The 143070-nt window shown below is 36.1% G+C and overlaps 19 protein-coding genes and 1 pseudogene across 22 annotated transcripts; 12 read left to right on the top strand and 8 right to left on the bottom strand.

Moving 5' to 3' along the window:
• Window positions 1-51459: 51459 nt before the first annotated feature.
• Window positions 51460-51813, top strand: BDCG_17206 (uncharacterized protein; the record flags this gene model as incomplete). Its single annotated transcript, XM_045426349.1, has 2 exons — window positions 51460-51525; window positions 51619-51813. 2 exons carry the CDS (start codon window positions 51460-51462, stop codon window positions 51811-51813), a joined length of 261 nt encoding a protein of 86 aa, XP_045281415.1.
• A 14351-nt stretch (window positions 51814-66164) lies between these two features.
• On the top strand, window positions 66165-66253 carry BDCG_17205 (annotated as a pseudogene). The gene has a single exon. The product of its transcript is annotated as a tRNA-OTHER (tRNA).
• Window positions 66254-72301: 6048 nt separating this feature from the next.
• On the top strand, window positions 72302-74427 carry BDCG_05821 (zinc-binding dehydrogenase). The gene is made up of 4 exons (XM_045421517.1): window positions 72302-72877; window positions 72961-73073; window positions 73191-73271; window positions 73347-74427. Exons 1-4 carry the CDS (start codon window positions 72696-72698, stop codon window positions 73994-73996), a joined length of 1026 nt encoding a protein of 341 aa, XP_045277386.1. The 5' UTR covers window positions 72302-72695; the 3' UTR covers window positions 73997-74427.
• Window positions 74428-74644: 217 nt separating this feature from the next.
• BDCG_05820 (uncharacterized protein) lies at window positions 74645-76968 on the top strand. The gene has a single exon (XM_045421516.1). It carries the CDS (start codon window positions 75712-75714, stop codon window positions 76468-76470), a length of 759 nt encoding a protein of 252 aa, XP_045277385.1. The 5' UTR covers window positions 74645-75711; the 3' UTR covers window positions 76471-76968.
• A 115-nt stretch (window positions 76969-77083) lies between these two features.
• Window positions 77084-77563, bottom strand: BDCG_17204 (uncharacterized protein; the record flags this gene model as incomplete). The annotated part of the gene is made up of 1 exon (XM_045426348.1): window positions 77084-77563. The coding sequence occupies exon 1, from the start codon at window positions 77315-77317 to the stop codon at window positions 77084-77086; it is 234 nt and encodes a 77-aa protein (XP_045281414.1). The 5' UTR covers window positions 77318-77563.
• On the top strand, window positions 77221-79936 carry BDCG_05819 (PQ loop repeat protein). Its single transcript, XM_045421515.1, has one exon. It carries the CDS (start codon window positions 77858-77860, stop codon window positions 79157-79159), a length of 1302 nt encoding a protein of 433 aa, XP_045277384.1. The 5' UTR covers window positions 77221-77857; the 3' UTR covers window positions 79160-79936.
• Window positions 79790-87992, bottom strand: BDCG_05817 (serine palmitoyltransferase). Of its 3 annotated transcripts, none has more exons than XM_045421512.1 (3): window positions 87700-87992; window positions 83523-87457; window positions 79790-83449 (listed from the first exon to the last, which is right to left on the bottom strand). In XM_045421512.1, exon 2 carries the CDS (start codon window positions 87238-87240, stop codon window positions 85171-85173), a length of 2070 nt encoding a protein of 689 aa, XP_045277383.1. In that variant the 5' UTR covers window positions 87241-87457; window positions 87700-87992; the 3' UTR covers window positions 79790-83449; window positions 83523-85170. The 3 variants fall into 3 exon arrangements, with proteins under 3 accessions (XP_045277383.1, XP_045281413.1, XP_045281412.1); XM_045421514.1 differs by having other exon boundaries at window positions 80273-83449; window positions 83523-87492; window positions 87700-87929; XM_045421513.1 differs by having other exon boundaries at window positions 80273-87457; window positions 87700-87929.
• BDCG_05816 (uncharacterized protein) lies at window positions 87804-91068 on the top strand. Its single transcript, XM_045421511.1, has 2 exons — window positions 87804-87969; window positions 88035-91068. Exon 2 carries the CDS (start codon window positions 89425-89427, stop codon window positions 90472-90474), a length of 1050 nt encoding a protein of 349 aa, XP_045277382.1. The 5' UTR covers window positions 87804-87969; window positions 88035-89424; the 3' UTR covers window positions 90475-91068.
• On the bottom strand, window positions 90921-93412 carry BDCG_05815 (mitochondrial processing peptidase). The gene is made up of 2 exons (XM_045421510.1): window positions 93233-93412; window positions 90921-93115 (listed from the first exon to the last, which is right to left on the bottom strand). The coding sequence occupies exons 1-2, from the start codon at window positions 93335-93337 to the stop codon at window positions 91442-91444; spliced, it is 1779 nt and encodes a 592-aa protein (XP_045277381.1). The 5' UTR covers window positions 93338-93412; the 3' UTR covers window positions 90921-91441.
• A 545-nt stretch (window positions 93413-93957) lies between these two features.
• BDCG_05814 (acetoacetate-CoA ligase) lies at window positions 93958-96478 on the bottom strand (the record flags this gene model as incomplete). Its single annotated transcript, XM_045421509.1, has 2 exons — window positions 96199-96478; window positions 93958-96003 (listed from the first exon to the last, which is right to left on the bottom strand). Exons 1-2 carry the CDS (start codon window positions 96436-96438, stop codon window positions 93958-93960), a joined length of 2286 nt encoding a protein of 761 aa, XP_045277380.1. The 5' UTR covers window positions 96439-96478.
• Window positions 96479-97908: 1430 nt separating this feature from the next.
• Window positions 97909-98737, top strand: BDCG_05813 (mitochondrial import receptor subunit tom22; the record flags this gene model as incomplete). The annotated part of the gene is made up of 3 exons (XM_045421508.1): window positions 97909-98023; window positions 98246-98538; window positions 98666-98737. The coding sequence occupies 3 exons, from the start codon at window positions 97909-97911 to the stop codon at window positions 98735-98737; spliced, it is 480 nt and encodes a 159-aa protein (XP_045277379.1).
• A 1229-nt stretch (window positions 98738-99966) lies between these two features.
• BDCG_05812 (uncharacterized protein) lies at window positions 99967-103189 on the bottom strand. The gene is made up of 4 exons (XM_045421507.1): window positions 101869-103189; window positions 100974-101805; window positions 100635-100887; window positions 99967-100485 (listed from the first exon to the last, which is right to left on the bottom strand). Exons 1-4 carry the CDS (start codon window positions 102347-102349, stop codon window positions 100471-100473), a joined length of 1581 nt encoding a protein of 526 aa, XP_045277378.1. The 5' UTR covers window positions 102350-103189; the 3' UTR covers window positions 99967-100470.
• BDCG_05811 (uncharacterized protein) lies at window positions 102651-107354 on the top strand. Its single transcript, XM_045421506.1, has 12 exons — window positions 102651-102962; window positions 103032-103727; window positions 103788-103827; window positions 103902-103927; window positions 103980-104310; window positions 104373-104572; window positions 104627-104906; window positions 104969-105061; window positions 105118-105289; window positions 105352-105706; window positions 105763-105879; window positions 105951-107354. Exons 2-12 carry the CDS (start codon window positions 103677-103679, stop codon window positions 106812-106814), a joined length of 2529 nt encoding a protein of 842 aa, XP_045277377.1. The 5' UTR covers window positions 102651-102962; window positions 103032-103676; the 3' UTR covers window positions 106815-107354.
• A 13-nt stretch (window positions 107355-107367) lies between these two features.
• Window positions 107368-109477, top strand: BDCG_05810 (3-hydroxy acyl-CoA dehydratase). Its single transcript, XM_045421505.1, has 3 exons — window positions 107368-108184; window positions 108356-108495; window positions 108616-109477. The coding sequence occupies exons 1-3, from the start codon at window positions 107664-107666 to the stop codon at window positions 108687-108689; spliced, it is 735 nt and encodes a 244-aa protein (XP_045277376.1). The 5' UTR covers window positions 107368-107663; the 3' UTR covers window positions 108690-109477.
• On the bottom strand, window positions 108470-110825 carry BDCG_05809 (uncharacterized protein). The gene is made up of 4 exons (XM_045421504.1): window positions 110285-110825; window positions 109466-110197; window positions 109048-109335; window positions 108470-108942 (listed from the first exon to the last, which is right to left on the bottom strand). Exons 1-4 carry the CDS (start codon window positions 110487-110489, stop codon window positions 108863-108865), a joined length of 1305 nt encoding a protein of 434 aa, XP_045277375.1. The 5' UTR covers window positions 110490-110825; the 3' UTR covers window positions 108470-108862.
• An 11-nt stretch (window positions 110826-110836) lies between these two features.
• On the bottom strand, window positions 110837-112220 carry BDCG_05808 (small nuclear ribonucleoprotein D3). Its single transcript, XM_045421503.1, has 4 exons — window positions 111913-112220; window positions 111708-111768; window positions 111440-111569; window positions 110837-111289 (listed from the first exon to the last, which is right to left on the bottom strand). The coding sequence occupies exons 1-4, from the start codon at window positions 111967-111969 to the stop codon at window positions 111187-111189; spliced, it is 351 nt and encodes a 116-aa protein (XP_045277374.1). The 5' UTR covers window positions 111970-112220; the 3' UTR covers window positions 110837-111186.
• A 43-nt stretch (window positions 112221-112263) lies between these two features.
• BDCG_05807 (phosphatidylglycerophosphatase) lies at window positions 112264-115309 on the top strand. The gene is made up of 2 exons (XM_045421502.1): window positions 112264-113567; window positions 113636-115309. Exon 1 carries the CDS (start codon window positions 112525-112527, stop codon window positions 113347-113349), a length of 825 nt encoding a protein of 274 aa, XP_045277373.1. The 5' UTR covers window positions 112264-112524; the 3' UTR covers window positions 113350-113567; window positions 113636-115309.
• Window positions 115310-115530: 221 nt separating this feature from the next.
• On the top strand, window positions 115531-117189 carry BDCG_05806 (uncharacterized protein). Its single transcript, XM_045421501.1, has one exon. It carries the CDS (start codon window positions 116138-116140, stop codon window positions 116414-116416), a length of 279 nt encoding a protein of 92 aa, XP_045277372.1. The 5' UTR covers window positions 115531-116137; the 3' UTR covers window positions 116417-117189.
• A 4211-nt stretch (window positions 117190-121400) lies between these two features.
• Window positions 121401-126345, top strand: BDCG_05805 (homeobox domain-containing protein). Its single transcript, XM_045421500.1, has 2 exons — window positions 121401-122813; window positions 122912-126345. The coding sequence occupies exons 1-2, from the start codon at window positions 122398-122400 to the stop codon at window positions 124791-124793; spliced, it is 2298 nt and encodes a 765-aa protein (XP_045277371.1). The 5' UTR covers window positions 121401-122397; the 3' UTR covers window positions 124794-126345.
• A 465-nt stretch (window positions 126346-126810) lies between these two features.
• Window positions 126811-129729, bottom strand: BDCG_05804 (MFS transporter). Its single transcript, XM_045421499.1, has 3 exons — window positions 128905-129729; window positions 128790-128838; window positions 126811-128723 (listed from the first exon to the last, which is right to left on the bottom strand). The coding sequence occupies exons 1-3, from the start codon at window positions 129118-129120 to the stop codon at window positions 127498-127500; spliced, it is 1491 nt and encodes a 496-aa protein (XP_045277370.1). The 5' UTR covers window positions 129121-129729; the 3' UTR covers window positions 126811-127497.
• Between the last annotated feature and the right edge of the window lie 13341 nt (window positions 129730-143070).

The raw sequence follows: 143070 nt of genomic DNA, 5'->3' as shown, positions 1-143070 counted from the left end.
ATCTAGCTATTCTATATAGACAATGAGTGAATACTCTTCTCTAGACTGATTATGTGACCGTGTCTGAGACCAGGATCAGATTTTTTGATAGTCTTATTATTAATTTGACTGATCTCATTACACAGTTTTAACATTAGATAGTAGTCTCATACTATCTCAGTGAGACTTACTGTCTACTCTTATCACATTTTTCAAATGAGATCATGATTTTCACTTCTCAATTTAAATTATTTTTATAGCTTTAAATGACTTTAAATCTCATTTGAGTGTTACCAAAAAGTGTTACTTTTTAAAAAATTAAAAATAGTCTAAAAAAAACCTTAAAATGTCTAAAAATAGTAACTTTATACCAAGAATGAAACTAAATGAGATTAAATGAGATCACTTTCTCATTTTTTTCAAGTTATGATTTCATTTTAAGATCTGATATATAGTCACTTTACATGTTTTTTTGATAGCCAGTCCCAGCGGGATTCACACTAAGAAATGTATGAGACCAGATCAAATGAGATCAAATGTGAAATTCATGGTCCCGGCGGCCAGTCTACTCTTCTCTTATTTCACAAGTGAGAATAGCTGGAGTGATACCTCAGCGGCGTCTCATTACCAAGAAAGAGTAATCTGCTGATCTTGTATAGAAGTGAGGTTCTTATATTCATTAATTGAATCTTTCTATGATACATCTGAATGATGTTATAGAGTGATTGAAAACCGGTTCAGATGGCCTGCGGGATGGATGAAATCATCCGCATGAAAGCGATGGGCCGTGTGGAACCGCAATGAGGCCTTGGCGCGGCCGGGAGCGTGACAAGTAGCAGGTTTGAAAATGAGAGTTCATGAATACAAAGACTCAAGAATGAATCTCAAAGCTCAAACACAGTGTTCAAACTAGACTGGCCGCTGAGACCATGAATTTCACATTTGATCTCATTTGGTCTGATCTCATACATTTCTTGATGTGAATCCCGCTGGGACTAATCATTAAATAAACATGCAAAGTAACTATATATCAGATCTCAAAATGAAATCATGACTTGAAAAAAATGAGAAAGTGATCTCATTTGGTCTCATTTAGTCTCATTCTTGGCATAAAGTTACTATTTTTAGACATTTTAAGGTTTTTTTTAGACTATTTTTAATTTTTTAAAAAGTAACACTTTTTGATAACACTTAAATGAGATTTAAAGTCATTTAAAGTAATAAAAATAATTTAAATTGAGAAGCAGAAATCATGATCTCATTTGAAAAATGTGATAAGAGTAGACAGTAAGTCTCACTGAGACAGTATGAGACTACTATCTAATGTTAGAACTGTGTAATGAGATCTGTCGAATTGACAATGAAACTATCAAAAATTCTGGTTCTGGTCTCAGACACAGTCACACGGTCAGTCTAGTTCAAACTGTCAAAGATATGAATACTTTGCAATCTTCTGTTTCAGAGACTCAAAATGTGCATTCTGTGTCAGAGATCACAAAACTAGTGAGCATAAATGTGAAACATGCTCAAAAAGAGATGAAATATATCAACATACTCTGCTTAAATGCTCTAATTGCAAAGAAAAACATGCATCTAGCTCAAAAGAATGTATGTTTGCTTCAAGAACTTAAAAGAACTGAAGAAAAGATGAAGCTCAGAGTAAATCTAGAACTGAAGAGAATAGTCAAGTCAGTAAACTCACAACTGCAAGCTTAAAAAGAAGAAACTCTCAACTATCTAAGTCTTCAAATTTCAATTCTTCAGCTAAATGTAAACAGAATTTGAATTCTCAAACTTCTGTTAAGATTAGAGAATTGAGAAATGACTCTGATAATAAACTAGATATAATGCAAGCAGTTGAGATTTCTACTTTTCAGAACAGTTATAATTTACTATCTGATGATAGTAATTAGATTCTACTCTACTCTCTTTTAGTATGAATATACAACAAAAACAACAAAAAAAGTTTAAAAACTCTTCAAAAATCACATTTATTCAAAATAATGTGAATAGAAACTCAAATTGCATTTATTCTTATCTTCAAATTGCATTTGAATAAAAAGTTGATTTTATACTGCTTCAGAAGCCGAATTTTGATACTGAGCAAAAATATATCATTTCTCATTCAAGCTACTACTGCTTTTTATCTCAAAAGTCTGAGATAAAGTCAAGAGTAGTGATCTATGAAAGAAAGAGATCAAGATATCAATTTAATCTAAGATTTGATATCATGTCTGACCCTGATATTCTGATGAGTGACATTATAGATAAAGAAAATGAGTTTGATACTATACAGCTCATAAATATCTATAATGAAAAGTCATTGAAGAAATATAATAATATCTGAACAATTGATAGAGAATTTCTGAACATAACTTCATCAAGAAACTCTATAATTGCAGAAGACTTCAATACACATCATCTCTGATAAAATTCAGAATACAAGAGAGCAGTGAGAGCTGATAATCTGATTAAATGAATCTTTGAGCATTTAATAGATTTGATTAATAAGTCTGATCAATAAACATTCTTTAGAAAAGGTATGAAATAGAAGTCTATTATAGATCTAATCTTCATGTCATAAAATCTAATAAAAAGAAGACTTGTAAACTGATTTATTAATTCAAATAAGACATCAGAATCAGATCATGAGATTATTCAATTTAATATTGAACTGAGTGAAAAACAAATGAGTGAAAATCCTCTTCTCTCTAATCAGTATAACTTTGAAAAAGCTGATTGAAAAGCAGTTGAAGAAAGCATAAAACTGTTAAAATCTGAAAGATAGAATGAGCTATATTGAAATTCTGATCAAGATATCTCAAATGAAATGCTTGAGAATAGAGTGAAGCTTATTACATCTATTATTCTAACAAGTGTTAGAGATAATATTTTAAAGAGAAAATCTTCTGAGTATTCAAAACCTTAATAAAATAAGAATATCTTATCTAAAAGAAAAGAATTAGCTACTGTTAGAAGAGATTGAAAGAATGATATAATATCTGATTAAGAGTTCAAAGCTGTCAGAAATGAATATTTTTCAGATATTAAAAGAGCTAAAACAGACTGCTGAAATAAATTTCTTGAAGAAGCACAAGAGAAGAAAGTTTTTAAAGCTTTTAACTATACTAAAACAAGAAGTGTAGCAAAACTTCCAGCCTTAGAATATGAGTTTCAGAATGAATCATATACAGCAAACTCTTTTGAGAAAAAATATCAAGCTTTTATGAGAATTCTCTTTCAGAACTCATCAGATTCAGATTCAGATTCAGAGAAAGAGAATATATCACTTCTCAACTACATTGATGAAAATGACTGGAAATGGCCTGATCTTACATAAGATGAATTAGAGTCAGTTATCTTCTCAAGTTCTGTTAAAACTGCTGCAGATTCTGATTCAATTAATCACTTAATTATTCAAAATACATATTTCTACTTGAAGAATGAATAGTTTAAGCTCTTTTTCAATCTCTTGAAAAATGAATATTATTCTGAATGCTGGAGAGAAGCCACTGAAGTGATTCTTACAAAACCTAATAGAAAAACTTCAATTTCTAAGTCATATAGAGTAATATCTCTATTGAACTGTCTAGAAAAGGTTTTAGAAAAGATAATAGCTACTTAACTATCTTTTATAAGCTCTATAGATAATTCTCTTTTATTCAGTGAATAAATAAGAGATAGAAAACAGTGTTCTGCAATTAACACTATTCTCTCAGTTATTCATGATATTCAAATAGCAAAGCATGAGAGTCTGATCTCAACTGCAGTTTTTATTAATATAAAAGAAGCATTTGATTATGTTTCAAAGTCAAAGTTAATTCAGACATTAAAGATATTAAAACTGCCAGTTTCTCTGATAAAATGAGTTAACTATTTTATATCTAAAAGAAGTATACAACTCTTCTTTGATGAAATAAAACAAGATAAGACTGAGATAAAAATAGAAGTATCACAGAGATCTTCAATCTCACTCATTTTATTTGCAATATACACTGTATATCTATTCAAAAATAGAAATATGAGAATAGTGTGATCTCTGAGTTATGTGAATGATATTGGTCTAGTCTACAGCTTAAAAACTATCAAAGAGAATTTGAAAGTAATTGAAGAAGCTGCAAAGAAAATCTTTGTTAGAGCAGATATCAATCAAATTCAATTTAATATGAATAAAACTGAGTTAATTCATTTCTTTTCTAGATTCAATGAGAAAGAACTATCTCTAACTCTTTTAAATAGAGAGATTAAACCCAGTGTAAATATCAAATGATTAGAAGTATGATTAAACTCCAAGTTGAATTTTAAATATCACATTCAACAAAGAACTGTCAAGGCAGAAAGACTATTGAATAACATAATCAGACTATCAAATACAGAGAGAGATCTATTCTTCCAGACTATGAGACAGTTATATATAGTCTGTATTACATCAGTAGCTAACTATAGAGTTTAAGTTTGATGAAATAATCAAGAAAATTTCACTGAACTCTTTCAAAGTCTGTAAAACAGAGCCTTGAGAAGAATTCTGAGAGCATTCAAATCATCTTCTAATAAAGTAATGAAAATTGAAGTGTCAATTCCTTCTTCTGCTATTAGATTTGAAAAGACCTGTATAAACTATACTCTGAGAGTTGTAAAGATGAGCTTAAATTATATAATCAGAGAAAGAGTCTCTTCTTCATTTTCATCAATTAACTCTGAAAATGAACTGGATTGAAATAGATTTCTTGATTGAAATGAAAATAATTCTTCAAAGAAAATGTCTTCTCAACTGTACAGACTATGCTCTTTGATTAAAAATCAATTTTCTTCTTTAAATGTTGAAAGAGTTGATCATGAGAAGTTATCTTTCTGAAGAGAAAAGCTTGAATCTCTTATAAACTTATAAATAAGTGAACTATTAAAAGAGAAAGAATATGAACAGTATTTGAAGAGAATTTCTACAATCAATATAAAAGACTCTATTCTGATTTATTCAGATGACTCAAAAAATGAGAACTTGAATAGATTAGATGCAGGCATTGCTTATACTGAAGATAATATCAATTTTATCTCAGATTTCTGAAATCTAGACTCTGAATGTAAAGTCTTTGATACTGAACTATTTGTAATAGTGAAAGCTTTCAAACTCATTGAAATAAAATCTCATAAAAGAGGAAATTGTTTAAAAGAGACATGAATATTCTCTGATAGTCAAGCTGCTTTAAAAAGACTTAGAAATAGTCAGATTCATAATGATTAAATGAATCTTGAACTGATCTTAAACTCTGTTTTGAAAATTCAAAAGAGAAGAATATTAAAGCTGATAATTCATCTACACTGAGTTTCTGCTCATATAAATATTCATGATAATGAATTGACTGATTCAGCTGTAAAAAAGAGTGCAGAATTAAGCAGATCTATTCAAAAAATTATGTTCTAATCTTTTATAAAGAGAAAAATAAAAGAATCTTGTTTAGACAAGTGAAATGAAAGCTGACAGAAATAAAAGAAGAGTATACATTATTCAAGATTTGAAATAAAACCCAAGTGAAAATCTTGTTCAATTAAATGTAAAAAGAAAATATTCTCATCTATAATACAGCTGAAACTAGAACATGGCTATTTCAAATCTTATATACAAAGATTTGATGATAGATTTGACTCAATAGAATGCTCATTCTGCAATATAAATGAGAATTCTGAGTATATTGTAATACACTGTGCATTATACAATAGTCTCAGAGTCAGATTGAAAGAGAAGTATGATCTAAATCAATTAAATATGAGATTCTTATTCTCAACTGAGACAGGAATTAAATACTTAATAGACTTTCTATCAGAAACTCAAGCAGCTATAAGAAAATGACTAAATTCAGAATTATCTGAATATGAAGAGGAGGAAATCAACCAGATATAGTCTGTTAAAACAGCTATATACTATCTTTTAATAATTTGTTTTATTACAGTCTTTCTTTATTTTATCTTTTCCTTTCAATTTCTTTCTGTCTATCTATTTAATATGTCTATCTTTAAGACTATGTTCTCTTTTTCTTTGTCATGATATTGTTAAATGATTTCAAAGTATGAGACAATGTTAAAACACTGCAATTTGTAAACAGTTTTTGTATTCTGAGCTGAAATTTTCTGATTTTGCATATCTGAAATTGATGAATGTATAATAGTTAACTTTACAGATATAGGAAAAACCCTGAGAACTAAAAGTTCTCAGGTAGATGTCATAGTCTCTGACTGTATACATCTATAATTGAAGAATAATAATAATAATAACTATATAACACTGTAGCTGTTTTCATATATCTCTGAAAGCTGTTAATATTTTCTTTATCTCTTTATATTTAATAAATCAGTAATATATTTCAATGACTTCTTCTTTCATTATCATCATTATTATTATCATTATTATTATTATTATTAACATTATCACTATTATTATTATTATTATCATTATCATTATTATTATATTATTTCTAGCTGTTTCTTCTATCTTCACTTCTCTTTAATACTCACTGAAATTAATTATGTCATCTCTCTTCAAATATTCTGCAGTTCTGCAGATTATCAAGATATGTGAGCACTATTACAGATTGAAGAGAGAGAAGAAGAAGACATTCAAGTAAAAGAAGACAGATTATAAGATATATTATAATATCTTGAAGAGACTCTGTAAGAGAGTAAAATAATAATAATTTTAAGTAACACTTCTGATAAATTTAGACTGAACTAAGTATAGAAATAATGCAGATAATATCATCTATAAGAGATTAAAGAAGAAGACAGTGAAAAGTCTTATACAGTAGTAGTGAAATCAGAAGAAGTTCTGAGAATAATTTAAGTTCAAGATAAAGAGAGAGAGAGAGAAGAAGAGTGTTACTGTAAATAAATAGTAATAGAAGAAGATTAAAAGAGTATTAAAGTAGAAGATAAAGAAGTTAAAACTGATAAGTTTTTTATTTATTAAGAGATAATAATTTTTGATAATACTTCTATTCTCTAATTGATTAGCAGAAGCTGATAGAGAAGAAGAAAATTAAGATCTTATTCAGGTCTTGAATGCACTTCATGATTCAGAATATTGAGAAGACAGTTCTACTCTCTGAGCATGTTAATCTGCTTACTACTGAGATGAAACCTAAGACAGCAGATCAGAAAATACAGGATTTTGAGATACAGATTAATCTGACTGAGAAGAAGCAGTAGAAACTCTTCTCTGAGAAGATAGTGAAGAGAGATTTTGAGATGATTATTATCTCAGATAAGAAGAAGAAGAAGAAAAAGAAGAATAAGAAGTAAATTATAAAGAATAATAAGAAGAATAAGAAAGAGAAGAAGTAGATTTTTTTCTTTTTATATTAGTTAGTTATAAGTTTAAGTTCATAATTATTAATAATTAAAATTGATTTTAAGTTTTCAAAAATTATTGTATAAGTTGTAATCAAGTCAGGAATGATATATATATATATATATATTTAACTATCATGATTCATAAATCACTATAATGTATAAGTATCAATATTTTTTCAACATTAATATTCATAATATTAATATATTTTTAATAATATTATCTAATAATATAATTTGATAACACTCTCTTTCACAATATTAATATATTTCAAGAAATATAATAGAGATTAATCAAGATTATTTATTTACTTTTATATATTAATAATATTCAATCTGAGTTAGTACTAAAATTATAACTAAGCTAAGAAACAAGATTATTTTCTCTTATATTAATTCTTCTTATACACATCAGTGATTAGTTATTAAAAATAAATTATTATCTTTTTTAAAGTATTATTATATCTTCTGAATTCACTTCTTTCACTTCTTTTACTTCTATTGAAAATTCATAAACTCTTTAAGAAATCACTGTGAATCACAAAGTCTATATTATTTATAATTTAATACAGAATACTCTCTTTCAATTATAATAAATTATTACTTCATTCTTTACATTTGATTTCAGGTTACAAAATTTATGAGAAACTTAATACAAATATTGAGATGAACTATGAAATAATTATTAACAGATTGTATTATAGATTACTAAAGAGTCATCTCTCTACTATAATTACTGTAACTTCATTCAGAAATATTTATTATAAACTGATTATAACTCTGAAGAAATTTTCTGACATCTAAAGTTATCAGAATGCAGATAATAAAAGAAAAATAATTAGAAAATTACTACTGAGCTGATAAGTTACTCTATCAGATAATAATTTTTGATAACACTAACTTTCTAATTTGAAGAAAATTATGTGAAAATAATTATATATCAGTACTCTGATTTTATAACTCTTATCTGATAACTTCTATAAATAATTACTTTATATATATATCTCTCTGAATCTTTTTCTTCAATTAATTGAAAATTCTGAATTCTGAACACTTCTTTAAATACTTAATTTAAATCTTCATATTTCACATCAATTCTGTCTTCAGTTCAACCTTGAGACACACTATAAAGTTAATATATAATATCTAGAATCAGAGTTAAAGAATTATTAAAAAGTATCTCTTACAATAAATACATGAACTAGTATAAACAATCTTACATTTATAAGAGTTATATATTATTATATTGATGAGAACTGAACTTATCAAGAGACATTAATTAAATTTGAATTATTAATTAGTAGTCATACTGAGAATTATATAGCAGAGATATTAATAACTAGGATTAAAAATAACTATTAGAATATTAGTCTCAGTCTTCTTATAATTATAACTGATAATACTGTGAATAACTACACTATAATAAAGAGCTTGAAGCAAAAATTGACTTTGTATTTCTGAAATAATAAACAAGATTATATCTTCTATATTACTTATGTAATTCAACTTGTGATATAAACACTGATAAAGAATCTTAATATTAAGATGAAGAATAATGAGATAACTGATTCTTGAAATGAGAATGAGATAAAAGTAATTACTCAAGTAACTTTTACATTTACTTTATAAAAGATAATATTTTTTAATAACACTTTTTAATATTGTTTTTTAATAATACTTTTTAATAATACTACTATTAATTTTGAATAGATTGACTAATAATTTAAATATCATAGATTCAAAATATTACTAATACAATTTGTATCTTCTCTAAATAATAATAATAATTTCATAATATTTAATAAATAAACAAATCAGTCACATCACTGAATATGATACAGAATATTAGAATATAATAAAGTTTAATATATAAAATAACTGTTCAGACTCTTTAATTATATTAGATAATTAATCATTGAGTGTAATACTCTGATTAGAAAAAGATTCAGATATTGAAACTTTCTGATATAAAGTGAACTCAGTTGAAATATGTAATTGATTTACTGTTTCAGTTTTATAAGATAATAAAGACAGTTTCAATCACTTCTACATTAATACTGCAGTCAGTCTGATAAGTGTATAACAGTTTATTTACTCATCTTAAGAAGCAGTTGAATCACTTAAAAAGAAATTCAGTCTGAGATAATACTATAGCACAGACTATTATTACTGTAAGAAATAAACTGATATATTACTACAGTAAAACTGAATAATCTTTTACAGAGTACTATACTATAGTAGCTTTACTAGATCTCTTCTATCAAGTTAATATCTACACTTCTCAAGATTAAATAGAGAAGAAATAAGACTTATATATTAAATTAGTCTAAGACTACTACAATGCTAACTATCAGAGATTTGAATAAGTAAATGTTTAAGATATAAAGACAGTGAAATATAATTCTCTAGTAAGTAATAATCTTTGATAATACTTCATATCTCATAGAACTATAATACTAACTTTGAAATAGAACTTGTATACATTGATTATAACTGAAAATCAGGCAAAACTACATGCTTATAAAACTGAATTTAACTGCTATCTTCAAGATGATCTGATAAATTTATATATTAAATCAATTCTAGAGTTATAAAAAATTATTAAGAGTATATATTCAACTGTTGCACTGATAATATGTGATATTCTAATAATTTCATTGACAGAGATGAGAATGAAGTAAAAGTTCAACTCAAGTCAAGATATTTATTACTATCACTGAAGATAATTACAAGAAGAAATAATTAAGAAACTCATGATTATAAAATATAAAATTATCAGACAGTTTAATACCTCTGATCACAGTATATCAGAGAAGTGTAGTTTTCATAAGAAAGTAAAGAATAAACTTGTACAAGAATATATTTAGTTATTTTATGAGTATTATTAATAATTGTTACTAAATTCTAATTATATAAGCAATCACTGAATAAACTGAATAAGACTGGTTTTAATCTTCTGTAAGAAATCCCGCTTCTCACAGATTCTTTACCTCTATTTCTATCTCTCATGTAACTAATAGAGCTAGCGGCTCTTGACTACACACAACTATATAGACTGAAGTTTGTGAATACTATTCATAACTCAGCTTGAATGCTATTATATATTTAATCTCTATATTTTATCTTTCTACTGTGAATACTTCTAGTAGTTAACAGTATATATCATATCAAGCTGTAAACATCTGAATAATTATCTGTAAGCACTTATTCTTATATTTCAAGCTCAGTCAGTCAGCAACTGTCTGTTATAACTGAAAGAACTAGAAACTCACATGCTTTAATCTCTGTGAACTCTACTACAGACACTCAGAAGCAGTTATTTGAATTATGAATAATCTCTATAAAAGAAGTCTCAGAGAACTTATCAATTACTTACAGAATATCATTCTCTGCATCTGTGACAGAGAAACTCTCTGAACTCACAAATGAATCAATTTCAGTGAAGAACATTCTTGAGCATCTTCTGCAGAATTAAGCTATTTTTCTATAAGAAATACTTACTATCTGTAAACACTCTTGAACTGAGTCTCTAGATATAATCTTCAGAGATATCTGTGAATTGAAAAGAAACTTTCTTAAGCTGCAATCACTTAAGATTACTTATTGAATTATAATCTATAAAAGCTTTTATAAGTTTGTATTTGAAATTGACTTACAAGTCTGACTGTGTGATATAAAAGATGAAGAAGCTGTTATCTATGTAATGACAGATCTCTATTACACTGAAGTTAAGAACTGACTGAATTATTTAGAGAATGATTATAAGAGATTCTGCTGATCTGTTCTCAAGATCTATTTAGAGAATAAGTTAAGAGACTTTACAAGCTGAACAGAGAATATCTGAACTGTAATCATTAATATTAGAAAAAGAGATGAGAAATCTGATAAAGACTACTCACAGCACTTCATGAAATTATGATGTGAATTAAGATCTGTGAAAACAGAGCTCTGAAACAAGACCTGAATAATGATATTTATAAAGAGACTGAATAAAGATATACAGAACAAGCTCATTGAGTAAGACTCTAAGTTCTTGACTCTGAAGAAACTGATAACTCTCATTCATCACTTATAAATCACTGTGAGAGTCACAGATCTGCAGAGAGTAGATCATTAATTAACTCTGTAAGAATCAGAACAACAGAGAACAGATTTATCAGAAAAAGATAATAAGACACAGAGAGATTCATATCTGACTACTGAGTAGAAAGAGAGAGCTTTACAAGCTTCTGTGAATAGAGTGTATAACAGAGAGATTAAGAAAAAGAGACTCTGCTTTATCTATTCTAAATCAGAACATCTCTGCACAAACTGTCTGAATAAATTAAAATAGAAATTTGAGAAGTTGTAGACAGAGTCAGTAACAGCCTTCTTAAGAGTCTTGAAGCTGATATCTGAATCTGTTGCTTCTCTGATGAAAATACTTGCTTATGAGAAGAGATCACACTGCAATACTGCTATCTCACAAGTATGAAAAGTATCAATGAACTCAGAATCTCAGATCACTATAATATCTCTAAAGCTCACAGAGTGAATGAGCTGAAAGATGAAAACTGAGAATCTGCTCTTATAATAAGCAGAATATAAGAACTCAGATCTGAGAGCTGAGAGACTTACAAGAGTCATCTTTGAATTACAAGATCTCTCTGAAATCTGAAGAAGATTTGTAGAAACTGTGATTATCACAGACATCACAGATAATATATACTTGAAACTTGTATAACTTCAAAGATACAATTCATACATAGCTGTTCATAAGTTAGGTTTATACTTCTGATCAGTGTTAGTAGACTCACTTATAAAGATAGAATCAGTTGATGCTGCAGAGTTAATTAGAGAAGACAAGCTTATCTATATAATGACTTTATAAGTGTCTGAGAATCTTGTAGTCATGAAAACTGAGCTTCAGATATCAGAGAAATACTGAGATCTCACAGAGATATTCAGCTTAACTAAGACAGCTGAGCTTTCTTCTCACTGTGAGAAGAATCTGATAATAGATTTGATAGAAGAGCAGAAACTCTTCTGAAGATCAATCTATAAGCTCTCTTATTATAAGACAGAGATCTTGCAGATCTATATAAAGAAGAATCTGAAGAATGACTTCATCTGACTCTCACAGGCCTCTGCGGAAGCCTCTGTTAGACTGACCGTGTGACCGTGTCTGGAACCAGGACCAGATTTTTTGATAGTCTCATTACCAATTCGACTGATCCCATTACACAGTTTTAACATTAGATAGTAGTCTCATACTGTCTCAGTGAAACTTACTGTCTACTCTTGTCACATTTTCCAAATGAGACCATGATTTCCACTTCTCAATTTAAATTATTTTTATGGCTTTAAATGACTTTAAATCTCATTTGAGCGTTATCAAAAAGTGTTACTTTTTAAAAAATTAAAAATAGTCTAAAAAAACCTTAAAATGTCTAAAAATAGTAACTTTATGCCAAGAATGGGACTAAATGAAACCAAATAGAATCACTTTCTCATTTTTTTCAAGTCATGGTTTCATTTTAAGATCTGATATATAGTCACTTTACATGTTTTTTTGATAGCCAGTCCCAGCGGGATTCACGTCAAGAAATGTATGGGATCAGACCAAATGAAATCAAATGTGAAATTCATGGTCTCGGCGGCTAGTCTAGCCTCTGTGATGTTTGTAAAGAAGAAGAATAAAAATCTCAGATTGTGTATAGACTATTATAATCTGAATTTCAAGATAATAAAGAGCTGCTACTCTCTGTCTCTGATTAAGAATGTAATCAATCATCTCACAGAAGCTGTTATATTCACACAACTAAATATAATCAATATATATACATAGCTGTAAATACAGTCTGAGAATGAATGAAAGACTGTCTTTAGAACTGCACTGAAATTATTTGAATATCTAGTAATGTCTTTTGATCTGACTAATATTCTCACAGTATTTCAGTCTTTCATCAATAAAATACTTCACACATATCTGAATGTCTTCATAATAATATATCTGAATGATGTGATGATATACTCTGTAAAGAAGAAAGAACACACTGAGTATATGCAAAGTATGTTGAAGACCTTAGATAAGACAGAACTGTATATTAAGCTTATGAAGTGCAACTTCAGTATCTATTAAGTTAATTTCCTAGAATATGTAATCACTGCAGATGATATTCAGATGAAATCTTTGTAAATTAAGACTATTCTATCATAGTCAGAGTTAACTAGTATTCACAAGATTCAGATCTTTCTGAGCTTTGTAAATTTCTATAGATAGTTTATCTTTATATTCATAAGAATCTTCTTAATTCTTACAGACATACTGAAGAATGAAAATAAGAAGAAGTCATTCTGTAAATGAAGAATGAAAAGATTGTTGAGAAGAAAGAACTGTGAGAACTTTCTTATCTCAGAAGCTTGCAGAGTCTTTGCAAGATTGAAATAGATATTTATAAATGCAGTGATACTGTTTCACTTTAATCTCTTACTCTTAATTAGATTGAAGACAGATGTCTTCTTCTTTGCAATTTCAGAAATAGTCTTACAACTACAGTTAAATGAGAACTGAGTTTCAGTGATCTTTTTCTCACAGAAGATGCAACTCATGAAGATCAACTATGACATTTATAATCAGAAGCTTCTCATAATAGTGAAATTCTTCTGTCACTGATATCACTACTTTGAGAGTCTTATAACAGTGATTACTGTTAGAACTGATCATGATAGCTTGTAATAGTTTGCTTCAATCAAGAAACTCTCATAACAGCAGATTCACTGAGCTCAGAGACTGAGTGAGTTCTGATTCAAGATAGAATATATTAAGAAAACTAAGAACTCAGCAGACAGACTCTCTCACAGACTAGACTATATTAAGAAGATCAGAACAACAGATACAGAGAGACTAGAGAAGATAGAAAAGCTTTGTAAAATACTCAGACTGAGTATTATGAAGAGATTGACTGAAGAGTCTCTCAATCTTCTATAAGAGAAGAGAGAAGAGAGAGAGAAGAAGTCTGTACAACTACTCTCTATAATACTGAGAGTCAACACTCTGAGAATCTCTGTGAGAATTCTTGAAGAGAGTATCTATAATCTGAAGAGTTTGTAGACTTCAAGAAGCACTGTGAAAGACCTGATGTAAGAAGAAATAGAGTATAAGTCTTCATAAAATCTTCTATTCAGATTGTCTGAACTGCAACTGAAAAATGAATATACTCAGTATATTTAAAAACTACTCACAGCAGAGATCAATTCTGCAGAGATAAAGAATTGAAGAGACTTAAATAATCTCTTGTAAAGAGAGAGCTGAATTTATATGCCTGTAAATGAGTTTCTATGTATAGAACTTATTAAAAGATATTATAACTCTTCTCTAGCAGATTATTTTACAGATACTAGAACTTATGAGTTACTTATAAGAAAATATTTCTGATTGAAGATATGAGAACTTGTGAAGAAGATAGTAAATTCTTATACTATTTATCAGAGTTCACAGATAGTGTAGTTCAGATTATATAAAGAACTTACTTCTCTACTCATCTTATAAGAATCTTGAAAACAGCTAGAAATGAATGTTCTTGTAAGTCTCTCTGAAAGTAAGAACATATATGATACCTGCTTTGACAGTGTACTGATAATAGTGAATTACTTTATCAAGATAACACACTTTATACTCATCTGTAAGAACTTGAAGTCAAAGAATTTAGCTCATATCTTCATTTATAATGTGATTCAGTTGTATAAGTTATCTGTGAATATTATCTCAGATAGAGAATTAATCTTTATAGAAGAGTTCTGATCTGATCTGATAACTATACTGAAGATCTTACAAGATCTAAGTATGACTTTTTATTAACAGACAGATAATCAGACAGAATGTCTGATAAGTATATTAAAATAATATCTGTGATACTTTGTCAATTATAATTAGAATGACTGAGTGTATTAATTATCACTCACAGAGTTGATGTATAATAACTTAAAGTATATCAGTACAGATAAAACTCTTTTTAAGATACTCACTGAGACTTATCTGTGAATGATCTTGATAAATCTGTGAGAGTACACTATAGAGTGTGATGATGTCTGTGAACAGACTGAGAGAATTCAGAAGATCTGAGAGAAAGTCTGTAAATTCTTGAGAAAGACTTAAGAGTATTAGAAGAGATACTATAACTTCAAGCATATTACAAAGAGTTTCAAGAAAGATAATAGAGTCTGACTGAGTCTAGAAAACATCATTACTTTACTCTATGAATATAAGAAATTCTCAGAAGAGAATTCTATGACTCATTACTCTGTTTATAAAGCACTAGAGAGTAAAAGAGAATATCAGATCAAAGAGATTATTGACTTAGAGAAGCAAGATCACAAGCTCTGATTCAAGGTTCAGTGATAAGAGTATTCTGATAAGATGAATGAGTTCACTTAAGAATTATCTGAGCAGATAAGATATCTGTAGAAGCTGAGACATAACTTTTATACTGTAAATTCTGATAAGCTAGAATAATGTAATCTTTGCTAAGAACTTAATTATGATAAAGATATTAACACTGTCATTTACAAACTCTAATCTATAAGATGATGAGTTTCTACTAGAATGAACAGTCTGCAGTGTATATAAGAGAAGAAGAAATCATATTCTTATTAAAGCTAAAAAACAGAAAATAAACAGGACTGTGAACACAATTTAGAGATTAATAAAGAAAAAATAAAGAAAACTCATATTTACACTCTTAATATCTATAACACTCAATTCTCTTACAACTATTAATTTCTCTCTTTAAAGAAGCAGAGAGTATCATGTCTGCAGTACAGACAATTGTTGTATTTAATATGAAGACTATCAGAAATGCACAGACTTCAGAGAAGTTGAATATCAGAGTATATACAGTTACAGCAGAGTCTTGAGAGCTGATTATCTGTATATGTGATCAGATACTTCTTATAAAGCTGTGTCTGCTCTCTCAGTTATACTGAAGTATTCAGCCTGAAAACAATTGAGATATAGAGAGAGAGCTTATCTGCTTAGATTAACTCTCATTGCAAATTCATGACATTTGCATTGTCTTGATTACTCAGATTTTACAGGTATCTGAGAACTCATCTCTCATTGATAATGAAATTGTGAAAATGCACTGCAGTGTGAGAATCATTGATAGAGAATCTAGACATATTTACATATATCTGATCAGAGATTGTGTGAGTAGAGAGAGAGTGATTATAGACCTGCAGAACTGCAGAAGATACTAATAATACTAAGAGCTTTATAAGAACTGTTAGCTAGAGTCTGTAAGAAATTACTTATGAGAAGACTTACAGTAAAGAAAGAAACTATACTACTTGAAGCCAGAGACTGATCTGAAGAAGAGATGAGATAAGTCACTGACTTGAAGATCAGATGCAGTGACAGAGCTGAAGAAAATGAAGATACAGTTATAAGTGATGATGCTTCTACTTCATTAGCTGATAAAAAGTGATCAGAAAAGTTGCAGAAATACTCATAAGAAGCTCAGTGACAGTCAGACATTGTTTATAAAGATATTAAAATTGAAAAAATTTTTATTCTTGAGAAGTTCTTGAATCAATATACAGATATTGTTAAAAACACTCTCTCTCTATTATCTGAGTGAAAACACTTCACAGATGAATGAGAATACTTACAGTTTATAAGAATAAGAGCTGTTATAGAAAAAGAGAAAAGAAGATGAGATTTTATAAACAGATCTGAAATATTTATACTACTCTAGAGAGATTTGCTTACACTGTGAGTAATTTCACAGAACAGTCAGATCACTCTAGTAAATAAGAGTGATTATAAATCACAGGTCTGAATCTTTCTATATAACTATAAAGAGTGATTGCAGACTGCAGATATCTTGATTCTATAATTCTATAGAGTTGATAAAAGAATGAAAAATTTCTCATAATTCTACAGTGTCAAAGAACAATGATTTGTGAGAATAAGTGAAAGATTAACTTATAAATATTTCTTTTTAATGAGAGTGATCTCACAGAGAGTGATTCATCTGTGAGATAAATCTGTGTAATAATTACACAAGAATCTTGTGAAAATAGTTGAGAGTTAACTGAAACTCTCTAGTATGAAAGATACAAGATAAATCTGTATAATAGTTAGAGAAGAATCTGTAAATTATAAAGAATCTTACAGAATAAGAAACTGAGTAATAGACTCTTTTCTCTTCATAGTAACAAGGAATTTTTGTAAGAAATCCCGCTCCTCGCGGATCCTTTACCTCTATTTCTATCTCTCGTGTAATCAATAGGGCTAGCGGCTCTTGACTACACACAACTATATAGACTGAAGTTCATGAATACTATTCACAACTCAGCTTGAATGCTATTATACATTTGATCTCTACATTTTATCTTCCTATCACAAATACTTCTAGTAGTTAACAGTATATATCATGTCAAGCTGTAAACACCTGAATAATCACCTGTGAGCACTTATTCTTACATTTCAAGCTCAGTCAGTCAGCAACTGCTTATTATAACTGAAAGAACTAGAAACTCATATACTTCAATCTCTGTGAACTCTACTGCAGACATTCAGAAGCAGTCACTCAAATCATGAATAATCTCTATAAAAGAAGTTTCAGAGAACTTATCAATCACTCACAGAACATCATTCTCTGCATCTGTGACAGAGAAACTCTCTGAATTCATGAATAAATCAATCTCAGTGAAGAACATTCTTGAGTATCTTCTACAGAACTAAGCTATTTTTCTATAAGAAATACTTACTGTCTGCAAACACTCTTGAACTGAGTCTCTAGACATAATCTTCAGAGATATCTGTGAACTGAAAAGAAACTTTCTCAAGCTGTGACTACTTAAGATCATCTATCAAATCACAATCTATAAAAGCTTTTGTGAGTTTGCATTTGAAATTGACTTACAAGCCTGACTGTGTGATATGAAAGATGAAGAAGCTGTCATCTACATAATAACAGACCTCTATTACACTGAAGTCAAGAACTGACTGAATTATCTAGAAAATAATTATAAGAGATTCTGATGATCTGTTCTCAAGACCTATCTAGAGAATAAGTTAAGAAACTCTATAAGCTGAACAGAGAACATCTGAGCTGTGATCATCAATATTAGAAAAAGAGATAAGAAATCTGATAAAGACTACTTACAGCACTTCATGAAATTATAATATGAATTGAGATCTGTGAAAACAGGGCTCTGAAACAAGACCTGAATAATAATATTTATAAAGAGACTGAATAAAGATATACAGAATAAGCTCATTGAGTAAGACTCTAAGTTCTTAACTCTGAAGAAACTGATAACTCTTATTCACTGCTTGTGAATCACTGTGAGAGTCACAGACTTGTAAAGAGCAGATCATTAATCAGCTCTGTAAGAGTCAGAACAACAGAGAACAGATTTATCAGAAAAAGATAATAAGATATAGAGAGATTCATATCTGACTGCTGAGTAGAGAGAGAGAGCTTTACAAGCTTCTATGAATAGAGTATATAACAGAGAGATTAAGAAAAAGAAACTCTGCTTTATCTGTTCTAAATCAGAACATCTTTATATAAACTGTTTAAACAAATTAAAATAGAAATTTAAGAAGTTACAGACAGAGTCAGTAACAGCCTTCTTAAGAGTCTTGAAGCTGACATCTGAATCTGTTACTCTCTCAATGAAAATACTTGCTTATGAAGAGAGACTGCACTGCAGTACTGCTGTCTCATAAGTATAAAAAGTATTGATGAACTTAGAATTTCAGATCACTGTGATGTTTCTAAAGCTCACAGAGTGAATGAGCTGAAAGATAAAGACTGAGAATCTACTCTTATAACAAGCAGGATGTGAGAACTCAGATCTGAGAGCTGAGAAACTTGTAAGAATTATCTTTGAATTACAAGATCTCTCTGAAATCTGAAGAAGATTTGCAGAAACTGTGATTATCACAGATATCACAGATAATATGTATTTAAAACTTGTATGACTTCAAAGACATAATTCATATATAGTTGTTTATAAGTCAGGTTTATACTTCTGATCAGTGTTAGCAGACTCACTTGCAGAGATAGAAGCAGTTGATACTGTAGAGTTGATTAGAGAAGATAAGCTCATCTATATAATAACTTTGTAAGTGTCTGAGAATCTCATGATCATAAAAACTGAGCTTCAGATATCAGAGAAATACTGAGATCTCACAGAGATATTTAGCTCAGCTAAGACAGCTGAGCTTTCTTCTCACTGTAAGAAGAATCTGATAATAGATTTGATAGAAGAACAGAAACTCTTCTGAAAATTAATCTATAAGCTCTCTTATTATAAGACAGAGGTCTTGCAGACCTATATAAAGAAGAATCTGAAGAATGACTTCATCTGATCTTCACAGGCCTCTGTGAGAGCCTCTGTGATATTCATGAAGAAGAAGAATGAAGATCTCAGATTGTGTGTAGACTACTGTGATCTGAACTTCAAGATAATAAAGAGCTGCTATCTTCTGTCTCTGATTGAGAATATGATCAACTGTCTCACAAAAGCTATTATATTCACACAACTGAATATGATTAATATATATACATGACTGTGAATACAGTCTGAAGAGAAATGAAAGACTGTCTTTAGAACTGCACTGAGATTGTTTAAATATCTAGTGATATCTTTTGATCTGACTAATATCTCTGTGACATTTCAGTCTTTTATTAATAAAATACTTTGTGTATATCTGAATGTCTTTATAATAATATATCTGAATGATGTGATGATGTACTTTATAAAGAAGAAAGAACACACTGAGTATATATAAAGTGTGTTGAAGATCTTAGATGAGACAGAACTGTATATTAAGCTCACAAAGTGCAACTTCAGTGCCTGCTGAATTAATTTTCTAGAATATGTAATCACTGTGAATAATATTTAGATGAAATCTTTATAAATTGAGACTATTCTATTATGACTGAAGTCAACTAGTATTCATGAGATTCAGATCTTTCTGAGCTTTGTGAATTTCTATAGATAATTTATCTTTGTATTTATGAGAATCTTCTTGACTCTTACAGACATGCTGAAGAGTGAAAATAAGAAGAAGTCATCTCATAAATAGAGAATGAAAAGATTGTTAAGAAGAAAGAACTGTGAGAACTTTCTTATCTTAGAAGCTTATGAGATCTTTACAAGATTAAAACAGACATTCACAGATATAGTGATGCTGTTTCACTTTGATCTCTTACTCTTAATCAGATTGAAGACAGATATCTTCTTCTTTATGATTTCAGAAATAGTCTTACAACTATAGTTAAATGAGAACTGAGTTTCAGTGATCTTTTTCTCATGAAAGATGCAATCTGTGAAGATCAATTATAACATTCATAATCAGAAGCTTCTCATAATAGTGAAATTCTTCTGTCACTGATATCACTACTTTGAGAGCCTTGTGACAGTGATTACTGTTAGAACTGATCATGACAGTTTATAACAGTTTACTTCAATCAAGAAACTCTCACAGTAGCAGATTTACTGAGCTCAGAGACTGAGTGAGTTCTGATTCAAGATAGAATATATCAAGAGAACTAAGAACTCAGTAGATGAACTCTCTCACAGATCAGATTATATTAAGAAGATCAGAACAACAGATACAGAGAGACTAGAGAAGACAGAAAAGCTTCACAGAATGCTCAGACTGAGTGTTATAAAGAGATTGACTGAAGAGTCTCTCAATTCTCTGTAAAAGAAGAGAAAGAAGAGAGAAAAGAAGTCTGTACAACTACTCTCTATAACATTAAGAGTCAATACTCTGAGAATCTCTGTGAGAATTCTTGAAGAGAGTATCTATAATCTGAAGAGTTTGCAGACTTTGAGAAGTACTGTGAAAGACCTGATATAAGAAGAAACAGAGTATAAGTCTTTGTAAGATCTTCTATTCAGATTATCTGAACTGCAACTGAAGAATAAATATACTCAGTATATTTAGAAACTGCTTACAGCAGGGATTAACTCTGCAGAAATAAAGAATTGAAGAGACTTAAATAATCTCTTATGAAGAGAGAGCTGAATTTATATATCTGTGAATGAGTTTCTATATATAGAACTCATTAAAAGGTATTATGACTCTTCTCTAGTGAGTCATTTTATAGATACTAGAACTTATGAGTTGTTTATAAGAAAATACTTCTGACTGAAGATGTGAGAACTTATGAAGAAGATAGTAAATTCTTATACTATTTATCAGAATTTGTAGATAGTACAGTTCAGACTATATAAAGAACTTACTTCTTTATTCATTTCACAGAAACCTTGAGAACAGCTAGAAATGAATACTCTTATAAGTCTCTCTGAAAGCAAGAATATATATAATACCTGCTTTAACAGTGTGCTGATGATAGTGAATTACTTTATTAAGATAACACACTTTATACTCATCTGCAAGAACTTGAAGTTAAAGAATTTAACTTATATCTTTATCTGCAATGTGATTCAGTTGCATGAATTATCTATGAATATTATCTCAGATAGAGAATTAATCTTCACAGAAGAGTTCTGATCTGATCTAATGACTATACTGAAGATCTTATAAGATCTAAGCATGACTTTTCATTAATAGACAGATGATCAGACAGAATATCTGATAAGTATATTGAAACAGTATCTGCAGTGCTTTGTCAATTACAATCAGAATGACTGAGTATATTGATTACTACTTACAGAGTTTATATACAACAACTTAAAACATATCAGCACAGATAAAATTCTCTTTGAGATGCTCACTGAGACTTATCTGTGAATAATCTTGATAAATCTGTGAGAGTATACTATAGAGTGTGATAATGCTTGTGAATGAGCTGAGAGAATTCAGAAGATTCAGGAGAAAGTCTGTGAATTCTTGAGAAAGACTCAAGAGTATCAGAAGAGATACTATGACTTCAAGTATATCACAAAGAGTTTTAAGAAAGATAATAGAGTCTGACTGAGTCTAGAAAACATTATTATACAGAGATCTAGTAAGAAGCTGAATCTCTTATGAACAGAGTCTTATAAGATTATGAAGAAAGTTAGTTTACAGTTCTACAGATTGAAACTATTATCTGAGTTACAGATGTATAATATTTTTCATGTCTCTTTACTTTATAAATATAAGAAATTCTTAGAAGAGAACTCTGTGACTTATCACTCTGTTCACAAAGTATTAGAGAGTGAAAGAGAATATCAGATTAAAGAAATTATTAACTCAGAGAAGTGAGATTACAAGCTCTGATTCAAGGTTCAGTGATAAGAGTATTCTGACAAGATAAATAAGTTCACTTAAGAATCATCTAAGCAGATAAGACATCTGCAGAAGCTGAGACATAACTTCTATGTTATAAATTCTGATAAGTCAGAATGATGCAGTCTTTACTAAGAATCTGATTGTAATAAAGATATTAACACTGTCATTTATAAATTCTAGTCTACAAGATAATAAGTTTCTACTGAAATGAACAGTTCACAGTATATGTAAGAAAAGAAGAAATCATATTCTTATTAAAGTTAAAAAACAAGAAAATAAACAGAGCTGTGAATACAATTTAGAGATTAATAAAGAAAAAATAAAGAAAACTCACACTTATATTATTAATACTCACAACACTTAAATTTCTCACAACTATTAATTTTCTTCTTCAAAGAAGCAGAGAGTATTATATCTGTGATACAGACAATTGTTACATTTGATACAAAGATTATCAGAAATGCACAGACTTCAGAGAAGTCAGATACTAGAGTATATACAGTTATAACAGAGTCTTGAGAGCTGACTGTCTGCATATGTGATCAGATACTTCTTATAAAGCTGAGTTCACTCTCTCAGTTATGCTTAGACTGACCGTGTGACCATGTCTGGGACCAGGATCAGATTTTTTGATAGTCCCATTACCAATTCGACTGATCCCATTACACGGTTTTAACATTAGATAGTAGTCCCATACTGTCCCAGTGGGACTTACTGTCTACTCTTGTCACATTTTCCAAATGGGACCATGATTTCCACTTCTCAATTTAAATTATTTTTATTGCTTTAAATGACTTTAAATCTCATTTGAGCATTACCAAAAAGTGTTACTTTTTAAAAAATTAAAAATAGTCTAAAAAAAACCTTAAAATGTCTAAAAATAGTAACTTTATGCCAAGAATGAGACTAAATGGGACCAAATGGGATCACTTTCTCATTTTTTTCAAGTCATGGTTCCATTTTAAGATCTGATATATAGTCACTTTACCTGTTTTTTTGATAGCCAGTCCCAGCGGGATTCACGCCAAGAAATGTATGAGATCAGACCAAATGGGACCAAACGTGAAATTCATGGTCCCAGCGGCCAGTCTAGTTATGCTGAAGTATTCAGCTTAGAAATAATTAAGATACAGAGAGAGGACTTATCTGTTCAGACTAACTTCTATCATGAATTCATGACATTTGCATTGTCTTAATTACTCAGATTTTGCAGGTATCTGAGAACTCATCTCTCATTGACAATGAGATTGTGAAAATGCACTGCAGCGTGAGAATCATTGATAGAGAACCTAGACATATTCACATATATCTGGTCAGAGATTGTGCAGACAGAGAGAAGATGATTATAGGTCTGCAGAACTGCAGAAGACACTGATAACACTGAGAGCTTTGCAAGAACTGTCAGCTAGAATCTGTAAGGAATTACTTATAAGAAGACTTACAGCAAAGAAGAGAACTGCACTACTTAGAGCCAGAAGCTGGCCTGAGAGAGACAGAGAATTGACTACTGACCTGAAGATTGAGTGTGATGACAGAGCTGAGAGAGATGAAGATGTGATTGTGAGCAGCAGCATCCCTGCTTCACCAGCTGATAAAAAGTAATCAGAGAAGTCACAGGAACATCTATAAGAAGCTCAGTGATAATCAGATATTGTTTATGAAGAGATTGAAATTGAAAAAATTTTTTATTCTTGAGAAGTTCTTGAATTAATACACAGATATTGTCAGAAACACTCTCTCTCTATTATCTGAGTGAAAACACTTTACAGATGAATGAAGATACTCACAGTTTATAAGAATGAGAGCTGTTACAGAAAAAGAGAAAAGAAGATGAGATTTCATGAACAGATCTGAAATATTTATACTACTCTAGAGAGATTTACTTACACTGTGAGTGATTCTGTGAAATAGTCAGATTACTCTAGTAAATAAGAGTGATTGTGAATTACAGATCTGAATCTTTCTATGTAACTATAAAGAGTGATTACAGACTGTGAATATCTTGATTCTATAATTCTACAGAGTTGATGAAAGAATGAAAAATTCCTCACAATTCTACAGTGTCAAAGAGCAATGATTTGTGAGAATGAATGAAAGATCAACTTATAAATGTTTCTCTTTGATAAGAGTGATTTCACAGAGAGTGATTCATCTGTGAGATGAATCTGTGTAATAGTCACACAAGAATCTTGTAAAAATAATTGAGAGTTAACTGAAACTCTTCTGTATGAAAGATGTGAGATGAATCTGTATGATAGTCAGAGAAGAATCTGTAAATTACAAAGAATCTCACAGAATAAGAAACTGAGTAACAGACTCTTTTTTCTTCACAGTAACAAGGGATTTTTCCTCACTGAGATTTTTTATAGATATGAAGAGTTTTTAGTGAGTATCACTGCAGTGCTGAGCTGACTATGAAGTCACTCAGTGAAAGGCTTCATGAATGAAGTCTTAGAGAGAAGAAGATATGTAAGAAATCCTGCTTCTCATGAATTCTTTATCTCTATTTCTATCTCTCATGTAATCAATAGAGCTAGCGGCCCTTGACTACACACAACTATATAGACTGAAGTTTGTGAATACTATTCATAACTCAGCTTGAATGCTATTATACATTTGACTTCTACATTTTATCTTTCTACTGTGAATACTTCTAGTAGTTAACAGTACATATCACATCAAGCTGCAAACACCCGAATAATCGCCTGTGAGCACTTATTCTTATAATTTTTCCTCACTAAGATTTTTTATAAATGTGAAGAATTTTTAGTGAGTATCACTGCAGTGCTGAGCTGATTCTATGAAGTCACTCAGTGAAAGACTTTGTGAATAAAGTCTTAGAGAGAGAGAGATATGTAAGAAATTCTACTTCTTATGAATTCTTTATCTCTATTTCTATCTCTTATATAATTAATAGAGCTAGTGGCTCTTGACTACACACAACTATATAGACTGAAGTTTGTGAATACTATTCATAACTCAGCTTGAATGCTATTATATATTTAATCTCTACATTTTATCTTTCTACTGTGAATACTTCTAGTAGTTAACAGTACATATCACGCCAAGCTGTAAACACCTGAATAATCGCCTGTGAGCACTTATTCTTACATCTTCAGTCTCAGTCTTATTCTGATTTTGAAAGAATAATTATCTTTCACAGTTTATTCTGAGAAATTACTCTCATTTCACTGTTCTTGAATTAAATCTGATCATTTTTTATGTCATTTCTCTCAGAAATGATTCATTTTCAGATTTTTTTAAGACTTGATTCTGATAAGACTTATGTCAAGAAATGTATGAGATCAGATCAAATAAGACTAAATGTGAAATTCATAATCTCACTAATCAGTCTACTGACTGCTGAGACTATAAATTTCATATTTAATTTCATTTAATCTGATCTCAAATATTTCTTAGTATGAATCTCACTGAGACTAGTTATTAAAAAAAACATATAAAGTAACTATATAGCAGATCTTAAAATAAAATCATGACTTGAAAAAAATAAGAAAGTAATCTCATTTAATCTCATTTAGTTTCATTCTTAGTATAAAGTTACTATTTTTAGACATTTTAAGGTTTTTTTTAGACTATTTTTAATTTTTTAAAAAGTAACACTTTTTAATAATACTTAAATAAGATTTAAAGTTATTTAAAGTAATAAAAATAATTTAAATTGAGAAGTGAAAATCATGATCTTGTTTGAAAAATGTGATAAGAGTAGACAGTAAGTCTTACTAAGACTGTATAAAACTACTATTAAATGTTAAAACTGTGTAATAAGATCAGTTGAATTGATAATAAGACTATTAAAAAATCTGATTCTGATCTCAGACACAGTCACACAGTCAGTCTAGTTATACACTTGTTATGTGTAAGAAATTCCGCTTCTCGTGAATTCTTTACCTGTAAGAATAAGTACTCACAGGTAGACTGACTGCTGAGATTATAAATTTCACATTTAGTCTCATTTAATCTGATCTCATACATTTCTTGGCATGAATTCAGCTGAGACTAGTCATTAAAAAAACATGTAAAGTGACTATATATCAGATCTTAAAATGAAATCATAACTTGAAAAAAATAAGAAAATAGTCTCATTTAATCTCATTTAGTCTCATTCTTGATATAAAGTTACTATTTTTAGATATTTTAAGGTTTTTTTAGAGTATTTTTAATTTTTTAAAAAGTAATGCTTTTTGATAATACTCAAATGAGATTTAAAGTCATTTAAAGCAATAAAAATAATTTAAATTGAGAAGTAAAAATCATGATTTCATTTGAAAAATGTGATAAGAGTAGACAGTAAGTCTCACTGAAACAGTATAAGACTACTATCTAATGTTAAAACTATGTAATGAGATTAGTTAAATTAATAATAAAACTATTAAAAAATCTGATTCTGATCTCAGACACAGTTACATAGTCAGTCTACTCACAGATAATTATTCAGATGTTTGCAGCTTGATATGATATATACTGTTAACTATCAGAAGTATTTATAATAGAAAGATAAAATGTAAAGATTAAATGTATAATAGTATTTAAGTTGAGTTATAAATAGTATTTACAAACTTCAGTTTATATAGTTATATATAGTCAAGAGCTGCTAACTCTATTAAGTATATGAGAGATAGAAATAGAAGTAAAGAATTCATAAGAAGCAGAATTTCTTATATACTTCTTTATAAGAGACCTACTGTGGCGGGCTGCGCCCGATCAATCATATAGACTATTCCGTTACACTCCACAGATTCCACGTACGCTCCGATCCTCGGCCATTCTCAATTGCTGACCCTCGGCCATTCTCAATCGCCACTATGATTCTCAGCCATTCTCGATCACTGATCCTCAGCTGCTACGAACGCGCATATATTCTTCCACTCTGAAGCTCCACCGTGTACACCACCACATATGTGTATAAATATCCACCTCAATTGCTGATTCTCACACTTTCTCTTTCTTTCCTTCTCTAGCATTTTTATCTTTGTTAAATAAGACCTATCAATATTATATCAATCTAATCAGTGTAGGCCTCTTACACTATAAAAACACTCATTGTCTTCTTATTAGAAAATGATTATTCACACATTATCTTCTCATCAGAAATAATTATTCATCAAGAGATATCTGAACACATAACAATGTGTAAGAAATAGAGAAACAGTCAAACAGTTAAGCAGACACTGAGTTCTCAGATAGTTCTCAGATAGAAGCTTGCTCATCAGTCACTCTGGCCTCATAACAAGATCTTATGAAGAGAATAAGATCTTATAAAGAGAATATCAGTGAAAGACCTGAGAGTTCTGACACTCAGATATATGAGAATATGATTACACTTCTTCAGATTTCACAGATATTACACATCTGACAATTGATACAATCATGTCTAATGATAATATTGAAACTCTTGAACATGAGTATAGATGCAGTGCCACAGTGGCTCTGAGTAATGTTGAAATTACAACAGCAACAGATAGCTGATATGCATGCAACTCAACAATGCCAATATGAAGAGATTCAACAATTATCACAATAAGAAACTCATGCAATTTCAACATCTACAGAATTGAATATAAAAGTGCTGAAAGAATGCTTAGATGCTTCTGCATATTTTAATACTTCTGATCTCACTCTCTACTTATTATAAAGGATGAAAATGCTTACAAAACTGAGTGTAGATGAAGATTTCATCAGTTCATTAATCAATTAAAATTGATATATCAATGAATGATTGAAGAATCATGTGAAATAGAAGTTTCATTTATGAATAAAAGCATGTGAATCAGTATTGTGAACATCTGATAATATCATGAGATATCTTGATGTTCTGTTTCAAGACACTGTCATGTAATAGAAAGCATTAGATTGATTATAGAGTGCTTAACAGAGAAATACTTCTCTTATAACATTCATTCCTGACTTTGACATCAAGATTCTAGAAGCAGGTGATTAATCTTGAGAGAATTGAATGAAGATTAGCATGCTTAAGAAGATATTAACTTTTGAACTCTTACAGACTCTTATAAGTGCAGATGAAGATCAGACTTATGAAGGCTTCTGCACACAGCTCTGAACAATGAATGATTATCTTACCAAGCTCAAGAGTATACAGAACAGTGGCAGAAGACATTACATTCACACATCTGTGTCAATGAATAACTCAGCCACTCATACACCTGCACTGAAGAATCATGATGCAGATGCCATGAACTGAATAGATTCAAATGTCTATGCATAAGCAAGAGTTTTCACTGTTTGAACAGGCTTCTGAGTTCCTGAGATCACTTCTGAAGAAGTCACTGATTGATGTCAATGTAGAGTGTGTATCAACTGTAACTGATCAGAACACATTGCTTTCAACTGTCAATTGACCTATATGTCTTCATATTCAAGAGAAGGATCAGTGCTTTCTTGTTTGAAGAATGAATCAGTGCCTGTCCACACCAACCACATTGCATTAGAGGAAGATTCAGAGAATAACTATGAGAAAGCCCTGATGAAACAGGGAAAAGATTAGCTCCTGTTCAAATTTGTAAACAGGAGCTTGAAGAGGTTGAATGACAATGATTTGAAGAGAAGTCACTATGCAATGATAAAATCTCCAGTTGTAAGACATCATAACCTTCAGTGTATCCCCTTATCAAATACTCCTCACCGAGACCCCGCTGAACAATATAAGATAGGAGATCTGCCACAACTACCGCCTTGACACACCACCAGGGATTCATGATGTATTCCACACAAGCTAGCACCGCCGCGCCGCCACTGATCTTGTTCCCTTCTCAACTGACCTGGACTCTGAGTTCCGCGTTATCCAAAACAGCGGCCCTTGACCGATGGGAACTGCTTCTGGAAAGGGGGGGCTAATGTGGCGGGCTGCGCCTGATCAATCATATAGACTATTCCATTACACTCCACAGATTCCACATACGCTCCGATCCTCGGCCATTCTCGATTGCTGACCCTCGGCCATTCTCAATCACCACTACGATTCTCGGCCATTCTCGATCACCGATCCTCGGCTGCTACAAACACGCATATATTCTTCCACCCCGAAGCTCCACCGCGTACGCCACCACATACACATATAAATATTCACCTCAATCACCGATTCTTGCACTTTCTCTTTCTTTTCTTCTCTAGCGTTTTTATCTTTTTTATATAAGACCTATCAATATTATACTGATCTATTCGGCGTAGGCCTCTTACACCTACACTGAATAGATTGATATGATATTTATAGATTTTATATAACAAAGTGAAAAACATTAAAGAAGAAAAGAAAAGAGAAAGTGTGAAAATCAGTAATCAGAGTGAATATTTATATGTATATATAATAATATATACAGTGAAGCTTCAGAACAGAAGAATAGAAATTCTATAAGTCTTTTAACTAAGAATTAATAACTGAGAATTAAAGCTTTCAGTGAAAATGTGAAAATCTATGAAGTGTAATAAAATAGTCTATATAATTAATCAGATACAGCTTATTATATTAATCTTTTCTTTTCTAAAGTAAGATTATACATAGTTCTCATTGATTAAGAGCTGCAGTGTTAGATAATACAGAACTCAGAGTTCAGATCAGATAATTATAACTAACTTATTTCATAAGATATTATTAGCTACAGCTGTGAAGTCTTTTAGTAAGAATATTTTCAATCTCTTATTCAAGTTTATTATCTTCTTCTATAATCTCTGATAACTGTCAGTTGAAAATTAGTTAAGAAGAAAATGAATCAGTGATAGTCTTTTATTACATTTTTTAAATAAGATTATAATTTCTACTTCTCAATTTAAATTATTTTTATTGCTTTAAATGACTTTAAATCTTATTTAAGTGTTATCAAAAAGTGTTACTTTTTAAAAAATTAAAAATAGTCTAAAAAAACCTTAAAATGTCTAAAAATAGTAACTTTATACTAAGAATGAAACTAAATGAAATTAAATGAGATCATTTTCTTATTTTCTCTAAGTTATAATCTTATTTTGAGATTTGATATATAATCACTTTGCATGTTTTTTTAATGATTAGTCTCAGTGAGATTCATGCTAAGAAATATATAAAACCAGATCAAATAAAATTAAATATGAAATTCATAATCTCAGTGATCAGTCTACTTATTCTTACAGTTATATTATTATTATTATTATTCTTCAATTATAGATGTATGCAGTCAGAGACTATGACATCTACCTGAGAACTTTAGTTCTCAGGGTTTTTTCTATGTCTGTAAAGTTAACTATTATACATTCATCAATTTCAGATATGCAAAATCAGAAAATTTCAGCTCAGAATACAAAAACTGTTTACAGATTGCAGTGTTTTAACATCTTTTAATACTTTGAAATCATTTGACAATATCATGACAAAAGAAAAGAGAAAAAGAACACAGTCTCAAAGATAGACACATTAAATAGATAGATAGAAAGAAATTGAAAGAAAAAGATAAAGAAAAAGATAAAGTAAAGAGAGACTATAATAAAACAAATTATTAAAAGAGAGTGTATAGCTGTTTTAACAGACTATATCTGATTAATTTTCTTCTCTTTATATTCAGATAATTCTGAATTTAGTCATTTTCTTATAGCTGCTTGAGTTTCTGATAGAAAGTCTATTAAGTATTTAATTTCTGTCTCAGTTGAGAATAAGAATCTCATATTTAATTAATTTAAATTATACTTCTCTTTCAATCTGGCTCTGAGACTATTGTATAATGCACAGTGCATTACAATATACTCAGAATTCTCATTTATATTATAGAATGAGCATTCTATTAAGTCAAATCTATCATTAAATCTTTGTATATAAGATTTGAAATAGTCATGTTCTAGTTTCAGCTGTATTATAGATGAGAATATTTTCTTTTTATATTTAATTAAACAAGATTTTCACTTGGGTTTTATTTCAAATCTTGAATAATGTATACTCTTCTTTTATTTCTATCAGCTTTTATTTCACTTATTTAAATAAGATTCTTTTATTTTTCTCTTTATAAAAGACTAGAATATAATTTTTTAAATAGATCTGCTTAATTCTGCACTCTTTTTTACAGCTGAATCAGCCAATTCATTGCCATGAATATTCATATGAGCAGAAACTTAGTATTAGACTGGCCGCCGGGACCATGAATTTCACGTTTGGTCCCATTTGGTCTGGTCCCATACATTTCTTGGCGTGAATCCCGCTGGGACTGGCTATCAAAAAAACATGTAAAGTGACTATATATCAGATCTTAAAATGAAACCATGACTTGAAAAAAATGAGAAAGTGGTCCCATTTGGTCCCATTTAGTCCCATTCTTGGCATAAAGTTACTATTTTTAGACATTTTAAGGTTTTTTTTAGACTATTTTTAATTTTTTAAAAAGTAACGCTTTTTGGTAACGCTCAAATGAGATTTAAAGTCATTTAAAGCAATAAAAATAATTTAAATTGAGAAGTGGAAATCATGGTCCCATTTGGAAAATGTGACAAGAGTAGACAGTAAGTCCCACTGGGACAGTATGGGACCACTATCTAATGTTAAAACCGTGTAATGGGATCAGTCGAATTGGTAATGGGACTATCAAAAAATCTGGTCCTGGTCCCAGACACGGTCACACGGTCAGTCTACTTAGTATAGATGAATTATCAGCTTTAATATTCTTCTCTTTTGAATTTTCAAAACAGAGTTTAAGATTAGTTCAAGATTCATTTAATTATTATAAATCTAACTATTTCTAAGTCTTTTTAAAGCAGCTTGACTATCAGAGAATATTTATATCTCTTTCAAATAATTTCCTCTTTTATAAGATTTCATTTCAATGAGTTTGAAAGCTTTCACTATTATAAATAGTTCAGTATCAAAGACTTCATATTCAGAGTCTAGATTTCAGAAATCTGAGATAAAATTAATATTATCTTCAGTATAAGCAATGTCTGTGTCTAATCTATTCAAGTTCTCATTTTTTAAGTTATCTGAATGAATTAGAATAGAGTCTTTTATATTAATTATAGAAATTCTCTTCAAATACTATTCATATTCTTTCTCTTTTGATAGTTCATTTATTTATAAGTCTATAAGAGATTCAAGCTTTTCTCTTCAGAGAGATAACTTCTCATGATCAACTTTTTCAACATTTAAAGAAGAAAATTGATTTTTAATCAGAGAGTATAGTCTGTACAGTTGAGAAGATATTTTCTTTAAAGAATTATTTTCATTTCAATCAAGAAATCTATTTCAATCCAGTTCATTTTCAGAGTTAATTGATGAAAATGAAGAAGAGACTCTTTCTCTGATTATATAATTTGAGCTCATCTTTACAACTCTCAGAGTATAGTTTATACAGGTCTTTTTAAATCTAACAGCAGAAGGAGAAATTGAAGCTTCAATTTTCATTACTTTAATAGAAGATAACTACAGATGCTAGTCACCTGCAGAATACATCTTAAGCTAATTACATTTAATTCTCTATAATTAACTGATCACTGCATCTGTCCTCTCAGGCCAGTCACTAATTTTCAGAGGTGTTAGTTAGTAGCTGTCACTGCTCACTTGATACACATCAAGCTTTCAGTTGCTGATCTTGGCCTCATTAGATGCTTATAAATCTATCAATCAGCTGTTGTGATCTCATTCTGTGTTAGAGACTAATCATAGACTTGATAACTGCAGTTCTCTCTGTCAGTATTAGGGCTTGACAGAGAGCTTGCAGACTCTAGCCTATCAGAATACTCTGTCTAGAGCCTAGATGCATGTCTAGACCTGCTAGTTAAATGATTTTCAAAATCATTCTCTGTATTTGAGAGAAAGCTAGGCTTCAATGATGACCCTAGTTAGAGACTTGCTTAAGTAGTGTATAATCACTACATTAGACTTGACTCTATATTGTTAGAACCTTGACAGATGCACAGTAGAATAGTGAGATATTGACACTCTATACTGGCTCTGATGAGTGTTCACAGAATCTTGCTTAACTAGTGACTTGACTTGCAGTAGAGAGTTCTACCCTGCATCAAGTCTTACTAATTAGACTCAGCCTCTATTACATGAGAGCTTTCATGAGTAAGAAGTAGCAGATGTCAGCGGTGGGATTCGAACTCACGCACCTTTAATGTGTGCAGCCTTGATTACCAGTCTTATCAACTGAGTCACGCTGGCATTCTTACAGTTATAGAAACTGAGCTTTAAATATTAGAGAAATACTAAGATCTTACAGAGATATTTAATTCAGTTAAGATAACTAAGCTTTTATCTTTATTATTATTTATTATTATTATTATTCTTTTATTATACTTATATATAAGCGGAGCATATAATGAGTTCTTGCATGATATTAAATACAGGTCAAGTGTTAATTATACAGAAGAAAATACAGATGTTAAGATCATATTAAGATAACAAGAACATAGAAAAATACAAAGAAGTGACAATTAAATACATATAATAATAACTTCTCAGCTCAGAAACATAGAGTGATTCATTGAAGTAATTTATACATCTCTGTATTTATTAGAAATCTGAGGTGCTTGAGTTTCGGATTTAATGTATTCTCTGCAGATTTCAAACTCACGTGTCTTGATTTCTCATATCAAGGCACTACTGAGTGACCGCATTAATTATTCAGTCACTGAGACAGACTTTTATCTTATTATAAAAAGAATCTGATAATAAATTTAATAGAAGAGTAGAAACTCTTCTAAGAATCAATCTATAAACTCTCTTATTATGAGACAGAGATCTTACAGACTTATATAAAGAAGAATTTAAAGAATAACTTTATCTAATCTTTATACATTTTTATAAGAGTCTGTGTAATATTTATAAAGAAGAAGAATAAAGATCTTAGATTATATATAAACTATTATAATCTGAACTTTAAAATAATAAAGAGTTACTATTCTCTATCTCTGATTAATAATATAATTAATTATTTTATAAGAGCTATTATATTCATATAACTGAATATAATTAATATATATACACAGCTGTGAATACAGTCTGAGAATGAATAAAAAACTGTCTTTAAAACTATACTGAGATTATTTGAATATCTAGTAGTATCTTTTAATTTAATTAATACTCTTATAGTATTTCAGTTCTTTATTAATAAAACACTTTATATATATCTGAATATATTTATAATAATATATCTGAATAATATAATAATATACTCTATAAAAAGAGAGAATACACTGAGTATATATAAACTATATTAAAGATTTTAGATAAGATAGAACTATATATTAAGTTTATAAAGTATAACTTCAGTACTCACTGAATTAATTTTCTAGAATATATAATTATCACAGATAATATTTAGATAAAATCTTTATAAATTAAAATTATTCTATTATAATCAGAGTTAACTAGTATTTATATAATTTAAATATTTCTAAGCTTTGTAAATTTCTATAGATAATTTATCTTTATATTTATAAGAATCTTCTTAACTCTTACAGATATACTGAAGAATAAAAATAAGAAGAAGTCATTCTATAAATAAAGAATAAAAAGATTGTTAAGAAGAGAAAACTGTAAGAACTTTCTTATCTCAGAAGCTTATAAAATCTTTATAAGATTAAAATAAATATTTATAGATATAGTTATACTATTTTACTTTAATCTTTTACTTTTAATTGGATTAAAAACAGATATTTTCTTCTTTACAATTTCAGAAATAGTCTTATAACTATAGTTAAATTAGAACTGAATTTTAGTAATCTTTTTCTTATAAAAGATATAATTTATAGAGATTAACTATAATATTTATAATTAGAAGCTTCTTATAATAATGAAATTTTTTCATTACTAATATTACTATTTTAAAAGTCTTATAATAGTGATTACTGTTAAAACTAATTATAATAACTTATAATAGTTTACTTTAATTAAGAAACTTTTATAGTAATAGATTTACTGAGTTCAGAGACTGAGTGAGTTCTGATTCAAGATAAAGTATATTAAGAGAATTAAAAACTTGATGAATAGACTCTCTTATAGATCTGACTATATTAAGAAGGTTAGAATAACAGATATAGAGAGATTAGAGAAGATAGAAAAGCTTTATAAAATACTGTAATATAACGGAACTGAAGCAATAACTAGTCAGCAGTGTCACATAGAGATAGATGTTTGAGAAGCTGTATAAGTAAGCTTGACTATCTTGCTTAAATAGTGAGCTCATAGGCTACAGAGTTATTGCAAGAATATCACAGATATAATACTTAGTATACTAAGAAGATTGTATAAGATATGCAGTAACTCTTGTATATATTTCAGTAGAAGAAAAATAAATTACTGACTTCTTTAATAAGAAGTCAGTATTTAGCTATTCTATATAGACAATGAGCAGACACTCTTCTTTCATTTTATAAGTGAGAATAGCTGAAGTGATACCTCAGTGATATCTTACTATTAAGAAAGAGTAATCTGCTGATCTTATATAGAAGTGAGATTCTTATATTTATTAATCAGATCTTTCTATAATATATCTGAATAATGTTATAAAGTGATTGAAAACCAGTTCAGACAGAATGAAATCATTTATATGAAAGTAATAAGTTATGTGAAATCACAGCAGAGTCTTAACATAGTTAGAGATATGATAATACTCTTCTTTTTAAGAGTATAGTTTTAATACTCTTAAGATTACTGAATTGAGAGTTATCTTTGTTATATAGTAACAGTTGTCAACTGATTGACAGTATATGTACTATGTATAATACAAAGAAATAAATAAGTTTTTCTGCTGACTGTATAGATCTTTCTTTTCTTATCTTTATTCAAATTAAATATGTAATAAGTAAGTTTCTTATATATTGATTTAAGATATGAAAAACATAGTTAATAAGTAACTTACAGATCTCTCATTATATTCTATTCTATATATGAAATTCTCTGTAAAAGTGATGTATTTTAGAGATAAAGCTAACAGTAGTGATAGAATTTTTCAAAAAGATTTCTCTCTCTTATAACATATTTTTCTCCCTCTTCTTTCATCTGTAATAGTGAGTGCATGAAAGCATCATTCTTAAGAGATAATAAGAGACTTATTCTGATATTTTCTAGTGAGTAATAAACATCTTCATAATGCAGCTGTAGTCTTCATGACTGTTAAGAAAGCTCAGTTGAAGACAGAGACAGTAATATTAATAGACTGTAGAAGTACTGCTTTTATTATCATATCTTCTTCTTCTTCTTCTTCTTCTACTTCTCTTGTAACTGTGATGATAGTTACTATATCTTATAGTGAGATGTTATCTCTTCTACTAATTAGTTTATCTATATTCAGTTCTTTCTCTGCTCTTCTCACTATTATTGTAATACTGCCTCTCTCTTCAGCTAATATAGTGATATATAACTCTATATAATCATTCAGAGAGAAATCTGAGAAGAGCTTAATTTCAGAAATAGTGACTTTAAGAAACTAAATTTGTAGTTTCTCTTTCACAGTATATCTGAGCTCTGCTCAGAATGCTACTAAGTTAAGTTTACAGAGTTCTGTAGTTTCTTTATCTTCTTTCTATAAGAAGGCTTCAGTGCAGTTTCTGACTAATACTATTACTTATCTGTACTGTGCTAAGCAGCTGAAGAAGAAAGAGATCTTATATACTTACTTCTTCTCTTACTTCTGTTATTTTCATTATATCTGTAATAATAACTTCTATCTCTCTATAGATATTATCTACTCTATAAGAAGATGTTATATCAGCTCTGATAAGAAGCTTAGATATCTAAGCAGTACAGAGTAAGAGTCTCAGAGCTTTAAGTATTAATAGATTCTGTCAAGACTGAGAAGATTTCTCTTGCTTATCTGTAAAAGAAGATAAAAGTATAAATCTTTAAGATGAAAAAACATCTTAGAATAACTGATCTTAAGAAGAGATTAATCAGCACTGCTGTTAAAAGTACTATAAAGATTAATTACTGATTGAAGAGAATCTTACTTCAGTTAAAGCAGATAACTGAGATACTTTATAAGTTAATAAGTTAATAATTTCAGTATTTCTTATACTCTTCTATAGTATGTATACTCTTCTGCAGCATGCTTCTCTGCAGTACTGCAGTACTAACTTCTCAGCAGATAAAGATACTGATACTGAAGACTTCAACAGTGAAGAATGAGTTTAATAAGAGTGTAATTATTAATGAGTAGATTCTGAGATTCTCTCTTTTTACTTTTTCAATAGACTGTAGTCTTATTAGAATAGCAGCAGTCTGTGAATCAATAATATTAATCTTTTTATTAATTTTAAATATCTCTTTTCTCTAACTGCTTCAGAAATTTTATACTTATATAATCTTATTAAACTTCTAAAAAATTCTTTAAGAGAAAATAGAAGAAGAGTGCTATAAAGCTTATAAAACATCAGCTTATTACTATGAGATTATCTCTAAAAAAACTTTTTGAGAAAAAATGAGAAGTCTTAAGTAGTATTTCTTACTCAATATTGCTGATATGTAATGAAGTGATCTCTACTAGCTGTCTTATAGCTTACAATCTCTTTCTCAGCATTTTTCAAATACTCAAGTGATTCTTATAAATTCTCTGATAATTGTAACGTGCGGAACTGAAGCGGTGGCTAGTTGGCGGTGACATGTAGAGGTAGTTGTTTTGAGAAGCTGTATGAGTGAGCTTGACTATCTTGCTTGAATAGCGAGCTCATAGACTACAGGATTATTGCAAGAATATCACAGATATGATACTTAGTATACTAAGAAGATTGTATGAGACACACAGTAACTCTTGTATATATTTCTGTAGAAGTAAAATGAATCACTAACTTCTTTTATAAGAAGCCAGCATCTAGCTATTCTATATAGATAATGAGCAGATACCTTCTCTCATTTCATAAGTAAGAATAGTCAGAGTAATACCTCAGCAGTACCTTACTGTCAAGGAAAAGTAATCTGCTGATCTTGTATAGAAGCAGAGTTCTCATATTCATTAATCAGATCTTTCTATAATATATTCAAATGATATCATAGAGTGATTGAAAACTGATTCAGATAATCTGTGAGATGAATGAAATCATTCACATGAAAGTAATGAGCTGTGTGAAACTGCAGTGAGGTCTTGATACAGCTGAGAGTGTGACAATGTTCTCTTCTTTAAGAACATAGTCTCTATATTCTCAAGATTACTGAATTAGAAATTATCTTTGTTGTATAGCAATGATTATCAACTGATTTAACAGTATATATGCTATATATAATATAAAGAAATAGATGAGTTTTTCTGCTGACTGTGTAGATCTTTCTTTTCTCATCATCATTTAAATTAAACATGTAATAAGTGAGTTTCTTATATATTAATTTAAAATGTGAGAAATGTAGTTAACAAGTGACTTGCAGATCTTTCAATATATTTCATTCTATATATGAAATTCTCTGCAAAAGTGATGTATTTTAGAGACAAAGCTAACAGTAGTGACAGGATTTTTTTAAAAAGATTCTCTCTTTTTATAACATATTTTTCTCCCCCTCTCTTCATCTGTAATAGTGAGTGTATGAGAGTATCATTCTTAAAGAACAGTAGAGGGCTTATTCTGACATTTTCTAGTAAGTAAACATCTTTGTGGTACAGCAGCAGCCTCCATGACTACTAAGAAAGCCAGGTTGAAGACAAAGATAATGATGTTAATGAGCTGTGAAAGCACTGCTTTCATTGCTACATCTCCTTCTTCTTCTGCTTCTTTTACAGTTACAGTGATAGTCACTGCATCTTGCAGTGAAGTGTCATCTCTTCTGTCAGTCAGTTTATTTATATTTGTTTCATTCTCTGTCCTTCTCACTGCTGTTGCAATGCTGTCCCCTTTCTCAGTCAATACAGTGATGTATGACCCTGTGTGATCATTCAGAGAGAAACCTGGAAAGAGCTTGATTTCAGAGACAGTGACTTTAAGAAGCTCAATCTGTAGTTCCTCTCTCACAGCACATCTGAGCCCTGCTTGAGATGCTGCTGAGTTGAGTCTGCAGAATTCTGCAGTTCCTTTGTCTTCTCTCTGTGAGAAGGCTTCAGTGCAGTCTCTGACTGGCATTATCATCTGTCTGTACTATGTTAAGCAGCTGAAGAAGAGGAGAATCTTATACATCTGCTTCTTCTTTCACTCTTATTATTTTCATTACATCTGTAACAACAACTTCTGCCTCTCTGTAAGTATTATCTTATAGAAAGATATTGTATCAGCTCTGATAAGAAGTCTAGATACTTAAGCAGTACAGAGCAAGAATCTCAGAGCTTTAAGTATTGACAAATTCTGTCAAGACTGAGAAGATCTCTCTTGCTCATCTGCAGAAGAAGATGAAAGTATGAATCTTTAAGATGAAAAAACACCTCAGAATGACTGATCTTAAGAAGAGATCAGCTGATACTGCTGTTGAAAGTGCTATGAAGATCAATTGCTGATTGAAGAGAATCTCACTTTAGTTGAAGCAGATGACTGAGATGCTTTATAAGTTAATAAGTTAATACTTTCAGTATCTCTCATGCTCTTCTGCAGCATACTTCTCTATAGTATCACAGTGCTAACTTCTCAGCAGATAAAGATACTAATGTCAGAGACTTTAACAGTGAAGAATGAGTTTGATGAGAATATGATTATTAATAAGTAGACTCTGATCTCTCTTTTTACTTTTTCAGTGAGCTATGACTCTATTAGAATAGCAGCAGTTTGCAGATTGATAATATTAATCTTTTTATTAATTTTCAATATTTCTTTTCTCTAACTGCTTCAGGAATTTTACACTTGTATAGTCTCATTAAACTTCTAAAAACTCTTTAAGAGAAAATAGAAGAAGAGTGCTACAGAGTCTATAAAATATCAGCTCATTATCATGAGATCATCTCTAAAAAAACTCTTTGAGAAAAACAAGAAGTCTCAAGCAGTATTTCTTACTTAATATCTCTGATGTGTAATAAAGTGATCTCTACTAACTGTCTCATAGATTGCAATCTCTTTCTCAGTATTTTTCAAATACTCAAGCAGTTCTCATGAATTCTCTGATAATAGATAATCTTCTTATTTAATAAGATATTGAAGCTTGCTATAATATGTTCACTTATTCAATATTTTCTTCATAAGATATTCAGTATCACTCTTGATCTCAATATCATTCAGCTGAGACAGCTCTGTCTCAGAGTATTACTTATAGAGCTTTAAATAGAAAATGTGAAAAACAGAATGAATTGATTTCAATTCTGTGAGTAATTTTAACTTATATATCTACTTACTTATCACTCTTATTATTGAGAAAGATTCTAGTCATCACTCACTGAGCTTCTTACACAGTCTCATTGTCTTGATATTCTTTACTGAAAGTAGCACTTGATTCTCTATTAAAAACTTCATTGAAAGATGTTTTCAATTGTAGTATTTCATCTACTGCTTCTGAGCACAGTGAATGCTTTTCACTGTCTTCTCATGAATTTTATTCAAAAGTTTCAATCTTGCTTTTACTTCTGACACTGAGAGATACTCTATTCTCTGTATCTGTTTGACATTCTGACTGTCTATTTTCTTCTTTGAAACATCATCTGTGATATCACTGAGTAATGAAGAATTATATTCATAATAAGCATAGAAAGAAGATATCTTTAAGATTACATTCTTTGCATTATTATATGTGAATTCAGTGATCAGAAGATGTTTGAGTCAATCATTCTAATAATATAAACAGAACACTTGAAGATACTATTCTAGTGTCTGATTCTGATATTCAGTCTGATCATCAGTCTGCAGATGAAAAGCAGTACTGAGAAGATGTCTTATTATAAGATGATAGTAAAAAGCTGATCAGTACTTACTGATGAAGAGAGATTCTCAATCTGTTATCAATAATTTCAGAGTACTGTAATTATAAATGATAATATCTAAAAACAGGTCAGTCAATTCAGAGGCTTTAATCTTTTTATAAATAGAGATATATCTGGTCATCTTTGTGAAGCAGTCAATAATGACCAAAATTGAGTCATATTCTTTGACTCTTGTCAACTTCAGCAGATCAACTATGAAATTCATTGATAGATTCTGTCATAAGCTCTTTGAAACAGGCAGTAATATCAACTCACTGTATTACTTATACTATGAAATCTTTATTCTTTGACAGATATTATAAGTCTTAATATACTCTTTAATATCTGTCTAAAGCTTGTTCTAAGTATATTTATGTTTTAGAAGCTTCTCAGTCTTCTCTAACTCAAAGTATCTCATATGAGAATTATTATAATGAATTCTCAATAACTTCTGACACATCACTCTACTATAAGAAATGAAGACTGAATCATTCAGCAGTAGAAGTTCACATTCTTCTAGTTATCAGTGACTTGATTTCTTAGCAGTACTGCTCTACTCAGAGTCTATCTCTTTCAAGTTTAAACTGAACTCTTTCTTCTTCAACTTCTGAATTCAAGCTGTAGTAGAGATGTCTCTCTTCTATAACTCACTAATGAATTTCAAAAGTAGTCAGATTAAAAGATTGTAGACTGTTTCATTCTTTATCAATTCAATGATTATAAGACATGATATGAGAAGCTCATGATCTTCAGTATCAGTTCTCTACAGAGACTCAGATTCTCTTTCATCTTCTATACTGAGTTACATAGCTGTCTCTTCAGCACTGTTTCTAAGCTTTAGAGAATCTTAATTCTCTGCAGTCAGCTTCTTCTATAGTGATGACAGAGATTCTTTTATAGAATTCTTCTCTGCATTAATAATATTATAATCAGATTATCTAGACAGTATATCAGTGAGATTAAGCTGATCTGAATGATATCAGATATAGAAATCATACTTCAAAAGCAGCTCTGCTCATCTGACTTGACATTCTGTCAAGCTCTTTATTATCAAGAAGTAATGCAGATTTGTATAATCAGTGAGAACTTACACTGAGTACTTACTATTCTGAAGATAATATTATCAAATCTTAAAGAATTCAACAATTACTAATATCTTCTGATTATAAGTATCATATCTTCTCTGTGTGAGTGATAACTTCTTGAAGAAGAAGATCACTGATCTTCATTCACAGTGTTTTATAGACTCTGTGAAAAAGTCTTCTCTTACAGACAATTCATTATCTGTTTTCTCAGAAGTGATTATTCTCTGATTCTTTCAATATTGAAAGGTCTTCAGTATCAACTGTGAAAAGATTTCACAGATCTCATTCTCAGATACATCAGTCTCACACTGACTGAGTAAGTCAGAATTAAAATGATTCAGTATCATGATATCTGTGAAAGCTTGTTTCAATTCTGTAAACATCTACACAGTATCTTGAGTGAGAGTAAACAGTTCTGTTTTTCTGTCTTTCATACTTCTCTTCAACAGATCTATAAGAGAGACAGTAATTCATGAATATGCATAGATAAATTATCTGTAGAAATTTACAAATTCTAGAAATACCTGCATCTCACAGTATATTCACAGTGCTGGCCAGTTCTCAATGATGAAGACTCAGCTTCTGTTCATTGAAATGTTATTCACTCTAATAATATAATCTAAGAAATCAATCTTCTGCATGTAGAATGAGCATTTTTAGACTGGCTGCTGAGACCATAAATTTCACGTTTGGTCTCATTTGATCTGATCTCATACATTTCTTGGCGTGAATCCCGCTGGGACTGGCTATCAAAAAAACAGGTAAAGTGACTATATATCAGATCTTAAAATGGAACCATGACTTGAAAAAAATGAGAAAGTGGTCCCATTTGGTTCCATTTAGTCCCATTCTTGGCATAAAGTTACTATTTTTAGACATTTTAAGGTTTTTTTTAGACTATTTTTAATTTTTTAAAAAGTAACGCTTTTTGATAACGCTCAAATGAGATTTAAAGTCATTTAAAGCAATAAAAATAATTTAAATTGAGAAGTGGAAATCATGATCTTATTTGGAAAATGTGACAAGAGTAGACAGTAAGTCTCACTAGAACAGTATGGGACTACTATCTAATGTTAAAACCGTGTAATGGGATCAGTCGAATTGATAATGAGACTATCAAAAAATCTGGTCCTGGTCCCAGACACGGTCACACGGTCAGTCTAAGCATTTTTCAGTGTTTACATAGAGTTGATACTGTCTCAAGTGACTTAATACTTCTTAAACATGAGTATCATGTTCTTTCTCTGTTTTTGAGAAGATTAGAATGTTATTCAAGTATACTATGCAGAAGACATTAACAAGGCTCTGCAGTGCCTTATTTATATAGGTCTAGAAGATAACTGAAGTGTTACAAAGATTAAAAGATAAAACAAGATATTCAAAATTACTGTACTTGATACAAAAAGCTGTTTTTCAAACATCATCTTCATTAACTCTGATTCTATGATAGATATTCTGTATATCAATCTTTGAGAACATCTTTGCTTCAGATAATCAATTGATCATCTCATTGATTAACAGTAATAAATAGTAATTCTTAACTATCATCTTATTAAGGCCTCTGTAGTCTATACATAGACATAGTCTATTATTCTTCTTAAGTACAAAGAGTATAGATGCCTCTGTCAAACTCTTTGATGAATATATTCAGTTCTTTGATTGCACTTCTTCAAGATATTTGTGCAGAATATTCAACTTCTTTACAGATAAGTTGTAAAGAGATCTGTACAGCACTGTTGCATCATCTTCAAGATAAATCTTATATTATATCTTGATGTCAGAAAACTTCACTGCTTTTCTTTCTGAAAAGACATTCTTAAAATCTGTAAAGAGATGTTGTGTACATTCATCTTCAATGACAGATACTGCTGCTAATCTTGCAGTGAGAGTGATGACTTCTTCACCTGTTCTTAAGTCTCAATTATCTGCTATGTAGTATATCAACTCAATCTTTTTCTCAAGATTCTTTCAATGAAACTCTTCAGATTTCTCTATCATTATCTCTTCATTAGTGAGATGATATCATCACATCTAAGTAACTCAGTTAATGAGAGAATTGTTTTCTCTCAATTATAGAAGATCTAGAATGATGTTCTCATCTATAATATTGACTGTGTGAAGAAGTAGACTGCTCTTCTTGAAGATTTCTTCTGAGTCTGTGATCACACACTTTGCTTAAATTATGTTAAAATAATGACATTTCATTTCATCTGTAAATTTCACATAATCTGATGAATCTATCTTCTTTCAACTCTTCATTAAAGAAAAGAAATAGAATATGAAGTTGATATTTATCTTGAAGTTAAGTAGACATCTCACTAGTATCTTCTCATTCAGAGTATGTATTATGATTGTAACATGAACTTAGAGATATGAGAATTGTTAATTCTTATCTTTCTCTTCTTTATCTTTCACAGATACATTTGTCAGAAGAGAAGTTAACTTTAAGAAGATATCTTCTCAGTTTCTTCTCTTCTTCAGTTTCTTATAATTACTAACATAGTGATCATCAGCTCTGCAGTTAAAACAGAGATCTTTATCAAATCTTTTTTAACATTTCTTTACAGTGAGTGAAGAATTAGAATACTTGAAATTCTTCTTTACTTTCTCTACACTGAAGTTATCATAACACTGTTTAGATTCTATTATTAATTACTTAGAAGAGATCTTATTGATCTTTTTCTTAAAGAATTAATTATTCAAATAGATCTGAGAAGTCAGATTGACAAGCTCAGTGTGATTGATTAATGAACTCTGATATTATGATATTATTATCTGCATCTTATAAGTCAGCTTTGTGAGATAAAGCTGTGTTTTTAATTGATTCAAATCATCAGTTAATTTCTCTCAATATTCTTCAAATCTTGTATTAAAATTGAAAGAATTCTCATTATCTTGTTAATATAATGAGTTGAACTACTGTATCACTGTGAAGCTGCAGTTGTAGTAATCTTTGATTTAATTCAGTAGAAAGTTCTTGAATTCTTCTCAAGTCACAGCAGTATTAATATACTCAAGCTTTCTTTTCTTGATAGCTTAAGTAGTCACAGAGATGTCTTCAAGAAGATTGACAGTGTATATTACTTATATCTCATGAGTATTATACTGGCTTGAATTAAGGCAGAATTTTCATTCAAGAGTACAGATAAAGCTGTGAAATTCAGATAAGATATTTTTCTTATATCTTGATAAATCTCTGATCTTAATCTCTCTATCTTCATGATAGATGTAGATGTGTAGAGACTGCAGTGGTGATAGAGTGATTGAAAAGCTTATATCAAAATATACAGCAGTTTCAGAAATCTCAGATTTCTGTCAGAGTAGAGATGTACACACTCTAGAGAATAATATAGTGTTTTCTTCAGAGAGTGAGATTGAGTCAGTCTCAGTGCAGATGCATGAGGTTATATCAGTCTGTTAGAGCTTGACTGATTCAAACATGTAATCAGGTCAAGTGATTTAAATTGTAATGTGATAGAACTGAAGCAGTGACTAGTCAGCAGTAATATATAGAGATAGTTATTTTGAGAAGTTATATAAATAAGCTTGACTATCTTGCTTAAATAGCAAGCTTGTAGACTACAGAGTTATTGTGAGAATATCACAGATATAATACTTAGTATACTAAGAAGATTGTATGAGATACACAGTAACTCTTGTGTATATTTCTATAGAAGTAAAATGAATCACTGACTTCTTTTATAGAGAGTCAGTATCTAGCTATTCTATATAGACAATAAGCAGATACCTTCTCTCATTTCATAAGTGAGAATAGTCAGAGTGATATCTCAGCAGTGTCTCACTGTCAAGGAAAAGTAATCTGCTGACCTCATATAGAAGCAGAGTTCTCATATTCATTAATCAGATCTTTCTATGATATATCTGAATGATGTCATAGAGCAGTTGAAAACCAGTTCAAACAGCCTGTGGGATGAATGAAATCATCCGCATGGAAGCGATGGGCCGTGTGAAACCGCAGCGGGGCCTTGGCGCGGCCGGGAGCGTGACAATAATGAATAATCTTCTCATTTAATAAGATATTGAAGCTTACTATAATATATTCACTTATTCAATATTTTCTTCATAAGATATTCAGTATCACTCTTAATCTTAATATTATTCAGTTAAGACAGCTCTGTTCTGAGATATTACTTATAAAGCTTTAAATAGAAAATGTAAAAAACAGAATGAACTGATTTTAATTCTGTGAGTAATTTCAACTTATATATATGCTTACTTATCACTCTTATTACTAGAAAAGATTCTAGTCACTACTTACTGAGCTTTTTATATAGTCTTATTATCTTGATATTCTTTACTGAAAGTAGTACTTGATTCTCTATCAAGAACTTCATTAAAAGATGTTTCAATTATAGTATTTCATCTATTATTATTATTATTATTATTATTATTATTCTTTCATTATACTTATATGCAAGCGGAGCTTATGATAAGTTCTTACATGATGTTAAATACAGGTCAAGTGTTGGTTATACAGGAGGAAATACAGGTGTTGAGACCATGCCAAGAAAACAAGAACATAGGAAATACAAAGAAGTGACAATTAGATACATGCGATAATAACTTCCCAGCCCAGGAACATAGAGTGATTTATTGAAGCGATTTGTACACCTCTGTATTTATTAGAAACCTGAGGTGCTTGGGTTCCAGATTTAATGTATTCCCTGCGGGTTTCGAACTCACATACCTTGGTTTCCCACGCCAAGGCACTACCAGGTGGCCGCATTAATCATTCAGCCATCAGGGCGTATTTCATCTATTACTTCTAAGCACAGTGAATGCTTTTTATCACCTTCTTATGAATTTTATTCAAAAGTTTTAATCTTGCTTTTATTTCTGATACTGAGAGATACTTAGTTCTCTGTATCTATTTAACATTCTGACTGTTTATTTCTCTCTTTGAAATATTATCTACAATGTCACTGAATAACAAAGAATTATATTTATAATAAGTATAGAAAGAAGATATCTTTAAGATTACATTCTTTATATTATTATATATAAATTCAGCAGTTAGAAGATGTTTAAGTCAATTATTCTGATAATATAATTAAAATACTTAAAGATACTATTCTAGTATCTGATTCTGATATTCAGTCTGACTATCTGTCTGTGAATAAAATACAGTACTGAGAAGACATTTTATTATAAAATAATAGTAAAAAGCTGATCAGTATTTACTGATGAAGAGAAATTCTTAATCTATTATCAGTGATTTCAGAGCACTGTAATTATGAATAATAATATCTAAAAACAGGTCAGTTAATTCAGAGACTTTAATCTTTTTATAAATAGAGATATATCTGATTATCTTTATAAAGTAATTAATAATAATCAAAATTGAGTTATATTCTTTGACTCTTGTTAACTTTGATAGATTAACTATGAAATTCATTGATAGATTCTGTTATAAGTTCTTTGAAATAGGCAGTGATATTAACTCACTATATTACTTATATCACAGAATCTTTATTCTTTAATAGATATTATAAGTTTTAATATACTCTTTGATATCTGCTCAGAGCTTGTCTTAAATATATTTATATTTTAGAAGCTTCTTAGTCTTCTCTAATCTGAAGTGTTCTGTATAAGAATTATTATAATAAATTCTCAATAACTTCTGACACATCACTCTGCTATAAGAGATAAAGACTGAATTATTTAGTAGTAGAAGTTCATATTCTTCTAGTTATCAGTAACATGATTTCTTAGTAGTACTGTCTCACTCAGAGTCTATCTCTTTCAAGTTCAAACTGAATTCTTTCTTTAACTTCTGAATTTAAGCTGTAGTAGAGATATCTCTCTTCTATAACTTATTAATGAATTCTAAAAGTAGTTGAGTTAAAAGATTATAGACTGTTTTATTCTTTATTAATTCAATAATTATAAGATATGATATAAGAAGCTTATAATTTTTAGTATCAGTTCTCTGTAGAGATCTGAATTTTCTTTCATCTTCTATACTGAGGTATATAGCTAGACTGACCGTGTGACCGTGTCTGGGACCAGGACCAGATTTTTTGATAGTTCTATTACCAATTCGACTGATCCCATTACACGGTTTTAATATTAGATAGTAGTCTCATACTGTTCCAGTGAGACTTACTGTCTACTCTTGTCACATTTTTCAAATGAGACCATGATTTCCACTTCTCAATTTAAATTATTTTTATGGCTTTAAATGACTTTAAATCTCATTTGAGTGTTACCAAAAAGCATTACTTTTTAAAAAATTAAAAATAGTCTAAAAAAAACCTTAAAATGTCTAAAAATAGTAACTTTATACTAAGAATGAGACTAAATGGGATTAAATGAGATCACTTTCTCATTTTTTTTGAGTCATGGTTTCATTTTAAGATCTGATATATAGTCACTTCACATGTTTTTTTAATAGCCAGTCCCAGCGGGATTCACGCTAAGAAATGTATGAGATCAGACCAAATGAGATCAAATGTGAAATTCATGGTCCCGGCGGCCAGTCTATATATAGCTATCTTATCAACACTGTTTCTAAGCTTCAGAGAATCTTAACTCTCTGCAGTCAGCTTCTTCTACAGTGATAATAGAGATTCTTTTATAGAATTCTTCTCTGTATTAATGATATTATAATTAGACTACTTAGATAGTATATTAGTAAGATTAAGCTGATCTGAATAATATCAGATATAGAAATTATACTCTGAAAGCAGCTTCACTTATCTGACTTAATATTCTATCAAGCTCTTTATTATCAAGAAGTAATGTAGATTTGTATAATCAGTGAGAACTTATACTGAATACTTACTACTCTGAAGATAATATTATCAGATCTGAAAGAATTTGATAATTACTAACATTTCTTAATTATAAGTATCATATCTTCTCTGTGTAAGTAATAACTTCTTGAAGAAGAAGATTAGACTGACCGTGTGACCGTGTCTGGGACCAGGACCAAACTTTACAGTTGTCATGTTGCCTAAAAGCATTACTTCTGGTCATGATTTGTGTTCATTACATTGATCTCAAATCACATTATTTCAAATATTAAAGGTCTCAGATTCACTTTTCAAATAAAAATCTAGTTCTGAATAAAGAATATGTTTGAATTCTTAGTCACATTTTCATTCTGATTTCATTATTGAGAATGGCATCAAATGAGATCATGAAATCACTTCTCACTTACATAATATCATAACATAGTACTCATTTGTTGAAAATTCAATAGAGAGTGTTATCAAATATTATTACTTTTCTGAACACAGATCATAATTCATATAATTTTAATTATGAAAAAAACATAAAATACAAAAAAAAATAAAAAACAAAAAACAAAACAAACATAAGAAAAAATCACATTAAAAAAAAAAAAAAGAAAAGGAAAAGAAAAAAACAAAAAATAAAAATGAAAAAAATCAAGATTGCAGAGCCACAGCATTCTTAAAATACTCACTCTTCAGAGTCTTTGCAATGTTCATCATCAACTGTGTATTTCTCACAGTGAGAGTAACACAGCCGTGATGAGTCATTGTCTTAACATTATCTAATAAATAATCAGTATATATCTGTATAAATGTGAATAATTAGAAAATATACACTCAAAAAGTGTGGCCAGGATGGACTCTGCTGCCACTTGAATGACATCAAGAGCAGAATGCTGAAATCAATGATTTCTCTCATTGATTTCACAGACAAGGTGTGTGAAGATGATCTTGAAGAATATAAGATTCTCTGACTTCTGATAAAAACAGATCTCACAGAGAGACTCTATTTTCATGATATCAGAGACTGAGTGTTATCAAAAAGCATTACTTCCATGCAATGCACATGCACTTACTGCAGCAATTCATTCTCTGCACATGTGACTGAGAGTTACAGCTTTCTCACACTGCACAGCTCTCTCTGAGATGCTGCTGTCAGTTTGCAACTCAGACAGTCTCTCAGTCCAGCATGCGCTGCGCGTATGCAGCCCTGCATGCTGGGGCTGTGTTGGTCATTATGGCCTGGTGTGGTACTCGCTTTTCGCGAGTCATGTTTTGTTTGAGGGGGGAGAGAGGGAAAGACATGACTGTTGTTTTATTGAGAAAGAGATGAATAATTAGTATTATTGAATTAATTTGATTCATCTGCATTTAAAATTTGATTAGTTTATACTCTTCAATTTGAGGGTTTCTATAAGTGTTTTAATAGTTTTCATACCAGCTTGAACTTAGTGATGGGTTGAAGAAGAAGAGAAAAGAGAGAAGAAAGAAATAAGAATAACTTATCTTTATAATATGAAAACAGAGAATCACTGTAATCATTCTTCCTAGTAACAAAGATCTGTTTTCTGCATGTATCTCTGATATAGATTATATGATAAATGCATACAAAGAATATCAATAGTGCATGTATTGAATGAAGATAATGTTACTATGCAACACTGTAGCTGTTTCTGTACATCTCTGAAAGCTGTTAATAGTTTCTTTGTCTCTTTATGTTTGATAAGTCAATAATATATTCCGATGCACTTTCTCTTTCATTATCATCATCATCATCATCATCATCATCATCATCATCATCATTATCATCATCATCATCATCATTACTATTATTACTATTATTATCATTATCACTATCATCATCATCATCATTATCATCATCATCATTATTATCATTATATCATTGCCTGCCTTCACCTCTCTCTCAACACTTATCAAAATCAATCATGTCATCTTTCTTCAAATATTCTGCGGTCCTGCAGACCATCAAGGCGCGTGAGTGCTGTCACAGATTGAAGAGAGAGGAGAAGAAGGTGTTCAAGCACAGGGAGACAGATTGCAAGGCATGTTATAATGCCTTGAAGAGGCTCTGTAAGAGAGTAGAATGATAACAATTTTAAGTAATACTTCTGATAGATTTAGACTGAACTAAGTATAGAAATAATACAGATGACACTGTCTGTGAGAGATTGAAAAAGAAGATAGTGAAGAGCCTCATGCAGCAGTGATGAGACCAGGAGAAGTTCTGAGAATAATTTAAGACCAAGATGAAGAGAGAGAGAGAGAAGAAGAGTGTTACTATAAATAAGCAGCAGCAGAAGAAGATTAAGAAGGTATTAGAGTGAGAGACAAAGAAGTCAAAACTGATAAGTTTTTTATTGAGAGATAACAATTTTTGATAACACTTCTGTTCTCTAATTGATTAGCAGGAGCTGGCAGAGGAGGAGAGGATTGAGGCCTTGTTCAGGTCTCAAATGCACTTCATGATTCAGGACATTGAGGAGGCAGCCCTGCTCTCTGAGCATGTCAATCTGCTTACCGCTGGGGTGGAACCTGAGACAGCAGACCAGGAAATGTGGGATTTTGAGGTGCAGGTTGACCTGGCTGAGAGGGAGCAGTGAGAACCCTTCTCTGAGAAGGCAGTGAAGGGAGATTTTGAGGTGATTATCACCTCAGATGAGAAGGAGAAGAAGAAGGAGGAGAAGAAGAAGAAGAAGAATGAGAAGTGAATTATGAAGAATGATAAGAAGAATGAGGAAGAGAAGAAGTAGATTTTTTTCTTTTTATATTAGTTAGTTATAAGTTTAAGTTTTTAATTATTAATAATTAAAATTGATTTTGAGTTTTCAAAAATTATTGTACAAGTTGTAATCAAGTCAGGAATGATATATATATATATATATATTTAACTATCATGATTCATAAATCACTATAATGTATAAGTATCAACATTTTTTCAACATTGATATTCACAATATTAATATATTTTTAATAATATCATCTGATAATGTAATTTGATAACACTCTCTTTCACAATATTAATATATTTCAAGAAATATGACAGAGATTAATCAAGATTGTTTATTTACTTTTATACATCAATGATATTCAATCTGAGTTAGTACTAAAATTATAACTAAGCTAAGAAACAAGATTATTTTCTCTTATATTAATTCTTCTTACACACATCAGTGATCAGTTATTGAAAATAAATTATTATCTTTCTCAAATTATTATCATGTCTTCTGAATTCACTTCTTTCACTTCTTTTACTTCTATTGAAGATTCACAAACTCTTCAAGAAATCACTGTGAATCACAAAGTCTACATTGTTTACAATTCAACACAGAATGCTCTCTTTCAATTATGATGAATAATCACTTCATTCTTCACATTTGATTTCAGGTCATGAAATTTATGGAAAACTCAACACAAATATCAAGATGAACTATGAAATAATTATTAACAGGTTGCATTGCAGATTACTGAAGAGCTATCTCTTTGCTGCAATCACTGCAACTTTATTCAGAAACATTCATCATAAACTGGTTATAACTCTGAAGAAATTTCCTGACATCTGAAGTCATCAGAATGCAGACAATAAAAGAAAAATAATCAGAAAATTACTACTGAGCTGATAAGTTGCTCTATCAGATAATGATTTTTGATAACACTAACTTTCTAATTTGAAGAAAATCATGTGAAAATGACTTCATATCAGTACTCTGATTTCACAACTCTCATCTGATAACTTCTGTGAACAATTACTTTGCATGTGTATATCTCTGAATCTTTCTCTTCAATCAATTGAAAACCCTGAATTCTGAACACTTCTTCAAATGCTTAATTCAAATCTTCATATTTTATATCAATTCTGTCTTCAGTTCAACCTCAAGATATACTACAAAGTTAATATGCAACATCTAGAATCAGAGTTGAAGAATCATCAAAGAGTGTCTCTCACAGTGAATGCATAAACTAGTACAAACAATCTTGCATTTATGAAAGTTACATGTTATTATATTGATGAGAACTGAACTTATCAAGAGACATTAATTGAATTTAAATCATTGATCAGTAGTCATACTGAGGATTATATAGCAGAGGTATTAATAACTGTGATTAAAAATGACTATTAGAATATTAGTCTCAGTCTTCTTACAATTACAACTGACAATACTGTGAATAACTACACTATGATGAAGAGCTTGAAGCAAAAATTGACTTTGCATTTCTGAAATGATAAATAAGGTCATATTCTCTGCATTGCTCATGTGGTTCAACTTGTGATGTAAACACTGATAAAGAATCTTAACATTGAGATGAAGAATAATGAGATGGCTGATTCTTGAGATGAGAATGAGATAGAAGTGATTACTCAAGTAACTTTTACATTCACTTTGCAAAAGATAATGTTTTTTGACAATACTTTTTGATATTGCTTTTTAATAACACTTTTTGATAATGCTACTGTTAATTTTGAATAGATTGACTAATAATTTAAATATCATAGATTTGAAACATTGCTAATGTGATTTGTATCTCTTCTAAACAACAACAACAATTCCATGATATTCAACAAACAAACAAATCAGTCACATCACTGAATATGATACAGAATGTTAGAATATGATGAAGTTTAACATATAAGATAGCTGTTCAGACTCTTTGATTGCATCAGATGATTGATCATTGAGTGCAACACTCTGATCAGGAAAAGATTCAGATATTGAAACTTTCTGATATGAAGTGAACTCAGTTGAAATATGTGATTGATTTACTGTTTCAGTTTTATAAGACAACAAAGACAGTCTCAATCACTTATACACCAATGCTGCAGTCAGCCTGGTGGGTGTATAACAGTTTATTTACTTATCTTAAGAAGCAGTTGAATCACTCAAAAAGAAATTCAGTCTGAAATGATGCTATAGCACAGGCTATTGTTGCTGCAAGGGATAAACTGGCATATTACTACAGCAAAACAGAACAATCTTTTGCAGAGTACTATGCTATAGCAGCTCTACTAGATCCCTCTCATTGAGTTAACACCTACACTTCTCAAGATTGAACAGAGAAGGAATGAGACTCATATGTCAAATTAGCTTAAGACTACTACAATGTCAACTATCAGAGATTTGAATGAGCAGATGTTTGAGATGTGAAGACAGTGAAATACAATTCCCTAGTAAGTAATAATCTTTGATAACACTTCATATCACATAGAACTATAATACTAACTTTGAAACAGAACTTACATACATTGATTGCAACTGAAAATCAGGCAAAACTACATGCTTATAAAACTGAATTTGACTGCTATCTTCAAGATAATTCAACAAATTTACACACTAAATCAATTCTAGAGTTATGAAAAATTGTTGAGAGTATATATTCAACTGTTGCACTGATAGCATGTGATATTCTGACAATTCCATTGACAGGGGTGAGAATGAAGTGAAAGTTCAACTCAAGTCAAGATATTTGTCACTATCACTGAGGACAATTACAAGGAGAAATAATCAAGAAACTCATGATTATAAAACATGAAATTATCAGACAGTTTAATACCTCTGATCACAGTATATCAGAGAAGTGTAGTTTTCATGAGAAAGTGAAGAATAAACTTGCATAAGAATGTATTTAGTTGTTTCATGAGTGTTATCAATAATTGTTACCAAATTCTGATTATATAAGCAATCACTGAATGAACTGAATGAGACTGATTTTGATCTTCAGTTTCAGTCCCATTCTGATTTTGAAAGAATGATCATCTTTCACAGTTTATCCTGGAAAATTACTCTCATTTCACTGTTCTTGAATTAAATCTGGTCATTTTTCACACCATTTCTCTCAGAAATGGTCCATTTTCAGATTTTTTTGAGGCTTGATCCTGGTGGGACTCACGCCAAGAAATGTATGAGACCAGACCAAATGGGACCAAATGTGAAATTCATGGTCCCGCCGGCCAGTCTAAAGAAGATCACTGATTTTTATTCACAGTGTTTTATAAACTTTATAAAAAAGTCTTCTTTTACAGACATTTCATTATCTATATTCTCAGAGATAATTATTCTCTGATTCTTTCAATATTGAAAGATCTTCAGTATCAACTGTGAAAAGATTTCATAGATCTCATTCTTGAATATATCAGTCTCACACTGACTGAGTAAGTTAAGATTAAAGTAATTCAGTATTATAATATCTGTAAAAACTTGTTTTAATTCTACAAATATCTATATAATATCTTGAGTAAGAATAAATAGTTCTGTTTTTCTGTCTTTTATATTTCTCTTTAATAAATCTGTAAGAGAAGCAGTAATCTGTGAATATATATAGATAAATTATCTGTAGAAATTTATAAATTCTAGAAATATTTGCATCTCACAGTATATTTATAGCATCAGCTAGTTCTTAATAACAGAGACTCAGCTTCTATTTATTGAAATATTATTCATCTTAATAATATAATCTAAGAAATCAATCTTCTGTATATAGAATAAGTATTTTTCAGTGTTTATATAGAGTTGATACTGTCTTAAGTAACTTAATACTTCTTAAATATAAGTATCATATCGATTTTTCGAATAAGAACCCGCCGATAGATCCATCGAAAAGCCCTCGATCATACGAGCATTTGGACCCCATCGCCGACCGCATACCCCGTGTGGTGGTGGAGATATCCAGCCAAACGTGAACTAGACGTTGTTCGAAACTCCCGTGTGGGATTATCCCCCGTTCACCCCTACCACACCACAACCCCGGGCCAAAGTGCCATACAAATTGTAAGGTGAAGAGACATAGCCATATGCGCCAATCTTCTTGATTTTGGAAGATCCCCGATCTGTAATTGTGGAGATATCTGAGAAGCGACCTCCGCGAAAACCCTGTCCACCTTTGATGTTCCAAAACATCAACGCCAAGTCCCACCCTCGTACCGCCCTTCCCAATCTGGCCCATCCCCGGCAGAAAAATACAAAAAGATACCTCGGCGATAATATCAAGCACATAATCAACGGACACTTCTGAAGTGCAATCTCCACAGTCTGTCATCAGTGTATCTAGACTTCAACACCAAGTCTCACCCTTGTACTACCCCTCTCAATCTGGCCCATCCCCGGCAGAATAATACAAAAAGATACCTCGGCAACAGCATTCAATACATAACCAGCAGATAACAAGTCAACAGCACATCAACAACTATAAAATCAGTATATCTCAAGGTCTGACTGAGTCTTTGATCCCTGCACAGTGAGATATATTAAATCTAGTTTTAATATCTCAATATTCAATAGATTCTGCAAGGGATTGAGAACAGTAACACTAGGTTTCTATTGAATTTAAGAATTAACTCTATATTAATATAATCATTGACAAAGTCTTTTATTTTGAGATATAAATAATCAGTTCCTCTACATCCTGCTGATAATATTTATATTATTATATAGAAACAGACTTATATTCTCTATAATATCAAGACTCTGAAGAGGGAAAGTCTTGATAAAGAGTATACAGTAGTGCATAGACTGACTGTATAATCGTGTCTGAGACTAGAATCAGAATTTTTGATAGTCTCATTATCAATTTGACAGATCTTATTACACAGTTCTAACATTAGATAGTAGTCTCATACTGTCTCAGTGAGACTTACTGTCTACTCTTGTCACATTTTTCAAATGAGATTATAATTTTCACTTCTCAATTTAAATTATTTTTATTGCTTTAAATGACTTTAAATCTCATTTGAGTGTTATCAAAAAGTGTTACTTTTTAAAAAATTAAAAATAGTCTAAAAAAACCTTAAAATGTCTAAAAATAGTAACTTTATGTCAAGAATGGAACTAAATGAAATCAAATGAGATCACTTTCTCATTTTTTTCAAGTCATGGTTTCATTTTGAGATCTGATATATAGTCACTTTGCATGTTTATTTAATGATTAGTCCCAGCAGGATTCACGCCAAGAAATGTATGAGATCAGATTAAATGAAATCAAATATAAAATTCATGATCTCAGCAGTCAGTCTAGTGCATATCTTAGCAGTTTCTATCTCATTCTTCTGCAGCAGTTAATGCAAAAAAAAAAAGATCTTAGAAATAGTTTTTTACTTCTCTTGAAAAAGTAAGGTGTTTTTCTCTGAGTTTTACACAATATTCTTACAAAGAATTAAAAACAGAGCTGTTTTCTGTCATAATTTCATATTCTTTTAAGTAAGAATTACTTTTTCAGTGGCTGAAGAGCTTTTATTAATACTTAATTCTTTTTTACACTCTTTATTAACTGATTTGAGTTGCACACTTGTTGTGTGAGGAGAATTGAATGATTTAGAATAAAATTGAATAGTTTTAATCAATTTCTCTGTAAAAAATTGATTTATTTTTTATCAGTTTTTCTCTCAAAAACTGTTATATTATCTGATTTATTATCAATTGATATCATACTTTTCCTTACTGTATTCCAAGAAAGAGATTGTAAAGATTTTATTGATTTATCTTAAAAATCAATTTTAGTTTATTAGATTCTCTTCAAAAATCTAACCTAGTTACTGAACTAGTATGAAAAAAATCAGATGTTTTATACATAAAAGTCTTTTATTCTTCTTTTGAAACAGTCTGATCAACTTTTCAATTGAAAACAGACTTAGAAATATCTCAATTGAAACAGTCTGATCAACTTTTCATTGAGTGAAAACAATGAGTTCAAAAATACACTCAGTTGATGTGGAAAAAGATGCTTTCTCAAATGCTATTCCTGAGATTGAAATTCTGAAGAGAAGAAAGAAAGAAGAAATAGAGAAATAACAAGTTCTTGAAATACAGAAACTTGAAAAAGTAAGCAAGATTCTTAAAAAGTAGTGTCTGAGTGAGATGAATGAAGAAGTTCTGTTAATTCTTCATACTCAGACTAGACAACTACAGAAGATGATCAAGTTCAAACTTGAAATCTCAAACACAGTTCAAAAAACATTGAAAATTCCTAGTATAATCACTGACTCTTCATCTTACTCTTCTTCTTTCTTTTTTTCTACTTCTTCTTCTTCTTTGAATTAGAAGAAAACATATGCTCAAGCAGCTGAATCTGCTGTCACTAAACCTGCTGTCTCAAAACCTGCTCAAAATCCTGAGAAAACTGAGAAGAATACTGCTCATATCTCTATTCATAGAAAAGTGAAAAAGAAAATGTAAAAAGAGAAAAACTTTCAAATCTTCAGAAATAGAAGACTTATTCTCAATGTCTCAAACCAGGATATTCTGCAAAGAAACAAGCTAAACTCAAATCTCATTTTCAGAATCAGAAATGAAATTAATCAGCAGTTCTTTTCTCAGTTGATAACTGATATTGAAGTTCAAAAACCAGTTATAGCTTCAATTGAGTCATTATTCTTTGAAAACTTCATCATTCTGACTACAATATCTGAATTCAGTGCTGAATTCCTTATTCAGAATGAGAATCTCTGAAAGTCAGCAGTAGAATCTTTGTTAAACATAACAATTCTATCTGAAAGAGATGAAAAGTGAGATAAATTCATTCTTCATAATATTTCAGTTGAAATTTTTGACTGTGAAGAAGAAATGCTACTTCTCAAAAATGAATTGAAAGAATACAACTCTATTCAACTGAGAAAGAAGCCTGTATAACTAAATTCAATTGAGTTCAGACAAAGCAGAAGAAATGCCTCTGTTCTAGTATATATAAAAACACTTAAACAGTCAAAGATCTCTGAAGTAAGAGTAGCAGGTTTGAAAATAAGAGTTCATGAATACAAAGACTCAAGAATGAATCTCAAAGCTCAAACACAGTGTTCAAACTGTCAAAGATATGAACACTTTGCAATCTCATGTTTTAGAGACTCAAAATGTGCATTCTGTGCCAGAGATCACAAAACTAGTGAGCATAAATATGAAATATGCTCAAAAAGAGATGAAATTTGTCAACATACTCTGCTTAAGTGCTCTAATTGCAAAGAAAAACATGTGTCTAGCTCAAAAGAATGTATGTTTACTTCTAGAACTCAAAAGAACTGGAGAAAAGATGAAGCTCAAAGTTAATCTAGAACTGAAGAGAAGAGTCAAGTCAGTAGACTTATAACTGCAAGCTCAAAAAGAAGAAACTCTCAACTATCTAAATCTTCAAACTTCAATTCTTCAGCTAAATGTAAACAGAATTTGAATTCTCAAACTTCTGTTAAGATTAGAGAATTGAGAAATGACTCTGATGATAAACTAGATATAATGCAAGCAGTTGAGATCTCTACTTTTCAAAATAGTTATAATCTACTATCTGATGATAGTGACTAGATTCTACTCTATCTCTACTCTCTTTTAGTATGAATATATAACAAAAACAATAAAAAAAGTTTAAAAACTCTTCAAAAATCACATTTATTCAAAATAATGTGAATAGAAACTCAAATTGTATTTATTCTTGTCTTCAAATTGCATTTGAATAAAAAGTTGATTTTATACTACTTCAGGAACTGAATTTTGATGCTGAGTAAAATTACATTATTTCTCATTCAAGCTACTACTGCTTTCTATCTCAAAAGTCTGAGATAAAGTCAAGAGTAGTGATCTATGAAAGAAAGAGATCAAGATATCAATTTAATCTAAGATTTGATATCATATCTGATTCTGATATTCTGATGAGTGATATTATAGATAAAGAAAATGAGTTTGATACTATACAGCTTATAAATATCTATAATGAAAAGTCATTGAAGGAAAATAACAATATCTGAACAATTGATAGAGGATTTCTGAACATAACTTTATTAAGAAACTCTATAATTGTAGAAGATTTCAATACACATCATCTCTGATGAAATTCAGAATGCAAGAGAGCAGTGAGAGCTGATAATCTAGTTGAATGAATCTTTGAGCATTCAATAGATTTGATTAATAAGTCTGATCAACAAACATTCTTTAGAAAAGTCATGAAATAGAAATCTATTATAGATCTAATCTTCATGTCACAAAATCTAATGAAAAGAAGACTTGTAAACTGATTTATTAATTCAAATGAGACATCAGAATCAGATCATGAGATTATTCAATTTGAGATTGAACTGAGTGAAAAATAAATGAGTGAAAATCCTCTTCTCTCTAATCAGTTTAACTTTGAAAAAGCTGATTGAAAAGCAGTTGAAGAAAGTATAAAACTGTTAAAATCTGAAAGACAGAATGAGCTATATTGAAATTCTGATCAAGATATCTCAAATGAAATGCTTGAGAATAGAGTGAAGCTTATTACATCTATTATTCTAACAAGTATTAGAGATAATATTTCAAAGAGAAAATCTTCTGAGTATTCAAAACCTTAGTGAAATGAGAATATCTCATCTAAAAGAAAAGAATTAGCTACTGCTAGAAGAGATTGAAAGAATGATGTAATATCTGATAAAGAGTTCAAAGCTGTCAGAAATGAATATTTTTCAGATATTAAAAAAGCTAAAACAGACTGCTGAAATAAATTTCTTGAAGAAGCATAAGAGAAGAAAGTTTTTAAAGCTTTTAACTATACTAAAACAAGAAGTGTAGCAAAACTTTCAGCCTTAAAATATGAGTTTCAGAATGAATCATATACAGCAAACTCTTTTGAGAAAAAATGTCAAACTTTCATGAGAATTCTCTTTCAAAACTCATCAGATTCAGATTCAGATTCAGAGAAAGAGAATATATTACTTCTCAACTACATTGATAAAAATAACTGAGAATGATCTGATCTTACACAAGATAAATTAGAGTCAGTTATCTTCTCAAGTTCTGTTAAAACTGCTGCAGGGCCTGATTCAATTAATCACTTAATTATTCAAAATACATATTTCTACTTAAAAAATGAATATTTTGAGCTCTTTTTCAATCTCTTGAAAAATGAATATCATTCTGAATACTGGAGAGAAGCCACTGAAGTGATTCTTGCAAAATCTAATAGAAAAACTTCAATTTCTAAGTCATATAGAGTAATATCTCTATTAAACTGTCTAGAAAAGATTTTGAAAAAGATAATAGCTACTTAACTATCTTTTATAAGCTCTATTAATAACTCTCTTTTATTCAGTGAATAAATGAGAGATAGAAAACAATATTCTGTAATCAATACTGTTCTCTCAGTTATTCATGATATTTAAATAGCAAAGCATGAAGATCTGGTCTCAACTGCAGTTTTTATTGATATAAAAGAAGCATTTAATCATGTTTCAAAGTCAAAGTTAATTCAGACTTTGAAGATGTTAAAACTGCTACTTTCTCTAATAAAATGAGTTAACTGTTTTATGTCTAAAAGAATCATACAACTTTTCTTTGATGAAATGAAATAAGACAAGACTGAGATAAAAATAGAAGTATCACAAGAATCTTCAATCTCATCTATTTTATTTGCAATATACACTGTATATCTATTTAAAAATAGAAATATAAGAATAGTGTGATCTCTGAGTTATATGAATGATATTGATCTAGTCTACAGCTCAAAAACTATCAAAGAGAATTTGAAAGTGATTGAAGAAGCTGTAAAGAAAATCTTTATTAGAGCAGATATCAATCAAATTCAATTTGATATGAATAAAACTGAGTTAATTCATTTCTTTTCTAGATTCAATGAGAAAGAACTATCTCTAACTCTTTTAAATAGAGAGATTAAATTCAGTGTAAATATCAAATGATTGAGAGTATGATTAAACTTCAAGTTGAATTTTAAATATCACATTCAACAAAGAACTGTCAAGACAGAAAGACTATTAAATAATATAATCAGACTATTAAATACAGAGAGAGGTCTATTCTTCCAGGCTATGAGATAGTTATATATAGCCTGTATTACATCAGTAGCTGATTATGAAGTTCAAGTTTGATAAAATAATCAAGAGAACTTCACTGAACTCTTTCAAAGTCTGCAAAACAGAGTCTTGAGAAGAATTCTAGAAGTATTTAAATCATCTTTCTATTAAAGTAATGAAAATTGTAGCCTTCAATTTCTTCTTCTACTATAGATTTAAAAAGATCTGTATGAACTATACACTGAGAGTTATAAAGATAAGCTTAAATTATATAATCAGAGAAAGAGTCTCTTCTTCATTTTCATTAATTAACTCTGGAAATGAACTGAATTGAAATAGATTTCTTGATTGAAATGAAAATGATTCTTCAAAGAAAATGTCTTCTCAACTTTACAGACTATGCTCTCTGATTAAAAATCAATTTTCTTCTTTAAATATTGAAAAAGTGAATCATGAGAAGTTATCTCTCTGAAGAGAAAAGCTTGAATCTCTTATAGACTTATAAATAAGTGAACTATTAAAAGAGAAAGAATATGAACAGTATTTGAAGAGAATTTCTATAATCAATATAAAAGACTCTATTCTGATTTATTCAGATGACTCAAAAAATGAGAACCTGAATAGATTAGACACAGACATTGCTTATACTGAAGATAATATCAATTTTATCTCAGATTTCTGAAATCTAGGCTGTGAATCTGAAGTCTTTGATACTGAACTATTTATAATAGTGAAAGCTTTCAAACTCATAGAAATAAAATCTTATAAAAGAGAAAATAGTTTAAAAGAGATATGAATATTCTCTGATAGTCAAGCTGCTTTAAAAAGACTTAGAAGTAGTCAGATTCATAATGATCAAATGAATCTTGAACTGATCTTAAACTCTGTTTTGAAAATTCAAAAGAGAAGAATATTAAAGCTGATAATTTATCTATACTGAGTTTCTACTCATATGAATATTCATGACAATGAATTGACTGATTCAGCTGTAAAAAAGAGTGCAGAATTAAGCAGATTTATTCAAAAAATTATGTTCTGATCTTTTATAAAGAGAAAAATAAAAGAATCTTGTTTAGATAAGTGAAATGAAAGCTGACAGAAACAAAAGAAGAGGATATATTATTCAAGATTTGAAACAAAACCCAAGTGAAAATCTTGTTTAATTAAATGTAAAAAGAAAATATTCTCATCTATAATACAGCTGAAACTAGAACATGGCTATTTCAAATCTTATATACAAAGATTTGATGATAGATTTGACTCAATAGAATGCTCATTCTGTAACACAAATGAGAATTCTGAGTATATTGTAATGCACTGTGCATTATACAATAGTCTCAGAGTCAGATTAAAAGAGAAGTATGATCTAAATCAATTAAATATAAGATTCTTATTCTCAACTGAGACAGGAATTAAATATTTAATAGACTTTCTATCAGAAACTCAAGCAGCTATAAGAAAATGACTAAATTCAGAATTATCTGAATATGAAGAGAAGGAAATCAATCAGATATAGTCTGTTAAAACAGCTATACATTATCTTTTAATAATTTGTTTTGTTACAGTCTCTCTTTACTTTATCTTTTCCTTTCAATTCCTTTCTATCTATCTATTTAATGTGTCTATCTTTAAGACTGTGTTCTTTTTCTCTTTTCCTTTGTCATGATATTGTCAAATGATTTCAAAGTATCAGAAGATGTTAAAACACTGCAATTTGTAAACAGTTTTTATATTCTGAGCTGGAATTTTCTGATTTTGCATATCTGAAATTGATGAATGTATAATAGTTAACTTTACAGATATAGGAAAAACTCTGAGAACTAAAAGTTCTCAGATAGATGTCATAGTCTCTGACTGCATACATCTATAATTGAAGAATAATAATAATAATAATAATAAGTATCATATTCTTTCTCTGATTTTGAGAAGATTAGAATGTCATTCAGATATATTATACAGAAGATATTAATAAGATTTCACAGTGTTTTATTTATATAGATCTGAAAGATAACTGAAGTGTTATAAAGATTAAAAGATAAAACAAGATATTTAAAATTACTGTACTTAATATGAAAAGCTGTTTTTTAAACATTATCTTTATTAACTCTGATTCTATGATAGATATTCTGTATATCAATCTTTGAAAATATCTTTACTTCAGATAATTGATTAATTATCTTATTAATTAACAGTAATAAATAGTAATTCTTAATTATCATCTTATTAAGACCTCTGTAGTCTATATATAGATGTAGTCTATTATTCTTCTTAAGTATAAAAAGTATAGATATCTCTGTCAGACTCTTTGATAAGTGCATTCAGTTTTTTAATTATATTTTCTTAAGATATTTATACAGAATATTCAATTTCTTTACAGATAAGTTGTAAAGAGATCTGTACAGCACTGTAACACTGTTACACTATCTTTAAGATAAATATTATATTATATCTTAATATCAGAAAACTTCACTGCTTTTCTTTCTAAAAAGATATTTTTATAATCTGTAAAGAGATATTATATATATTTATCTTTAATAATAGATACTGCTGCTAATCTTGTAATAAGAGTGATAACTTCTTTATCTATTCTCAAGTCTCAGTCATCTACTACACAGTATATTAACTCTGTCTTTTTCTCAAAATTCTTTTAATAAAACTCTTCAGATTTCTCTATTACTGTCTCTTTATTAATGAGATAATACTGTTACATCTGAGTAACTCAGTTAATGAGAGAATTATTTTCTCTCAATTATAGAAGATCTAGAATAATATTCTTATCTATAATATTAACTATGTGAAGAAGCAGACTGCTCTTTTTAAAGATTTCTTCTAAGTCTATAATTATATATTTTACTTGAATTATACTAAAACAGTGATATTTTATTTCATCAGTAAATTTTACATAATTTAATAGATTTATCTTCTGTTAACTCTTTATCAAAGAAAAGAAATAGAATATAAAGTTAGTATTTATCTTAAAGTTAAGTAGATATCTCACTAATATCTTCTTATTCAGAGTATATATTATGATTATAATATAAACTCAGAGATGTGAGAATTATTAATTCTTTATTTCTTTCTCTTCTTTATCTTTCATAGATATATTTGTTAGAAGAGAAGTTAACTTTAAGAAGATATCTTCTCAGTTTCTTTTCTTCTTCAGCTTCTTATAATCACTGATATAGTGATTATCAACTCTGCAGTTGAAATAGAGATCTTTATCAAATCTTTTTTAATATTTCTTCACAGTGAGTGAAAAATCAGAATACTTAAAATTCTTCTTTACTTTCTCTATACTAAAGCTGTTATAATACTGTTTAGATTCTGTTATTAATTACTTAGAAGAGATCTTATTAGTCTTTTTCTCAGAGAATTAATTATTTAAATAGATCTAAGAAGTCAGATTGACAAGCTTAGTATAATTAATTAATAAACTCTGATATTATAATATTATTATTTATATCTTATAAGTCAGCTTTATAAGATAAAGCTAGTATCAACATTTTTTCAACATTGATATTTATAATATTAATATATTTTTAATAATATTATCTGATAATATAATTTAGTAATACTCTCTTTCATAATATTAATATATTTTAAGAAATATAATAGAGATTAATCAAGATTATTTATTTACTTTTATACATCAATGATATTCAATCTAAGTTAGTACTAAAATTATAACTAAGCTAAGAAACAAGATTATTTTCTCTTATATTAATTCTTCTTACATATATCAGTGATTAGTTATTAAAAATAAATTATTATCTTTCTTAAATTATTATTATATCTTCTGAATTCACTTCTTTTACTTCTTTTACTTCTATTAAAGATCTATAAACTCTTCAAGAAATCACTATAAATTACAAAATCTATATTATTTACAATTTAATACAGAATACTCTTTTTTAATTATAATAAATAATCACTTCATTCTTCACATCTGATTTCAGATTATGAAATTTATAAAAAACTTAATATAAATACTGAGATAAACTATGAAATAATTATTAATAGATTATATTATAAATTACTGAAGAGTTATCTCTCTACTATAATTACTATAACTTCATTCAGAAATATTTATTATAAACTAATTATAACTCTGAAGAAATTTTCTGATATCTGAAGTTATCAGAATATAGATAATAAAAGAAAAATAATTAGAAAATTACTACTGAGCTAATAAATTACTCTGTCTCAGTGGCTGAATGGTTAATGCAGCCACCCGGTAGTGCCTTGGCGTGGGAAACCAGGGCGTGTGGGTTCGAAACCCGCAGGGGATACATTAAATCTGGAACCCAAGCACCTCAGGTTTCTAATAAATACAGAGGTGTACAAATTGCTTCAATAAAATTGCTCTATGTTCCTGAGCTGAGAAGTTATTATCGCATGTATTTAATTTGTCACTTCTTTGTATTTCCTATGTTCTTGTTATCTTGGCGTGGTCTCAACACCTGTATTTCCTCCTGTATAATCAACACTTGGCCTGTATTTAACATCATGCAAGGACTCATCATAAGCTCCGCTTGCATATGAGTATAATAAAAGAATAATAATAATAATAATAATAATAAATTACTCTATTAGATAATAATTTTTAATAATACTAACTTTCTAATTTGAAGAAAATTATATGAAAATAACTATATATCAGTACTCTGATTTTATAACTCTTATCTAATAACTTCTGTGAATAATTATTTTATATATATATATCTCTGAATCTTTCTCTTTAATTAATTGAAAACTCTGAATTCTGAACACTTCTTTAAATACTTAATTTAAATCTTCATATTTTACATTGATTCTGTCTTTGATTCAATCTTAAAATATACTATAAAGTTAATATATAATATCTAGAATCAGAGTTGAAGAATCATTGAAGAGTATCTCTCACAGTGAATATATAAACTAGTATAAATAATCTTATATTTATAAGAGTTATATATTATTATATTAATAAGAACTGAACTTATTAAGAGATATTAATTGAATTTAAATCATTAATTAGTAGTTATACTAAGAATTATATAATAGAGATATTAATAACTATAATTAAAAATAACTATTAAAATATTAGTCTCAGTCTTCTTATAATTATAACTGATAATACTGTGAATAACTATACTATAATAAAGAGCTTGAAGTAAAAATTAACTTTGTATTTTTAAAATAATAAATAAGATTATATTCTCTGTATTACTTATATAATTCAACTTATAATATAAATACTGATAAAGAATCTTAATATTGAGATAAAGAATAATAAGATAACTGATTCTTAAAATAAGAATAAGATAAAAGTAATTACTTAAGTAACTTTTATATTTATTTTATAAAAGATAATATTTTTTAATAACACTTTTTAATATTACTTTTTAATAATGTTTTTTAATAATACTACTATTAATTTTGAATAGATTGATTAATAATTTAAATATCATAAATTTAAAATATTATTAATGTGATTTATATCTTCTCTAAATAATAATAATAATTTTATAATATTTAATAAATAAACAAATCAGTCATATCACTGAATATAATACAGAATATTAGAATATAATAAAGTTTAATATATAAAATAGCTATCTAAACTCTTTTGTGACGGGCTGCGCCCGATCAATTATATAGACTATTTCATTACACTTCACAGATTTCACGTACACTTCAATTCTCAGCCATTCTTGATTGCTGATCCTCGGCTGTGCCTGATCAATTATATAGACTATTCTGTTACACTTCACAGATTTCATATATACTTTGATTCTCAGTCATTCTCAATTGCTGATTCTCAGCTGCCACTTCAATCAATCATATAGACTATTTCATTACACTTCACAGATTTCATGTATGCTTTGATTCTCGGTCATTCTTGATTGCTGACTCTTGGTCATTCTTGATCACTGATTCTCAGCTGCTATGAATGCACATATATTCTTCCACCTCAAAGCTTCACTGTGTACATCATCACATACACATATAAATATTCATCTTGATTGCTGATTCTTGCACTTTCTCTTTCTTTTCTTCTCTAGTGTTTTTATCTTTGTTATATAAGATCTATCAATATTATACTGATCTAATCAGTGTAGACCTCTTATACTATAAAAATGCTCATTATCTTCTTATTAGAAAACAATTATTCAAGCATTGTTCTCTCATCAGAAATGATTATTCATTAAGAGATATTTAAACATGTAACAACATGTAAGAAAGAGAACACACAGTTAAGCAGACACTGAGTTCTCAGATAGAAGCTTGCTCGCCAGTCACTCTGACTCTATAATAAGATCTTATGAAGAGAGTAAGATCTTACAAAGAGAATATCAGTAAAAGACTTGAGAGTTCTGACACTCAGATGTATAAGAATATAATTACACTTCTTCAGATATATTATATATCTGATGATCAATATAATCATGTTTAACAACAATATAAGAGAACTTCCGAACATGAGCATAGATACAGTGTCACAGTGGCTCCGAGCAATGTTGAAACTACAATAATAACAGATAGCAGACATGCATGCAACTTAACAACATTAATATGAAAAGATTTAACAATTATCACAAGAAACTCATGCAATTTCAACATCTACAGAATTGAATACAAAAGTACTGAAAGAATGCTTAGATACTTCTATATATTTCAATACTTTCAATCTCACTCTCTACTCATCATGAAGGATGAAAATGCTTGTGAAACTGAGTATAGATGAATATTTCATTGATTTGTTAATTAATCAAGATTAATATATCAATGAAAGATTGAAGAATCATATAAAATAGAAGTTTCATTCATGAATGAAAGCATGTGAATCAGTGTTATAAATATCTGACAATATCATGAAATATCTTGATATTCTGTTCTGAGACACTGTTATACAATAGAAAGCATTAGATTGATTACAGAGTACTTGACAGAGAAACACTTCTCTTACAACATTCATTTCTGACTTTAATATCAAGATTCTAGAAGCAGGTAATCAATCTTGAGAGAATTGAATGAAGATTAGCATGCTCAAGAAGACATTAACTTTCAAACTCTTACAGGCTCTTGTAAGCATAGATGAAGACCAGACTTATAAAGGCTTCTGCACACAGCTCCGGACAATGAATAATCATCTTATCAAGCTCAAGAGTATACAGAATAGTAATAGAAGATATTATACACCTGCACTGATAAATAACTCAGTCACTTATACACCTGTATTGATAAATAACTCAGTGACTTATACACCTGCACTGATAAATAACTCAGTCACTCATACACTCACACCGAAGAACAATGATGCAGATGCCATGAACTGAATAAATTCAAATGCCTATGCATAAGCAAGAGTTTTCATCATTCAAATAGACTTCTGAGTTTCTGAAATCACTTCTGAAGAAGTCACTGATCAACATCAACATGAAGTGTATATCAACTGTAACTGATCAGAACACATTGCTTTCAACTGTCAATCAATCTATGTGTCTTCATACTTAAGAGAAAGATCAGTGTCTTCTTGTTTAAAGAATGAATCAGTGCCTGTTCACACTAACCACATTACATTAGAGAAAGATTCAGAAGATAACTATGAGAAAGCTCAGATGAAACAGGGAAAAGATTAGCTTCTATTCAAATTCACAAACAGGAGCTTGAAGAGGTTGAACAACAATGATTTGAAGAGAAGTCACTATGCAATGATAAAATCCCAGTCATAAGACATCATAACCTTCAGTGTATTCTCTTATCAAAAACTTCACACTGAATCACTGTGCTGCCACTGATCTGATTCCTTCTCAACTAATCAGACTCTGAGTTCTGTGTTATCTGAAACAGCGGCCTTTTACTGATGAAAACTGCTTCTGAAAAGAGAGGGCTAATGTGATGAGCTGCGTCTGATCAATCATATAGACTATTCTGTTACACTTCACAGATTTCACATATGCTCTGATTCTCAGCCATTCTTGATTGTCAATCCTCAGCTGCGCCTGATCAATCATATAGACTATTTCATTACACTTCACAGATTTCATGTACACTCTGATTCTCAGTCATTCTTGATTGTCAATTCTCAGCTGCCATCTCAATCAATTATATAGACTATTTCATTACACTTCACAGATTTCATATATGCTTCAATTCTCAGTCATTCTCAATTGTCAATTCTCAGTCATTCTCAATCACTGATTCTCAGCTGCTATAAACATACATATATTCTTCTGCCCTGAAGCTTCACTGCATACATCATCACATATATATATAAATATTCACCTCAATTGCTGATTCTTGTACTTTCTCTTTCTTTCCTTCTCTAGTGTTTTTATCTTTATTATATAAGACCTATCAATATTATACTGATCTAATCGGCGTAGGCCTCTTACATCTTTAATTATATCAGATAATTAATTATTGAATATAATACTCTAATTAAGAAAAGATTCAGATATTAAAACTTTCTGATATAAAGTAAACTCAGTTGAAATATATAATTAATTTACTGTTTCAGTTTTATAAGATAATAAAAACAGTCTTAATCACTTATATATTAATACTGTAGTTAGTTTAATAAATATATAACAGTTTATTTACTTATTTTAAGAAATAGTTAAATCACTTAAAAAGAAATTCAGTCTGAGATAATACTATAGTGTAGATTATTATTACTGTAAGAGATAAACTAATATATTATTACAGTAAAACTAAATAATCTTTTACAGAGTACTATACTATAGTAGCTTTACTAGATTTCTCTTATTAAATTAATATCTACACTTCTCAAGATTGAACAGAGAAGAAATAAGACTTATATATTAAATTAATCTAAGACTACTATAATATTAACTATCAGAGATTTGAATGAGCAGATATTTAAAATATAAAAACAGTAAAATATAATTCTCTAATAAGTAATAATCTTTAATAATACTTTATATTTTATAGAATTATAATACTAACTTTGAAATAAAACTTATATATATTAATTATAACTGAAAATCAGATAAAACTATATACTTATAAAACTGAATTTAACTACTATTTTCAAGATAATCTGATGAATTTATACATTAAATCAATTCTAGAGTTATGAAAAATTATTAAGAGTATATATTTAACTATTATACTGATAATATATAATATTCTAATAATTTTATTAATAGAGATGAGAATGAAGTAAAAGTTCAACTCAAGTTAAAATATTTATCACTATTATCAGAGATAATTATAAGAAGAAATAATTAAAAAACTTATAATTATAAAATATAGAATTATCAGATAGTTTAATATCTCTGATCACAGTATATCAGAAAAGTGTAGTTTTTATAAGAAAGTGAAGAATAAACTTATACAAGAATATATTTAGTTATTTTATAAGTATTATTAATAATTATTACTAAATTCTGATTAGACTGACTGTCAGAATTATAAATTTCATGTTTAATCTCATTTAATCTGATCTTATACATTTCTTGATATGAATTTCACTGAGACTAATTATTAAATAAACATGTAAAGTGACTATATATCAGATCTCAAAATGAAATCATGACTTGAAAAAAATAAGAAAGTGATCTCATTTAATCTCATTTAGTCTCATTCTTGATATAAAGTTACTATTTTTAGACATTTTAAGGTTTTTTTAGACTATTTTTAATTTTTTAAAAAGTAACACTTTTTGATAATACTTAAATGAGATTTAAAGTCATTTAAAGCAATAAAAATAATTTAAATTGAGAAGTAGAAATCATGATCTTATTTGAAAAATGTGATAAGAGTAGATAGTAAGTTTCACTGAGACAGTATAAAACTACTATCTAATGTTAGAACTGTGTAATGAAATCTGTTGAATTGATAATAGAACTATCAAAAATTCTGATTCTGATCTCAGACACAGTCACACAGTTAGTCTGATTATATAAATAATCACTGAATAAACTGAATAAGACTGATTTTAATCTTCAATCTCAGTCTTATTCTGATTTTAAAAGAATGATTATTTTTTATAGTTTATTCTGAGAAATTACTCTCATTTCACTATTCTTGAATTAAATCTGATCATTTTTCACATTATTTCTCTCAGAAATGGTTCATTTTCAGATTTTTTTAAGACTTGATCCTGGTGGAACTCACACCAAGAAATGTATGAGACCAGACCAAATGGGACCAAATGTGAAATTCATGGTCCCGCCGGCCAGTCTAGGTGTTGGTGATTACTACACCTACCCTAGTCACGTGCCACCCCAACCTATTATCCTCCAAGAAAATAAGTAGTTATCTGTGGAAAATCCAAATCTCCGTCTGAAAAATTGAACATTCTTCTCTTGTGATGACGTCATAGCATCGCTTGATCTGCTCTCTGATAAGTGGCAGAGACAACTCAATAGAAGGAGGGAATTCGGAATTCACAATAATAATATTAATTATTATAATTAATTTTAATATGGATTTAGATTCCAGCCTTATCTCATTCTAGAGCAAGAACGGCGATTGGTATGAAGGCTTTTTGCCAACCAAGAACTAGCCGTGATGTCACCCCATTTCAACGACTTTGAAAAATATCCATAATTCCCTGAATAAGACACCATTTTCGGTTCTATTTAAACAATTTCGCTACTTAATTTTCACGGCAATATTGTTTTACTCGTTTATAGCATGTACTCCTAATTATTTAACTCTCTTCAATTCCTATCCAACGATTGTCCAAGCAAAACCTTTGATATCAAATCAACAGACAGGATGGAGCCTGAATTCCCATTATCATACAAGGTTGCTCGGTTCGAAACGAAGGGCGAAGAATTGTCCATCAGAACCATTCCACTCGAGTATCCAAAACACAGAGAAATTCTGGTGAAAGTGCTTGCCTGTGGAGTGTGCCACTCTGACGTACTGGTGAGGGACGGGGAAGCTGGAAACTCATTGTTCGTGGCTCGAAAAAATCTACAAGGATCCCAGGAAGCGACGTGGTCCATTTTTCAAGATCGCTATCTAACGAGTATCGCAGTCCTATAATACCCGGTCACGAAATAGTTGGCAGTGTGCAAGCTCTTGGACCCGGGGTGAAGAATTTCAAAATCGGAGAGCGGGTTGGAGGGCCATGGCATGGTGGTCATGACGGTAGGTCTTCCCACATCCCACTATGAATTAATGGCAGAAAAAGAAATCAGAGGTTGATTGAATAAAATTTTCTTTCCTTTTATTTATTTATATATATATATTTTTTTCCCCTATTAGGCGTTTGCAAGGAATGTAATCGAGGCTATTTCCAGCTATGCGACAATGAAGAGATCAATGGCGTGACACGACCTGGAGGATGTAAGTCCATCCCTAGCGAAGATCCATTCAACTTACTGTAACCATCACCAGGAGTGTCTGTCTAACTGTTTCCAGTTGCCGAATACTGTATACTTCGAGTGGAGGCAGTGGCTCGATTACCACAGGACATGGATCCAGCAGAGATAGCCCCTCTCCTCTGCGCAGGCATGACAACCTTCAACGGGATCCGGAAAATGGAAGTCGCCGCGGGCGATCTCATCGCAATACATGGTCTTGGTGGCCTAGGACATCTTGCGGTGCAGTTCGCAAATAAACTAGGATATAAAGTAGCAGTCATATCCAGCAAACACGAAAAAGAAAAATTCGCCCGGGAACTTGGTGCGCATCATTTCATCGACAGCAGCAAGTGTGATATCCCGACGACCCTGCAGGAGATAGGCGGTGCGGCTATGGCGATACTGAGCGCCCCAATTCCAAAATACGTTCAGCCGTTGATGCAAGGGTTAGCTCCGCGTGGGAGGTTGCTTGTTTTATCGCCGATTGGAGAGTTCACGGTGGACTCGGCCTTAATGATCCGTCGAGCGCTGTCAGTATCGGGCTGGTTAACAGGGCATGCTCTTGATGCGGAGGAGGTCATCGATTTTGCAAGGACCCATGACGTCAAGTGCATGATTCAGAAATACAAACTGGATGACGTGAATAAGGCAATGGATGATTTGGTACATGCCAGAGTGCGGTTTAGACCGATATTGGTGATGGACTGAAATATCCAAATATGCTAGGAGATGCATATCAGTTATATTCCCATTAAGAAATGTAATGATTGTATGACCTGCTGCGTAGATCCATAACTCATTATTTGATGCCCAACATGTCTATGTCGTCTTCATACAAAGGCTATTCCCCCGATTCCTAAGAGGAGAGAGTGGAAGGGTTTTTTGTGTAGCGTTTGAAAAGCGTTTGGACTCAAGGGATTCGCCCAGGAGACAGCGTGCTTTCATCAATCATCAATGCCATCTGAATTGGCATATCCTAAATGATCCCCATGTGAAAACCCTCCGCCAGATCGTTCAAGCTCTGGTCCATAGCGAAGTCAAGATGTCTGAATATGGAGTAGAGAACGTGGCTACTATAAGTCATTGCAGAAACAGAGCGGAGTAAAGGGGAAAGTTAACACAGCTATTTTCATTTTCTGAGATCCCGCATCAGGTGAGTGCCCTATCTTCTGTCTCGCAATTGCAATCAGCAGTCCCTCTCTACGGTTTCTTCACGAAATCCGAGATCGTTTCCTGAACTGTTTTCGCAACACCGGGGAGTATTTTATCGTTCGTTATCAACCCAGGTATTGGCGCCAAGGCAAGGCTGCAGACCAAGACCGGCGCGTAACGAACTCATCGCTGGCGGGGGCCAGCGTTAACTTAGCGTACTGTTGTACTACAGGCCCGCTACGTTTCAGAATTGCCATCTGCGAACAAAGATGAGGCAGCTGTTTGGCGGGATTCGACAGACAGAGTGTTTCTTGATTCTGGGCTTCGGCTACTTTCACAGCTCCCTGATGTCCATATCGTCAAATAATCCCTGTCGAAGTTGACACGCCCGAAGCAAGCCCAGGCTGGGGGCGGGATCCTGAATAACTGGTCCATTAGTTAATTGACCCCGAAAGATCCTGTCACAGGCTGATCATTGCAACGGTCGTCCTATAGGCTCTGACCTTCCAGGGCTCGAGCCTGTCGTGTGGAATTTAGAAACGTGGAGTGTTTGAGATTCGGCTTTCTCTTTGGATCTGCCCACCTATGTGATCGCTATATGACCACACTGTAGACCGGTCCTAAAGGACCTTTTGGTCGTGTCAGTGGCAGTTTATTAGATATGGCTGTGAGTGAGCGGCGGTGCCTCGTCATAAGGCCCGTCGTCCACCATGGATCTAGCTTTGCGACAAGGACTTCGATAATTCCCCTCTGCTGTCTCTGATTTTTCATTTCCCCTCTTCTTCTCGTGAGTTAAGGACACATACTGAGCTTCGTAATTGTGCTAGTTTTCTATCCCATGAAGCGATATTGTTGTATCAACAGAGCGCATTGCTTTTACCTTTCTTCTTAGAACTTCCCGTTGAAGATTCAGAAACATTGTTCTTTATTTATCCCTTGATACCCATACCGTTTGCGACACTAATACGATTCGTGGCCCTGCATTTATCAAAGACGACACGATAAAGTTTCCTATCATCGTCTAAAAATCGCGCGCATTTTTCTTTGACATATCGACTTTCGGCTTGCACATGGGCACTAAAGAGAGGCACTTAGTTTAGATTATGAGGATGCGCGATTAACCGCTTCGAAGGCCTCCTATCCCCCATTGCGACATTTTCTTTTGCGATACCTGGGAAAGTTCAACGAAGTGCAAAACAAGAAGGGCGGGCAGCATCTCCGCTGTGCAAACAAAAAATACATTTGTCATCTCCTTCACCTAGCGTTGCACCATGCGTAAACAGCGCTGGGTAACATATCTCGTCCTCGCCTACAGAGCGCCAACAGTCATAGCAATTTCGCTGGACCAAATCCAACCGATAATATCATTCCCTCCATCATGTACGAGAGTCTACACCTCCGAGATTAGTGACTGCACAGTCCGCGATTTCGCAAACGAAGGCTCCTGCTCTCCGGGCTGCGTTGAGGGTCTGGAAGCTCTGGCACGTTCGCTCAATGCAGCTTGCGTGGGCACGCGGGCATCTCCGACGTCTCTCATCGGATTATTTTTCCAGGGGCTAGGAGTGCAGACACTCTGTCCAAATGCTGGAGGGGCGGGAGGAGGAGCAGGCAGGGAAATTGAGAGTTCCGCTCCAGCCAATCCACCCGATATTCCCCGTGTCACAGAGACCGGTCGCCCTCCACCTACGCAGGCACAAACAGAAGAGCCATCAGCAACAACAACAACACGAAGACTAGCTCCATCTACCACTTCTACGACTTCTCACTCTACTTCTACCACAAGTGATTCATACGTCATCCCATCCCTACCACCCTCAGCAACGGCATCCGATCCCACATCGACTACGACCTCAGAACCATCTGCTACCACTACTAAAACCACCGACCCGAATGATGACCCCTTTGGAGGATTTGGGAATGCATTTGATATCATTGCACCCAACCAGGCGGCTTCGATGAGCCAACCTCGAAAGCTGGCAATTGGTGTTGCCGGAGCAGCCGTACTGTTCACTATGCACCTTGCATGGTAGTAACATACGCGTCTGTCATTGCTATATATATATATATATATCTGTCAAACACGAAGAAACGGGCATGAACTCGAGAGACATAAATAGGTGAAACACGACTAATCTTATTTTATATCAACTGCGCGTACAGGTCCACAGCTCACTCCTCATCTCTTTATCTAGTATGAATATATGATCTAGTTGGCTCATTTTACATATTGTCACTAAGTGCTTTCTAAAGAGTAGTAGCAGTGTTCTTTAGATGTGATGAAAAGACCAAATAGCTGGTCAAAGATCTCTTCTAAAATTGTATTTAGCTGACTTTTGTTCCACTCTATTTATTATTTTGTGTTTATATATTTGTATTATTCTTGGTCCTTCATTGTTTCAAGTCTTTTGTGTACTCAATCTCTTCTCTTGAAGTGTTCTTCACATGAAAGATGTGACTGGATGTTAGCTTACATATATTCATAGAAGAGCATGAACATGAACTCTGTATATATCTAGGAATTTGTTTCTGACATCATGCTATTATATTATATATACATAACTATTATCATAGCATGGCTTATTCCAATCTTCCATCGAAGGAATAAGGTTGATTGTTTACCATTCCAGACTCGGACTAGTGTAACTACCCCATACCCCAATTAGAGTTTGGGTTTATTTGGCTGGCTGAGCCCCACCTAGATCCACCGTTTCCACCAATCACAGCGCCCCGCTCTCCGCTTATCAGCCTCTCCATCGTCACCTGCATCTTCTCATCTGTCTCCTGCTCATCGCCGTCGTCTGGTTTTCTTTTCTCGCCCTTTTCCTTTGACTTTCCCTTATCCAGCGTTGTGCTCTCTGTCCACTCTCTCCTCTTCATAGACTATCTCTATCTTTCATTTCTTTCTTCGTTCCTTTGTTTTCTCCTCTCCCTTTTCAGTAATTTGTCACACCTGCATAGGCAGATGCCCTAATTGGCTCTCCTCCTTCTCCCAACGTAACATTCCGATATCCCGAACCAGTCACACACATTTTAGTGGCCTATTCCGACTTTCCCCTCTACGACCGTATAATCCCTCAAGACAAAACCCCCAGTTGCCCGTGAAACAGCTTCCATCAACCTTGCTCGAACCCCCGTTCTCCTCCAGTTCATCTTCTTCTGCCTTACACGTTTCGGGTGTTGTCAGCGTGTCCCGCGCTCCTCGCGTGACTCTTTGCCAGCCTTGTCAGCACTCAACCGAACCCCACGCGGATCTCCGGTCAGCAACTCCGCGCTGCGCTCTCAAGAAATCATTCTGTGCATATATATCAACTCTCTCTCTATATATATTCTTCTATCTCCGTTCATGCGTTTTTGGCCAAGGGATGCTTCGTTATTACAGTCAGGGCTACAATAGAAGACCGAACTGCGCGCCGGATAATGACTTCAGCATGGATTTATAACCCTTTCGTTGCCTCTCTTCCAGACCATTGCGAACCCTCCTCTCCCTTCTTAACCTTTATCTCTTCTCATCTACATACATGTATTCCGACTCCGCTCGCCCTGATCTCCTCTACCTTGGGAACCCTGAGCATCGTTTCCTGGCTCTTTGCGCAGCTGCCGCAGATATACAAGAACTATAAACTCCAGTCGACTTCCGGCCTCTCGATATGGTTCCTGATTGAATGGTGTCTGGGCGATTCAACCAACCTACTAGGAGCCATATTATTATATCAGGCGGGGTGGCAGATTACTGTTGCTGCCTACTATGTCTTAGTTGACGTAGCGTTGGTAATCCAGTACTACTTCTATACATATCTCAAGGAATGGCAAATACGAAGACGTGGTTATACGTATACTGGAGATCTGGGGTATGACGATGGAGATATGTACAATGGTATTATACCCACTGGGGAGAATACAATTCTGGGATTGTCCCCTGGCTCGATGCAGCCTTCAGAACCAAAAATTGCCGCCTCGAACAAGGGTTTGGAAGTTGATTCTCCATTGGGCGGCTCTCTGTCGCGCCCCAATGAGAAACAACGCTCACCTTCCCGAACCATCTACCGTGTTGGAGGCAGCAGCAGCGCCACACCCTCCAGTTCCCCTCGAACTATCTTGTTTCTCTCCATGCTATGTGCCGTTCTTGCCAATGCAGCAGCTACTAACCCCGCGGAGCTGAACCGCCCCATATTCCCACAGTCCCAAGCAGATGCTAGACAAATAGCCGGCAGAATTGCATCCTGGTCGTCGACTCTTTTATACTTAGTATCCCGTATCCCACAACTCTACAAGAACTACGGCCGCAAAAGCACCTCAGGCCTCTCACCACTTCTCTTCTTTGCAGCCTTCTGCGGTAACTTCTTCTACTCAACCTCACTCCTCACCAATCCAAACGCATGGTCAGATCTACCCGCCTACGGAGGTGGTGGATGGGTTGGCGAAGAAGGCAACAACAGACTAGAATGGATTGGCCGTGCGATACCATTTTTCCTGGGGGCGTTCGGGGTCTTGGGCATGGATGGGGCTATGGGCATTCAGTTCATGATCTACAAGAAGAAGAATGAAGATGCCGATGTCGATGTCGCCATCAAACTACAACCTGCAGGACCAGGTAGATGGCGAAGGGTTAGCGTGTGGATCAAAGGCTGGATTCCATCCGCTCCTCCCGAACCGAAATACCAATCTCCAGAAACGGAGGCGCTTATGATAGATGAGCAGGATAGATATGGTGCGGTTTGACATATTCCATGCTACTGTCTAGAGACATTGATTTCTTTACTTTTGCTGTTTTCCCGCTCTGTTCCGTTTTTTTAGAAGCCCGATTCCTTTCCCCCCTTGGCGCGTTCTGATTCTGAATTTCATACTTTATTGCGGTTTACTGGGTACTTTATAACTAACAAGATGACCAAGAACCACACCCGCCAGGCGTTCTTGGACATTATTTGCTTTACTTGATACTTCTGACCTTGGCCTTGAGCATTGCCGCTATTTTCTCTGCGTCTGCGTTTCTACTTCGGGTATACCTTTTTCCTCGTCCTGTTGCATCATCATTACACTAGAAGATGACTATAGGATGGCGTTTCAAGCAGGCAGCTAGCTACTTACTTTGTGGTTTATTTCCAAGATTTACTTCCTTTTTTTTTTCTTGTCTTTTTTCTAGACTTTGCATGCCCGCGTATCAATCTTACTTTGAATACCCCCAAGATAATTTCTTGCAATAAATACATACATACACACATGTGTGCCTAGATATACACATATACTCCTTAAACTCATATCATCCAGCAACCTGGGATCTTAGATGTTTCTCCTTTCAACTACACTTGAACTTTTAACTAGCCCCGTTCATGTGTCAGATGAGATCTTTCAGAGGCTCTAGTGGGGCTATTTATAAATAGGCTGCAAATTCATAGATAACACTTTGGTTTTACATTACTACTTCATTTTACGATTTGTAGATATATTCAGGAAAGGTGACTAGTCGCAAGTTTGACATATGGTCTTATTATTTTCATTATTAACTTTGTGAGGTCGAAATAGAGGGGGCCAGAAGGTCAGTTGCCTCATCAAGGAAACTTAGAGCGTACGACAAGAAAAAGGAGGGAAATGAACTTAGGTTCACATTGCACAAGTTAAAAGAAAAGAATTCCAATCATAGTAGAAATCATAGTCATAAAGTTCACTCAGACACACATGCAGATGCTGGTAAACACAACAAAGCAAAAAAAGACAAGCGAACTGGCTGACACGAATAGTCACCTGGGAAAGGAAAGGTGAAGGTGAAAGAAACAGAGAAGTAAAGGATTAATAAAAAAAAAAAAAAAAAAAAAAAAAAAAAAAAAAAAAAAAAAAAGGAAAAGAGCAAAAAGAAAAGCAAGCAAAGAAGTAGCGCGTAGCCTCCAAAAAAACCTTCCGCAAAATGTAGACCACGCAGGCCTCATAGCCACTGCAGAGCTACAAGTATGTAGGAACACCTGCCAGCTTTTTTATGATGCCCTGCGACAGTTTGGACACGGGGAGGGCCACTGGATATGGATGGTGTGAACTTTGCAAGGGAATTGTTTTGAACCGTATCGGTGGCATCGGGTGAAGTTGCCGGGGCCGACGTGGCCGCAGCTGTGATGACGCATTTTTTGGTGGCACATTTTGGTGTTTCTTTTTTGGTGTGTTTTTGTTTGTATAAATGAGGATGGTATTTTGAGGCAATCAGTTTTTTCAACGGGATATGAGAGATATTGGTTTCGATTATGTTCTCTTGATTTGAGTATCAGTCAGTGGTTTAGTGTTTGGATTTCCGTTTTTCTTCTTTGTATGTTTGTTGAAGGTTGTTTGTGGTTTTCTAAGTTGTTGATAGAATGAAGTGGTAGGCGTTGCATGTATTTATACGGACTCGATTGTGCGCAGTTTGGTAAGTAGGAAACAGCTTCACACTCGAAGGCAGTGAATTGTTCGATTCCAACGGGTTGGGGCCGGAGGAGACCAAACTATGAAAATCGCAGCTCAACTAGAACCGGCCTTCTGAGCCTGAGCTTGAGCTTGGGATATCAAAAAAGGAACAACACAAACAAGATAATGGAGGGACGATGCTATCGTATATAATCGTATATATATATAACTTTTGGGAGTGGGATTCGTTATAGTATAGGTCTGGTTTCGCCGAATTTTGGTGGATATTGTCAGATGTATAGCTATGTTTCTGAGAGTAAACGACGAGTTGGAGAAGGAGGATGGCTGTTAGGAAAATGACATATTATATATATGTATAGTTTTGAAGGCGGCAGCGACGGATAGTTCCCGATAGTACACATCGGGTTTGTCCTGTCAGTTTGCCCCCCTTCGTCTGTTGTGACTATGCTTGCGTTGCGGGAGTTTCCTGCTTCTTTCGCTTCGCCAATTACCCCGAACCCGACACTTATTTGTCTCATTTGTGTCAATGATGCCTCCCCCTAGCACGAGTTTATATATAGCAAGGGAAATTCCGGGCACGCAGATCATTGCTCTGCACATCCTCGCGGCCCGAGCATCACTGCCTTCCTTCTTCCCCTGTATATCTGCCAGTGGATTCTCCCCTTCGGCATTAACGGTATATGCTAAGCATCCTCTTTTTCCCCACTTGCAGGAGTGGTACATGTTTACAATTCGAATAAAATGTAAATCGCTATATTTCGAGAACGTTCCCTAGATAGACTGGTTGGTTGAATCCAATAATGCCCATTTTCAATCCACCTCATTGGGAAAGTTTGACAAGCCGGATTGATCGAAAATCTGAAATAAATTTCGCCCACCAAGGCGGTTCCGGTGCCAAAAAAATCCAGGGCTCGAGCCATTCGAAGAACGAGGAGAGAATCAATACGTTTTCAGGAAGAATTAGCAATCTTTCTCCGCGTTACGTACCGGCTTGCCCTATCGCGTTGCTACTTTATATATCGAGGGGGTTATCCGGGCGTTGACTCGCCATCCCAAACTACCAATCACGGGTAACGTAGCAGGCAAATACATCAGTTGTGTATATCGCATCCTTGCACAGTGTTGGAGTAGTGTAAATTATACCTGGTGGGTGAACCGACCAGTAGTTGGGCGACTTTGGACTCCATGCAGTTAATTTCAGTGGGAATGGAAGGGCTGCAAGTTGTCTTATCCTAGGAGGGGGGGAATAAAAGAAAGGAAAAAACGGGGGCTTGTGAGGGAAAGGCCCACATGAGAACGAGAGTAATGTATATAACTTAACAAGGGCTGGTGCGGGAAAGGGGCTAGCAGTTACGGCATAAGTACTCGGCCCCGAAAAATCGATCATAGGGGAGGGTATATAAGCAACGGCAAAACATGCAAAAATGGGGAATGTGGGAACCAAAACAAAGTGAACACGAACAGCAACCTCAGAGCAATTTTGAAACCAGATCAACAAATCTCTTTCCGTACTTCTGCCCAGTGTTGCAAGAAATGACATCTAAGAAACCAAGAAACGGCGAAAACGTATATATGGGCTGGGCGTGCGCTTTTTGTCTGTGCCCGACGCCAACCGGCCCAAACACAGCAGGAGAGCAAAACGAGGTAGAACGTGCATCCCACGAAGACTAGACAGCCTGCAACACGAAGGGGAGAGAGCGAAGTAAGATACCGTGTTGTCATGCTGCAATCGGTATCCGCATTATCCTTCGGTCCTCTGGGTGATCACCGTCGTCATTACTGCCGTAGACAAAATTGCTGCATACCCGCCTGTAGATCTGGACGGAGAGCCATTATATTGTTGAAGGATGCATGAGGAAAAAGGAAGCGTGTATGACGGACATCTCCAGAGCGAACGGCTGAGCTGGCTGGGAGCTTCATCGCGGGAGTCCACGCGGAGGTAGAAATGACTGCCTTCAAGTAGAAAGCCCATGCTCCACCATATTGGATGTGGAAAGGTAGGATTTGCCCATATATAATATATAATGTCTTCTGGGGCTGTGTTTCGGGCCCCTTATATGAGTCTGAGGGATACAAGCAATGAGAAGGGCGTGATGGAAGAATGGAGAATGTAAAGAAATGGAGGGGATTTGAGGAGACGTCGTGTCTCCTTTTATAGGGCATTCGGTGGGAAGCTGGAACGCAGATGGTGGTAGGTAGGTCCATGCGAAAGAAACAGCGCAAACGACAGCGGGACTTTGCTACGAGTAGGAGTAGCAAACGTGCCCGTAGGGCAAAGTAGTGTTAGAATAATCTGGAGATGATCATTGCATCCATGGATAGCTTATGGATTCCGTGGCCTTCCCGCCGCGTTTCCTGATTGTTTCTGCTTTCCATTACGCGAGATGCAAAGGAGAGACTGAGCAAGAGAAAGCATGTGTAACAGGCAAGTAAGAAAGTAGGTAAGCAAATAGACGAAATTAGATTGAAGGGCGAGTAGAGATGCCGGCTGTGTAAATAGTTGCGAATATCAAATACTCAGACAGTCAACAAACAAGATCCTGAGAGAACAGGAGAGCAAAATGTCGGAGAAAGCCATACATACACCCAATTCAAATATTATAGCTATAAAATAGAAGTGATCTGAACATACGCATATTGATCAGCTATGTATGTCGTTTCCCACTTGTCTATCCAACACGGCAAATATACATACCAAACAGACCATCAAACCCAGCAGCTAGCGGCCATTACCTGTCCAGCACCTGCCAGGCGTCAGCAAGTCTCCTATACCTACTATACAATCACATTAGTGTTTGATTGAATTGATTGAACTTGCTTTGGGGGTGGTTGAGGAAAAAAGAGGTGCGTCTTTGATGGGTGCGAACACATTAGAGAGAGAGGTATTATGACAGTTTCCAGGGAAGCAAACAGCCGCAGAAGAAAAAAATACCAAAAATAACAGCAAAACGTGTCACAAGAATTCCGTAGAACGTGAAAACAGTCGCAAAACTAAAACCCGGTGAAAACCCCATCATCTGAGTAGTGAACGATCAATGATGATGGGTTTTGAGTAGACGGGGCCATATATGTGTATGTGTACATGAGACCGCGGCCAGTTGGGCTGGGAACACAGCACTCATTATTGGCAAGGAGTCACATCACCGAAATAGGCCTTGCAAATATATTCACCCAACAGAAGGGGTGTATTTGTATTTGTACTTGCATTTCTTGGTATGATAAAGCAAACCAATCAGTTCAATTCAATTCAATCAATCATTAACCCAAAGGGGGAAAGGGAGGGCTACGAAAAGCCTAGCATTCGTAACGGGATTGATATTTGAAACGAGCTGGAAGCGTGTCAGATATCATGGAGTGGGCGGTGGGATGGTTCTCCCAGATGCTTGATAGACAGATGCGGTGTAGTTTGTACCTTGATGAGACAAAGTATCTCGTTCCACGAAACGGCATTCCGGATGGACACTTTCTCTCTCTCTCTTTCTCTCTCTGTGTAGCTCACTGGTGAACCAACTACTTCCGTTGATACGTTTTGTTTGCTTGACGGGTAGGTTCTGTGTACCCTCAGCGTAGACTTTTCTCTTTTTTTTTTGGGTTAGCTTGCCGCACGAGGTCCCATCCGGTTTCTTGCTTTCTATCGTCCTTTTCGTTTATAGAGTGTTTTGAATTATCCCTGCCTTCCTCCCCGGCTGGGGAGTGCAGAGTGCGAACCCAGAACTACCAGTTTGGTTGACCGGCGGGTGAAAGGGAGAAATTACACCCGATTGAAAAAAAGAGATAGAAGACGCAAGGTTATCCCTTCACCCAGCTCTGCCAAGACAGCAACATAAGCAAACCATGGTATGCGTTAAAAAGAAACATCTCATATTCAACAGGGGGAGTCCAATAAGAGGAAAAAAAAGGGTAGGAGAGGCAAAAAACAACAACCTGGGAACACACAGTAGCAAACGCCCAGTCAGTTGTTTCCCCTTCTCCGCCTTCTCTCTCTCAATCTAGAATTATGTATTATTAAGGCCGAAAGGTAGAAAGGAAAGAAACATCAGAGGGGAAGAAATAGAACACCGTCAACAATCCCCCTCCCCGCCCCAGATAAAACAAACCTCCAACACCCAATCAATCAATATACCCAAGAGTCAACGGATAATATAAAGAATACACAAACTCGACTCATACGCGGTAGCCGATGAGTAAAAGGCGCTTTTGAGACATAGAATGCCCTTCCGAAGAGAGAACCCGGCAAAAGTAAAAACCGACGAAATTCACAATTGATCGGCATAAACCAACCAACCCACATATCCAAACCGAGCTGCTTATCCAAATGTTTGTAATAATAGATAGACGGCCTGTTATCGCAGTGGAAGTTTCACATCCTGCACGCCCCGCCTGACCACATCTTCATATCTCCATCGGGGAGGGGTAATAGGAGCGACCTTCTTTTTCCCAGCCGGCTTCTGCCGTCCCTGCTTGTCATTCTGCTCATCTTCGACTGTATAGTCAATTTCCGATGGCAGTGCTCCGCCAGCAACCCCGCTTGAGAATTTAAGCTGTAGAACATTCCCAACTTCGTCGCAAGCCAGTAGTAAGCGGTCAAGATCCTCTTTGGTATGCGAAGCGGAAACGCAGAAGCGAGCTCGTGAGGATACCAGCGGTGTGGCGGGGTACCCAACGATGACGACGGAGATTTTGCGTTTGAGCATTTCATGGGAGAAGGCGGGCATTTTGGCTGGGTTGAAGAGTAGGAGAGGGATAATAGGGGAGTCATCGTGGCCGTAGACGATGAAACCAAGGCGCTTAAGACCAAGGCGAAGATATCGGGAATTGAACGCAAGTCTCTGTAACCTCTCTTCGCCCTCGCCGGGGACGATCTCACCGCTGATTATCCTAAGAGAAGTTATAATTTGGGCAATAACTGGCGGGGTGGGCGCTTCGCCGTAGAACACTGCCGGATTCGATGCTCGTAGCTTGTCAATAATGACTTTATCCGCGGCGATATAACCACCATTGGCGCCAAAGGACTTGGTCAGCGTGCCCATGAGGATATCCACATCTTTCGTATCGACGCCAAAGTAATCGCAAACACCCCTTCCTCTAGGTCCGATTGCACCAATTGAGTGCGCTTCATCGATAAAAAGGTTGAACTTGTATTTCTTCTTTAACGCAAGTATGCCGGGAAGGTTGCACATGGTCCCCTCCATGGAATAAAGCCCTTCAACAACAACGAGGATCTTCTTCCACGGGCGATGCGTACGCGGCTGACCTTGGGAAATGACCTCTCGTAATTTCTTCTCCAGCGCCTTCACATCGTTATGTTTGAAGATTTCGATGGACGCACCCGATAAACGCGCACCAAAACGGATTGACGCGTGATTCAATTCATCGGAAATGATCAGGCATCCCTTTGAAACTAGAGCTGAAAAAACACTAGCATTCGTCCCGAAGCCCATGGAAAACACCATGGAAGCCTCCTTCCCCACAAAATTGGCAACAAGGTCTTCCGCTTCGACATGGATGTCCTGGGTGCCGGCATCCGCCCTGGTGCCAACGGAGCTGATACCGTATCGTTTAATAGTTTCCTCAACTGCGTCGGCGCAGGGGCCCTCTGATTGTGCAAAACCAAGGTAGTTATATGAGCTCATATTCAAAGTGTCGGTGTAAGTGCCAGTAAGGCGAAAGTGGCGATTGTGGTCATCGCTGGTCCGATCGATTAACGTGATATATCTTCCAGGGACCCCAGTTACCGGCCGCTCGAAACAATCATTAATACGCAGCTTGAGGCGGCGGATGTAGAAGTTGTCAAAATCACTGTTTAACGCGCCGTATCCGTTCCTAGGTTTGAGATGTCTATAGTTTTCTTCTCTGAATCGTTTCCCAAAAAAATCGCGCACGTGGCCAAAAGCTATTAGGATTAGGTAACTGATGTAGGTGGTAAAAAGATAGTAGTACGGCGGCTCATCCATAATAGGTTCAGGGAATTCACCCCCTTGGTGCTTCGAGGTATATCGGTGACTAGGGTGTCCGATAGGGCCAAATTGAGCGTGTTGCCTAGCTAGGCGACGGGATTCCCCCGCCGATGGGGGTTGAAAGAGAGTGGTTGGAGGCACGTTCATGTTGGTACTGTCCGCAGTTGCGGTGGAAAGAGAGATAGTGGGTAGGGACAGCGACGGCGAACTGATCTGAGGAGTGTTCGGATTGTTGAGGGAGCCTCCGCTTGCAGCAATGAGCGCGGCTTGAGCAGCCGTCTGGGCTTCTATTCTACCCTTGGGCGAAGTAGAAAAGAGCTGGCTCAATCGGTTAGGTTTCGCAGAGGAAGACCGTGCCTGGTTAGTAGGAATGCCGCCCTTTTCGTTCGCGGACGAAAAGGACGGCGGCGAAGAAGGGGAGTTGTTGGTGAAAGGATTGTTAGGTCGACGAGGCATCTCAGGATCGAAAGACTGGACGGGCCGTGGATTGACGAATGGAGACCCGGTGTTGAATTTTAGGATTTAGGTTACGGGAGAGTGGGCGAGCGACGCGGGTAGGGCAGCGGACATAGGGCTACACTGCGCACGCTGTTTTCGCAACTGGACTGAAGCTGTGCTATAGAGGAAGTTGGAAGTAGCACAGAAGAACGAGGCAGGAACAAAATTCGCCTATCTGCCAAACCCCACGCACAGAGCCAGCGCCAACGCCTCACCAAGTTAGTTATCTAGAGCGTAAAGGCAATTGATGGACAGAGACGTCCAAAGAGTGAAACAGATCAACACAGAGATAGATCGGAGCAAAAGAGATAAAAAATAAAAAAAATAAAAATAAAAAAAAGTAGTAGAGCAAAGCGGTGTAGCTGGGATAGGGCACGAATAAGGGGGTTGAGGAGGAAGATACAGCCAGCAACATACCAAGATCCGAGAGGAGCCGGGGGAAACGAGCTAGAGGGAGAGGAGGGTGGTCTGGCTTAGCAATCCCGGGCGAGATGCTGCAAAGGCATCTCGTTGACACACTCACACGACACACGGGGATTCCTGCAAGAGAGAGATTGTTGGCTGGGAATTGTGGTGTCTGGCGGAGGAGAGATGAAGAAGAAGCAGACACGAGAGAGGAAAATATGAAGTCCAAGCGAGGTTTAAACGACGAACGCCTAAGGCTTGACAGAAGGTCAGGATGTATTGGTACGTCACAATACGTATCACAGTACTAGGTACAGGCCCATAACCATTACTAAAAGTTACGCTAGTGCTTGAGGAAGCCGAATATTTTTGGATTTGGAACGAAACCGAAAATTACCCGTTTACCACTAATACAGTACCGACATAAGATCACAGGTACCGGTACTTGCTTGTAGCCATAAGGCCATATCATACGCTGTAGAAGAAAAAAAACATCGTCAAAAAGGCCAATTGGGAGCCTATTTTATTTAATATTACTAGGTGGTGAGTAACGGGGTCGAATGGCGTGGTAGAGTGTCGATTCGATTGGGCCTTTTCTTGTTTTTCTTTTTTAAAGTTTTTATTTTTTGAGCCGGCTTGCTTTCTGTTTCCCTTACATCCGTATGATTTGTTCCGCTTGCCTGGTTGTTCAGGGGCTGCCCGCTGTTGATCGGCAAGGAAGTTCAGGGAGGAGTCAGGGAAGACAATGATAGAATCCCGCCAGAAGTGGGCTCGACCGAGTACTATTTATTATCCGTACACAGCTTATCCTCCTCCCAGATCACGAAGAAGAGGCCATATCTTCTTGCTGTGCAGCTGTCGGACCAGAGGCTGAATAACATGACTTATTTCCCGCCCGCATTATTATGCATGTCTATCTATACTCTATATTTTTATGCTGGATAATTTCCCCGTAAGCACAACACACACACACACACACACACACACAGGTCATGTGATATCCAATCCTCCTCGAAAATTGGAGCCTTGATATCAACATGTCTACCTTCACTCGTTGTCGCAATCCTGCATCTCTCACTCCAACGAACAGCTAACAGCTGATAGTCCCAAGGGGAAGATCGTGTGTTTCTGTATCCATCCAATCCTCTTCATACCTCGGAGAAATCCTACCTAGCTAGGAAGCGGGGTATATCGCCCATCTGGTAACCTCTCTTGGGCTAACACGAAGCAGTTAACAAGCCCTTCTTACTTCTACACCAGGAGAAATATACAGAAGTGGCTGGATATATATCGATTACCACGCAAAGAAACTTTGACAGGATCTCTACTGAATCCCCACGCCAAAACGCTGCGGATCGCCTCGTTGGTGTTGGTGAGAGGTGCTCAACGGGTGAGCGTGCACCTTGATCTCTATTTATTCGAATAAGAGTTCCTTGAGAAAGGAGAAGATAGGCTTGCTCAGAGAAGCGTGGATACGACGTCCAAGCAATCTACAGAGTATGCGAAGGAAGAAAGAGAGCAAAACACAAGAGATCGTCGATATCCTACACCTTTACCCCTCCCCTACCCTTGGCATGTAAACGTACATGTGCTGTACGTATACATCCATCAACAGGATACCAAACAACAAGGAGAAGTGAGATAGAGAGGACAAAAGAAATCGAATAGAAGAAAAAACAGAAGGAGAAAAGAAAAAAAGAAAAGAAAAGAAAAGAAATCCGAAAACAAAACACAGCCATGACCAAATCAGACCCTCTCTCCCCTCCACTCCCGCCTTCCATCTCCACCTCCGCCTCCACCCCGCTCTCTACACCACCCCCAACTTCCACCACCACCATCACAACACCCCCTTTCCCAAAACCCACCATAATCCCTCCCCGCGGCCCGCACACCCACACCCTAATCCTCCTCCACGGTCGCGGTGGTAACTCCCTCGACTTCAGCTCGGCTCTCATGACCTCCCCCATGGAGCCCCCCACCTCCACGAACCCGGATCGCTCATCCCTGTCCCAGCGCTTCCCAGGTGTCAAATTCGTCTTCCCAGACGCCAGGATCGGCCGCTCCACAGCGAGCGGCAAGGTGATGATGCCGCAGTGGTTTGATGTCGTGACGCTGCGGCCCGTGTATGAGCGGGAATGGGAGCTGTCGCGGGACGGGCTCAGGGCGTCGGTGGGGTATTTGATGGAGCTGGTGAAGGAGGAAGGGAGAATATTGGGCGGGGTTGGGAGGGTTATTGTGGGAGGGTTTAGTCAGGGGGGTGTGGTTGCGTTGGGGGCTGCGGTGGCTTTTGATGCGGAGGCTGATGGGGGTGGGGAGGCGTTGGGGGGTTGTGTGGCTATGAGTCCCTGGTTGCCGTTCCAGAGGGACCTGATAAGGTTGGTTGGGAGTGAGGGAGAGAAGGATACAGGCACAGCTGTGGTAGGCGAGGAGGAGGAAGAGGACAAGGACAGGGCCCCGGAGCCCGACCCGAGCCTAGCTGTCAAAGCCAAAACCTGGTTCCGAGAGAATATATTGGGCATCCCGCCGCCGCCCGTCGCAACGGACCCACAACCGCAGTCACAGTCATCAGCTTCACCCCCCAAGACCCCCATCTGGATCGCGCATGGGGCGCTGGACGAGCATGTGTTGCCCCAGTTTGGCGAAGACGCTGCGAAGACGCTGGAAGCGTTGGGCTGGAACGTCACGTTTATGCTGTATGATGATTTATCCCATTGGATTATGCGAGATGAATTGGCGGATTTGGCGATTTTTTTGAATGTCGTGGCTGGTGTTCCGGATGAGGAGTGAAAAATTCCGGTTGCCTCTTCGGGCCGTCCGGCATAGGGATTGGAAACAGGGGTGGAAAGAAAAAGAAAGGGGGGAGGAGGGAGTTGGGGGGTGGGGGGGGTGGTGGTTAACCCACGAAAGCGGAGAACGAGATGAACGTTTTTACTCTTTTTTTTAATTTTTTTTTTTTTTTTTTTTTTTTAAAAAAAAAATAATAATAATAATAATAATAACCTATCTTTGTTTAGCAGACGATGCTGCATGCTGTGATGGACTGAAGTCACTTCTCCCCCCCTTTTTTTTATCACTATAAATTTACATATAAGTCAGTCCCCTGTCCACAGGAAGACGTTCTTAATAACCCGACCAACTATGTACGTACATCTAGATAATCCTGTAAAGGAGTAATCTCGATCTCTGCGACTGGTTTTGTGCTCCACATCTTTGGTAACATTACGTTACTTGAACCAACCTATAGTTAAATCAAATTGATTTTCGCTACTTTGCTTTTTAAACCAATTTCTAGATATGGGCAATAGAGGGGAGGAGGAGGGGCAGGCCGGTGTATCTAGTATGCATATCAGCATACCAGTAACCGAAAGAAGAGGAACATCAGCATATTAAAGAAAAAAAGAAAAAAGAAAGGGAGAAGGGAAAGTCACACCAATGGTCTTAATTATAAATATAGACAGATAAGCAAAGATGAGAATAACGATATATGTATATGTATATAAGTATAAATATAAATAGGACAAAAGCAAAATGAATGCAACACCGTCTATCTGCGCAGAAGCCGACAATGATAAAAAAGCAGAGAGAGGTAGGTACCTAAGATGGTTTATGTAGCCCAAGTCAATTGAGATCAGTAATACAAGTCCATCCGTAGCTAATACAAAAAAAAAATATATTCAAAGCATCAGATGGATGAACAAAGTAAATCGGTAAACACCCCGTTGATATGAAAACATAAAAAAAGGAAAAGACGACATTAATCCCTCCTCCCCAACTTCCACATGGCAATCTGCTCCTGGATCTGCTCCCACTGAATCGGCTGCAACTGGACCCCCTCCATCATCCCCTCCTGCACAACAACAGTCGGCTTCCCCGTCCCATTCCCCTTATTATACACATGGCCGCCAAGCACCTCCCTCGCCACCCTCCTCAGATCCTCCGCCGTCAACGCATCGATGCGCGCACACATCTCCCGCACCCCAACCTTGCGCCCGTGGACCTGCACCTGCCTGCCCAGGTCCTCCAGCTCCACCATGCGCGACTCCAAATTCATTAGGAGCGCGGAGCGCAGCTGGTTCTTGGCCCGGTTGACCTCGGCGGGCTGTAGGGCGAAGAAGCGCGAGTCTGTCGTCAGCGCGTGCAGTTCCTTGCAGATCACCTCGACCATCGCTGTGACGCGGGACGGGACGCAGGAGGCGGAGATGCCGAAGAGGCCGCTGTCGGTGTAGCTGAGGTTGAAGGCCATGCAGCTCTCGACCCAGCCGTGCTGGTTGAGGACGTTGGTGTAGAGGCGGGAGTACATGCCCTTGCCCGGCCCGCCGGCGGAGAACGAGCCGCCGCCGCCTAGTAGGGTTTGCAGGGTGGCGAGGGCGTAGATGTCTGGAGAAGAGATGGGGAGAGCTTCGAAGGCGATGTGGATGTGGCTGAGGCGTGGATGTGTGGGGTTTGCGGGTGGGGGGATCGGGGGAAGGTCGAGGTAGCCGCCTGTGTAGTGGGAAGGGCGATGGAGGTCGAGGGTGGATGGGTGGAGAAGGGAGGTGTCGAGGGGGGTGACGGAGGCGCTGTGGGAGGAGGAGGTTGAGAGGTGTTTGAGGAAAGGGATGTGGGAGAGGAGGCCGCCATTGGTGGCCTTGGAGCTGGATGTAGGAGTTGATGGAGGGGGAGGTGACGGGATGGATGACAAGTTTGCGGAGATCGTTGAAGTCGTCGAAGACGGCGAGAAGGATGGTAACGAACGCAATTCCTCTTCGGCCAGCGTCGTTGCCGATCCCGGCCCAAATAGCCCACGTTTACCCCGTTTCATATCCCCAAAGTACTTCTCCGTCAACCTCACCGCCTCCTCATGCGCAACCCCCGCAAAAGCCACCACCATCCGCTCCGGCTTATAAAACGTCTCTCGATACCTCTGCACCACACCGCGATTAATATCCCCTAGCCGCTCGCGCGGACACAACAACGGATTCCCCAACGTATTATTCCGATAAGCAGCAATATTCACCAGCTCCGGCAGGATCATCTCCGGCTTCGCCCAGAGCTCCGTGATCTCATAATCCGCCACCTCCAGCTGCTGCTGCACCTCCTCCTCCGTAATCAGGGGGTCGCGGATCGTCTCCGCCAGCAGCGCCAGCGTCGTCGGCACGGCCGAGTTGAAGCTGGCGGACTGGTACATGAGCGACTCGCGCGCGGACGCGCACTGGATGTTCCCGCCCAGGCGCTCGAGCGCCTCGACCATCTGGTCAGCCGTCCGCTGCGAGGTCGATTTGAAGGCTAGTCTGTCGATGATGTGGCTGACGCCGCGAAGGCTCTCGTTCTCGTAGCGCGAGCCTGCATCGACATATACGCCTACACCGGCGAAGGGGCCCGGTAAGGACTCGGTGGCTACACGTAGGCCATTGGAGAGTTCTGTTACTTGATCGAGTTCAGAGGGGTCCTATAATGATGGAGTTTTTCATTAGCCATTTTTTGTTCCCAGCCCTGTTGTAGTTGTTGTTCTTGTTTTCCCGATCCCGGTACCCACGGCAACTTAATGGGAAAAGAACAAACCAACCTTAGCTTGGGTTTCAATTTGAGATGAAAGTGCCCTTGAAAGTGAGCGTGGGGTGCGTGTGAGGCGCTTAGCCGGGGTAACGGCTCTAGTTGTTAAACGACGCATGATAGTCTCTATTCCGTTGTTGGAAGCCGGCGCTATACAGAGTCGTTGTGCTCAAAGCTGGCAAGCGGACATTTCGTTCAGCAAAGGAAAAAAAGTTGATTCCTGAGAACGGGAAGAGAGGGTCTCACCGCTTTCGGCAGAATCATGATGAGTCAGCAGTTTCATTAACTAACTAGTTATTTATGGAACAGATCCTACACTTTTTCCAGTATAGTATACTCAGAGTGCCAACCTTCAACCTCCATCAGCTAGTAGGATGGAATAGGAAAAAGGGGACTCTGTAGGGAGATACCGAGTAGATGAGATTGGGATTTGATTTATCCAAAGAGTAATCATTGAATATAAAATCATTGAATATAAAATCATAGGATTCAAAAGACTTATCATCCTCAACAATCAGTAATCGATTGCGGCAATAGTGTAATATTCCAGAAGGAGAACGTTAACTATACTATTATAGTAACTAAGCAAGTTGTATTTCTATCTATAGGTTGGTGCAAGGAGAACGCCCAACCCCGTCCAAAAACCGCATCTCAACGTCAAGACATAATTAGAGCAGTAAAAAAGTAAAAAATCTACACACACACACACACACACACACACACACACATAAAACTCCCTCAATTCTCCACCGCCCACCTCCGATACCACTCCAAACACTCCGCATTAGCCACGCTCGCCCCAGTCTTGATATTCAATCCACACAGAATCTGTTTCACCGCATTCTCGACTTTCTTGCCGTTGGTCGTCACGGGGATCTCCGGGCACGCGTCTACAATCGCAGGCACATGGCGCGCGCTGAGTTCCTTGCGGATAGTGGCCTGGATCCGGCTGGCGAGGTCGGGGGGCATGAGTAGTTGTGTTTTGTTGTTGTTGGTGTTGTCGTCGTCGGTGGCGAGGATGTCCTGTACGCTATCGCTGTTGGATATCGATACCGTTGACGAAGATGCTGAGACTGATGCGGAGACTGATGCTGATGTAGAAGCGGAAGTCGTGGTAGTAGTAGTAGTAGTAGTGGTGGTGGTGGTGGTGGTGGTGACGGGAGAAATGGACCTGGCCAGCTTCACAAACAACACAACCGTCTCATCATTCTCAATCCCATTCCGTCTCCGGCCAATACACAGCGAATCCTCAACCTCATTCGCAAAATGCTTTAGGATAATATTGTAGATCTCCGCGCTGCCGAACCTCACTCCAGCCGGCTTGAGCACCCCATCGCTACGACCCAGCATCTCCATCCCGCCCGTCTTGCTGTTGACTTTCACAAAGTCGCCATGGTGCCATGTTGACGGGCCGAAGAGGTCGAAGTAGCTCTTACGATACTTCTCTTCGCCTACGGGTCCTGGCGGCCAAAACATAACTGGCTGGGCTGGGAAAGGTACCGTACACACGAGGTCGCCCGCGGCGTCGGTGGCGCTGATGTCCTTGCCGGCGTAGTCGAAGACAGAAACGGCCATGCCCAGGCCGCGGCATTGGATTTCCCCGCGGTAGACGGGGAGGATGGGGCAGGATGCGCCAAAGAGCGAGATGATGTCTGTGCCGCCTGTGATAGAGCCGAGCATGATGTCTGGGTGGATGGAGGAATATACGTAGTCGAAAGTTGACGGGGCGAGTGGGGAGCCGGTGCTAAAGATGGCTTTCAGGGTTCGCAGCTGGACGGGTCTGTGGAGGTGTTTTGTTGGATTTAGGACGGACTGTTCGAGGATGGAGAGGTACTTTGCAGATGTGCCGAAGTGGGTGATGTGCAGTTCGTCGATGAGGCGGGGCATGGCCATATCGCCTTTCCCATCCTCTGTGTCCAGGGGCCGGAATGGGGAGCCGTCATAAACAACTATACTTGCGCCACTGGCCAGAGCAGAGACAAGCCAGTGCCACATCATCCAGGTTGTGGTGGTGAAGTAGAACAACCGATCGCCGGGACCGATGTCGCCATGGAGCGCATGTTCCTTCTTGTGCTGTATGAGCGTGCCGAGAGCACCATGGACAATTGGCTTGGGGGCGCCAGTTGTACCCGATGAATAAAGGATATAGACCGGGTGGTCAGGTGGGAGAGGTTCGAACCGCAAGGGTGCAGACGAATCTTTCAACGACGACGAAGTATTAAGAAAGTCAGCAAAAGTGATGGATCGGCCATTTGGCGATTTCACTGATTCCACATCGAACTCATAGGCTTGCACAGCATCGAAGACCACGACGTAGCGCAACGAGGCAAGGCTTGCCGTCAGCTCGACGACCTTGGCGTGTGTTGGGTGGACTTTCCCGTTGTAAGGGGATGCATTGTCCACGAAGAGAATGACGGGCTCAATCTGCTGCAGCCGTTCCAGCACGGCATGCACACCGGTATCGGTCGAAACAGCACTCCACAGGGCACCTATAGAGGTAGCAGCCAGCATGGCCACGACGGTGTTTGCATGATTGCCCACGAAACCGGCGACACGGTCCCCCTTGACGACGCCGGCTTCACGCAGCGATAGGGCACAGCGCCGGACGCGCTCTCGAAGATCCTTCCATGAGATGTGTTCCCGGGTGGATTCGGTGGCGGCAATGACGGCGACGGAGTTTTCGTCTGGATTGCTTGCGGGGAAGAGGAGGTTTTCGGCGAAATTGAGGAGACTTCCTTGGAAGAAGACTGGTTTGGGGAATAGAGGGGTGTCCTTATCTAGAACCTAAAGAGATGGCGGGGGTCTGTTAATCCATTGTAATCCATTGTAAAAGTAAAATCCGGAATTGCGCTGCTTGGCGGGGCAGGGGGAGGAGGGGGGGAATGGGGGGATGCGACGAGGGAACGAGGGGAATATTTAGTTATCCTGCCAATTGAAGGGATAACATGAAGATATTGTTAATATGGCTATGGTACACACCTTATCGTATGTTTTCTGCGCCTTGACACCGGTAAAGTGCCACACTTCCTCCCAGAAGGTTGCTGGCTCAGAAACACTCCACTGCCAGAGATCGTGATAGTTGGTGAGTTGTAGGCCGTATTTCTGGCTCACGAGGGTCATGAACTTGTGAATTCTAGTATTTTCGGGGGACGAGGGATGCCATAGTTGTTTGGCTAATGTGGCATCGCCATTGCTCGAGGTATTGTCCGTAGACGGCATTTGGATTTATATTTAGTTTTATACGCTTGCTGAATGGGCGTGAATTGAGAACTAGATAGAGATTGCAGCCTTTTTTTCAGTATATACGTATATATGTTTTTTTAGCCGATTCGGCAGAGCAAGCAATGATGGTAGTAGAGGGATAGAGATCTATTTCATGGAAAAGATCCCGCCATTATATAATATTTGTTCTTGTTCCTCTCCTCCGGTTGATATCAGACGCTCAGACGGGCGGCGCAAACCCGGCGCAAACCCAGCACGCAAAAACCAGCCCCAAGCTAAATAAATACCCTGACGCCTACGCCTAACTTACCGCTTCCTAGACCGCCGGTTCCTTTCTTTTCTCACCCGAGAAATCTCGTTCTCGTCCCGCCTCGGAGCTGTTGGGCGACCTGGCACCATCCCCGGCTGCCGTGGCAAGCAGGGAAATTCGCCGAATCGCCGTATCCCTGCTTATTTAGCCAGGGCATTCTCGTAACTAGCTCTGTATACTGGGTCACCGCAGATATCCATGCCATTGGGGGGGGGGGGGGGTGTGGGAAGTGGATTCTTTTGTAGGCTCGAATGATTTATTATTTCTACGGGGGAGAAATAGACGTGGCTGGGACAGCTGGGAAGGGTTTGCCAACAGTTACGCAGCTGGAACTCGCTACTAATTTGTATATAAACTTCCGTATAACTAACTATATGAACTCCCTGCTTGTTGAGGAAGGGTGGAATAAGGAGCCCAACAAAATTGATAGTTACACTTATCATCCGCAGGTACAGGAATCCGTCCCAAGAAGATGGATTAAATACTCGTACTCAAATGGCCTTGTGTGGAAGCGGTCGTGGGGGGAGTCAGATACCAGTTGCGCATCTAACCGAAAGAAACGCAACAATGTCTCCTTAGCACGAAAGGTTTCGGCTCAAGGAGAACTTGTCACCACCATCCACTAGAGTAGTTAGGGCTTGCAACGCCTATCAATATATATATAGCTGGAAAAAAAGCTGGTAACCATGCTGCCTGCGTGTTAGCAAAGAGGTGCTTCTCTCTGAGACAAGCCAACAGTGATTTGCAAGATAGAGTGGGCTGTCTGTCTCTCACAGGCAGATAGTATTTATGAAGCATGTTATGCGGAAAACTCCTTCTTATACAAATGTGCTATCTCCTCAGATCAATGGGAGGATGGAGCAGCCAACCAGTCTAACCGGTTTAGTCGAGCCATGACGCTGCTTTTGCCAGGTCCAGCTTTCAGCAATTTTTGGCCCGAACTAAAAAAAAAAAAGTCGGACTCGAGACAAACAAAAACGCTTCCAATATTGCTTCAAACCAGACATCTCAACTACCATACGATAACCTGCATACCTCCTACCTACCTAATCTCTGATCTAACATTTGTCTGCTCCCTTTAGCTCTTCTGCTTCTTCTTTCTTATTTGATCTATCTTTTGTAATATATATAATATATCCATATATACAACATCCACAATGGTTAAGCTACAAGAAGTCGAGGACGAGCACTTCACTCACAAGCCCACCCAGCATCCCAAGAGTGGTGCCCTCCTCGAGAGCGACGATGATGATGATGACTTCACAGATACCGGTATGTCCCTATCGTGCATTGGTGATCGTGTGGAATTTCCCTAAACTATACATACCTACCCATCTGTGGACTGATGTGGTCTTGATTTTGATATATCATATTGATCAAGTTGTCCATCGATCCCATCATCTCTCTCCCTTCCCAAACTAAACAACATTCCCAAATATTTTTTTATATGCAATGTATCTAATCTATACACCTATTCCCAAACAAAAAATCCAGACTCCGAATTCTCCACCGAATCCTACGACGCCCTGCCCGAGGACGAATCATTGTATGAAAGAATCGCGGCCCTAAAGGACATCATCCCCCCACAATCCCGACACAGAATCTCCAGCTCCATCTCCTCGCTCACCTCCTTCGCCAAATCCACCATCTCCTTCGGCGGGAAGACGCTCTGGGTTCTTAGCACGAGTGCCTTCCTGCTCGGTGTTCCCTGGGCCCTGGCCCTGGCCGAGGAACAGCAGTATGTACAGATGGAGAGGGAGCAGGGGATGATTAAGGGGGCTAATGAGGTATGGTTTGGTTTTTTATTTTGTTTAGCTTCGATGACGTAGAAAGGGGGAAAGGCCTTTCTTTTTCCGGTGGCGGGTTTGTATGAGTTGCACTTTTATACTGACTGGCTGTTTCTTGTTTTTGTAGATGTTGACGCCCGGTGCCGCCAGCGCTCTTACCAACCCTGATGGGAAGACGGAGGGCCAACCATCTCTGTAGAAACTATAATGCAATGACCAGGAAAAGAGAGGGGTGGGGGAGTGAGGAAGTTGTCGAAGCGGGTTGAAAGAAACAGGCCGGCAAGGGTTTGTTAAGTTGAAAATTAGGTGGAATATTTTCGTTGACGTACTACGAGCGAAACGGCTTTCTCCCTAGCACTGATATACCACCAGGACGACGGAAATGCAAAAATGCGAGGGAAAAAAGAAAAGGGGCAAGGGAAACCATACATCCTTTTTTCACCCCTTGGATTGAGAGGGGAGAGGAGGGCGGAGGAAAGGTTGATGTCAACTTGCGGGATCTCCTTCTTTTCCGCCAATTCCAACCACATAAGATATCCACAGCACTTGCGAACTGTACGTGATGGCCTATCGTGCTAGCCCCGCTCGACGATTTCCATATCGACGACGGGATATCATGGGAAAGAGAAATAACGACCCGTGGCCTGGCAACCAATCCAACGAGCCAGCTACTCAAGGAGAAACATAGTGCAAAAACGCGGTACAAGACTGCGGCGTCATCGTCATGTTCCCGTTAAGATCGCTCAAATCGATTCAGCTGTTTTTGTTTCCACTCGCTCTTTTCCGTTACAATCGGTTTGTCAGGACCAAAGTCAGGGTTGATATGCGTTTTTTGCTCACAACCTACATACAACCAGTTACTGGTTGTGCGTGCTCCTCCACCAGCTCGACAAACAATTTTCTCCTCTCTTTCTTCCGCTTTGATCCATTGACCAAATCCCCATCCACCCCTTCTTCCTTATCCTACATCAAAATCCCATACAGTTTGCAACAATCTAAAACCGGTTTGCCCGATTCCTCCCCACCCCCTCCTCTCTTTACCTGTACCCTTGGATCGCTTAAATCTCCTTTCTACTTCTTCCCCTGTGTTACTCTTGTGTTCTTTTCTTTTCTTTCCCTTTTTCATGTCCATCTCATATTTTCCATGTTATTTCTTCGAATTCTTTTTGTTTTTTCCGTGTCAAATTTCAAAACCCATGTAGTTTTACAATGATAAATAAGTATCAGAATGAATTTTCCCCTCCTTTCTTTCTCTTTGCCCTGTTAGAAGAAGATAAATGTTTATATATGAGCATAGCATGCTCTATTGATTTGAGGCTAGTTGATAAATCGTCATAGGTGTCACATCTTGTCTCGCCAACAAAAAAAAAAAAAAAAAAAAAAAAAAAAAAAAAAAAAAAAAAAAAAAAAAAAGATGGAAAAAAAAGGAAAAAAAAGGGAAAAAAAGGAAAAAAAAGGAAAAGAGGAGAATGGAAAAATGGAAAAATGGAAATGGAATTGAGGCGCCAACCCAACCTAAACAAGCAAAACTAGTTTCAAAAAGGCAATTCACAGGTCCGCCGGGCCGTTTACACAGTCAATTCAATATAGTAAGTAAGGGCATTTTGATGCTCATTTTAAACCATTACACATTTCGATTGTACGCGGTATGCATAGAGGCATGTTTACTAAGATAGGTTTGCCTCTGAGTATTTGACTGGGTTGATTGGTTGATTAGTTGATTGGTTGATTAGTTGATTGATTGAGTGGAATGAAATGAAGTGCTTCCAACATTGCACAAAATGGTTCATCTGAGAGAAGGAGACCGAATCCTCTAAAGCTGGATTCTGTTGACTTTAGATTGACTGGCTCATGTTTTAACTTGGTTTGCGTAGAGGCTCCACAGGTACGTTGATGAAAAAATACGTGGAAAATCAAGCACGAAACAGATATTCACCATCGAGATTCCTAAATTAGGTAGTGGCCCATATGTCAGAATTTTTCTTTTCTTTTCTTTCCTTTGGTTTCTTTTTTTCTTTTTTTTTTCTTTTTTTTTTTCTTTTTTTTTTTTTTTGTGACATCAACTGTAATTTCTAAAATGAAGAAGAAAAACGAACCTTCGCCTCTCTCGCTGCCTTCAAATTTGTATTGAAATCCCTCCACAGACGGTTAATTTCCCCACCTTCTTCCATATCATCCACGACCTGGTTGGCATACTTTGAGCGTCGTTTTTGGCTCCAGTGCTCGCGTTCTAGGACCTTAGTGTCGGAAAATATACCCTTGCGTCGCAGGTAGTCTATGACCCATTCGTTGAGATCGTAGCGCCAATGGATGAGCGCGTGGGCCATCTGGGCTTTGGTTTTGCAGTGCCTGGAAGGGGGGGGGGGGGCGAGGATTAGTTAAGAAGAGTAAAGGGGGGGGGGAAATATAGTATGATTTATTCCGCTATTCTCTACCTTCCCAAGTAAAAATGCGCGTTTGCATCTGGGATCTTGTTGCCTTCGCGATCAATATTCCCACGTTCGCGATCACCGCTCTCATCGTCGTTTTGCTCATCACTGTCGTTCTCGTCATCATCGTCATCATCATCATCAGATATAGGTTCCAGTGTCTCAAAGAGGTAGGGCTTTCCATCAAATTTGATATCAAACGAAGCGGGGTGATTCGTCTTATTGCAAGCGTCGCATGAGTGGCCCATCGAAATGGGATATAGCGAGATATCGATGCGTGGTCTAGCTTCAAGAGCCTTTCTAAAGTCTCTGTTCCAGGCTGAAGAGATAAGTTGTGACCCCGCTAGACCCATTACCTCGTCATTTACTTTGCTGAACGCGACGCGATAGACAACATCGTCACGGGGAAAGGCAGGGTTTAGTTTGTTATGCACCATCCACTCAACGACGTCCTTGAAATGGTCTCTTAAACGCTTGTATCGATGTCTTGTAAATTCGAAGGGGATGTCATTGAGTTCATCTGGAGCACCTAATGTTCCATCCTCGTCTTGGTCGACGAAATCATCTTCATATTTGTCAAGGTCCTCTGGTAGATGTGGTTCGATGTCACTGTCCTCATCTAGATTAATCCATGCATCCTCCTCTTCCTCCTCATCCCCCTCATCTTCCGATGACGATGAATTTTCATTTTGTTCTGCGTTGGATTCTTCTCCCGATGACTTCATAGATCCGACTTCGCGATTTCCCCCTCTTCGACGTTTTAGGGCCTCCAGCTGGGTTTGCCGCTTTAGCCTAGCTTTATCCGCTATTCTCCCTCGAGTTCTTGTCTTCGTCGTGGCTGTGGTTCAATTTTAGCAATGTTAATCTTTCAAATAATGTAAAAGAAATACCAATGTCATACCCGAATCGCGAAGGTCTTCTAGATCCTCTTCTAGATCTAGTTTATCTCGCTCAGCACGGTTACGCGGAGTCTCATCTTTTGAAGCTTTAGATTGCAAATTTAGCCTCCTTCGTTTTGCAGGAGATAAGTAGATAATATCTTCAGACTCTTCCCCATCATCTTCATCTTCATCAAGATCTTCGACAACCAATCGCTTCAGTTGCCTACGGCTCGAAGAAGGCGCGCGAATGGATTCTTCATCTGATGATATGTCCTCTCGTTCGCTTGATAGGAAAAGTTTCGAAATCGGCTCTTTCTTTCGCTTAATCGGACTGCTCGAACTAGGAGAACTGAAGCCGTTTTTATATCGCATGGTTGCGACTCTGTCACTCCCAGGACTTCGCTCACCACCCCCGGGAGAGGAAGTTGCCAAAGGAGTGAAAGTTAAGCGGGTTTGTCTTTTGACATTGCGTTTTCTAGCTGGCTGTGCTGACGGAGGCATGATGAGAAAGCTTTCTGGACTGAGGTGAAGGTCATAAGCGTTTGTTTTGCTATGCCCTCACTTTGGAGGGCTGGGCGCATCCAAAAATGACGGAAAGGTGCCTAAAGATCGTTGTTCACAGCTGGTGGGTTCATACGCAAGAGCACGCGGCTGCTCCTAGTAAAGACCTCCAGTAATATAATATGATGGCGGCAACAAAATTAACGCGCGGTCGCGCCTGCGCTGTCACGTGGAAATGAACGCGTATAACTATTCATTACTAACTACCGCATTGGGAAGGTCTGACGTCAACTTAATTAGGCTGCTGTCCACACTTTAAATGCTCATGGGGCACTTGTTCAAGCGTCTAGTCGCCCGAATGTATGATGGCAGAGCTTCATGTATCCAGGCCCTGATGCAGGAATAAGGGCATCCCTAGATGCTTCAATTGACGGGAGCTTCCCTGCTCTTGCAAATCCCCTCACTGTGCCATCTAACCAGAAAAATGAAGAGCCAGCCACATTATCACGTTTCGGTCTCTTGATACAACTGCGTGAGCTGAAATCGGGACAATCGGGCAACCCTTGACTTCATGTTGATATCTCCCTCATTTCGGACTTCTTGATATGATGATGTAAGTTCTATTCACCTTAGTTAAACCAAGTTTTCGACAGAATATCCACCAATGATCTTCCATTGCTAGGTTATTGGCTCACTGAACAATTGAGCACTTCAGCGCTATTCTGTCTAGGAATTACCCCAGGCTGTTTGGTGATAATTTAGATTCGGTGACGTTGCAGCCACCGTGTCAACTGGCGGAGTGAGGAATTGAGGTCCTCCAGTCCCCAACCATGGAAGAACCTGATTTATGGTGGCCACTCCAATGCGACAATGGTCTGGTTTACACATATCGACCCGCTATTGCGGCTACCTAACCATGACGTCAACAGTTGAGTGCTTTTTTAGGGCCGCCGTTCCCTCCTCTATATCTAAGCGCATTAGCAGCTTGTGTCCTTTGCGCACTTTTAAATTTATATTCTATTCTATTTTGAATATTCTTTTGCTTGTTTGGCTCCAATTCGACTATTTCTACTCGAATATCAATAATTGTGCAAACTTCGAACTTACCAAGCTACCACCCGAGATACCCTGATATTTTGATACCCCTGAAGGGAAAAAGCCCAACACAGTACTTGCTAGTCGCCTTCCTTGCGCTGGCATTTCCTTATCAATCGAGAGCCTTGTCTGAGCCCACCGCCTTAGTAGTTCACCCCCTTTGGTTATACAAGCTATATCTTCGAGTCCCCATCACCAATACTACGACTCCTTGTCCATCGCTAGCGTTAGCATGGATCGCGGCACAGTCAATGTTCCTTCGGATTCAAAGGTGAAGGAAGCGGTATGTATTGCAATCGCCGGTCTGTCACAAACATCTCTTCTAACGCTCGGCGAAATGTAGGATATCAATCGCAAACTTCAGCTCTACGGCATTTACTCTGGTTTGTAGCATCCTTATGCTCTCAGTGCCAGGTGCCATTAAACATTCATCGCTAATTGCAATACCGGGTCCTAGCATTCAAAAATGGGAAGGTTCCATCGGTATGTTCGTATGGCCAAAAGTCATGGGCGTCTTCTGCTAAAACATCTCTAGAACAAACAAATCGATATCGCCCTGAACAGCCTCTTAGCGTCAGGTGCCCTGTCTTCGCCTCCTGATAATCTTTCGTCCGATGGCCACGTACTCATCAAAGACCTTCGTGATGTGATCGAGAACGCCAAAATGCTTATCCTTGTCAAAAATGAAGGCAATTTGATACAAGAGCTCATCTGGGACTTGGAGCATATTGGAGAGCGCACCACGATGCAGACACCAGAGGTTACAGTTGACAGAGATGCTGCGAAACAGGATCGTACGCGAGCTGCTGAAGGGCTTCAAACGCTCGCTACCTTGCTGATAACTAATGGCCAGTTCCGGAAGCTTCGTACGTATCCCCCACGGGCGTGCTAAACTGAATCGCCCCCATGCTAACAATTCGGCTCCTAGTTCGCGATGCGACAATCCTAATGCGCGATATGGCTAGCGATGCGGCTCAGAAGGCTGCAGGGAAGATCAGGCCTTCAGAAGAAGAGATGGCAGGAATAGACGAGCCTGCGGATGAAAATGTTTGGCATGATAAACCTGACCTTTCGAGCGCCAAAGTTAAGTCACAGGTTAAATCACAGGTGGGACAAAAAAAGGAAAAGGTAAGATTGCAGTGATTCGTGTTACTATCCATTCCGTTACTCATATCTCTCTAGGCGAGCAAAAGCGCCCGAGACGCAACGGGAACTGCAGATCAAGCAGCTCGTCCAAGCGGCCCTGAGGGTGGCGTTGAAGCCACATCCGGTGCAATCACAGGGGCTCAGGCAGTCGGAGAACAAGTATCTGAGAATGTCCCAGAGGAAACCAAGACCCGATCCCGTGAACTTACCGAGAGGACAAAGGAGTTTCTCCGTGAGAAGATGCCCAAGGAGCGACGCGATCAAACAATTTGGCGCCTAAAAAGGATGATTGTGGAAATTCAGGGCCATTCTGACTGTGAGCGATACACAGAATTGGCGACAATGCTAGAACACTGCTAAATGCATTTTTTACTCTAGACCAACAAGCAATTGAAACGCTTCTTTCGCTTGCCGAAACTTACAGTGGCCATGGTAGAGGCATCTCTCAGCAGGGTGCTTCATCTACAAAAGGTGTGTGAGCGGTTCGCCGCCATTCGAATGTAACCCTACTAATTGTGCGGCTTTAGGACTGGTAGAGGAAAATAAAGATGTGATGAAACGACTGCAGCTTATCCTCGAACGCTTCGCGAATAGTTCTTCAATGGACAATCTGCTCGATTACGTCAAGGATTTCTATCATGCCGCTGATGAGGATCCTCGACTAAGAGACTGGTTTAAATCGGTGAATTCTTTTATCAGGTAAGCCTTGAACTTCCAGAAGTCTTACATCACGGTTAATGTCTAATCACTGGGTACTTCAGGAAATGTCTTCGGGAGCAAGGATATGTTTTGGAGGATTCGGCAAATGAAGAATGGAATAGCCTTTACGATGAAGGCCAATTCCTCCTCCGCGACAAGTACCGTGAGAATATAGATTCCATAGTGGATGAGATAAAATTTCTTGGGGACCAATTTGACCAAGATCCCCTGAACAAAGAGTTTGGCAACTCATTGCAAAAACTTTTTCACGATCTCGGCTACGACGCCTCTGGAAAGATAGTATTTAAGGAGCATCTTATGAAGGATGTTACCAGCATCATCTTGCCTTCAATCTTCGAGAAAATACGTTATGTCCCCCTACCCCGTATTGAAGTATCTGACCCAATGGCTGATGTGGTGAGTAACTTTTATCGGACACGAGTTGAATCTCAAGTACTAATATAATTATGAAGGTGGTCGAAAACCTTGTCCTTGAGAGCGACAATTTGCTGCCCAATGTCGTCGAACTTAGTAGTGACAATTACTGGCGCTGGGGTCGCAAGAGAATCGGAAGCAAGCATACAAACAAGGTTAGTGATGTTTTGAGCATTCCGTATCTGTTGGTAGCGCAGTTCATTAAACATACTAACTCCCCTTTAAGGTCATGGTAGCAGCGACTGGGATACAAACCGATTGGAGAGATGTCAGTTATTACATCAAGAAGAAAACTGGGTTCCCTAGTCTCACTGATACCGGAGTTATGGACATAATGATGGGTGGTGAAGGATTCAACTTCAAGATTTCCGGATCCACCAGTGACGTAGCCGACAGCCTATTCAAGCCAGAAAAGATTTCCGTCCATGTTAACAACCTACAAATTAAGCTCAAGAAGTCGAATCATAAGATTCTTTTCACGCTCTTTAAGCCTCTACTCTATGTTGCGATGCGCCCTGCCGTGGAAAAGGTTCTAGAAAAACAAATTCGTGACACCTTTGTACGCGGTGACAAGTTCGCATATGCTGTGCATAATGAAGCGCAGCATGCTTGGAAGGCTGCTCGCAGCGACCCGCAGCAAAACCACACTATTTACTCGTATTACGTTGATGCATTTCGCAAGCAAGTGATGGACATGCGAAAGAAAGCAGAGGAGAAGAAAGACACTGCGAAGAAACGAGATACCAAAGTTAATCTCGCAGTCACGGAGCCTAGTGCTCTTTTCCAGAATATCAAGCTGCCAGGTGGCATATCTTCCAAGGCTACAGTATATCAGGAGCTTGCTGCCAAAGGCGACAGATGGGAATCGCCTGTATTTAGCATTGGCGATGCTACCCAGTCTACGAGCCTGCCCAAGTTAGCCCCTATTACACGCAAAACTCGCTCTCGGACTACGGCCAGGGACTCGGGAATTGGCTCGATTGAGGAACCCATCAGCAAGACCGACCAGACCATGGGAAAACGTGGAATTGGAGGCACTCAACTGCCTAGCGGCGCTCACGTTGTCCCCGAAGCCAATATCCAAGTCTGATGGTGTTAGAATAGGAGTGATGGGATAGTTTCAACTCTTTATTCAACACCCTATTCCAGCTCGTGCTGTTTTTTTTTTCGGTTCTTTTGGAAGTATGCAAAATCACCTTGTCTTATTATGATAATGATACCGAATTCTTGTTTTCTCTCGTCCATATTCTTATTCCATGGAAAGGTGGATAATAATTTCCAGAGTCAATGAAGCTCAAATGCAATCACCGGATAATAATATCTCTTCGAGTGGACACCCATAAGAGGATGGTTGGATGGATATCTTGTTGAGCGAATTGATGTGATGGTTTGCCTGAGAGCAAGATGCCCCTGTGTGTGTTTTTGTCTGTTTGCTGATGTTTTCGGGTAATGATATCTTTTAATAATAAATTGCCTAATAGTCTTGTAGTTAATCAAATGCTGTGTACTTCATAGTTATTTACATATAATGAAATATCAGACATGGTTATTGCCCCTCCGGAGCTTTGCGTTGGGGCAGTCTTGGCATGCCCAAGCTTCCTGCCGAGGATCAACAAATTTGTCTTTTTCGTATCCAACAAACATTCCAGCTTTATTTTTGTTGCGCAACATAATTAATAGACAACCAGTGGCCGTTTCCGTTGCCCGTCCTAATCAAATGTTTCTCAGATAACGGCTATAGGTATTATCTTCTCAATTGAGCGGACAAAGAACTTTAGCAACGCCATCCGACTAAATCAAGCCAGGCAACGCAGCCCAAAGCCAACATTCAGAAACCTGGAACACCCACTACAAAACGAATAAACAAACGGAGGAGGAGAACAGACCTATATAGCATTTAGTCGAAGCAGGCGGTAGAAACAGATTATCCAAAACAAAAATGGCGGGATCCAAACCCCCCAATGGCAAGAATCTCGTCAGCAAACCACCCTCCACGGCGGCACAAACCTACCTCATCTGCTACAACACCCTCTCCTTCACCCTCTGGGCCACCATAACCATACGACTGATATTCCTCCTCGCCCGCCTCGTTCCCACTGGCCATGTCGCGCACATCTTCGATGACCTATTCCCGCTCCTTCTCTTCACGCAATCCCTCGCCTTGCTGGAAATCTTACACGCGGTCGTAAGGCTCGTGCGTGCATCCCCTATCACGACGGCGATGCAGGTTGGCAGCCGTATTCTAGTCGTCTGGTTTGTTATGTTCTTTTTCTCGGTGGATAGGATTGGGAAGGAAAAGGGGGTTGTAGGCGCTACGAGTACGGAGCCTGGGTGGAAACTGGCCGATTGGATGGTTGTTGGCTGCTTGAGCGCTTGGGGGATTACGGAGTGTATTCGATATGGATATTTTGTGGTGCAGGTTTTGGGTGTTGCAATGCCGCGATGGTTGCTTTGGTTGAGGTATGTTCTCTCTTTTTTTGTTACTTTTTTTTCTTCTCCACTCCGCTTGGGTCGGTGGGTTGGTTGATGGTTTTTGTTTTGTGATTGCGGCTGGTGATCGTGGTCGGCGCTTGTCATCTGGATTTTGCTTATTCATTGCCTGACCGGAGACTAACTTGATGACCCTGTCAGATATAATACTTTCTTCGTCCTCTATCCAATTGGTATTACGAGTGAGTGTACATTGATTTACAAGGCCATTACGCCGGCGTGGGATATTCAACCCCTGGTTGCGTGGTTTTTTAGTTTGATACTGGTTATCTACGTGCCTGGTAAGTTTCTCCCCTCTAATCGATTTCCCCTCTTCTTTATTCGATTTTGTTTTCTTTCAACATTACATGTTATTTTGCTTGTGTTGGGATCGTGATCGCTAACACTTGTCTTCATGATAGGCTCATTCATTCTGTATACGCATATGATGTCTCAAAGGAGAAAGGTATTTAAAGCCTCCAAGAAGGCTGACTGATTAATAGCAAGACTGAATAGATGGCGGAATTGGCGTAAAACGGGTTGGAATATGTATAGCAATGCGATTTACCTGGAGTTGATCGGAGACTTATGTCGTTTTGGCTGTATTATTAGAAGCTTTCTTGAAAAGCGGGTATGTTTGACACTGTTCATTACTCCATTCGTAAATATTTAAATATCCTTCATGATATCATTAATCGCCTTAACCGCAAACGCCTTGCGCTCTGCCTCAGGCAATTCCGCAGCCATATCTATTGGCGGGTTAGTTGGCGTGTCCACCAAGAAGGCAATGTGACAAGCCGCATTCCCTCTTTCAATTTACCAAATGGACAGGATGCAATCATAAATATGCTCACCTTTAATAGCCTGCATTCTCAACATTAATCCATCCATCCTTTCAACCTGAAGTTCATCCTCCTCGTCTTCATTTTTTGGCCCTGGTTCGCCGGTACCAAGCTCATCCCCCCCTTTTTCAATCGCCAGTCGAAGATCAAACATTTCGCGCTCGAGCTCACTAGCTTCCTTGTCGAAGCCAGTTTCTCCATCAGAGTCGAGAAGGAAGTCTGTTGATAGATCCCCTTGGCTACATGAGGTCCACTCGTTCGTCCGCAGGACTTCCCTTATCCGTGGCATGCCCTGGAGTTCTGCAGGAATTTCGGAATTTTAGCAAGTTAATAACCCAGAGATAAAAGCAGAAGACCGGAAATTAATGGGGAAGAGAAATATAGACGAGATATAATATATAGTAGACCGTCAAAGAGAAACAATACAAACCTCCAAAATTATTCCTTTCATCCCCATTTCCCTCATCCTGAGGATCCCACGCTACAACCTCCAATTCGAAATGTCCCATCTCAGATAATTCGTCTTCCCACCACCTAGTACTAAACTCCAAAATCTGTTCCACTTCATCATCACCGCTGTCCTCTAGTCCTCCCAAACCATTTCTCTTCCCCTTCACATTCTCCGCTTTCTTCTCCCCTTCATCCTTCCCCACTAATATAACCAACCCCGGAACCTCGCCCAACCCACCGCGCTCCTCCTCAATTCGATTCCTAACCTCCGCAACCGTACTCACAAGTTCCTTTATGCCTTGCGCAATCCCCATTCTATGTTCCCTGTCCCCTGACATGTCCGGGTCATCATCACTGGGAAATGAGACCGATGGCGCTATGGTCGGCCTCTCTATGCAGACGACAATGGCACCAATGACATCTCGCACTTCCCGAGCTTCATCGGAAAGGAATTCTGATCCCCAGGCGGCGAGGTTATTGTGTAGGGGTAGCTGAGAACCCGCGTCTATACATCCAGTTTCGTTTGGTTGGACTTGCGTTAATGAAGGTGCGGATGCACTATTATTATAAAGGAAAGGAAGCTCGTCGACCCATATCGGTATATCCGCCGTGTAATATTTGGTCTCTATTCGTAGTGGCGAATGTGTGGTGTATCCAGCAAATGTAGAGCTTACGACGACGTCGTCTTCTGCACTACTCGGTGTGAAGGGTTCTAATCAGAGCCAAGGGCGAAGAAGGAAGTTATTAGGCGTTCAGGGCACGTAGACACAAGGATATATATCACATTCTCATAGCTCACCTGCTTTTCCATCTGACTGCGCGTCGTTTGTAGCTTGAGGCGCATTTGTGACCGGGACTCCAGTTAGGCTGTGAAGAAATGGAGGAACAACGTTGTGGGAGTGCGGAGCTGGGGTTAGGATTAAGAGACGGCGTGGGTTTGAGATCCGTGGAGCCGCTTTTGTATTCTTCAAGGACTTCTCCTTCTGTGATCCTGGGGAGGACATCGTGAGGTTCAGCGTGAGGGCATAGGGTTATGAGGTTATGGCGGGGAAGAGTCAGGATTGCGGGGGAGCGGGATGGCAGGAGGAATGTGGTGATATCATATACTTATTCCCTCGAGGCGCATGGGATTTAGCCGTCAATATATTAATGAATAGAGAAATCGTCTAGATTGCGACGTACTTATTGTAGATAGATGAGTGGTGGATTCCTCAAATCGGTCAGCTTGAAGGCCTATTGAGAAATGTCTGGCCCAGCTTAATTTCGGAGATCCCGCATCAGACCAACAACTATGCTTCCCACATGCGCCTAAGATGGTTTGCTTTTCCAGCACAGCCAAACTCAGGGGCCTGACATCTACATTTACTATAATCTGGGATGGCATATGGAGACTTTTTTCATTCTAACTAGCAGTTATTTAGGGAATATGAAATCCGCATTTCAACCACTAATGAACAAACCCATGACTGTTTCAACAGAAAATGGTATCTATATTGCTCCAATTTGCTAATTTCGTCCCTTTTCTTATCCATATTTTCGGACCAGTCCATGTAAACGTATAGCTGAAATAACTTCAGAAGAATGGCACCTGTATTCCGTGGAGACGGCCTGATACGAGAAGACGCCCAATCGTTCAAATTTTCATTCATCCGCGAAAAAAGAATAACTCCAATTATTCACTACTAGAAAAACAATGTCATTTTAACCCCTCCGTTGACCCCGAGCTCTGTTGACAGTGGCTCTGCCTCTCGCCAGACCAACACCTCTGCCGCGTTGTCCTCTCGACCGGAACATGGGTGCGTTTCTAAACGACGAGATATATTAGTGACTTTTCCTAAATCGTACGGACATCTGAAAAGAGCGGCCAACGCATCAAAAATGGAAGAAGAGCAGCCCATCAAAGCAAACAAAACATGAGGTGGCCAAAACACACGGGGTTATATTGATACCATACCTCAGCATATCCGGTACAATGAAAAATCTCACATGGCTCCCCCGAATGTAGACCTGGTCAAGATGCGAAACACGACCATCGCGAGCCGTGACGGTAATATCTTTAAGTTGGACGTTCATGTTATCTTCGGCTGTTTGCGCGTAAGTCAACCCAAGTCAGCAAAAAATTTCGCATATAATGGCAGTCATGGGCCCTCGTTCATGGAACCTCGACAATCTTCATAGCTAGAACGATCACCAATTATGGAATCCGGATATAGTCCGCGCACCTTCAAGCAGCTTTCCTCTATAGACTTGCCCGGAAGTGATCTCTAATGTAACGACATGGCCCTACAGGTAGCAACGGAATCGTAAGTAAACAGGTATTTAAAATCGAAGTACTACATGCGACAAAGGAACAGGATATCATTTGCGCCTATCGATAGAAAAGTAGGGTATGCGCAAGGAAGGCGCGCAAATGGGAAGGACACTTACTTGCGCCTCATTGAGGAGCTTGATGGGGATTCCGATAGTACTCGTTAATTTACCCATCTCGAAACTGAAAATGCGCCAAAGCCGGGAAACTGAATATGTAATTGAAATTGAATAAAAAAACCAAATAACTCAGCGTATATCGTTAAATAAAAGTCCAGATAATGCCAGTTAGGGTCACGCGCAGGTCATGGCATCACTCGCGGATTGTCAGAAGAAGCGTGGTTGGAACAGGAAGACGTTGGTTCAAGTTAGTTAGTTACCGCTTTCGGCAATATTGCATCTGCCAGCAAAATTAAGCTTTGGAGCCGCATCTCTCCACTCAAGTTTCAGCTTCATCTTTCACATCAACATCAGCATGAATAACATCGTCATCATCAACAACAACAAGCAGACTTCCGTTCTGGCCCTGGGCAGACAGTCACTTAATATATTTAGTTAACAAGTCAATTATTTTCCTTTTTCCTTTTCAATTAAATCCTATGGTACCAATAAAATTATCTACCTCCGTTTATAATACATCTTAGCTTTTCCACCCCGCTGAAGCTGGAGCTACATATCCCTCCCCTCCAAATATAACTACACAAGAGAATTCCCCTTAATATAGAGGCTACCATGCGGCGTCCACTCAATCCAAACATTCCGGCTTTCAATCTTGCCATATCCACGCTGTTCCGAAATCCATCCCTCCTGGTCCCCAATTACACCATCCCAACCTTCCTTCAGCTCCCAGAAGAAAACCTCGGAGATCACCTTATTCCTTCCTCCTACTTCTCCACACCAAGCAGCAGTTCCAATCGACATCAGTTCCCGCCCAAAATTCGTGCCCTCGTAATCGACAAAGACAACACCCTCACCCCTCCAGAATCCCGCATAATCCCGCCCGCCTACCTGCAGAAGCTTAAGGACCTCCGCACCAATCCTTCCTCCCCCTTCAACATGCACAATAACCCGCACGGAATGCTAATCGTCTCAAACACTGCAGGCAGTGATCCAAATATTGCTCTTTATGAGGAAGAAGCAGATCACATCGAGTCGATCCTGTCCCATTTACAAATCCCCGTTTTCAGATCCGGCGTCCCTCTGAAGGCCGTTGGTTCTAGCGAAGCTTCAGAAGTTCCGCCAAAACATCATGCGCTAAAGAAACCGTTTTCATATCCTTCCGTTCTTGCCCACCTTCGTGCTCAGAATGCGATCACTTCTCCTGACGAGGTCGCGGTAGTGGGTGATCGCCTTGGCACAGACATAATTATGGCCGGACTCATGGGGTCGTGGAGCATTTGGACACAACTGGGGGTGACTGTCGGTGTAGAGGGGGATGATGAAGGGAGGGAGGGTATGGATTTTAGAGGCAAGTTGGCCAAATTGGAAGTGAGGTTAGAGCGGTACCTAAGGCGAAGGGGAGTTGCGCCAGCGGTGCCGAGAGGTTGGGAAAGTTGATCGCAGTGGACTCTAGAGGTACGGGTAGGTACGGATAAACCCTTTGAAAGGAACGGGAGCAACAACTTTTATCTTTTATTTTGGTTTATGGGAGGTCTATAAGACTTTTTCTTGGGAATGCCCACTCTCAATTCGTCCGTGGTATTAATTGACAGCCAAATTTGGGTGGATGTTTTTGGATAAGGTTCCACTGGCATTATTTATCTACACTGCTCTAGGTATGTCAGATTCTTAATTCCATCTTTATAACCCTGATAGAGCTAAAATTGTCCTCCATCATTACTAGACACGAAAAGTTGATATATCTATAAGTTTCCAGGATGTCTTGTCTACGCCATTGCTGGCACTGCCAGGAGACACCTATTTATCCATGCTCCGGATCTCTATCACTGGCATCGGAATACGCGAAGGCGTACTTGTTGTGACGATGAACTGGTATAGACCGGGGTCGAATCACTTTCCTCAGCGTGCATCGACGGAAAATTCTCTACCGTGAGAGACGATGTACTGTGCTGGTTTATGATGGCTGAATTTGTTGTTGGCAGCTTCAAAAATCACTGGGAAACGTAGACAACAAAATGCTAAGGATAGTTAATGCCTATATTCTAAAGTCAGCAGGATGGAGTCTGCTTGAATGGGGAGTGTAGAGTCGCTACGGGCTTCTTGTGCATGGCTCTGACACCTATTCCCGTTCTCATGCAGGGTGATCTTCTGTGTCTTGTATATATCGATCAGCTACCGCAGAATTGAGTGTGATTGAAGTCTTTTCAAACGAAGATCCTGGGGTCCTTTCCCTCTCTTTCCTGGCAATGGGAACACAACGTCCGAGCATAGCCGGATGAAGTAGTGTTGGTGATTACAAAAAGGCGAGAGTTTCCTCTTCTACTGGTACCCGGGGCTTACAATTATCTTCCCAAGGTGTGGCTTCTACGACTCCGCCCGTGTCAGGATAGCTCAGTTACATATGTTGGTGGTTTACGTACTCGATATCGTATTCGCCGTTTGCATCGAACAGACTTTGAATTTGAGATTTGGGGGCCTGGACTCGAATCGTACATGAAACTGCCAGCTAGGTGAGAATATGTGAGAAAAGATGGGGGCTATGCTCCCAGCTGGAATCGGGAAGCTCTCGGATTTCTCCTTGCAGGACTGTTCCCTTTGTGTCAAACGAGAATTTCAATATCTCTCATGCTCCCTACCATCCGTCTTTGGCTCCTCTTCCTTCCATTGGCGAGTTCCTATGGGGAAATACATGGGATTTGCCACGATTCTTATCTCCCCTTGTAACCTCCGGCGCGGCAGAATATATTGAGCGAGCTATGTTAGCCAAGGACCTTGAATTGATATCATCGATCTCTCAGCCTCTCAGGCAGCTAGCTACCCGAATCCCACCTCTCTTCATCCTCCACAGCCATAATACTGCCCAAGTACTATCAAATTATACAGATATATAAACAATCAGCACAACTCCTTTTTGGCTCTTCGCTTCAGAATATATATATACATTTTGATGGCCACCCTGCCTAGTTACATGTAATGGTTGACTGAGAGTCAGGAGATACACATTGATCCGATTTACACTGCTAGTTGGGCGATACAAAGCGCACCAGCTGCTCAAACCGTCGCGTCAGATAGGAGTTGTTTAGCATCTTGGCTAACCCTCGCCGCTGCCTCCAGGGACAAATGGTCGGAAGGCTCTACCAACAAGGCTACTTGTGCCGGTCCATGAAATAGGAGATAGAGGGTAATGAAACACACATCTTCCTCCGCTAGAAGCATGACCTTGTTTTTCGATCTCCCGAACAAGCACGGAAAAGCTGGGGTGGTTCATGGCTCATCATCTGTGACACTGTATGTACTGTACATGTATCGAACTTGCTAGCTAACAGAGTCATCCAAAACGAAACTCGGGTACTTGCTTTTGTTTCATCAGGTAAATTAAGTACATGTGTTTGTTAACCACGAGCGATCAAATCGGCTTATTGAGTATGTAACCCGAGAGCCATTTTTGCGTTCAGCAGAGGACCATTGGGTGATTTCAAAACAAGAATACATATAAAATCACACCATTCCACGAACAGACACTCTGCCGCGTCCTCTTTACCATCCATGGATATATGCCTTCCGTATTTTGAGGCGTCGTGATGGTCCTTAAGTCCCGTATTCTAACCACAAAGTGCCGTGATAGCAAGCAGGGATAGGGATAGGGAATCAAAAAATAGAAAACCCTTGACCTGAACGAGGCAAAGCTGCAAATCAAGTCGGTTGTTGGCTGCTGACGGGCGTTCAGTCGAGTCATGCGTGCAGATGTTGTAACGGCTAGGTGTTTTACGTGAGTTGACTTCCCGGTTAGAATATTAATTGATGATAAAAAATATCTTCGGATGTCTATGGGTGGATGCCATGCAGAGGGAAGCTGGGAACAAGCATGAAGAGATATGAGTGATTTATTTGAGTACAGTACCCAGCTACATTAACACGTTATAAAAGGAGCATTGAGCTTTTTATTTACTTTGTTTTAATTTATTTTATATTTCCCAAAAATAACTACCATCGAACGTTTGAGGAAGGGTACACTTTATTAACTCTATCTTCATCAAATGAAACCCTCCCGGCTTACAGACTACATCAATTCGTTCCCGAATACTCCGTATCCATCCTCCCCACGCATTGGCCTGCCTAACGAGCGGATGCAGAAGACCGGGGGAAGGATTATTATTTAAAACGAGAACAATGGGGCTAAACCCCTTTCACCGAAAGGTCGCTGAGATGCCCAGCCATCACGGCCATGACAGCCCTGCAGGATCGCATCGCCAATCCTACCCTATGTACGATTAGTGTCTTGGGATTCCTTCACGGCGGTCTGGATTTCGTGCTAGGCACCGCGACCTGGTCCAAATCGGATCATCACATGGCCCCGAATGTGCCGGAACTTGAAGGATGCCATGTCCCAACCCCAGGATCCTGGCGATTTGGTAGTTGGGTTGGTAGTCGGGGCGTCGGCACTGGCGCGGGCCCCCATTTATCCACTTTGGCGGTTGGGATAAAGGACCCATATAGGCACTAGCAGTAGCTTGGTAGCTGAAGCTGGCAAAACCCTGCTAACAGTACGGAGTATTCTGGAGGAAGTCAAGGAAGACAATCTAGCTCCAGTCAAGGCCCTTCCTCTTTCTCATCAGCAGCGATAACACCGCAGTGGAAAAGGGGCCCAGAGAGTGATCGACCGCTCTCTCGACCAGAACATGTCATATTTTCTGCTTTCTTTTTTCTTTCTTTCTTTCTTTCTTTTCTTTCTTTTTCTTTTTTTGCTTTTTTTTTAAATCGGATGGCGCTGACGAGGGCGATCTACTGCGCGACGTCAGTGGGGACTGACTGTACAGCGTATGTCGATTTCTTTCTTTCTTTTTTTTCAAATCGCAGGATCGGCAAGAAGATTCTGGAAGAAATAGTTACTCCCGCGACGGCTGAAAGCCGTTTCGGCAACACAAGTTACCCTTGTTTAGTATCCTCCGTCCAATGCTTGGGACTTACATCAGTCGAGGTATCTTCGACCACTGCACCGGTTTCTTAAGAGCAGAAATAGCTTAAGCACCGCTGGAAGAAAGGCTAACCCAAAAGGTCCAATAAATAAAATAAGAAAAAGATATATGGGAACTGGTGAACGATGGACTTTCTATGGCCATTGGTAAAGACAATTCTATGTGTAAATAGAAGTGTCTGGACGTACCTTTGTAGCAAACATGTAACATGTACGGAGTAAGCGTGTTCAACATACGAGTTATGAACGCTAGCTACCTAGTTGCCTACCTAAGTATCTATTGATTCCCTATTCTATGGTTGGAGCCTTTTTTTTATTTTTATTTTTATTTTTTTTATTTTTTATTTTTTAATTATTTTTTAACATAGATGCGAAATTACGTCTTGCAACTCAGCAAAGCCTGGAAATATCTATAGTTAAATAAATAAATACATCCAGGATCAATGGGGGGGCTGTGAAAAGCCGCCGCAAGCGCGTTAGTGTTGCGTGTGTTCTGATGCTTTGGACTTCGATCTAGTTACAGAACCTTAACCTGCAAGCCTTGCTATATGACATTTCCAATGGGATGGATTGTCTTCTTTTTGAATGAATGGTTAGGAAAGGGCTTTTAACACATGAGAGTTGAAGATGATAAGAATGGAGAAACATTTGAATCAGAAGTGGGTACAAACAATCATCAAGTGTGAAGTAACTATGAAGTGAGCTCTATATATAAGATGTATAGTTTGAGACAGCATCCCTCTTCAATCTGTGGTCTATTCCTTTGTTGACATAGGTTGAAATATCAATGTTATCTGAACTCTTAAACATTTGTCTCTATATATATATAAGTACATTACATGCATCTGCAAAATCTCAAAGATACCCCTGGCCTTGCTTTGCTTCCCTCTTTCCATCCATAAAACACCTCCATATATTCACAATTGAATGTAGGCACTCCTCCACTCCACTCATGTACAGCTAGTCACAACCTGTGCGCAAAATAACTCAAGGGGCAATTAACAACTGAAATGAGAAATAGTGGGTTCTTGAGATCAAAGAAAACAATGAGAAACCCATGTTATACTACATAGTACCTTGTAGACCCGCGATGCCATGTCTGACTCGGAGAATTTAGGCAAACCAAATTTTGGATATAGCGTCGTACAGTACCTGAACTCAACCGTCGCAGGTGGAGTAGCACATCGCAGGACAAACACAGCCAGACAGGCACTGCAGTGTAGCAGTCATGGGCAATTAATTGTCAACGGGCGAAGGAGGGTACAGCCACCTGTGGACAGCTCTACTTACTACCTACCTAGGTATAGATAGCTTGTATGGCACTGTGCATTGAGATTATTCGAGGGTGTGCTGAAACATACAGACAATATCATACCTCTATGTTGATACTAGTAGTAGAAGGAAATGCGGCCAGTGAGCTTGAGCAGTGTTAAAATAACTACTAGACAGAAAGCAGGCGGGAAATGAGAAACACATAAACATAATAATGATGATGAGAAGATTCTTCTATACATAAAAACGAACCTGATTATGGAATAACTCATTTTCCCCTCATTTTTTCTGTTTCTTTCAAAACTTCTCTTTTTCTTTCATCTTTCTTTTCCTTTTTATGCCTGCAGAACACACCTGGTTTTCTTTCATGGGGCTTGCATGTTGCATACCGCGAACCACGCACGGCGCTCTGCATACCGTATACTGCACTGCATATATGCAGGGTGTCGCCTGCAGCCTGCAGCCTGCAGCTGTAAACCGGAAGAATATTCCGCGAGTGGAAGTATATGGACAAAATTTATTTTGGATATAAGGTAGGTAGGTAATAATAAGATGAAATAGAAACTCCTGCGTAGAGCTGAGCGCGGGGTGGGGGGCTGGCGGGCTTCGGAGGAATAGAAATTCTCCGGATACAAACGTCACCTAGGGTACGTAATTGTGCATGTTGTGCCTACATACCTGGGTAAGTAACAGGGAAAACATGGCAAGGAGATTAACTACAGAGTGTGTATAATCTGAGATCAGAATCAGACTTTTCAAGGCCACATCCATACTACTGAATAAGCAAAAGAAGGTGGATTGATATAGCTGTATAAACGTTCTAATCTCTCTCTGTAGATCCCCTGTGATTGACGGTTTGGCGGCGGCAAGGGGCGTTAAGGTTCAGATGAGTTTAAAAGAACCTCCGAGTTTAAGATGGGAAGAAAATAAAGAGAAAGGGGAAAACTAGATAAGAAGAATAAATAGCTCATGAGATAACAAAAGAAATAGAAGCAGGAGAATGAATATCTGATTCTGATAGATAGATTGAAATAAATATTCAGTACATTAAAATAACTATAGCAATCTGAATTGAGCAGCAATGCTGTACAGTGGTCTGACTCTTAAGTTGAAGATATCAGTACTTTCTCTTTCTGATTTTCTTGTTCAATATGTATAGATATAAATATGAATATCAATATTCATATAAAGAAGAGAAGAAGATCAACATTCAATCACATCAATTAATTGACTATTCTCATTCTACATATAGCTTTTTCTGCTTTCATTTTGTCTTCTTCTTTCTCTCCCTTGTGCGCGGGCAAATACACATAAATAGATTATTTCTATTTGTGTATATTGTCGCAGTCCCTGTCGCCGTCGAGTCTGAGCCGGATATCAATATCAATATAAGAAATCATGGGGTATATTATGAAAAAAGCGAGGGAGGGGATGAGGGTTTGGATGTCATGCAACAGTGCAAATAGTTCGTCGGAACGGACATGTGCATGCGTGTTTTCTTGCAGTGGAGTGTCTTGCTTCGGAGAAAATAATAATAGCTTGTCAATAGTCTGTATAAGCCCAAGAGGAACCCTCCCCGGGGGGGGGGGGGGGTGGGTTTGCATTTGGTTTGTCGGGTATTTTTTTTTAATTGTTTTCTCATGCTGCTTGTCTCAGAACAGCTATGGTACGTACGCTCGCTGCCTTGGAATGTTACTCCATTGCCTTGGGGGGTTGAAGGTGAAGATGCGAACTATTTGCAATTCTGTAAATTATAACAGACGATGGTAACTAACTTACTCCACAACAAAAGCGAATGGTAAGGAAAAGAGAAGGAAATGGCTGGGGGAGCAGGAGAGTGCCGGCGCCTCGCTGCCTGGTTACATGGCATCAATATCTCTTGCTTTAAGAGTACCGTTTTTTATTTTTTATTTCCTTTTCCGGTGATGCTGTCATAGTAACTGTACATAGAGTTTGTGCCTTACAGAGTGGAGTATGGATTCCCAAGGTTTTGACTAGGCAAAGCGGGCGGGAAAAGGCTAGATATACTCCGCACTTGTAGGCGTGTGTAATGTACTGTACATGTGTACATGTGTACCCAGTCCTTGATGGGCCCCGCCCCTTTTTCTTTTCCCCTGGTCCTGTCAGACCGTCAGACCGTCAGACCTGCAGAATGCATTGGATCTTTTCGCTGTTTCTGTACGAAGTATACGTTATCCTCATGGTCCTACTTATTGAGTAGTGGATGGATCCATGCGAGTTAGTAACTTGAATCATGGGTAGTGCAGTGGGCAGGGAGAAAGAGGCAGAGGCAAAGGCAGAGAGGGGCATTACTTGAAGCCTGGAGGCGTAGTTTGATTTTGATTTTGTATTTTCGGATCACGGCTGACAGCTCTTGTGTGTCAGAAGTGTGTCAGATATGTAGTCCGGCTAGCTACAGATGGAAAAACAAAATAATAAATAAAATAAATAAAAATAAAGCAGAGTTGAATTCGATATAGAGAGCTTTGATGTTGATATCTTGAGGAACCTATCACCTTTTCTCTCCAAAGTGGCATGGTGTGGCATAGCATAGAGGGGGGAGAGAGGGAGGAATCGGACTTCGCCTCAAGCGTCAAAACCGCACCACTTGTTTCTTTTTTTAGGTGGGACGACATACATATATGTCCTGGGTATAGTCTGTATATATTCCGCATATCTAGTATATATATATCAGCATCTTCGTATGGAATGTAGAAAAGGGGGAATTGAAAATAACCTTATATATTGATTTATGGACAGTAAGTACCTCAGCTGAACAGTATTTGTTTGCCAGGAAAGCCGGGTACCTGGTATTTGCCCAACCATATCTGGGAAGCTTCGTTGTAGGATTGATTGGCCACCGCGATCTGGCTAGCCGCTTACAGCAAAACACGCTTTTCCAGTGTCTTTTTCTCTTGTCTTTTTCTTATTTTTTCTCCGGTTTCAAGGTTTGTGCCTTGGTGGGGAGCAAGGTTCCAGTCAAGGTTCCAGCCAGGCCCCAATCAGCAGCGGGTTCCGGCGCCAACACTAGACTGGGTTGAGACTAGCAGCCAGTCCTTGGTGCCTTGTACCTGGAGTCAGTCTAAGCCAGGCTCTGATTGGTGTGTGGTTGAAGTTGTGTGTCGTTGTTGACTTGTGGTGTCGTTGCGGTTGTCTGTTGGTGTGGTTGAAAGTTGTGTGGTGTGTGGTGTGTGTGTGTGTCTGGCTACCCTGGGCCAAACACCGCCGGGGGCTCTGCTATCCTCTCCCTCTCCTCCTCCCTCCCCTTTACTCCCCTCCTCCTCTCCTCCCCCCCCCCCAGCCTATACTGGTCGTCTTTTTCTTTCATTATTTATTTCCTTTTTGCCCCCATCGTCTGTCTGCTGGCCCCCATATCCCTGGATTCAAGTCCGTTCACTCCTTCACGGCTTCATCCAATAACGCTCCTTCAGCCTGGATTCCTTTTAGTTCTTCCTTCTGCTTCTTCTTCTGCCCGCCCTTTTTGCCTACTTCCTTTCGTTCACTACTAAGGATCTACACCGTATATACCTTACTTATATATATATATATTATATATATCAGGATATACAAACAGAGACCCGACTTGGCCCATGAGGCTGCTTCCCTTCAAAGCCCTTCCCGCCTCTACCACTACGCTGCCTTGGTTCAGCTTCTTCGACTACCATTCTTCCCATCGATCCTATCTCTCTCATCGACGACGTCTGGAATAATCTACCGTGAGAGAGACGGCCCATCGATCTCTTGACACCTGGTGGTTGGGTTAGTTTGGCCCTGGATAGAGCGAAATCTTTGTCCCCAAACCAAACTCTCCGCATCCTCCTGGTTATTTTCCCGTCCCTTTCTCTTCCTCCTTCATAGGAATCGGGAATACTTCTATTCATTCCTTTATTCATTCGTTTATATATCCATACACTCATTTGAAACGGGCGAGAAAAAAAAAATCATTTTGGATTCTTCTTTACTCCTCTTACTTTTTACATTCATCAGTCACTCCTTTACCCATCGTTATTATATCTTTTCGACCAGCTATATCCGCTCATTACTTACCTCTCCGCTTTCCATCCATTTCCTTTCTTCGAGCTTGACGCCTCGAGAAATACATTTCTACGAATTGACGACCCATTCGCATCTGTCGACCGGCTCGCGACAGCACTATTTCCATCCATTAGACCGCCTCGAATATTCTATCCACTCACTCCTATCACCACCACCACTACAAAACATCTCCATTGACAGTTATGTCTTCGACTACAGAGCCTGTGGCTACGTCGATCACGGCCAGGGCCACGACAATGCCCCACGACCCTACTAACAACATCAGCATCAATTCATCCACTGGTGTGACGCCAAACAATACCAATACCAACAACACTACCCCTACAATATCGACTCCCTCCCCATCTTCCACCAATGCTTCCGCAGTATCTGTATCTTCTGCAACGCAGAACCGCGCATCAATCCGCCGTCCGCCACGAAAAAGCACTTTGACACAACAGCAGAAGAACCAGAAACGCCAGCGCGCAACGCAGGATCAACTGGTCACGCTTGAAATGGAGTTTAATAAGAACCCCACCCCGACAGCAGCAGTGCGTGAGAGGATTGCGGAAGAGATCAATATGACTGAGCGGTCGGTTCAGATTTGGTTTCAAAATCGGTGGGTTTCCCTTGTTGATATAATATATATCCCTTTTTTTTTCTCTATTTCGAGAAAAAGATTTCTTCAGGATGGAAGAAACTAACTCAAAGTTGTAGACGCGCCAAAATCAAAATGATTGCCAAAAAGGGCATCGAAACGGGTGAAGACTGCGACGCCATTCCCGAATCGATGCGCCAATATCTTGCCCTTCATTTTGATCCGTCAAAAGCTCACGCCCGCAACCTGTTCCACAAAGGCCCCGGGTATGGTCCCAACGAGATGCATGAACCCACCTCTTCTGGAAAAATCGTGATCCACCACTTTGCATGTCGTTCCCTGAGAATTGGTAGCTGGCGTCGCGTTGGCCAAAATGCCATGGACTTGGTGATTTTCTATTCACCTGAAAAGTCTTGCATGACATACTATATAAATAACGACTCTGCTGGATATAAGATCGAATACCCATTCTCTTTTATCAAAAACATTGTCCTGGAATCTGGCGATCCAGGCCCGAGTGCCGATGGTACCGCGCCAAAGCCGGGAGGACTGGTCATCGAACTCAATCGCCCACCAAATTTCTATATGGATTCATCAAACTCGGGCGGATTTTACCAATGCAGGGATTTCACTGAGGATCAACAAGCTACCAAGTCAATGGTTCATTATCTCGGTGGCCACCCCAAAGTTCTCAGCGTCCAATTGGCTAAACTTGTGTCCCTAGAGTCATTCCAGAACCGTCTGATGCAGTATGATTTCAACGGATATGCTGTGTCAGCGCCCGTTTCTCCGCACATAGTTCACAGACCGGCTTCACAACCGAATCATCTGGCTAGACCGAATTCATCCATATATCAGGAGAACAGCAATCATTTCGGGATGAGTCTACATCCGGGGCGAGGCCATAAACGACAACGAAGCAGATCTGTCCCTATACCAGTTGATTTTGCTGCAATGGGCCACCACATGCCGTCGTTCCACAGCCAACAACACCATCCCCCAGCACAGCAGTTCCACCCAGACCCTAATATCTTCGCACCCATCCCGCAGGGTCGCATGCCACATATTCCGGCCGTTAGCAACGACCTACGGCTAGATAACCCGACCGGGTATGGCATGGATTTCCAGTCCTATCCTATGCCCGCGGTGACGACGACACACCCAACAGCAACAACAGGCACGACGTCCTCGGAATTTGCCAGCCCACCGTTTTTCGCTACAAGTGCACCGCCCAACCAGATGCCAACGCAGTCGCAACACCAACAGCAGCCACCCACAGCTCCCGCTCCCACAGTAGGCACCCCATACAGCCTTCCCTTCCTCTCCCCGTCTCCAATGGTTGATGCCCCAAATATGATGTCACAACAACAGCTGCCGCCGCCGCCACAGGAACAACAACAGCAACAGCAGCAGCACTCCCCATCACCACTATCACATGTCAGCCACGCCACTGCTGAATCAATGATCGCAGACCAATCCCCACCCTCTATGACGAAACTACAACTCCATCCCTCCTCTTCCGCTTCTGCGGATGATATATTCACCCTCTCCGTCGCTGACCACGACCAAGACCACGATGACCACATGGCAGGCATGTCTGGTCTAGGTGCAGTTGGTGTTGTTGATGAAGACGGCAGCGATGATGCCACGGGTATGCTACTGAGTGAGATGTACTCAAAGCAGAATCTCAACCAACACCATAATCATAGTCATAATAATCATAATATGTCAATGTCCATGCCGATGTCTATGGCCATGCCTATGTCTATGCCTCTGCATCAACATCATCACTCCCCACCGATGGAGATGGATGATGATAGTTTCGTGCTGGCGTTGCAGGGATTGAGTGGCGACCATGATCATCACCAGCAGCAACAGGAGCAGCATGCTCTTGGTCATGGTCACTCACCAGCAGGCGAGAGCGTCGCTGATTACCATGGCATGCTCCCGTTTGAGACTGTGGATCCCAGTTCGCTTGCTGCGACGGCTGCGGAGGCTTGAATTGTTGAGGACTTGGGGGAAGAGGCGTTTGGGAAATCTAAGTAACGGCCTATTTTCCCCCATATTTACCCTGCTTTCGAATTTGAAATCTCAAAATTCGCAGATTTTTATATGTTCTTATATATTTTGATTGATTGATTGTTATTGCTTCTTTCTTCTCGTTTCCTTTCCAAATTGCAAATTACATCTTTTCCATCTTAGGCTCAACTCGCTTTTGTCCTTTTGATTCTCCCTATTTATTATTCTTTTCCCCGTGGTTTTTGAGCCTGTTCTGTTTTCTCTTCTATTACGTTTTTCTTTTTTGTTTCTCACCATGCTGAGTGCTCCTTTTCTTCTCTTCCCTTCTATTATTATTATTCTTCTCCTCTTACTGCCTATTCCCCTTTCCACTCTCAAAGCTACAACTTGCACTGGATCAAAATAAAATCCAACGTCACTCCCCTCCTCTTAACTGACCCACATATCTACCGATCAACCAACCTACCGGCACTCACCAACGAAATAAGCAGCAAGTGCTGCTCTTTCTTTATTAGCCCCTCTTACTCATCTCTAAATTTTTACTTACAACAAATCTCAGTAATGTTTTTACTTTATTATTTATTATTTATTATTTATTCCCTATTTTCTTTGACAATTTCTACAATGATTTGCCGTTTTCCCCTTACTTCTATCATACTCCACTTATTTCAATTAACGGGGCGGGTTCCCTATTTTTGTTCTATTCTCTATTTTTATTTTTATTTTTTTGAGACAAACAACAATAACAATAAACAACAAATCATCCCATTCTTATTTTGATGCACTTTACTTTCTCGGTTTCTTATTGCGTTCATTGCTTCTTTTACTTCTGCTATCTCAACATTTCCTATTTGAAGACACTTCAATTATGTACTTATCTGCCAGTGATACGTACAAGTTTGGCCGGAACGACTCGATTCTTTCATTTGCTGTGTGAGAGTGAGCGCCCTTTTTCTTTTCCCCTTCGCTCTTTTTATGTTTTATGCTATGTCTCAATTTTATCTTACTTCGAAGCTTTTATTATTTTCCCCCTACCTTTCAGTCATCTTTCATCTCATCTTGTCCTTTTTTTATTCTTTTACTATTACTATTCTCATTGTTCCTCTGTTATACGTCTTTTGCCTATTTCATATGAGCCATGCAAGCAAGATCTTTGCTTCTTCTTCTTTACAACTGAAATATATAGCTGGGATTGGAGATAAGGGGTTAAATGGCAATCAGATTGAGTACTATCAGATTTTTTTCACTTACTTCTTTGTATATAATTTATTCTTGGGATTTTGAGAATGAAATGAAAACTTGTTTTATTTCTCCCATTATTTTTACCATGTTCTTATTACTTACCTAGTGAAGGGCCTCTTCTACCAACCTTGAAACCATCTTTCTCCAGCCTCATTCTCTGCTTACTCCCAGCTCCTATTTCGATATGGCAGCCCGGTTGTTGCCCAGGCCCTTGACAATTTCTTACATCGCCCGCAACATGCCCCTTCTCTCCGCGGGACCCCCAGAAACTTTCTCTTAACTAGGCTGCTGGGCTGCTAGGCTACATTATGTAGTGCTGTGTAGCCCGCCGGTCGAACCCGGGCGGGCGGCAATGTGCATAAGCGACTAAGCTTTTCGTTCCCGTTGGAAAACCTCCCGTTCGTAACAGGCAAGTAAATCATTAGGGAGGAAGGCAGGGAGGGGTGGATGAACATGGTTGATTGCTTTTGGAAATATCTATGGAAATGGAGGGAAAGTAGCCGTGGTTGTATGGGAAGGGTTGAAGTGAAATACTTTTTTCCCCTCTCGAAGTTGCAGTTCACGGGTCCGCAGCGGGTGTTGGGGTAACTAGTAGTTAACTTAGTTGTTGTAATCGTTTACTGTGTAAGTTGCCACTAGGCTTGCCGAATCCACAACTGAGGATCTAACCACAGTGGCAACATCATCGGGCTGCGTAACTGTGCTGGCTGCTGACAGTATGCAGCTATTGGTACATGTAAATGTACAGCGTACACATGAGAACATTACAATTCACTCTACGGAGATTGCTTTATTAGTGTCTGCTCTTGCTCTTAATTTTTAGGGCAATTTTTGCTTGGCTGGGCTGGCAATGGGTGCTACACCTCATGCGGTAGCTAGCAGATGGAGAACACACATATATACACAATTCAAAATCAATATTCAAGATCAATGAGATTTCAATGAAGCAAACTAGAATTCTCTCTGAGATCAACACACTATGTAGACAAGAGCCTGTTAGACATTGCATAGAATGTTCATATGAAACATACATCTCTCACAAATTCAACCATGCTTCCCCCCGCTGCACTGCATATCTCCAAATGTAACCTAGATGGATGGAACCTCATATATATATGTTTCCATCTCACTCCCACTCCTTCTCTGAGTCGATGCTTCCATGGTTCCACCTGCTTTGAAACATCGTCATCCCCATTACAGTACTAGGCCAAAAGGACTGACTGAGAGTTATGGGAAACAAAATAAAAAGGTTCGACCATGAAATTGAATTTTCAGAATATTAAAAGGAACTAGAACTTTTGCTTTATACACGGTATAATCGCCGTAAATTTCAATTCATCCCAGTGTCAAACGCAGATTTGACATGGTATATATTCGGAAGGAGGAACTCCTTTCCGTCGCGCAATTCCCACGTCACCAGAAGAATTCCCATTACCCAATGGGCTCAGTAGGTATACACAAACTCCGGATGCTTATCTCCCAACTCATTCAACTGTGCCTGCAACCCCACACCCAGCACATCTCCCAGAACCTCATCGGGTTTCTCTAGTTTCCTCCGATTCAACCTCCTCAACCACCCTACCTGCACCCCACACAACACAATGGTAATCACAAGCAGCGCTAGGTTAAACTTCGCCGCGAACAGGTAATATGGCGCATCCTTGCGCGGGTAGATCCACGTACTAACAATCCCGCCCGAGTTCGTACTGACAAAGACCATCGCAATGGCCGTTGCGCGCCGCACATGGCCCGCAGTGTTATTTGTCACCCAGCTTATTAAGCTAGGCGCGGTGGAGTAGACGCCCGTGATGAGCAGGAAGATGGAGGCGTACCTGCTGGCGGTCAAGCGGACTTTGAGCGCCATTCCTGCGCCTACTAGGGCGATGATGCTGGTGCTGACTGCCGCGGCCCCGCGCTGCTTGTACCTGTCTGCGAAGTACGCGGCGATCATGGTTGCGACGAAGGCGCAGGCGAAGGGCGGGACGGTGAGCAGCTGTGTGCGTGTCGGGCTATATCCGAGCGCTTGGACGATGGATGGTGTAAAGTAGGAGAGGCCGAAAAGGTTAGCGCCGCTGCAGAAGAGGATGGCGCACATGATAAGAATGTGTGGGTCTTTGAAGGCGGAGAGGACGCGGTTCAAGGTTACGGTTTCGTTGTCTGGGAGGTTGGTGTCGAGGGCTAGGCGGCGGGTGCAGTGTTCGACTTCTTCAGGGTTGAAGAGGGAGACTTCGCTGGGGTTGTTGGGTAGGATGAAGAAAGATAGTATACCGAAGAGTACGGTGAAAAGACCTTCGAGGAGGAAGATCCATTGCCAGCCGCGGAGGTTACCGACGCCTTCCATGTTTTGGATGGCGGCGGCGAGGAGGCCGGAGAAAGCGCCGCTAAGGGCTGCAGCGGAGAAGAATAGACCGACCCGCACCTGCAGCTCATGACGGCGGTAGAAGGAGGATAGGTAGAGGACAATCCCAGGGAATAGACCTCCTTCGAGGAGTCCGAGGAAAAAACGAGCGGCAATGAGGCCAGGGTAGTTATTGACCTGCGACTGGAGAGTGGTGACGATGCCCCATGAGAGACAGAGGGCTGGGAGTAAGATACGGGGCCCGATCTTTTTGATGAGGAGGTTTGATGGCAGCTCAGCTGCGATATATGGGACGTAGGTCACCGTGATAGCTGTTCTTGTGTTAGAAGCTATTTCACTTTTTCTTTTCGTTATTTTAGATGAAGACCTTCTCTCACCTGTTTGATATTGCAAGTCCGTGATACCGAGATCTTTCTGCAGGCCAGCCTACATGCGAAATTTCTCCGTCAGACACATTTTCCATTATTCAGCTGGATATGCCTCGACTCATACCACACGAGCATTGCCAATATTAGCTCTGTCAAGGAAAGCAAGCAAATACAGCATCCCCATCATTGGCACCAGCAGAAAGTCAAGTTTAAGCAGCAGCTTTCGATCCAGCTTCGTCTGCTCTTCTGGCAACATCTCGGATGGATAAGGGGAGGTGTTGTCCGAGTCCAAGACGATGATGGCCTTATTCTCTAGATCGACTCTTTTGGAGGAAGCCATCTTTACCTTACTCCTTGCTTAAGAGCTAGATTTCTAAGTAGCTCGATAGCTTTCTGGGGCGGGAGGGAAATAAGGAATTATTGGATAGCCTGCACCATGCGGTGTTGCACGATAGAGACGGATTGTCACGGAGCGAACGAACGACTATTCAGGGAGCATGGTGAGGTAAAGCTTGTTACTAGCAATCCGTATGATATCTTGCTACCGCGAGTGAAAGGCAACAAACAACACTTCATAAGAAAAGAATTAATGTGACTCAACCACCCAAGGAACTCATCCACTCAATGAACTAACGTGATCAACCACCCAACGCCCGCTTACACCCAACGCCCGCCATTTCACTATCACTATGATGAAATATTTTCAACAATATCTCAACAACATAATTAGATTTTTGTAAGAAATCCCGCTCCTCGCGGATCCTTTACCCCTATTCCTATCTCTCACATAATCAATAGGGTTAGCAGCCCTTGGCTACACACAACTAGACTGGCCGCCGGGACCATGAATTTCATGTTTGGTCCCATTTGGTCTGGTCCCATACATTTCTTGGTGTGAATCCCGCTGGGACTAGTCATTAAAAAAACATGCAAAGTAACTATATATGAGATCTTAAAATGAAATCATGACTTGAAAAAAATAAGAAAGTGATCTCATTTGATCTCATTTAGTCTCATTCTTAGTATAAAGTTACTATTTTTAAACATTTTAAGGTTTTTTTTAGACTATTTTTAATTTTTTAAAAAGTAACACTTTTTAATAATATTTAAATAAGATTTAAAGTTATTTAAAGCAATAAAAATAATTTAAATTGAGAAGTGAAAATCATAATCTTATTTGAAAAATGTAATAAGAGTAGATAGTAAGTCTTACTAAGATAGTATAAAACTACTATTTAATATTAAAACTATATAATAAGTAGACTAGACTAACTGTGTGACTATATCTGAGATTAGAATTAAACTTTATAGTTATTATATTATCTAAAAGTATTACTTCTAATCATGATTTATATTTATTACATTGATTTTAAATCATATTATTTTAAATATTAAAGATCTCAGATTCACTTTTCAAATAAAAATCTAGTCTTAGATAAAGAATATATTTGAATTCTTAGTTACATTTTCATTCTGATCTTATTATTAAGAATAATATTAAATAAAACTATAAAATTATTTCTCACTTATATAATATTATAATATAGTACTCATTTATTGAAAATTCAATAGAGAGTATTATTAAATATTATTACTTTTCTAAATATAGATTATAATTTATATAATTTTAATTATGAAAAAAATATAAAATATAAAAAAAATAAAAAATAAAAAATAAAATAAAAACAAGAAAAAATCACAATAAAAAAAGAAAAAAAAAGAAAAAGAAAAAAAAAGAAAAGAAAAAGAAAAAAATAAAAAATATACACTTAAAAAGTATAATCAGAGTGAACTCTGCTATCACTTGAATAATATTAAGAGTAGAATACTGAAATTGATAATTCTTCTCATCAATTTCATGAATAAGATATGTAAAAATAATCTTGAGAAATATAAGATTTTTTAACTTCTGATAAAAATAGATCTCACAGAGAGACTCTATTTTCATAATATCAAAGACTAAGTATTATTAAAAAGTATTACTTTTATACAATATACATACACTTAATATATAACTAGACTGACTGTGTGACTGTGTCTGAGATCAGAATCAGATTTTTTAATAGTTTTATTATCAATTTAACTGATCTCATTACACAGTTTTAACATTAGATAGTAGTCTCATACTGTCTCAGTGAGACTTACTGTCTACTCTTATCACATTTTTCAAATGAGATCATGATTTTCACTTCTCAATTTAAATTATTTTTATTGCTTTAAATGACTTTAAATCTTATTTAAGTGTTATCAAAAAGCATTACTTTTTAAAAAATTAAAAATAGTCTAAAAAAAACCTTAAAATGTCTAAAAATAGTAACTTTATACTAAGAATGAGACTAAATGAGATTAAATGAGATTACTTTCTTATTTTTTTCAAGTCATGATTTCATTTTAAGATCTGATATATAGTCACTTTACATGTTTTTTTAATAGCCAGTCTCAGCAGAATTCATATCAAGAAATGTATGAGATCAGATCAAATGAGATTAAATATAAAATTCATAATCTCAGTAGTCAGTTTATATATAACTGAGAGTTATAGCTTTCTTACATTATATAGCTCTTTCTGAGATACTGCTATTAGTTTGTAATTCACACAGTCTCTCAGTTCAGCATGTGCTGTATGTATACAGCTCTATGTACTGAGACTGTATTGATTATTATAGTCTGATATGATACTCACTTTTCACAGACTATATTTTATTTAAGAGAGAAGAAAAAGATATAACTGTTATTTTATTAAGAGAGAAATGAATAATTAGTATTATTAAATATAATTTAATTCATCTATATTTAAAATTTGATTAATTTATACTCTTTAATTTGAGAATTTCTAAGAGTGTTTTAATAGTTTTTATATTATTTTGAACTTAGTGATGAGTTGAAGAAGAAGAGAAAAAAGAGAAGAAAGAAATGAGAATAACTTATCTTTATAATATAAAAATAGAGAATCACTGTAATTATTCTCTTTAGTAATAAAGATCTGTTTTCTGCATATATCTCTAATATTAGACTGACCGTGTGACCGTGTTTAAGATCAGAACTAGATTTTTTAATAGTCTTATTATTAATTTAACTAATCTCATTACACAGTTTTATCATTAGATAGTAGTTTCATACTGTCTCAGTAAGACTTACTGTCTACTCTTATCACATTTTTCAAATAAGATCATGATTTTCACTTCTCAATTTAAATTATTTTTATTGCTTTAAATGACTTTAAATCTCATTTGAGTGTTATCAAAAAGTGTTACTTTTTAAAAAATTAAAAATAGTCTAAAAAAAACCTTAAAATGTCTAAAAATAGTAACTTTATGTCAAGAATGAGACTAAATGAGATTAAATGAAATCACTTTCTCATTTTTTTCAAGTCATGATTTCATTTAAGATCTGATATATAGTCACTTTACATGTTTTTTTGATAGTCAGTCTCAGCGGGATTCACGCCAAGAAATGTATGAGATTAGATTAAATAAGATTAAACATGAAATTCATGATTCTGACGGCCAGTCTATCTGATATAGATTATATAATAAATGCATATAAAGAATACTAATAGTGTATACATTAAATGAAGATAATATTACTATGTAATACTGTAGTCATTTCTATACATTTTTAAAAGCTGTTAATAGTTTCTTTATCTCTTTATATTTAATAAGTTAATAATATATTTCAATGCACTTCTTCTTTTATTATTATTATTATTATTATCATCATCATTATTATCATCACTATTATCATTATTATTATCACTATTATTATTATTATTATATTATTATCTGTCTTTATCTCTTTCTTAATACTTAATAAAATTAATTATATTATCTCTCTTTAAATATTCTGCAGTTCTGTGAATCATCAAGATGTGTGAGTACTGTCACAGATTAAAGAGAGAGAAGAAGAAGATATTTAAGTACAGAGAGACAGATTGTAAGACATGTTATAATATCTTAAAAAGACTTTATAAGAAAGTAGAATAATAATAATTTTAAGTAACACTTCTGATAGATTTAGACTGAACTAAGTATAGAAATAATACAGAAAATACTGTCTGTGAGAGATTGAAAAAGAAGATAGTGAAGAGTCTTATACAGTAGTAATAAGATTAGAAGAAGTTCTGAGAATAATTTAAGATTAAGATGAAGAGAGAGAGAGAGAAGAAGAGTATTACTATAAATAAATAATAGTAGAAGAAGATTGAGAGAGTGTTGAAGTAAGAGATAAAGAAGTCAAAACTGATAAGTTTTTTATTTATTAAAAGATAACAATTTTTAATAATACTTCTGTTCTCTAATTGATTAACAGAAGCTAATAGAGAAGAAGAGAATTAAAATCTTATTCAGATCTTAAATACACTTTATAATTCAGAATATTAAGAAGACAGCTCTACTCTCTGAGTATGTTAATCTACTTATCACTGAGATGAAACTTAAGATAGTAAATCAGAAAATGTAGAATTTTAAGATACAAATTAATCTGACTGAGAAAAAGCAGTAAAAACTCTTCTCTGAAAAGATAGTAAAGAGAGATTCTAAGATAATTATCATCTCAGATGAGAAGAAGAAGAAGAAGAATAAGAATAAGAAGTAAATTATAGAAAATAATAAGAAGAATAAGAAAGAGCAGAAAGATAATAAGTAGAAAAAGTTTTTTTCTTTTTATATTAGTTAGTTATAAGTTTATAATTATTAATAATTGAAATTAATTTTGAGTTTTTAAAAATTATTATACAAGTTGTAATCAAGTCAGAAATAATATATATATATATATATATTTAACTATCATGATTCACAAATCACTATAATATATAAGTATCAACATTTTTTCAATATTAATATTTATAATATTAATATATTTTTAATAATATTATCTGATAATATAATTTGATAACACTCTCTTTTATAATATTAATATATTTCAAGAAATATGATAGAGATTAATTAAGATTGTTTATTTACTTTTATACATTGATAATATTTAATCTGAGTTAGTACTAAAATTATAACTAAGTTAAGAAATAAGATTATTTTCTCTTATATTAATTCTTCTTACACATATCAGTGATCAGTTATTGAAAATAAATTATTATCTTTTTTAAATTATTATTATATCTTCTGAATTTACTTCTTTTACTTCTTTTACTTCTATTGAAGATTTATAAACTCTTTAAGAAATCACTGTGAATTACAAAATCTATATTATTTATAATTTAATACAGAATACTCTCTTTCAATTATAATAAATAATTACTTTATTCTTTATATCTGATTTCAGATTATAAAATTTATGAAAAACTTAATACAAACACTGAGATAAACTATGAAATAATTATTAATAGATTGTATTATAAATTACTGAAGAGTTATCTCTCTACTATAATTACTATAACTTTATTCAGAAATATTTATTATAAACTGATTATAACTCTGAAGAAATTTCTTAACATCTGAAGTTATCAGAATACAGATAATAAAAGAAAAATAATTAGAAAATTACTATTAAACTGATAAGTTACTCTATCAGATAATAATTTTTGATAATACTAACTTTCTAATTTGAAGAAAATTATATGAAAATAATTATATATTAGTACTCTGATTTCATAACTCTTATCTAATAACTTCTATGAATAATTATTTTATATATATATATCTCTGAATCTTTCTCTTTAATTAATTAAAAACTCTGAATTTCAAACACTTCTTTAAATACTTAATTTAAATCTTTATATTTTATATCAATTCTGTCTTCAGTTCAATCTTGAGACATACTACAAAGTTAATATATAATATCTAGAATCAGAGTTGATGTAAGAATAAATACTCGCAGGCGATTATTCAGATATTTGCAGCTTGGCATGATATGTACTGTTAACTACTAGAAGTATTTATAATAGAAAGATAAAATGTAGAGATTAAATATATAATAGTATTCAAGCTGAGTTGTGAATAGTATTCATGAACTTCAGTCTATATAGTTGTATGTAGTCAAGAGCTGCTAGCTCTATTAATTATATAAGAGATAGAAATAGAGATAAAGAATCTGTAAGAAGTGAGATTTATTACATATCTCTTTCTTTCTAAGACTTTGTTCATGAAGTCTTTCACTGAGTGACTTCATAGAATCAGCTCAGCACTGCAGTAATACTCACTAAAAACTCTTCATATCTATAAAAAATCTCAGTGAGGAAAAATCTCTTATTACTATTGTGGTTCGGAAGAACGTACGACTGTCAGATAATAACGCGGCCGCTTCCGAACTACTAGTGTACGCGGCCACTTCTGAACTACTAGTGTATGTGTATGAGTGTAAAGGGGCCATAGCGGCCGCTAATTAAATTAGTGTATAATATTACAATATATAAGAAGCCAGTGTATGCCTGTAATCATACACTGACTTAAGTAACCTTTGAATCACATCTGATAGCATGTCTAAAAACTGGTGAGAAGTACAGACTTCTTCAGAGCATGATAATTCTGTCTACAAAGCAATTCATAGTTATTATATCAGTGTGGTTCTAGAATATCTCAAAAGATAGTGTACAAAGAGCAGTGAGTAGAAAAGCATTTAATTGATACTGCTTCACTTGTTGAGAGAAAACTCCACACTCAGATAAATATCATATATATGAATAAATGAGATGTGAGAAAAGAGATGAGAGCAGTGAATCAGATTTAAAGAAGATCACTCTTCACTTAAAGAAATAAAAGAAGAGAGTGATTATTACTGAAGTCATATAATAATAACAGAAATCATATAATAATATAGTAATATAATAATATAGCAATAGAATGATATACTGATATAATAACACAGTAATATAATAATAGACATTATACAATCAATGAGAAATCACTGAAATAAATATCTTTTCTAGTTAATATAAACAACACTCTTCTCTGCTATCTGAACTGAAAGATATATAGAACCTCTCAGAGAATTTACTCAAAGCAGTAAGAAAAGCAGCTGAAACTGCTGAACTGAAATTGAAGCTCTGTATATATACAAGAATTCTAAATAAGATCAAGGCCTTGCATACACAGTGACAGACTGAGACAGAAGTTAAATAACAATTGATATTCACTGTAAATCAGACATTCACTATGAAGAGCTTCACTGATGCAATCATCATCATCAATAAGAATAGAGAAAACCAGATCTTAGATCTGTAGTAGAAGATTGAATATTTACACAGACAGATAACTACACTAAATCTGAAGATCTTATCATAATTATTCACAATCTCTTCAGAAGCATACACATTATCAGAGACTGCTGTGCAGGATGAGAATCTGAGCATGAGATACATTAAGTCAGAAGATCTGTCAGAGTTATTAAGCTTTAATAATGACTGAAAAAATGATGCTGCAATCAGCTGACTAAGTCAGATATGATCATATTATCAGATTGAATATGAACTCACAGACAGACAGTTAACAGAATTTTAACAAGTCTTAAAATCTGCTGCATTTCTACATGAAAAAGTAAAGTCATTATAAATGACTGATGAAAAGATGAATCTCACAGACTCAGAGCAATATTCATTCTCATAAATATGAAATAAGTTTTTCAAATGAATCTTACACAACTTTGAGAAAGTGAATGTATAAGATAAGTATTATAAATACTTCACTGAGTGTAGATAAGTAAGTGATCTTATATTATACTTTACACACTTCAGTTTATACTATCTCATATTGAATGAAGAGCTTTTAACATCTTTCTATTTACAGATCTTCATTCATGATCTTATACCTGAGTTGAGAGTGAAATGAAAATGCTTAACCTTATAATCAGATACAGTGAAAGAAGCATATAACATTCTCATTGTATGAGAATAAGTGAGTCAATTATAATAGAAAATACTGCAATTGAGTATGTTTCAGTGAAGAATAGATAATCAGACTTCTATAACACAAGTCACACATCTGAATATGATGAATCTAGATCTGAATGTCATTGCTAAAGCACTGAATTCTCTGAAAAAGGGATTTTCTGAGTGAAAATCTTGATATCACAAGTATCAAGCTTGCTTCAACTGTGAATATCAAAATCATGATATAAAAGATTACACTCAGTGTATGCAGTCAAGAGAAACAAGAAAGTCAAAAAACTAGCAGAATCAGTGAGCTCAGAGACACTCACTGATATTCTATAAAAAGTTTTCAAAGTGAAAGAGATGTCTGTATTAGATAACTCTCTGAATTCTATAAACACAAAGAGAAAGCAGGCTTCTGACTGAGATGTGAGTGAGAAAGTGAACACTCATCTCAATATCTTGAGACCTGAAATGTTAATGTATAAGAGATACTTGAATAAGAATTGAGAGATGGCTGTAAAAGTATTAGCAGACACAGAAGCTTTAATGCAATATATTAATAATTATATAATCTGAAAATTGAAAGAGATCTGTCAAGTGAAGAATTCTTGATGTATAAGATTATCTGATAACTGATATTTAATATCACCTATAAAAGTAAGAGTTCTCTTGTACTTCAGAGAATAATCTTGCTATATTTAAGTGCAAGAGCTGTAGAATGTGAAATATAATCTTATTCTTAAACTCAATTGATTTCAAAGGTTCAATCTGCAGATTCAATGACATACATGTTATATGTAATTGACTGATAGAAAGAAAATGATTCATACAATTCTATTAACTGATATGAGAAGAACATTTCACATCTCTGATATAGAAGGATTAAATCTGCTTACACACTAATAAGTAAAGAGAATGATTTGTAAGACCTCATCTGAAAGCATTCTGTATATCATACAGAATCTGAAAGCAGAGAAAACCAAGATAAAAGATATGTAGAAGAACAAGCATATGAAGAAGCTTCTGAAGAAGCATGAGAAGGTCTTTCAAACAGATCTTTTATCAGAATTATCACTGAAACAAGAATTCATACATGAGATTGACACAGAGAACACAAAACCAGTCAATCAGAATGCATATTCTCTATTACAAACACATCTCAAAGAACAGAAGCATCAGATTACAGATCTTCTAGAACATGATCTTATACAATTCTCATCAAGTATGTGAGGCTTTTCAGTTCTATTCATAAAAAAGACAGATGAAGAGTGATGAATGTGTATCAATTATCAAGCACTCAATAAGCTTATAATCAAGAATGAATATTCACTGTCATGAATTTAACAACAGTTGAATACAGTTGAAAACATCTGATATCTATTGAAGATCAATCTTCTCTCAGAATACTGATAGATCTGTATAGATGAACTGTCAGTTCTGTGAACTATATTTAATATACAATGAGAAAAGTTTGAATTTCTAGTAATATTATTCAGTCTGATAAATGCACTCATTATCTTTCAAATAATGATGAATACAATTCTTCATAAATAGAATGAAATCTCATGCCTCATATATCTTGATGATATTCTAGTCTTTTCAAACTCATATAATGAATATCTGAAGCATCTCAATGAAGTGCTTACAACTCTGACAGAGTATAAGCTCTATATTAAATCAATCAAGTGTGTGTTTGAAACAGAAGAGTTGAAGTTCATGAGATATATAGTAAGTGATGACTATATATACCTCATTCTGAAGAAATTGAATGTCATAGTGAATTAGCTGCAGCTGAGAAATATACATCATGTACAACAGTTTCTTAAGTTAATCTCATACTATTATAGATTCATCAAGGATTTTGTATGAATATCTGTATCACTCTCAGATCTCTTAAGAGAAACAGATACAAATCTGCAAAAGAAGAAGTTTCATTCAATTATCTGAAATACTGTATATGAAGAGGCTTTTCTCACACTGAGAGAATATATAACAATATTCTCAGTGCTTATTTAATCAGATTATAATAAATCTTTCTACATTGAAACAGACACATCTGAATAGACTATCAGAGATACTCTTCTACAGATGAGCAAGAATAGCAAGCTGCACTCAGTGATATACAATAATAGAAAACTATCAGATGCTGAGCTCAATTACTCAGTGTATGAAAAGAAATTGCTAGCAATCAAGTATATACTAGTATTGTGAAATAGATATATCAATAACAGGCATACAATAACAGTGATCACAGATCACAAAAGTCTCATCTATCTATAATTAATGACAAAACCTTTCAAACACTTAGTATGTTGAATCTCAGAGTTTCAAGTGTACAATCTTCATATCAAATACTGAAAGAGATTGAATACAGTGATACCTGATGCAATCAGTTACAGACTTGATTTCATGAATAAGAGTTCTGTAAACCAGGTACAAGGAACATTCACATTAAATATACTGAGAGAATGTAAGGAATCAGAATGAGTGAACATTATAATCTCTCACTTGAAGAATGACAAGATATCAGATGATAAGTATCTTATGAGAGTAGTAGAAGAGATGCTTCTGAACTTCAAGCTGAAAAAATTGAGAAAGAAAAACAACATTGTGCTTTACTGTGATCTAGAATATGCAGAAGCTCTCTATCTAGAATCTTCATTTCAACACAACTTAATAACTCACATACACAAAGAATTCAGTCACTTAGAAAGCTCTGAACTTATGAGCATACTTGAATCAAGAGTGTACTGGCCAAGCATAGCTGAGAACATTCAGATATACACTCATGAGTATCTGAATTGTCAGGTCATGAAAGAATCTAAGAAAGAGTTAGAATATAAGAAAGTATAATATCAGATGAAGTGTACAATACAACTGTTCAAATAATAAGAGATGAATTTTATAGACATATTACTGTGAACATCAAATGAAAATCAATGAATAATCACTGCTATTAATTACACTACTGACTGATCAGTCATGAAAGCAGTTTCAGAGACAACAGAGAAGATGATGATAAAGTTTCTATATAATGAGATCTATGTTAACTATGAAATGTCACATGAGATTCTAACTAATAACAGTGTGAATCTCATAGAAGAAGTGATAATACATTTCATAAGTCAGTTACAGACAAGACATTATAGAACAACATCATATCACTCACGAATAAATGAAAAGATGAAATACTTGAATGAAATCTTGAGTAATATACTGACAAAATATCTAGTAAGTAAGTCTACAAGATTATGAGATGAATATCTCAAGCAGATACTATTAGTCACATGAATTTAACAGCATGCAGTCTCTAAGTGTTCATTATTCTACCTGTTATATGAATTGCATCTGCGCATTCTGAAGAATGCTTCAGAAAAGGTGAAAGAGAAAGCAGTTGTGAACACAGCAGAAACAGCAGTTGCAGACACAGTAGAAACAGCAGTTACAGACACAGTAGTAGCAGTTGCAGATGCAACAGTTGCAGACACAGAATCAAGATTGAAAGAGATCAGTTACATATATATAAAAGCTAATGAGTTACTTCTGAACTGAGCAATTCAATCAAAAAGAATACAAGACTCACTTATTAAGAAATCAAGTCTCAAGATGAGAATATAAGTTCTTATACATAATAAGAGTTCTGAGAAGTTTCAATCTAGATGATTTGAGTCATATAAAATACTCAAATCATATTCTCTGAGAATGTACACATTGAAAGAATCAGAGGAACAGATCTTACACAACTTAATCAATGATTCATAACTTATAAAAGTAAAGATGCAAGATCTGAGTGAATTATAATTATTCACAGCACTATTATCAGTATTGAAAAAGAAGAGACTTATAATTGAAAAGTCTCACAAAGTAAGAGAAATTATAGACACTTATAAATCAGATGATCTCACTTATTCTGATCTTTTCACAATTATAAGAAAAGAATGAGAAGAAATAGAGAAATCAGATAAACATCACACTCTGATAAGTAATAAGACTGTAGTCAGTCATATAATAATGCACTGCAGATAGCAGATATAACATAGTAAAGAGCAGTCTCAAAGCAGCAGACTTATACATGAGTCAGATTACAGAAGAAAAAGAAATTCAGAGTTGAATTCAACTGTTTATATCAGTTCAATTATGAAGATTACAGAGAACAAACTATCTGAAACATTCACAGATGTGTGAGATCAAGTCATCTCAACTTCTGAGAATGCTCAGAGATCAGATGAGATTAGTTTTAATGAGCTGTTCACTGTAGTGATCTGAGTGAGCAAAGAGAGATAGTATAATATGTGAGACAGAATTATAAAAGATGAAAGCTGCTGAACCTAGTCACTGAATACTGTATTATATAGAGATTATGTAAGAGTAGTGACTAGCAGATAAAGAAAAAGTGTAAGAAAAGAAATAATGAATTGATCATTAACTGTAAGAATCAGCTGTAAAAGACAAATGTTATTATATATACTTCATTCATTTTCATATATCATATATTAATCTATTTTCAACATCACACCACTTAAAAAACATCAAAAACAAAGAAAATCTCAAAATTTGAGATCTGTAAGAGATTTGAGAGCTGTAAGCCACTCTTGTAATAACACTGTATATATCTCTGATTTCTCTACTGCTCTGTGTATGACATTAATGTCATTTATTGCAAGATTGGCTGAAATGCCAATATAGAAATGTGTATGTGTACATATAGAGAAATTGAAGAAGAGTGTGAGACTCACAGAACTAGAAGTCAGAGCAGAGAAGATGAAGACAGAAGAAACAGAAGAGAGAGACACAGAACTGAATGAATAACAGAAGTCACTCAGAGCTGAACACTTACAATCTGATATGCACACAACCTTCTCTGCAGAGAAGAGAGAGAAAGTGACAGAAGAAGTTTAAGAGTGAAAGAGAGTAGTCTCAGTGACATTATTATCTTTGATCAGAATGATCTCTGACACTGAAGCAACTAAGAACTATTATTAGTATATGAAAATCACAAAATCAGAAATGAGAACAGTTACTGAATAAATATCTGCTGACCTTAGAGTTGTACATGCAATTACAACACACACAAGACTTCTCAGAAAGAGAGAGAGAAACATGAGAGAATACAGAAAGCAGAATACAGTATATAAACAGCTCATTCTCATAACAACATCTCAGATAAGATATACAAGTCTCATGCCTGTGAGTGTAAAAGAGTATAACATTTATATTCTTATTTCTGAAAATATGAATATTCTTCATCTGCATTACAAAGTCAGATAATAAATACCAGAGAATAGACTGATATAGATTGATTATTCTGAAGATATTCATTAGAGCAGATATATCTGCAATATTGAATTTAACAGTCATGAAAAGTTTCTTAATATCTATGAATATCATAACTTCATACACAGTAAAACTCATAACAATTTTCTCTAAGAACAGAAAAATCAGCATCAGAAAGAAAAGATGAAAAGAAAAAGACTTACAATCTTAACACTGTTGAAAAGAGAGATGATTCTCTGATATAAATGAATAATTTCTTTATCATGAATATTTAAAATAAACATAATAATCAGTGTCTGTGACTGAGCTTCAGATAGTCATATTATATATCATCTTCATATAATAAATTATTCTGAGAGTTGATAAGAAGAGTGAGAGTATATATACTGAAAGAGATAGTTTATTAAGTCTATACAATATCTTCTTGAAATGAGAAGAGCTGGTAACAAAAGCAGAGACAGTAAAACCAGAAGTAGCAGAAGTGAGAATCATGAGAACAGAGGTAGTGAGAGAGGAATCAGACACAGAAGCAGATGTAGAAGATTGAGAGAGAGTAGCAGAGAAAGAAACAGAAGAAGCAGAGAAGAATATGAAAGATCTGATTATATATAATATAAGCAATTTCTTTATTATCATGTTCTTCAAGTTCTTGATCAATGATTCAACACTGAGTTCACTATCATAGACAGATACAGATCTGTCAATGTATGAAGATTCTATGTGAATAAAAACAAATATATCAGCATCTGCATTCATGCAAAATCATGCTAGAAAACATGATCAGAAACTCACTGAGAAGGAAATGATTGAAGATATATAAGAAGATGAAGAAGATATATTATTATTTATAATAATACATTGTTCTGATGATTGTTAGAAGATAAACAAGTTCTGATCATATTTTACAATACATTACACTTACTGCTAATGAACTGCTCAGTATGAGTACTATAATGATACTTGTTATGAGAACAGAAGATTATTGTCAGAAACATGTATAATATGATAGATGAACAGATAGAAAGAGTTGAACAGAAGAAGAAGTAGAAATCTTAGATAATTATAATATTTAATAATGATGAAATGAAGAAGATGATTGAAGAATGAGAAAAGTTAGTGAATAAGTGATGTAATATAGTGAAAGTTTCTTTGTGAGAGTGTATACAGAATACTAGCTGAATCAGAAATAGATCA

Source organism: Blastomyces dermatitidis (genome assembly GCF_000003525.1).
Source record: "Blastomyces dermatitidis ER-3 genomic scaffold supercont1.6, whole genome shotgun sequence".
In the NCBI taxonomy this organism is placed as follows: domain Eukaryota; kingdom Fungi; phylum Ascomycota; class Eurotiomycetes; order Onygenales; family Ajellomycetaceae; genus Blastomyces; species Blastomyces dermatitidis.
Note: the sequence above shows the minus strand (reverse complement) of the source record. Positions and strands in the feature narration are given on the sequence as shown.

Excerpts from the sequence above, each read along its gene's own strand:
- BDCG_05805 (XM_045421500.1), top strand. The coding sequence starts at position 122,398 with ATGTCTTCGACTACAGAGCCTGTGGCTACGTCGATCACGGCCAGGGCC. Across the intron at positions 122,814-122,911 it reads CAGATTTGGTTTCAAAATCG|ACGCGCCAAAATCAAAATGA; the intron begins GTGGGTTTCCCT and ends TCAAAGTTGTAG.
- BDCG_05817 (XM_045421512.1), bottom strand. The coding sequence starts at position 87,240 with ATGCCTCGTCGACCTAACAATCCTTTCACCAACAACTCCCCTTCTTCG.
- BDCG_05821 (XM_045421517.1), top strand. The coding sequence starts at position 72,696 with ATGGAGCCTGAATTCCCATTATCATACAAGGTTGCTCGGTTCGAAACG. Across the intron at positions 73,074-73,190 it reads ATGGCATGGTGGTCATGACG|GCGTTTGCAAGGAATGTAAT; the intron begins GTAGGTCTTCCC and ends TTCCCCTATTAG. Across the intron at positions 73,272-73,346 it reads CGTGACACGACCTGGAGGAT|TTGCCGAATACTGTATACTT; the intron begins GTAAGTCCATCC and ends AACTGTTTCCAG.
- BDCG_05812 (XM_045421507.1), bottom strand. The coding sequence starts at position 102,349 with ATGCCTCCGTCAGCACAGCCAGCTAGAAAACGCAATGTCAAAAGACAA. Across the intron at positions 101,806-101,868 it reads AGAAGACCTTCGCGATTCGG|CCACGACGAAGACAAGAACT; the intron begins GTATGACATTGG and ends ATTGAACCACAG. Across the intron at positions 100,888-100,973 it reads GCGCATTTTTACTTGGGAAG|GCACTGCAAAACCAAAGCCC; the intron begins GTAGAGAATAGC and ends CCCCCCTTCCAG.
- BDCG_05809 (XM_045421504.1), bottom strand. The coding sequence starts at position 110,489 with ATGTCCTCCCCAGGATCACAGAAGGAGAAGTCCTTGAAGAATACAAAA. Across the intron at positions 109,336-109,465 it reads TGAAAGGAATAATTTTGGAG|AACTCCAGGGCATGCCACGG; the intron begins GTTTGTATTGTT and ends AAATTCCTGCAG. Across the intron at positions 108,943-109,047 it reads GAGAATGCAGGCTATTAAAG|ATATGGCTGCGGAATTGCCT; the intron begins GTGAGCATATTT and ends ACCCGCCAATAG.
- BDCG_05815 (XM_045421510.1), bottom strand. The coding sequence starts at position 93,337 with ATGCGTCGTTTAACAACTAGAGCCGTTACCCCGGCTAAGCGCCTCACA. Across the intron at positions 93,116-93,232 it reads AAATTGAAACCCAAGCTAAG|GACCCCTCTGAACTCGATCA; the intron begins GTTGGTTTGTTC and ends CCATCATTATAG.
- BDCG_05810 (XM_045421505.1), top strand. The coding sequence starts at position 107,664 with ATGGCGGGATCCAAACCCCCCAATGGCAAGAATCTCGTCAGCAAACCA. Across the intron at positions 108,185-108,355 it reads CGATGGTTGCTTTGGTTGAG|ATATAATACTTTCTTCGTCC; the intron begins GTATGTTCTCTC and ends TGACCCTGTCAG. Across the intron at positions 108,496-108,615 it reads ACTGGTTATCTACGTGCCTG|GCTCATTCATTCTGTATACG; the intron begins GTAAGTTTCTCC and ends TCTTCATGATAG.
- BDCG_05808 (XM_045421503.1), bottom strand. The coding sequence starts at position 111,969 with ATGGGTAAATTAACGAGTACTATCGGAATCCCCATCAAGCTCCTCAAT. Across the intron at positions 111,570-111,707 it reads TAGAGGAAAGCTGCTTGAAG|CCGAAGATAACATGAACGTC; the intron begins GTGCGCGGACTA and ends ACGCGCAAACAG. Across the intron at positions 111,290-111,439 it reads ATTGTACCGGATATGCTGAG|AAACGCACCCATGTTCCGGT; the intron begins GTATGGTATCAA and ends CTCGTCGTTTAG.
- BDCG_05811 (XM_045421506.1), top strand. The coding sequence starts at position 103,677 with ATGGATCGCGGCACAGTCAATGTTCCTTCGGATTCAAAGGTGAAGGAA. Across the intron at positions 105,290-105,351 it reads TCGGTGAATTCTTTTATCAG|GAAATGTCTTCGGGAGCAAG; the intron begins GTAAGCCTTGAA and ends TGGGTACTTCAG. Across the intron at positions 105,880-105,950 it reads GAAGCAAGCATACAAACAAG|GTCATGGTAGCAGCGACTGG; the intron begins GTTAGTGATGTT and ends CTCCCCTTTAAG.
- BDCG_05820 (XM_045421516.1), top strand. The coding sequence starts at position 75,712 with ATGCGTAAACAGCGCTGGGTAACATATCTCGTCCTCGCCTACAGAGCG.
- BDCG_05807 (XM_045421502.1), top strand. The coding sequence starts at position 112,525 with ATGCGGCGTCCACTCAATCCAAACATTCCGGCTTTCAATCTTGCCATA.
- BDCG_05806 (XM_045421501.1), top strand. The coding sequence starts at position 116,138 with ATGACAGCCCTGCAGGATCGCATCGCCAATCCTACCCTATGTACGATT.
- BDCG_05816 (XM_045421511.1), top strand. The coding sequence starts at position 89,425 with ATGACCAAATCAGACCCTCTCTCCCCTCCACTCCCGCCTTCCATCTCC.
- BDCG_05819 (XM_045421515.1), top strand. The coding sequence starts at position 77,858 with ATGACTTCAGCATGGATTTATAACCCTTTCGTTGCCTCTCTTCCAGAC.
- BDCG_05804 (XM_045421499.1), bottom strand. The coding sequence starts at position 129,120 with ATGGCTTCCTCCAAAAGAGTCGATCTAGAGAATAAGGCCATCATCGTC. Across the intron at positions 128,839-128,904 it reads ATATTGGCAATGCTCGTGTG|GCTGGCCTGCAGAAAGATCT; the intron begins GTATGAGTCGAG and ends TTTCGCATGTAG. Across the intron at positions 128,724-128,789 it reads GGACTTGCAATATCAAACAG|CTATCACGGTGACCTACGTC; the intron begins GTGAGAGAAGGT and ends ACACAAGAACAG.